Source organism: Phalacrocorax carbo, chromosome 23, assembly GCF_963921805.1.
Source record: "Phalacrocorax carbo chromosome 23, bPhaCar2.1, whole genome shotgun sequence".
Classification (NCBI taxonomy): Eukaryota; Metazoa; Chordata; class Aves; order Suliformes; family Phalacrocoracidae; genus Phalacrocorax; species Phalacrocorax carbo.
This window is the reverse complement of record NC_087535.1, coordinates 558,450-667,081: the sequence shown is the minus strand read 5'-3', so window position 1 is coordinate 667,081 and position 108,632 is coordinate 558,450. Positions and strand designations below refer to the sequence as shown.

The 108,632-nt window shown below is 58.5% G+C and overlaps 4 protein-coding genes and 2 long non-coding RNA genes across 10 annotated transcripts; 4 read left to right on the top strand and 2 right to left on the bottom strand.

Moving 5' to 3' along the window:
- The first annotated feature begins 1,655 nt into the window (after positions 1 to 1,655).
- Positions 1,656 to 17,756, top strand: PTPN7 (protein tyrosine phosphatase non-receptor type 7). Of its 4 annotated transcripts, none has more exons than XM_064472029.1 (10): positions 1,656 to 2,296; positions 8,870 to 9,095; positions 9,547 to 9,730; positions 10,183 to 10,267; positions 10,956 to 11,032; positions 13,794 to 13,931; positions 14,814 to 14,924; positions 15,544 to 15,701; positions 16,562 to 16,675; positions 17,209 to 17,756. In XM_064472029.1, the coding sequence occupies exons 2-10, from the start codon at positions 8,965 to 8,967 to the stop codon at positions 17,300 to 17,302; spliced, it is 1,092 nt and encodes a 363-aa protein (XP_064328099.1). In that variant the 5' UTR covers positions 1,656 to 2,296; positions 8,870 to 8,964; the 3' UTR covers positions 17,303 to 17,756. The 4 variants fall into 4 exon arrangements, with proteins under 4 accessions (XP_064328099.1, XP_064328098.1, XP_064328100.1 ...); XM_064472028.1 differs by having other exon boundaries at positions 1,656 to 2,331; XM_064472030.1 differs by lacking the exon at positions 1,656 to 2,296 and adding an exon at positions 2,342 to 2,441.
- Positions 17,757 to 23,926: 6,170 nt separating this feature from the next.
- On the top strand, positions 23,927 to 44,814 carry ARL8A (ADP ribosylation factor like GTPase 8A). The gene is made up of 7 exons (XM_064471813.1): positions 23,927 to 24,193; positions 37,613 to 37,693; positions 38,497 to 38,570; positions 40,466 to 40,559; positions 41,679 to 41,746; positions 42,774 to 42,844; positions 42,981 to 44,814. The coding sequence occupies exons 1-7, from the start codon at positions 24,071 to 24,073 to the stop codon at positions 43,028 to 43,030; spliced, it is 561 nt and encodes a 186-aa protein (XP_064327883.1). The 5' UTR covers positions 23,927 to 24,070; the 3' UTR covers positions 43,031 to 44,814.
- Positions 24,829 to 28,444, top strand: LOC135316862 (uncharacterized). Its single transcript, XR_010376079.1, has 2 exons — positions 24,829 to 26,528; positions 27,189 to 28,444. It is a non-coding gene; the product is annotated as an uncharacterized LOC135316862 (long non-coding RNA).
- Positions 44,815 to 45,439: 625 nt separating the features above from the next.
- GPR37L1 (G protein-coupled receptor 37 like 1) lies at positions 45,440 to 52,597 on the bottom strand. Its single transcript, XM_009505185.2, has 2 exons — positions 51,753 to 52,597; positions 45,440 to 47,923 (listed from the first exon to the last, which is right to left on the bottom strand). Exons 1-2 carry the CDS (start codon positions 52,443 to 52,445, stop codon positions 47,111 to 47,113), a joined length of 1,506 nt encoding a protein of 501 aa, XP_009503480.2. The 5' UTR covers positions 52,446 to 52,597; the 3' UTR covers positions 45,440 to 47,110.
- A 14,229-nt stretch (positions 52,598 to 66,826) lies between these two features.
- Positions 66,827 to 72,338, top strand: LOC135316863 (uncharacterized). The gene is made up of 3 exons (XR_010376080.1): positions 66,827 to 67,245; positions 67,323 to 67,397; positions 72,010 to 72,338. It is a non-coding gene; the product is annotated as an uncharacterized LOC135316863 (long non-coding RNA).
- A 26,873-nt stretch (positions 72,339 to 99,211) lies between these two features.
- Positions 99,212 to 104,506, bottom strand: ELF3 (E74 like ETS transcription factor 3). 2 transcript variants are annotated; one of them, XM_064471815.1, is made up of 9 exons: positions 104,256 to 104,506; positions 103,278 to 103,477; positions 102,380 to 102,601; positions 102,045 to 102,131; positions 101,835 to 101,954; positions 101,557 to 101,646; positions 100,818 to 100,934; positions 100,434 to 100,629; positions 99,212 to 100,290 (listed from the first exon to the last, which is right to left on the bottom strand). In XM_064471815.1, exons 2-9 carry the CDS (start codon positions 103,438 to 103,440, stop codon positions 100,170 to 100,172), a joined length of 1,116 nt encoding a protein of 371 aa, XP_064327885.1. In that variant the 5' UTR covers positions 103,441 to 103,477; positions 104,256 to 104,506; the 3' UTR covers positions 99,212 to 100,169. The 2 variants fall into 2 exon arrangements, with proteins under 2 accessions (XP_064327885.1, XP_064327884.1); XM_064471814.1 differs by having other exon boundaries at positions 103,278 to 103,446.
- Positions 104,507 to 108,632: the final 4,126 nt, after the last annotated feature.

Here is a 108,632-nt window from a genome sequence, read left to right as displayed (position 1 = left end):
TTTTAGCGAGGTTAAGAAACTTAGCCCCTGTGGAATGACAAACTCGGCATCCGTTTGACTCGCTGCACCTATTTCTTGCACCGGGCATTGGCTGAGAGTAAGCTATTTTTAACCACCACTGGTTTAGTATCTTCTTTCTAGCTGTTATCATGGGCTAGAAAAGGCTCTGTGCACTCTTCATGAAAAACTCACTGCCGATCCCAGACCAGATAAACCTGCAGAAAGCCAGCACCGCTTCCCCCGGGCCCAGCGGTGTGTGGGTGCGGGCTCTCTCGCAGCAAAAATGGAAGTGACTACTTTCTAACCGCTTCCTTTCTTTCTGGGTCTCTCTCTCCCTCCTGCTCCTCCTGACAAGTTCATTTCCTGTTATTGATAACGGCCCCTGCACCCGGTGAGAGGTCACCACGCTCGGTGCCCCCACAAGAAAACAGCCCGGGGGCTGGAGGCAGCAGGGCTGTGAGAAGCAAACCCAGCTGAGCGTTGCTGGGGCGGGCAGCCAGCCTCAGCCCATGCCGCTGGGTGCTGAGGTCCCTGCTGCTACCCAGAGCAGCGAGCCAAGCACCCAGGATATGAACTACACAATGGGTCTTCAGGATTTTCAGGCCTTTTTGTGCCTTTTTCATAGGGAGCTGCTTTGTCCTGTGTGCTCTGGGGATGGAGAGTAGTTTCTTTTTCCTGGGAGCCTTCTTCCTGCCCACACACATCACAGCGCTTTGCAAACAGGTGCTGTGGTCTAGAGCCTCCTGAGAAGACACGAGTGTCTCTTGGTCTGGGGCAAGCCACTGCTGCCAGCCCGCCAAGCCTCCCATGCCAGGAAAACAGCTAGTTCCCCAGGGGAAAATGAGGCATGCAGAGGTTTCCAGGCGGCCTTTCCAGAAGCACAGCGCTCTCAGAGGCAGCCAGGGAAGCGCAGGACAAGCCCAAGCGACACAAGGATGAGCAAGATGCTGCCACCAGTGCTGGCGTTGTGTCCCCTCGCAGTGTGTCCTGGGTGACCAAGTAGCCCCATGGCTCTTGCCGTGCCTCTGTGGCTTCTCCTCTGCCATTTGTTGGATAGAGGGTCAGTCTCAGCACCTTGGAGATCTGGTCCCCCATGCTGGCTTAGATCCCCTCTACCCTCACCGCTCGACTTAGGAGCAATCCTCCATGCAAGAAGCTAAAATGAATGGGGAGAACTTGTTCCCACATGGGGAGAGGAGTAAACCATGTTGATATAAAGCACCTTCACGCTAGGAGAACCCCTTTCCCGGGGGGCTGTTCCTGTGCTCATGCACCCCTCTTCAGCCCACAGCGGCACCAACCCTCCATCATTGCTAGCCCCACACAGATGGGGCTGGCGGTTCTTCTGCTTTCCTCTGCCTTCCTGTTTGCAAAGTTGGAGGAAAGCTCAGGCTGTTTGCAGGAGATGTGGGAGAATATCTAATTCCAGAAACCAAAAGTGGTTGTGCTCAGCAGTTATTCAGAGAAGGAAAAAAAAAAAAAAAAGAAAAACAACCGCAACAGTTAAGCAAGAAATTCAGGTGATAAGCCATCCTTTTGGTTCTCCTTGAGGAGAAGGGCAGGAGCGCAGGGGCTGGCAAGATCAGCAGCGGATGCCTTGAAAAAATAAAACAGCAACTGCTTAATTGCTTCCAGCCAGAGCCGGGCAGCGGCAGGAGCAAACTCTGTGCAGACTGTCACCGGCAACGGGGGAGGAAGGTCACACGTCCGCTCCCTCAGGCTCTCCCTCCTCAGGAGCAGCTCCGTCCCAGCAGGATGCCCGAGGGTCTGGGCTCATGTGCAGCGCTGCTCTGCAGGCTCCGTGCTCCCCGCAGCGCCACCAACACGGGCTGTGCGTGGCAAACCGTTTGCACGCCGTGGCACAGAGTGCCGGGCTGTCCTTGGGAATGCGCTCACGCGGAGGAAGCCGGAGTAGCGAGATGTTGCTCTCCAGGAAAAGCAATCTGCAGAGGTGCTTCGCTCAGCTCCCGGTCCCGGCTGTCCCAGGGCCAGCAGGCGCGTGACACGGAGCCCCCCAATGCCGTGCCGTAACTGGGCTGTTCGCACCCCCTGTGGCCGGCTCTGCGGGATGCTCGGGCTAATTGCATAGTCCTTCTCATGCCGGCCGGGAGCTGCTGATCGGCTGGTTTTAACAGAGTCTGCTGAATCCCAAGGCAGCTGCTTCACCTTCAGGCCGATGAGCGATGTTTAGGCAGCAAAGGAGATGGGCTAATTTCCAAAACCCTGCAGGACGTCCTGAGCTCCCAGTCGTGCCAGCAGGAGCAAGACCAGCTCTGTCTGAGCGTTGGACCCAAAGGTGACGCAGGCCCAGCGGGAGAAGGCCATGGTGCGGTAGGCAATGCCGGGGGACGGAGACCGCGAGGCACCATATGTGTTTTGGGTGCTAGTTCGGTGCCCGCCTGGCTCAGGTGACTCTGGGGCTACACTGCTGTTTGGAGAGGGTGAGGAGAGGTGCTGGGGTGTGTGGGTCAGGGCAGGGCAGCTGGTAGAGCAGGCTGGTACTCGGCAGGCTGGAGGGCAGAAATGGGGGTAAGGACTGGCTGGGCTCTGGTGGGGAGAACAACTCCCAGTCTGAAGCTGGGACCTGCTCTTTGCACAAAGGGAACTGACTATGAGGATATGGCCAGAAGATGCTGGGGGTGCCAGATGAGCCCACGGAAGTGGAGATGTAAAATGCAAGTGTACAGCCTGCAAGGACCAGTCAGAGATAAATCCAGATCTCCCCCCGCAAAGCACCAGCTCTGTAGGGTCCCCACGTCCTGCTGGTCTTGCTGAAAATAAAACCACAGCCATACAACTCCTTTAAGACCCCTAAGACTCTGCCACAAACCTCTCCAGTCCCTATATCCTAACTCATGACTAATGCACAGGTGTCCACAGAAGGGACACAGGGGATCCCATGCCTGGCACACCTCCAGACACCTCCTGTTGGGCCAGGGTGGATGGCTGATGGCAGCTGGGACCCTCCCCTCTGTATCTGCCCCTCCATCACCAGTCCTCTGCTGTCTCCGCACCACTCTACACATCGTCATCACCTCCCAAAATACAAATGCTACACTCGTCCTCCTCACCATCTTGGGCACTGGGGATGCTGCGAGGGTGGGACACCTCTGGGGACAGGGCAAGGCTGGCACTTCTGCAGCAAGGCAGGGGAGGGATCTGGCAGCAGGGAGGCTCTTCCACCTGCAGCAGCCCTGCTCTCTCAGTAGGAGTGCAAGGGTGAAGGCCACCCTTGAGGGATCCAGGCACTGACACCCTGCTGCCACCAAGGTCAGAGCAGAGAGGAGTGCTGGGGGTAAGGGAGGTTCCCGTTCTGGGCCCTGCCCCACCAGGGGAGGGAGGGAAGGTGGCGAGGAGCACAGCTGTGGTCCTATGGGACCCACCCCAGAGCCATTTTCTTCAGTGTTGCTTCCCCCCGTCCCCTTCTGGGCTTTGTCCTCTGGGGACTGCCTGGTTCCTCTTTGCCTGCAGCAGCTTGCAATGAAGGCGGCTGCCCTGGAGTCCTGGTCCTGCCCTGACAGCAAACCACCCCTGGGTGGGGGGCTGCCCCCAGCCTGGACACCCTATTCCCTCGAAGCCAGGCCCTACCGCAGGTCTTCCACGGCCCCAGCAGCCCCTTCTTGTAGGACCCGGTGGTGGCCCTGTGCTCTGACCCCGGGCCAGCTGATGCATGCGGTGCAGAGCTGGTGGTGCAACAGGGGACGAGCACGGCTGAACAGCAGCGCAGGGCCCCTTGCCTTGCACTGCCAGCCAGAGCAGCTTCTGGCTTTTTGCTCACTGTTGTGCCCCCCTGCAGACCCAGCCTGTGTCCCTCAGGAGGAGCCGGGTGGCAGCATCGTCTTCCAAGCTGGGGCACAGAGGTGGCCAGAAGCAGTGTGCCCCAAAGCGTGTGCTTGTGTGTGTGCACCTCCGGGACTTCACTGCTCTGCGGAGGACAGCGAGGTACTTGCACGCCCTTCGCCTGCGTGGTGGACACCGGTGTGTTCACTCTGCAGGTGTGGGAGTGCATCCCGCCCGTGCGCTCCTGCGGGCGAGCAGGCGGAGGAGCACAGGCCGTTCCCAGGCAAGCAGCAGCTGCGTGGGTGGGTGCAACAAGGTGTGGGGTGAAAGGCTGCTGCAGGAGTGGTGCCAAGAACTGAAAAGTGCCCTGGGATGAGTGACGTGTTCCTGCTCTGTCTGCTCCTGGCCTCCCTCACATCCAGTCTGTCTCCGCCAGCTTGTGCCTCATTTTCCACCAGCACCTTGTCTTTCGTGCTATGGGTCTCCACTGGGCTGTGGCATCCCATGCTCTGCTTCCCTAAATGCACCTCCGTTGTCATGTCTCAGCCTGCCGGTGCTTCAGCAGAGGGGAGGAACAGGAGCCCTGCTGGCCAGGTGGAGTACGCTGAGGCCCATTCATGCACCGTCAGATGCATGTAGGGGTCAGGAGGTCTCAGCTGTGCAGATTTTTCTGCCCCTGGGAGCCTGGGCCATAGCACATCCCTGCAGCACATCTCTGCTTCCCTCCTGCATTCCCTCCATCCTGATGGGTCCCCATGGCCGGGACAGCCCCTTCAGTCTCCATCAGTGCCTTCTGGGTAAGGAAAAGGCAAAGGGGTCAGGTGTTGTTCCCAAGGGCTCTGCCCTGGGTGTCCTTGGTCCCATCCAGCACAGGTACACGCGTGGCTGAGCCAAGCCAGTGGCATGGGGAGGTCCATGAGTGGCAGAGGGAAAGTGTTGCAGGGTTTTCTGGGGTACTTCCCTGAGCATGAGTACCTCGATCTTGTGTTGCTTCAGAGGCAGAGGATACAGTCTCTCAGTATTTGTTTCCTCCTTTTAACCCTTTGCATGGTCTCTGAGGCACAGGAGGGACCCAGGTCCCAGGGCAACCAAACAAGGTCTTATAGCAAAGCATCTGTGTCCTTCGCTGCAGCTTTCAGGAGGGTTTCATGACCAAAGCAGAACCAGGCAGGAGGAGGAAGGGTCTTACTGCTGAGGGGATCCCAAATCCTTTGAAATGGCCATCAAATCTCTTAAATCACACTGGGCCATGGATCACTAAAATTGACAGCACTCAGGGAGCTCCTGGCCTCCATAAATTGTTTTTCCACACCACTTCTGTGGCTTGACCTTGTTTCTTGGATAAAGCCATGTTTTGGTGAAAGTTTCCCATTCCCTTTGGGGAAAAAGGGCCAAATTCCAACTCCCAAAGGCTGGTGCTGCCCTCTGGTCTCTTGCTTGCTGTGCTCCGTGCAGAGGGGCAGAACATGCCTGTGGTGGCTCCTGGGCACAGGGAAGGCCTCTGGACAGCCCAGTTCTGGGGATTGGAGCCCCGTTTCTCTGCACCTTTGGGTGCTGCTAGGTTCTGTGGGTGTTCCCTGGGCCCTACAAGGTCTGCAGGGGTCCAGCCGTCTCTGTCCTCCCCATCGCAGGTGCCTGGCAGTCGGGCAGGTTGGGGGTGAGCGTGGGCACGCGGGTGTCACCGACACATGCCCAATGACTCGCGTGTGCTGGCAGCTCTGTGGTATCTGCCACGGTGACATGCGGAGCTGGTCCCTTGCTTGTCCCGGTACCAGAGGAACAAGGTGGCGAGGAGGCAGCAGGCCTGTGCAAGGCTGGGCCGGCAAAAGGCAGGAAGGGTGGCCCCAGGGCTTTTCATCTTGGCTGCACCCTCAGGGACCCCTTGAGCTCGAAGCTACCTAGACAGCAGGGGTGTCCGCTACACTAAGAGGGCAGATACAGCCCCAGCCTCAGCATTACTGAGGAAGAAATCTTCTGCAGCGTCTGACAGACGGATACTTCAGAGAAGAACCCTCTTTGTTTACTCTGGTCCCTACTGAGGGCAAGTTTGTGTGGCCATCTTGTTAAGTACTGCACTGCTGGTCGTCTGAGGAAGACTTCTCTGTCAGAAGACGGAGGGTGGGAGGGAAGGGCAGTGCTGGGCCTGTTTGTCTGTGGTGGGGCTGTCCCCAGGCCCCTACAGCCAAGTTCTTTCATCCCACATTGAACAGGGAGCAATTCCTTAGGCCATCCTCAGGCCTGACACAGAGTCCAGGCCAGTTCTGCAGAGTCTGCTGGCACCCTGGGATCTGCTCATAAGACACAGATGTTGGTGGCCCTTGTCTCCAGGATAAGGTTGCTCTGCTGCTGGCCAAGCCCAGAGCTTGGACCCTCTGATCTCCCACCTCTTAGGTAAAAGGTAGCACTGACAGGTTCTCCCATGGCCCACCAGTGAAGATGTTTTCAGGATGAAATTGTGGCACCCCCTTGCACACATGTTCCTGCAAAGACCCAGGCATGCACAGACACACACGTCTCCAGCAGTGCCAGCACCGCACATCCCAGGGACGGCTGGGTCACTGCCATGGCCTGGGCTGGAGGCGGCACTGGGGCAGGGGGCTCCGCAGGGCAGCAAGGAGGAGCCAGTGGAGTGGCCAGGGTGGGGGGAAGGCACTTGGGATGCGGGGTCTGTGGTGGCTGGTGGGGACACAGCGGGAGCCGCTGCAGCGCAGCGGGGTGGGGGCAGAAGAGGAAGGAAGCGTGCAGTGTCTCTGCGCAGGGCCTGGGCAATAACAAACAGGAAGAGCAGCAGGGCTGCGGCAGCGGGCATCAGCGGGAAGGATGTGCAGTGCCCCAAGGGCAGACCTGTCCTACCTGAGCCAGACCCTCCGGGGACCCTCCTCCCCAAATACGCTGCGTTCCCTGCCCTGCTGGGGAGGGGGAGCCCATGTGTCTTCCCCCGAGTTGCCCACAGATGGTCCCGGGTGTAGTGGGGTGGCGGGTGGCACTCACAGAGAGGTGGGTTAGGGGGACGGTGGGGTGGCACGAGGACCACACTGCGCACAGCTGGGCATGAAGGGTGGGAGGTGTCGAGCCCTGGCTTGCCAAGGAGCAGGATGATGAACGGCTGGTGCCCAGGCAAGGGGATACAGCCAGGGCGGCAGGGACGAGAGGGCTCATCCCAGCTCCCTGTGGGGCAGGTGGGGGCTGCTGTCCCCAGAGCAGCACCACTGCACCATGTGAAACATCCCACCTCGGCTCTTCTGCCAGCCGGTCCCACAGCCGGGTCTCTCCCGTCCCTCCATGACCGATGGGCTGGCACCAGCACCGGCCACGGCCGGTTGCAGAGGGCACCGAGCACACCCCACCGGCCCTGCTGGAGGTGCCCACAGAGGCACCCCAGGATTTTGGGGGAGGCAGGGCTGCGCCCACTGGCGCAGGACAGGGGTTTGCTGGCAGGGAGTGGGGCTGGGGCTGCAGGCGGCCCAGCAGAGCCGAGCTGTGGCGATGTGGCCGGTATGTGTGTGGGCGGCAGGCAGGGTGGGGGAGAAGGAGGGAGAGGAAGCGGCAGAGGCAGCAGCTCCTTTGATAAGCAGCTTCCTGAACACTTTCAAACCGTGGTGTTAGACCGACACGCGCAGCGCCTGCGGGCCTGTGCCGGGACCGACGGAGCCCATGCCGCGGGCAGCAGGTAGGCAGCCCCCCAGCCCGCTGTGCCGCCCAACGGAGAGGGGACCCCCATCAGGCAGTGCTGGGCCCTGGCGCCCATGGGCAGTGGGCATGTGCTCACTGTGGGCAGCCCCGGGCAGGGATGAGATGCTGGGCAGGGATGAGATGCTGGGCAGGGTGATGGGGACACTCTCCCTGCAGGTGCCGGCAGCTGGGGCTCTTCGCAGGGTCCTCCTGCCTGCCAGGGGCTTGGATGGGGCATCTCCCAGGTGTTTCCCAGCTGGTGTGTGAGGGATGGCTTCTGGGGTTGGAGCCTGCTGCTGTCTCTGGCCAGGATCTCCTCTGGTGCTGTGGCTCCTGTGGACCAGCCATTCCTGCCCTGCCTGGCGGGGGACAGGACCGCAGGCCACCCTGTGTGAGGCATGGGGATGGTGCATGTGGCAGTGATGGCATTGCCACCCCCAGAAATGCTGCCAGCCGCGTTCCCAAAGAGCATGGCCACAGCATGGACCCAGTTCTCTGCAGGACCTCCCTGAGCTGATCCCACTCTTGGGTTCCCACTCCCTGGGATCCCACACTTTGCCCACTGAGAGCTTCAACTCTGCAGCATCCCATGTCCCTTTGGGCCCATCTCCTCCTCATGAAAGGACCTGGAGACACAAAGAAGCCTCATGATCCCAGGGCGCTGCCTGCACCAGGAGGAGCTCTGCCCAGAGGTGAACCAGCATCACCCGCATCTCCTGTCCCTGCCAGGGGCTGCCCTGAGACTGGCGGCAGTGAAGCCCTGGCACCCTCCTCCAGCTGGGCTACCCCATCGCCTCTTGCTCAACCACCCAGATAAAGCAGTTTCCTCTTGATGGTTACTGAGACCTGTGGGATGGAGGAGGCTGCCCCAGGGTCTCCCTTGCCAGAGCTGCGAGGCTGTCGAGGGTGCCTGGACCTGTATCTCCCAACAGCAGGAGCTGGCCAGGCTCTGTGTGGTGCTTGCACACCGTCTCACCTGCCGAATGCTGCTGTGCTCGTGTGGGTCCCAGCTCGCCCTCCTCCCCATCGTGTTCCCAGGCCGAAGCAGGCATGCCGGCAAAGGGCTGGAAACACGGCACCGTGTGCTTCCCATGGAGGTGGAGAGCATCTTGGGCTCCCACAGAACTACACCATGCTCCGCCAACACAGGACATGGGTGTCCTCTGCCCGGTGCAAGCAGATGGCTGTCAGTGCCGTGCCCAGGGTCACCAGTAGGTGCCTGTGGGGGCTGCAGGGCATCCTGGAGGGTGACCATGCTGGGAGCTCTTGTTGTGTCACCCTCCTGGATGCAGGGGTTAGGGGCCCTGGTGCAAGGGCAGCTGAGGACCCAAAACCTGTCCCTTGCTTAGGGACAATCTGTCAGGGGGGGGTCCACCCAGCCTCATGGTATCTCTCAGATCTGCCTTTTCTTTTCCAGCTACTTCTCCAATGGCTCCTTGATTCCCAGGGAGTTGCAGGGCCCCTGTGCCCACTCCCTGTGCTTCAGGACGAGGGCTTTGTGGCTGCCGCAGCATGGTACAAGCCTGCTTGGTGTGCTCCAGAGTTCATAACGGCAGCCTGACAGCCCGGGCAGCCATGGCAGACACGGACAAGACAGACAAGCCCAGTCCCTCTGCCAAGAAGCACGTGCGCCTTCAGGAGAGGTGAGTGTGGCTGGATGGTGCCCGCAGCCTGAAGCCTCTGCTGCCCCTCTCAGCCCAGGCAGCAGGTAGCCACCGCACTGCTCATCCCCAGGGCTTGGGCTCCCCCGAGCCTCCTTCCCCCAGGCCAGCCCTGACACCCACTGCGGCCGACCTGTGCAGATGCCAGGTCTGACCGTGGAGGCAGCCCTGACCGCCCCTGCCCAGCCTGGGCCAAACCTAGAGACTGTGCTTTGAGGGCTTTCCAGCAAAAGCTGAAATGACCAGCTGGCTTCTTGTTCCTCAACTCACCCCATCTTCTGAGGTCTCTACCTGGCCCCTTTCTTCACCCTCTGTTATTCTCTGCCTGAATTTTCTTAGGTGTGGGGTGGTTTTAAGTGGTGATATGGTGGTGTGGGCTGCCCTCCTGTCCTGGGGTAGCAGAGGGTCAGCCAGGGACCCCTTTGCCTCACAGGAGGGGATCCAACGTGTCACTGATGCTGGACATGAGCTCACTGGGGAACGTGGAGCCCATCCAGCCCATCTGCACGCCACGGGACATCACACTGAAGTTCCTGAGGACATCCAGCCATGTGCTGAAGAAAGAGGAGCTCCAGCAACATGCCCAGAGCCTGGCACAGCTCCAGGAGGAGTTTTCGGTACGACGTTCCCCTCTGCTCTCCCTCCTCACGCGAGTACGGCAGGGGCAGGTGGGGAGGACTGGCAGGGGTGGGCATCTCAGAGGTAGGCTCTGAGCCCAGCTGTGCCCCACAGCACCGGCGGCAGGGAAGGCAATGTGGGCAAACAGGGGTGAGGGGTGCCCTGAGTGTCCCCTGGCTGCCAGCTCCCTGGTGCACGCAAGTCCCCCCTGGGTCCCTGGAAAGCCTGCCCTGCCCTCTCATGCCAAGCTTTTCTCCCAGGGTGGCACCTCTGGAAGGTGTCCCACCACATCTGGACTAAGGACAGGGCTCATGCCAGGAGCTGACACCTCTCGTGATGCTGCTCGGTCCCTCTGTCAGCCTCTCATTGCCTGGGGGGCAGCTCTGCCATGACAAGGGGACACAAGCAGCAGCAATGGGCTTTTCCTCATAGCTGTTCTCTCCTTCTGCAGAAAATCCCACCCAACTTCGTCAGTCCAGAGGAGCTGGAGATCCCTGGACGTGCCTCCAAGGACAGATACAAAACCATCCTCCCCAGTACGTGCCACTGCACCCCTTTGCCTCACGTTTGCCAGGTGCCATGTGCAGAGAGGGGGTGTGCGTGCATGTGCATGGGTGTTTGTGCAAGGGCTTTTGTGCATGGGAGAGGGGTGACTCGGAGCAGCCCTGGCACCGGGGTGGGGCACTCCTGTGCGCCTTTGGTGCTCCTGCTGTGCTTGTTCCTGCTCCCCATGTTGCAGGAGCTGGGTGCTCTGTTGCAGGGGGTGTACACTGTGTTACGGGGTGGTATGTGGGGAGCTACTCCTTGGGGTGTATTCCCAGGGTGTGCAGTGCATGACAGCCCCGCCTGGGTTGCTCCCTGCCACAGTGAGGGCCTTACATGTCCCAAGGGCTGGGGGTATAAAGGCTGAAACCATTATAGGAGGACCCATTTGGGCTCTAGTCAGGCACAGTGTGAGGGCCCTGGAGGGTTATTGCCTGGCAGGTGGGTTACCCCCCATGCTCACTGCAGTACAGGCAGGTTTGGGCACAGCTGGCTGTACCCTGCCATGGTAGTGAGGGTGAAGCGAGGCAAGAAGGGGCCCAAGGAAGGGTGCAGAGAGCTCCAAGCATGGCATGGAGCTGGGAGGACTCTGTCTCCAGCCTCTGGAGCTGAGGCAGGGAGGATGGGTAGGGTCAGGCACTGAAAGACTGACCCTGGGGTAAAGCCTGCCATCTCTTTCAGATCCTGAGAGCCGGGTCTGTCTCAGGAGGGCAGGGAACCAGGAGGAAGACAGCTACATAAATGCCAACTACATCACGGTGAGTGTCCTGCCTGGAGGGGGAGCGGGTGGTCTTCCAGGTCCTGCAGCCCACAGCTCACAGGGCTTCGGGCTGCAAACTCCTCGGTGCTGCAGGTGCCATGCTGGGACCCACACGCTGGGGCACTGACTGTCACCCACTGTCCTGTGGCTGCCCTGGGTAGCAGTCTGAACTTGCCACCCCTTTCTGAACTGGAGAGATGTGGCTCCATCCGCGTAGGGCAGATACACTGTCCCTTTTGGTGGGAAAGCCTCACAAGGTGGCTGCTCTCGGCTCCTGCTGCTTGGGTGGGTCGAGCACCTGTATGGGCCCCCTTGCAGTGGCTTCTCCATTTCTTCCTCATGTGCTAGTCCTTTGCCTGGAGAGGCCACAGGAGGCAAGCTGGGTCAACAGCGCACCGCAGCCAGTTCAGCGCTTACACAGCCAGGAATTTCCTCTCTGCTCAGGGCGGTTGTTGCAGTTTCCCAAGAAGAAAGCTAATGAAGGGGAGAGAATGGCTTATCTTTGTCCCCCGGTGGGGTCCCTTTCCAGAGACTGAGAAATCCCTGGACCCAAGGGTGTTACTTCAGGCAGCTTGATCTATGATAATCCTGTGCAAATGACCCCTTCCCGGCTGCAGTCTCACTCGTTGTGCTGAACATCATGTCACCCTAAACCGGGCTCTTGTGTCAGCCAGGCACCGGCTTTGCCTGGTTGGTAGGCTTTTTTCTGAAGCAGTTCATCTCTTTTCAGCATCCTTCCCCTTGGGACAGGCCAGCACTGGGAAGCAGAGGTGGGTCCACAGCCACTTCGGGTGCGTGGCAGCGAGGAGAGCGTGGAAATGTGGGACTTAGAAAAGTAGCCCACAAAAGTGCCCTCTGGCATGATGGACAGACCCCTGGAAGGTGGTCTGACAGTGCAGGTTGGAGCTGGAGGGCATTTAGTAGCATTTCTTTTCTGATGGTGCCCATGGGTGTGATCCAACGAGGCAGGAGCGGTGTGAGCTGCCAGCATCCTGCCGTGAGGGCTGGAGTCCGAGCTGGACACAGGAGCACATGCCTAAAACCTGGGAGGCTTGCTGGTCCAAATGCCATCTTTACCATGGGCAGCAGAAGACTGTTTTTAGAATAGCCTTCCTGAAACAGCCTGGCAGCAGGCAGCTTCGCATCGGGTGACGCCATCACCCTGTCCACTTGCATCAGGGTGTTCATGAGCACGTGGCATCCCCTCCGTCTCACACAAGTGTTAACAAAAATGCACAGACACTGCTCATCCCTATCTCACACACGTGCACATACATGTGCACACAGCTGAGCACACGTGTGCCCACGCACCCGTGTGGTATTTTCTGACCCCTTCCTTCCACTTACCTCTCCAAGGGTGTCACGGTGCAGGAATTTGTAGGCACATCAGCAAATTAGCGACCCAGCCTGCTTCTGGCATGCTTGGGAGGCACAGTGAGTCTGGGAGACCTCTGCAGGTATTTGATCACATCATCCTCCACCTGGGATTGAATGTTTTTCCTGCTGACTGTATCCCATGAAATGTCTTTGAGCATGAGGGGCAGGTGGGGGGAAATTCCCAGCGTTGATGCCTCCAGGTCTTACTGCAAGACTCCCTCTGAATGGAAAATTGTGTTTCCTAGGAAGAAGAAATAATCTTGAGGCATGAGAAAAGGGCTATACAAAATGTTCCTGGAAATGTTCCTGCCCCTTGGCTGGGCCAGTGCAACTTCTTGTGGGACCAGGCAGTTAACGGGATTGCTGGGAAGACCTGGATGAAATCACAGGGGTCTAGGTGCATTTTAAACTGAGATCTTTCTTGACAAAGCCATAAAGCTCTGCCTAGAGTGCTGTGTACACAGTTTTCCAAAAGCTGTGAGTGCTGTGGGTGCCTCCCCCAGCATCCCAAGGGCACCCTCAGTCAGGTCCCTGACTCCTTGCTGAATTGCCAAATTGCATCTCCAGCTGGGAGCTGGAGTAACACGTTACTCACCCCGTTGCTCTCCCCCCACCTCTGCCTGCGCCTGCCCTCCAGCTCCTGCCTGCTGCTGCTGCTGCACACCCTCCCCTCTGCTGGGCCAGCAGCACTGCCCAAGAGGCCATGGTGTGCAGCAGGAGCTGAGCAGGACTCAGAGCGCCTCCAAGCTTTAATATTTCTTTGGCAATTTTATACTGGGGAAGGAAGTGACCACGGAGGCAGAGGATGCTTGGAGCTGTGAAACAGAGCCTGGGGCAGAGGCAGGGCCGGTGTCTGTGCAGACAACCCCTCCAGGTGTCCCCAGACCCAGCCTTCCCGCTGCTGGGCACTGCCACATCCCCTCCTGAGCCTGGTGGGGAGGCAGCACTGGTGGGACCCAGCTGGGACTATGCCAGATCCCAGCCAGAGTGGAGCCTGATGACTTCTGCTTGCCCTGGGGGAAATGCCTCTGGTGAGAAGCGCCCTCCCTGCATTAGCTCTGCCTTGCCAAGGTGTCCATCACACCAGCTATCATCACACCAATAACCTGGGGATGCTTGCAAGGAGCTTGGGTGCACATGGCTTGCTGCATGGCCTTGCTCCTGGACTGTGGGACTGGGAGGATGGAGAGGATGTCTGGTAGGTCCTGATCAGGTCTATAAAAGCACGTCAAGGACAGGCTTAGTAGGAAATAGCCCATGTGGCTCAGCTTCTCATGTGTAGAGGAAGAAAAGCACCATGAGAGCTGGAGTGGCCTGGACACAGGCTCCCCCTGCACATCAGGGTCCCCTCCAGCGTCACTGATGGACCATGTGCTCGGCAGGGCTATGCGGGGCAGCCCCGGGAGTACATTGCCACCCAGGGACCCATGCTGAACACTGTGACCGACTTCTGGGAGATGGTGTGGCAGGAGGAGGTGCCCCTCATCATCATGATAACCAAGCTCCAGGAGCGCAAAGAGGTACTGTTGTCCCTGCCCAGGCCCAGGCCCAGCACCCCAGCCAGGAGCAAAGGAGTCGGGTGGGGTGGGGTAATAACAAGAGTAAAGGGTTATGTGAGACCAAATGTGGGGTCTGAGCCCCCGCTTGCTTTCTCTGCTTCACTCTCAGAGGGTACCCCTGATCGATCACACATGGAGGAGGAGAGCCCCAGGGGTGGAGCCTTGGCCCCATCCAGCAAAGCCTCTCCTCCTCACGTGGCCTCTTGTGTTCTGGGCATGCTTTGCCAGCTGAATAATAGGATAAAGAGATTAGGGCAGCCCCCGGGAGAGGGAGCAGAGGCAGCAGTCAGCAGTGTCCCTCCAGCCCCAAGCAGCTCTCCTCCTAGTCTGGGAGCTCTCAGCCGGTAGATCCAGGCTGGGACGGGGGCTGGCAGCACCGACCCCTGTGTGGTGGCCGCCCTGTGCCTCGGCTGGGATCCCTGACTCCCCGTCCAAGCAGCGCCTGCCTGGGGGAACTCACCTTCACTTCCCTGGCCGTGTCCTTCCTCCCTTCTCTCCCTGGTTGGCACAGCATCCCTGTGCCCTCCACTGGGCAGGCTGGGTCCTCCTGGGTCTGGCAGGGCATGGACTGGCCCAGGCACGGCTCCCATAGCACTGGAGAGAGCAGCCTCGGGGTCTGAAAGCCATATGGCAGGGCACGGGAAAAGGTGCAGGGGGAGCAGATGTGGGGAGAAGGATCTGGCCCTTCCTTAACTTCCCTTCTGTGTCACTCCACATCCACCTTGCCCACTCCCCCACACCTCTCTAAGTGATGGCCCTTCCCAAGAGCACTAAGCAAAGCATAACTCAAACATCCAGCAGGAGCATCTCTCCTGCCACATGAACCCTGCCTTTTTCTTTCAGAAATGTGTCCACTACTGGCCGGAGAAGGAGGGCACCTACGGCCCCTTCACCATCCGCGTGCAGGGCGTGAGCGAGTGCATCGAGTACGTGGTCCGGGATCTCTCCATACAGGTGGGTTAAAGCTCCATCCTGGGGTCAGAGGGAGAGCCCAGCAGGGTCTGGCAGTGCCTCTGCCATGCCCAGGCTCTCTAGCAGGGTAGCAGCACTGTGTGACAGGAGAGCAGAGGGTTCAGGGCTCGGAGAGCAGGATCTTATGAGCCCCCTGCCAGAGGATGGGTCTGCAGAGCTCTGCCTGCCCGAGGAGGCTGAGAGGGAGTAGGACCCAGCCCTGGAGGGGAGAGGAGAGAAGGTCAGCTGGGGAGAGCTTCTCTATTAGCCCTTTGCTGTTTGCACTGTGCCATTGGGCTCTGCCCTAAGGTCTCTCTGTAGTCATCCTGGGCTGACAGCAGCCAAAAGGATCTTGCTGGCTTTGTCTGGACTGCGGGGACCGTACTGGGACACCCTGCATCTGTTCCCATCTCCTGGGATGGGGCACTCCCCAGTGTCCCTGGCCCAGGGGTCTCTCCTGGGTGTCTGGCAGAGGTTCAAAGAGGGATTTGGGAGGAGAACAGATGAGATGGGCACAGGCTGCCCAGCCTTTGCTTGAGCTGGACTTCATGGCTTCATTTGGCCCAGCCCAGTGAGTCCATCCTCCTGTGTCCTGATTTCTCTTTCTTCCATTCTGGAAAAGCTTGAAGGTGAATGCCGCCAGGTCAAACACATCCTCTTCCCTTCCTGGCCGGATCAACAGACACCCGAGTCAGCCAAGCCCCTGCTGCACTTGGTGTCCAAGGTAGAGGAGAGTCTCCAGGCTCCAGCCAGCCCCGGGCCCATCGTTGTGCACTGCAGGTAAGAGCTTTCCCCTCACCCGCGCCCCTGCGTGTCCTTCACCTTGGGGTCAGCGTGCAAATGCTGGAGAGGAAAAATCCCACATGAGCTGCTCCCGCTGTGGTGCAGAAATCCCAGGGCATGACATCCCCATAACAGTTGTTCAACCAGCAACTCCTGTCCTGGCGTCAGGGTGGTGGCATCAGGACGGTGCGTACTGCCCTGTAAAGAAATCTGATTTGCACCTGTGTCTGCGGACAGTGAGGTGGGAGCAGGAGAGCTCTGCAGGGTCAGGACCCAGCCACCAGCCCCACGGCAGATCCACAGCTCAGGCCCCTGTTTCCCCTGCCACTGGGCATGGCCTGCAGCTCAGCTGTGAAGCTGTTTTTCAGGGCAGCCCTCCTGGAGGAGGTGGCCTCTGTTAATTTTCTCTCACTGCTAAGTGAATTTGGGGGCGGTGGAGCAGAGCGCCTGGTTGTCCGTATGCAACACGCGCGGGATGTGATGCTGCAGGCTGGCCTGCCCACGGGCAAACAGCTCTGTGGGAGGGATAGAGCACAGCTGGGCGGGGAGGCGAGGGGCTGCAGAGACCGCTGCACTGCGCAGGGATGGCGGGCACCGACCAGTTTTGAGCTTCCAGAGCGGCCTCAGCTGGGCCGTGCAACATGGCAGGACCCTCTTGCCATGGCAGAGTGATGCCAGCCCGTGTCCCTTGGTGTCTGGCTAAGAAAGTTGGTCTGGCAGCTTGGACCAGGGCCCCAGAACCTCTCTAGGAAGAAATCATGGCCGCAAACCAATCCAGGAGTATGTCCAGCTCGGACAGACCAAGGTCCAGGCAGTGGATGTTGCTGGTGCTCAGCACAGCTCTGTCTGTCCCGCAGCGCAGGCATCGGCCGGACGGGCTGCTTTATCGCTACCAGGATCGGATGCCAGCAGCTGAAGGACAAGGGGGAGGTGGATATCCTGGGAATCGTGTGCCGGCTCCGCATAGACAGGTGGGTGCTCAGAGCAGGCTGCTCCGCGGAGGGTCCTGCTGGGTGGCAAGCCTGGGAGGAGGGATGCAGGAGGGGGATGCGGGGACGGGAATCATGAGGGGGCATGGGGACAGTTTTTGATGGAACCCAGAAGGGGTGCTAAAAGATGCAGATGTGGCAACAGCAAATGATTGCCCAGTGCTAGGGCAGTTTTGCTGTCAGGGCTGTTATAGCTCTGAGGACCTGAGGACGTGAGGGAGAGGAGAGCAGCTCTGGACCGGGGAGCAGTCTGTCGCTTCCAGCTCAGCCTCTAAATTCAGAAACCCTTGATTTCACCACTTTTCAGGGAGGAGTACTGCTAAAAGTTAGAGCCAAATCAGTTGCTAGTCCACATTTCGCAGAGCCTGGCAATGGTCTTTGGGCAGCTGTGACACCTGATTCAGATGTAGCTGGGTGTGGGGTGATGGAGGAATATTTGTGCCCTGGGAGCAGGGAGCCGGGGACGGGGCTGTGGGCTTCGGCGAGGTGTCACAGGACCTGCCTTTCCCTTGCAGAGGTGGGATGATCCAGACAAGTGAGCAGTACCAGTTCCTCCACCACACACTAGCTCTCTACGCTTCCCAGCTGCCGGAGGTGGGAGGCCACTAGCACAGGGCTCCCACCGGGCTGCTGGCTCCCCACTCTGACCTTTCCTGCACCAGCCTTGGGGACACCTCCAGCAAAACCCCGTACTGCTGCTGCCAGGCCACAGAGCAGCAGCATGAGCATCCCTCAGGACGAACACCTCTGAGCAAACCCATGGGGATTGTGGCCTCGTGACCTTGGGGACCAGCAAGATTTGGCGGGTTCACGTGAGGGATTCGGCAGGTGCTCGAGGTGGCTGTTGCTGCTGGCTCGAGGCAGATTTCATCCCTGGAAAGAAGCTTTGGCTTTTGAAACATGCAACGTTTTATCCTCAACCAGAAGAACGAGCTGTGGAGAGGAATTGAAGCTGGGTGAGAGCCGGGAGCACAGTTTGCCTTTTAGCTGCACAGAAATGTTTAACCCATTAGATGCAGAGCTGGCACAGTTACCCTGCAAATAAACAGAGCCTCTGTCCTGACTGTGCATCGTCTGTGGGCAGAGGCTGCGCTGCGCGCAGGGCTGTGCTTGCTCTGAACACGCGCCGTGGGGCGCTTCTTGCTAAAGATGCATGTTGATGATTTGGTGCGAAAGCTGCACAGCTGGTTGCCTTCGGTACGTGATTTGCTTTCCTCTCCACCTTTGGCCAACACCTTCTCAACAGCCTTAAATAGGGGAGATTCCTTAGCGTTTTGCAAGCAACGTGTTACCAACTGACTTTTGTTACACGAGGGTGGGGGTTTTGCATTCTTGTTTTTCTGCTGAAATCGAAACAAAATAATATTTAGGCCTTTTTCACTGATAAATTCAGGAGAAAAGAAGAAGGAGAAACATTTTGGCACAAAGCACGGAGATGGAAATATTCTGTAAAATATTTCAAAGCTATTCAAAACCGGCCTTCAGCTGATGGGTGTTGTACACCCTGTTGGGCCACGAGGACTGAGGAGGAGCTGAGGGCTGCCTAGCCTGCACCTGCCTGTGCCCACAAGCCCTGATGTGGCCCAGTCGGTGGGTGAGATCCAGGGAGAAAAGGGTCAATCCTCTTGCTGAGAGAGCCTGACCTTGCTTCAGCTCCTGGAGCATCCCCAGATCAGTGCTGTGTGTGTGGACCCCCCTCCAGTGCTCTGAGGGTCCCCAAACTGCAGTCAAGAGGCTCCCCATTCAGGCCCATCATTCAGGCTCTGTGGCTTTCTCTGGAGGAGAAATGATTGATTGAAAAAAGAGACGTTTCATCCTTAATTCTGCAGTTCTCCTGTCTTGTCCGAGGTCCATCAGTGCAGGAGGGGGGTTCCTCAGGCCTCTGTTCCCCCTGCCAGTATCCCATCCCCTCTGCTCCTCTCCTTGCCCCTCTCCATTTACTCTCTATAAAAGCAGTAAGTGAACAAGTGAATCAGCCTTGTCCAAGGATGAGCCAAAGTCAGTGTCTGCTCCCTAATCTTGCCTGGCATAAGTAGCAGATCTGGTGGCAGACCAGGCATGTCCCACTGTGCAAAATTACCCAATATTACAGAAATTATCTTGTATTGCTGAGCCATGGTAGTCCTTATTAGTCATTCTCGTGTGTTTGCAGACTCTCTGGATAGAGTACGTGCACGTGCCAGGGCACTTGCTATAGCACAGTAAAGCGTTGTTGAAGCATTTGCTCACTTCAAGGAGCAAATCTTTTGGGGGAAACATCTCAGAAAGTGGATGGAAGAGTGACAGACATTGAGAGACCCTCTGCTAGCACAGTCCCCTCCCATGGCACCAGGAACAAACCCACTTCCCAGCCCCGCAGCAGGAAAGAATCCAGATTCGTCATAACTGTCCTTCCACCTCCAGCGTCTGGATCGCTCTGGCAGAGGAACCTGCCTGCACTGGCCGCCAGGTTAACCCCTCCTCGTGGCACTGAGCCTGCCCAGCCGGGCACTGCTGGGATCACCTTGGCCTCTGCGAGGTTCCTGCCTGGTGTCTGGGCTCTTGGAGAGACCGCAGAGCCTCCACAAGCCCCCTGAAGGTGGGCACGGCTCAGGGCTTTGCCTTCTCAGTTAATGCTATGTCACGCTGTAGCCTTCGATGGTGCCTCTGAAGCCACCAATGGAAATTTTGAGCTTGTCTAAGGCAGGCTTTATTCAGCTGGCCCACAGCATCCTTCCTTCTTTGGGTTGACAAATGGTCCAACGTGGTCACATTCGACGTGACTGTGGTTCAGCGGTGCTCCTGAGTCTTTTCCCCCTACATTGCCACCAGGCAGGGGACCTCGAGGAGCCTGCAAACTGCACCAAGGCACGGTGTTTCCCCACACTCCCTGGACAGGGGGGCGTGCACCACTTTTATCACGCTTTCTGTTTATTATCAAGAGGAGAGTTGTTAGGGCAGGCTTGCAGTGAGAGCTGCATTGAGGGTCTCCCAAGGCACACAGGGGCAGCTCTGGGGTCAGCAGCCAGGCAGAGGGTGTTGTCACCCCCTCTCACACTCCCCATTGGGTGCTGGGAGTTTTGCCAGTTCAGTTGTCTGATGCAGATTGTGATCAGTTAAGCAGTTTTCCTGTCTCTCAATCTCAATTTCTACCAGCTCTATCTGGTAGACACTTATCAGGCCATTACCACTGCGCTATCTGAGTATCTCTCCATCCTCCCTGTATTTATTTCCCAAGTGGTCCTTGGGGCTATGCTGGGCTATTGCCTGTGCTATTGCAAAACACCATCCCGGGGCTCACCCGATGTCAGGGTTGAAGTAGGGTGTTTGATCCTTATACCTATGTCCTAGAAACTGCTTCACCCTTTCTATAAAGACCATGGGGTGCCCAGCCGGCAAAGGAAAGGAATCACTCCAAAATCTCACATCCTCCCACGCCCCAGGCTGAGATCAAGTCCCTGAGCTTGGCCAGGGGTTTCAGCAGGGCCAAGATTGTTCCGGTTCCTCATTCCCTTCCCTCAAACCCCAGCATGGCCCCAGCTGCCTTTTTCCTTCTCACGGCATTTCTGTGCTTCGCTGGGAGGTGCAGCCCAGATGACCGGGCCGGGAGCTGGTGCTGGGGTCCCCGGGCTGCAGACTCCTGCAAACCATGTGCCCAGCAGGCCAGGTCCTGCCCAGGGTTCAGGAAATACCCTTTCTCCGTGTGACTGTAATTGTGGCCTGGGGTTTCTCAGGCTGATAATCCATTTCCTACACCTGCGACAACTCACCAGGCTGGAGGTTGCCTAGGATGGGAGAAAAAAAACGTGGTGACCATGTGGTACACGTCACCACAGTGGCACACAGAGGCATTGCTGGTGGCAAGGAGACCCGAGGTGCTCCAAATTCACCGCAGCTGAGGGAGGGTGCTAGGGCATTACATGGCGTCCCTGTAGAACACAGCACACCACTGGGGTAGGACGTGCCAAGATCCAGCATTTTGGGTATTAAGAAACAGGTCTCCCCTCAGGCGAGCAATGTAACCACAGGCGAGTCCCCAACAGCATTGTCATGGACCCCAACTAATCGATGACCAAGGCATCACCCAGAAAAGAGAAATTGCACAGCATTCTTTGGCATTTCAAGAGCAGCGCTGGGGTCCTAGGAGCTCTCAGAGGCCTTGTGAGAGCACCGGCAGCAGGTGGGACCCCAAAGTGGTTAAACCGTGGGATGGTGGAACATGGAAAACAAGCCACCCGTTACCCCACATTAACTCAGAGCACAGCCCTGACAGTTCAGTCCCTTTACGGAACTTGGTTGAGCAACCACAACAAAACCCGCTGGGAATTTCAAATATGCTCCTGTCTGGAGAGGTCCTGGATCGGTGCTGGCTCTTGCGCAAGACACTCCGCATGGTCCCACGCTCCTGGCACGGAGACCACCGGGTGACACGGCGGGGGACAGCGCTGCAGAGGTGCAGCCAAGGGGACCAGGTCTGGCTTCTGCATCCCTGCACGTGCCGCCACAGCTCCTCTGCAGGGGGCAGAGCTCGCCACCCCCTGGTCCAAACCAGCTGGAAACAGCCAGATGTGTCCCAACCTGCCAGGGCTGGCGTGAGACCCTTCCCTTCCTGGGGATAAGGGAAATGGGGATGGGCAGAGGGGGGCCAGTACATGAAAAGGGTCTCTTTTTGCTCATTTGCTCATGTCTCTCCCAGCATAGGGATGGACTCACCAAGCTCATATCTCTGCTCTGAGGGGTGTGTTTTATTTGAGCAGCGGGTGGACAGAGTTCCTCTGGGAGGTGCAGTAACACCCATGCTATCAGGAGGCAATCTCTGCTAACAACTCGAGTGCCACAGGCGTTTTGGCTGGGAAGGCCCAGACTGGTGTAGGGACATTCCCTGGGCTGCAATGTGTTAAAAAAATATAAATCTTCAGGCAGAAATTACACACAAGAATGGGGGGACGATGAATTTTTCACTGGTTTGAGGAGCTGCAACGGAGTAATTAGAGAAAGCAGCGATATTCCTGCTTCCTTAGGCCTCCCTGTGAGAGCACAGGGATCTTTAGCAGGCTGCAGCATCTCTGAAAACAAAATGGTTTCTGTCTCCGAAAACAAAGGCAGCTTCCCAGTGACTTACAGCACATGATGGAAACTCTTTCCCACCATTGTCATGGGCTCCGAGATACCCACTGTGAGGCAGATCCAACCACAGATCAGTTTCTCTATTTTCTGTGCATACACGCTTGTCTCAGGCAGCCCCAGTGGTGAATTCAGCATCCTCGTCTCTCGTGGGAGCGTGAGCAGCCTCCGTTCCACGTGGGCTTTCCCCAGCAACTGCTGGAATACAGGTCCTGCCTCTTCACCCTGGTGTAAGGGAACGGCAAATGCGCCTGTGTGTCAGCGCTCACTTTAAGACTGGCTCAAATCCAGCCTAGATGTAACCGAGCAACTGCCCCGAGCGCTCAGCATCTACGCGGAAGGGCAAAGCAGAGCGGAAGAACAGCCAGCACAAGTACCTATAGTGCAGGAGCAGCTTAGCATCCCCTTGCAACCCAGCAGAACTTAGCTGGGTGAAAATGAGGGGGGTTTGAGGCTGCAGGGCCCAACCTGATCTCTAAAGGCTGGCGTCACAGCAGGTTGTATAAACGTCTTATAGAAACATCCCTTGAGAAAGTCATGCCTTTGGACTGTGTGTCATTCTGCATGTAGAAAATTGCTCATCAGCTCTTGTGACATCGCTCTGGGCTCCTGGCTCTGCAGAGGCCTTGTCTTGGGAAATCAATACTGGGTCAAAATATGAGAGCACCTGCATCCTGTTGCCTGGGGAAGCTGAGGCCCAGGGGCAAAGTGCGAGGTCTAAACCTAGGCTCCAAATCCACAAAACTAGTGACTGTCCCATGACCAAAAAGAAAACAGCATGAGAAAGAAAAGGGCGTGGGCTGCAGTGGGGCTGGAGGGCAGGGGAGCAGCCCCACAGGCTGGCCCACCCCTGCTGTGGGTGCCCAGGGGCCCTGTGGGACCCTCAGGAGCATGGGGGAGCTGGGGTCCAGGGGAGGAGACATGCAAGGGTGCAGGATTGGAGGTCTGCCCAGCTGGCATGGTTGGAGGGGGCAGGTGCTGGCTGCTGCAAAGGTTCTGTCCCAGGGTGCAGGGTACGTGCCAGCCAGGGCAGGCTGCCAGCCACGTGCTGGCGGTGCAGGCTGCCAGGTGTGGGGTCACTGGGTGCAAAAGGGCACAGCGGGTGATGGGGGTGTGGGGGTGCTGGGTGCAGAAGTTGCAGGACTCATGAAAGTGCAAGTGCTGCCAGGTGCAGGGCTGGTGCAGGGTGCAGAGGTGCTGGGGCCACAGGGGTGCAGGCTGCAGGGGTACTGGGGTGCAGGGTGTGCCAGGGACGCAGGGGGTGTTGGGGGTGCTGGCTGGGGCGGTTGCAGGGCACAAGGGTGCAGAGGTGCATGGTGCAGGGGCTAGGGTGCAGTGGTGCTGGGGTTGCAAAAGTCCTGGGGTACTGAGGGTGCAGGGGTGTGGGGGATGATCAGTGCAAGAGTCCTGGAGGTGCAGGGGTCCTGGGGATGCAGGGGCGCTGGGTGCAGGGTGTATAGGGGTGCTGGGTGTCAGCATGCAGGGTTGGGGGTGCAGGGGTGCTGGGTGCACAGCGTGCATGTACGCCAGGAGTACGGGGGTGCTGGGTGTGCAGAATGTGTGGGGGTACTGGGGGTGCAGGGTGCTGGGGTTCGGAAGTGCTGGGCGCTGGGGGTGCGGGGTGCAGGGTGTCCGGGGTGCCGGGTGTGGGGGTGCAGGGTATGGGGGTGCGGGGTGTGGAGGGGTGCAGGGTGTGGAGGGGTGCAGGGTGTCAGGCCGGGCCTGGCACTGGCCGGTCCTCCCATCCGGCAGGGGGCGGCAGTGGTGGCGGGCGGCGCGCGGGCCCCACCCGGCGCGCGCAGGGCGCGGGGCGGCGCGCGGCGGTGCTGCAGGAGGGTGCGCGGCGCGCGGACAATACCGGGGCGGCGGCGGCGGCTCGGCCCTGCCTCGATCGGCTCCGCCCGGACGCGCTCGGCCCGGCTCGGCCGCGATCGGCTCGGCTCGGCTCGGCCCCGCCCCGGCTGGCCCCGCTCGGCCCGGCCCGGCCCGGCTCGGCCGCGATCGGCTCGGCTCGGCTCGGCTCGGCCCCGCCCGGCCCGGCTCGGCCCCGCTAGGCTCGGCCCGGCTCGGCTCGGCCCCGCCCCGGCTGGCCCCGCTCGGCCCGGCCCGGCCCGGCTCGGCCCCGCTAGGCTCGGCCGCGATCGGCTCGGCTCGGCTCGGCCGCGATCGGCTCGGCTCGGCTCGGCCCCGCCCCGGCTGGCCCCGCTCGGCCCGGCCCGGCCCGGCTCGGCCCCGCTAGGCTCGGCTCGGCTCGGCTCGGCCCGGCCCGGCACCATGCTGGCCCTCTTCAACAAGCTGCTGGACTGGTTCCGGGCGCTGTTCTGGAAGGAGGAGATGGAGCTGACCCTGGTGGGGCTGCAGTACTCGGGCAAGACCACCTTCGTCAACGTGATCGCGGTGAGTGCCGCTCCCCCCGCCCCCCGCAGCGCCCCCGCACGTCCCGAGCGCGGCCCCGGGGCCCGGCGGTGCCGCTGCGAGGGGCTCGCCTGGGCGCTCACCCCCTTTGGCCTTGCACCCCACGTTGCGCCCGTATTGCACCCCACCTCGCTGCTCCCAAGTCATGCTCCCCCCTATTGCACTCATCTCGCGTCCCCCCTCGTTGCACCCCAGTCTTGCACACACGCGGTTGCTCCCCAGAATTGCTCCGCCCTATGGGCACCCCAGCCCGGAAATGCATTTGGGGAGTGGGGATGCGGGGTGCAGGCTGAGGGGTGCGGGGTGCAGGCCCAGCAGCCCCGGGAGGCCCCGGGCAAACCCCGGCGTTCGCTCGCCGCATGCCCGGTGCGGAGCGCGGCGGCCGGGGGCCGCAGCCGGAGCAGGCCCGGGGCAGGGTCCCGGCACCCGCCTGCCCCGCGCGGCTGCGGCTCCGCCGCCCGGGAGCTGCCGGTTTCGGGGCACGGGCCGGTCCCCCTGGGCGGCTGCCGCTGCCAGGGCTGCGGGGCCCTGGGCGCCAGGGGAAGCTCCTGCCCTCGACCCTTTGCGGCAGGCGCTTTGTCATGGCCGGGCCCCGCCGCCGCTGAGCCACCGCAGGGCTCGCGGGGTTTTTGCTCGGTGGCCGGCGTGGGAGGTGATTTGCCTTGTGACCCTCTGTCCGCGCCTCGGGCGGCACCCACCGACAGCGGCGCTCCGGGGGTGCTGCTGCAGCGACACAAGCTTTGCACCCAAACGGGGTAGCGACACCCGCCCTGGGGACCCTTCAACCCCGGCCTCTTGCCGGCTGCACTGCCTCGTCCCTGGGGTCCCTGGGTCCGGCGGCGGAGCAGGAGCAGGGGGTGCTCTGGACCCCGAAGCCCAGGGTGTGGTTTCCATGGGTGTGCTCGTTGGAATCTCCCCTCTTCCTTTTTGGGTTATTCTCATCCTTTCCAGATGTGATGCTGCAAGGCAGGAGCCGCTGCCGGGCCGATCCCGAAGGGGCAGGGGCTGTCACTCCCAGGGGTTTCATGGAGGGAGGCGGATGCGGATTGTCTGGCTGTCCCAGTTCCCCCATGGCCCCCCTCGTCTGTGCACGCTGCTTCGCGCGGTGCCTTGGCTCCGAAGCAAAGCAAGTTATTTCTGCTCGCTCAGGGCGCTGGAAGCTGCTGGGCTGTCAAAGGTGATCTTGCAGCTAATTTGGAGGCTTCGTTGCGCTGTAGCTGTGCTCCCTGGCAGGGTTTCCCTCAGTGCCGGGCACTGCACGGACGAAAACGTCCTTCCTGAAGTGCTGTGGGACAGTGGGAGGACACCCTAAAATGCTTTTCAACCCAGAGACAACAGAGCTCCTGCTCTCGAGCTGTGTTGCTGGCAGTCACCGCTCGGTGCTCAGGTCTCCTGCTGGTTCTCCCCGCAGACCCACGCCCACCTTGGGGGACAGGGACCTTTGTGGCTCTGGGACAGTGACCATGAGCACCAGTCCTTTTTGGGGTGACTTCGTCTCCGCTGTTTGTGTGCTTAATGGTCCTTTTTTGCAGTCCCATGTCGGGGGGACGTGGCGGTGCCACACCTGGGCTAGTCCTGCTCTGGACCCGCCATGTGTTGCTAGCATGCTAATAACGACACAGGCTGCGTTAGAAATGGAAAAGTAATTTGGTACCTTTTTCAATAGTGGGATAAGCTTTGAAGGGTGATGGGTATCCCAAACCTGCTGGGCTGTTTTGCCAGCGTGGAGCTGGATATCGCTGGGGATGTCCTCATCCTCTTGCAACGGCTCTTGTGCCACCCCTTTCCCCATGTGCCGCCTCCTTTCCCATCGGGTCTGCAGCAGGCGGGGCTCAGCATGGGCTTTGGTGGGGTTCCTGCTTCTGCAAGTAAACATTTCGTACCTTGCCATTTTGCTGTGTGCAAGACCCCTCCTGCAAGACCCGTGCACCGAGACTTTTCCCACCTAGCCCGTATTGCTGGCGACACCCCAGAATTACAGCAGCTCTCGAAGGAAGCTCTGTGTGCGTGGGCTGAAGCTGGCTTCGTGGTCTGCTGGTGCGTCGGGAGGTGGCACCTCTGTGGTGGGGGCACCTTGCGGAGCGGTCGTGCTCAGGGTGCTGAGCAAGGAGTCTCTGCTGCAGTTTTGCCTCTGCCTGTGAAGTTACTTGGAAAGTTCAGATTTTGTGGCAGACTCGCACCAAAAAGAGGCACTGACCTTCAAGAAACATCCTGTAAGGACGGGCTTGTCGGGGACAGCTGAGTAACAACAGGGCACACAGAAAATCCCGACTCAACAGGAACTGCATGAGAAGTGTTTGAGCTGTCTGGGTTTAAGGTGACGTAATGAAAGTGCTAGAAGGGGAAATAGCTGTGATTTGGGCTGTGGGGAAGGGAAAAACCTGAACTAAAAAGTCTTGGACATCAGCGTTGTTGGGGAGATCTCCCAAGAAACCTCTGCGGGCGCAGGTGATGCTCCCCTGGCCCGTGGAGCGATACAGGCGCTGGGGCTGGAGCTGCTCCGGGGGCCTTTGTGCCATCCTTGTCTTCCAGGATTTTTAGCTGCACCTGGCTGGAAAATGGAATCCAGTTGCCTGGAGGATTGGGTGATTTCCTACAGCAGCCCAGAGCTGTGGCTGTGCCAGGCGAAGGCTTTGCTGAGGGCAGCCACGATGCAAGGGATGATGCCTTCTGGGTGACCTGGCCGGGGGTTTTATTCTTCAGGGCTTATTTTTTGTCTCCCTGGCTGTCGGGAGCTGAAGTCCTGCATGCAAGGAGGGGCAAAAGACTGTAGAACACATCTGAGCTTGGGTTTAACCTGAAGCCGGTGGGCTTTTAGCTGTCTTTTCCCCAGTCTGGGGATGATGAGGGTGAAACTTGGGGGAATTGGGAGCGCCTCAACGGGTGCTGGGGCTCAAAACCCATCAGTGCAAACACGTTTAGAAAAAGGTGTTTTGCTGCTTTTGACTCAACATCACACATCTTCCACCTGCGCTAGAGAGCCTTCCAAGGGAGCGGAGCCGCAGAGACTGAGTGCTGGGTGTCAAAGCTGCGTGGTGGGGGTGCCTTGGGCAGCATCCCGCGCTTGAACCCCGCTCAGAAAGTGATTCCAAGCAATCCTGCAAGAGGAAACCACGTCAGCCTGGTACGTGGCATCAGGTAGGATGATGGATGCGGTGGCAGCTGGCCAGCTCTCCGACAGCGCTGCTGGTTGGGGTGCATCCTGACAGCGGCTCAAGGGCCGCAGAGCTCAGCGCTGGCTCCCACCCGTCCCGGGGAGTCACCGTCCCCCTCCGCTGGCCAGCTGGCCCGTCCCTGCAGGGTGCGCTGGGGTGCCTGAACCTGGGAGGGGAGTCGGCATCTTCAGGTCCTGCAAGGTCCCCAAGGGTTGGTGGGGAGGTAGAGATGAGATGCTGGTGATGATGATGAGAGGGAAGCAAGGAGACCTTGTTCCAGTGCATTTTCGCCGGCCTGCCTGGCACCCACCTCTCCCAGTAGCTCTGGACATGCCCCTTGTGTGGGGTCTGGCAGGGCCACGACGGGGTGGGAGGAGGATGTGGGTCCTTGCTCTGGGTGGTCATTCTGCCTCCAGATGCAGAGTCTGGGCCCTCGATGGCTGCTTCTGTTGCACCTGAGCTTCATAACACAAAAGGCAGTAGGTTTTTTGCAGGGGTTTCTCCATGTTTTTGGAAGAGGAGAAGGAGCTGGCTGGGCCCAGCACAGCCTTGCCTTGCTGCTGCAAGCTCTCATAGAATCATAGGATGTCCTGAGCTGGAAGAGACCCACAAGGACCGTCAAGTCCAGCTCCCGTCCCTGCACAGGACAAGCCCAAATTCGCACCGTGTCTCTGAGGGTGTTGTCCAAGTGCTTCTTGAACATTGCCAGGCCTCCCTGGGGAGCCTGTTCCAGGGCTCCACCACCCTCTGGGGGAAGAACCTTTTCCTAATACCCAGCCTAACCCTCCCCTGGCACATCTCCCTGCCATTCCCTCGGGTCCTCTGTCATCATGAGCCAAGAAAAAATGGACAGTGAGTTTTTGCCAGGATCATACAATGGTTTGGGTTGGAAGGGACCTTTAGAGGCCATCTAGTCCACCCCCCCTGTAGTGAGCAGGGACATCTTCAACTAGCTCAGGTTGCTCAGAGCCCCGTCCAGCCTGGCCTTGAGTGTTTCTAGAGAATCTACCACCTCTCTGGGCAACCTGTTCCAGTGTTTCACCATCCTCATAGTAAAAAATTTCTTCCTTATGTCTAATCTGAATCTACCCTCTTGTAGTTTAAAACCATCACCCCTTGTCCTGTTGCTGCAGGTCCTACTAAAAAGTCTGTCCCCATCTTTCTTCTAAGCTCCTTTTAAGTATTGAAAGGCTGCAATAAGGTCTCCCCACAGCCTTCTCATCCCCAGCCTGCACAACCCCAGCTCTCCCAGCCCGGCCTCGCAGCAGAGGGGCTCCAGCCCCCGGAGCATTTCTGTGCCCCCTCTGGCCCCGCTCCAGCAGCCCCGTGTCTGTCCCGCGCTGAGGAGCCCCGAGCTGGAGGCGGCGCTGCGGGGGGGTCTCACAGAGCGGGGCAGGGGGGCAGGACCCCCTCCCTCGCCCTGCTGCCCGCGCTGCCGGGGATGCAGCCCCGGGCACGGCCGGCTTCTGGGCTGCAAGAGCACATTGTTGGCGCCTGTCCAGCTTTTCACCCAGCAGCACCCCCAAGTCCTTCTCCTTAGGGCTGCTCCCCACCCCTCCATCCCCCAGCCTGGGCTGGTAGCGGAGGTTGCCCCGACCCAGGTGCAGGAGCTTACGCTTGGACTTGTTGAACCTCTCGAGGCTCCCACAGACCCCACTTCTTCAGCTTGTCCAGGTCCCTCTGGATGACAGCCCATCCCTCAGGTGTGCCAGCAGCACCACTCAGCTTGGTGTCATCTGCGAACTTGCTGAGGTTGCACTTGATCCTGCTGTCTGTGTCACTGATGAAGGTATTGAACTGTACTGGTCCCAGTACAGGCACTGGTCCCAATACAGACAAATGATGCCTGAGTGTGAGTCGCATTGTCCAGAGTAGAAATGTAAGCAGGTCCGCAGGGCTTGACCAGGGTCACCCAGGCGGGCAGTGGCACCATCTCCTTCCTGCTTGGCAAGAAACCCCAAACAAGCCCATCTGCTTGCCCTGAAGAGCAGTGTGTTGCAGAGCCGTGAGCTGGCCACCGCGGGTGCTCCAGGGTCCAGCCCGTGCCTGGATGTACACACCAGGGTGAATGCACCCAGCCCGGCGTCCTTGGCACCAGCCCCTGGCTTGCTGCGGTGCCGTTCAACCCATAGATGCCCTGTGCAGCCCATGGCGGTAAAGCTGCTTGGCTGCTCCAGGCCATGTCCCTGTGTACTGGGGGCAGCGGGGTCTTGCCTGCACTCTGGGCTTCGCCAGAAGAGCCGTGGATGTGTTGCTGCCCAGCTCAGGACAAGGGTTTGCAGGACCAGCTGTGCACTGTGAGGGGCTCTGGGGATGCTGGGAGAGGGACCGAGCCTGGTGGGACACTTTTGTGCCATGCTCAGGCTGCCTTAAACCTTCCCCACCCCCCCCACCATCATGGCACGTCTCTGAGCCATTGCTGCCCCAGCTCGGGGGCATGGTGGAGAACCCAAAGTATAGGAGGGGAGAAGCACCTTGGCATTGCATGAGGCTTCTGGAATGTTTATGGGAACAAACATGGGGAATAAGGGAATAAACAGTGTCTGTGGTGTGTCAGCAGGTTGCTGGTCAGTACATTGGCCTGGCTCAACCGCCCTGGGCTCAGCCAGCGCAGTCTGTCCAGCCTTACCAAACCGCATCTCTAACTATTCCCCGGGGTAAGGGCCCCCATCTCCTGTGTGCTCGCGTGTGTTTGGGGGTCTGAGCACCTGCAGCTGGTCCCTGAACCTGAGAACGCTGAGGAGAGCGACTGACCCATCCCACGGCTGATGGGTGCCGGCATCACGCTGCACCCGAACGGTGGCGTTTGGGACTGCTGCGCCCTGGCCAGGCTTTCCTGGGCACGGGTGTGTGCAGGTGCCGGGGTAGAGCCGGCTGTGGAAGTGTCTGCCTGGCCATGCGTGGGTGCTGTCTGCTGGGTGAGAGCACTGGCACATCCTGAAAAACCCAAGCATAGCCCTTGAATCCGCCCTCAGCATAACCTGAGGTCCGGACGTAGCAAAGACCTGCTAATTAAGGAGTGTTGTAATTTATTTTTTTTTTAATTAGAGAGTGCAAAGTTAAAAGGCAGCCCAGAAGAATGTAAACGTCAGTAAGATTGTGAAATTGAAGGGTAGCATGAGCCTCGAGCAGCCTGGGTTGGAGATCTCTGGTCTTTCAAAGCAGGGCAGCCTTGGAGATTGATCCAGCTTTGAAGAACCAAGGACTACCAGGCTGTGGCGAGCTCAGCGAGGGCTTTATTTTTCTGCTTGGTCCTTACAGCAACTGCTGGACCAGTGCCCCTCACCTGAAAGGTCCCGTATGGCATACCACCGCTTCGTTAACCCTTCAGCAATCAGCCTTCACCCCTGCGGTGAAGCCAGGTGCTGCTTGAGAAGGTGTGGTGGGACTCCATGTCCTCGTGCGCTTTGCAGGGGTCTGAGGGAGGAGCCGGTGCCCAAGGGCATGTTGGGAATGGGCAGAGTCAGGCACGTACGAGCTCAAAACTTGGCGTCTGTGCCTGGTGGATCGGTGGTGGGTACTCACTGCCTTAAAGGGATGAACAACACGCGCATCGGAGGCCGATGGCTCTGCAACCTTGGAGCCATGGACGGATGGCCAAGGAGCAACTTCCTGTTTTTTCTGGGCCGGTAGCAAGAGTCTACCAGCTACAGCCTCGTGAGAGGCGTGTCCTTGTCCCCAGCCTTCTCCTCTGTTTGCACAGCCTGCACCCACTGCTTGCTTCTCCATTTTTCTTGTTCTGTTTTTTTTTTTTCTTTTTTTTCCAATGGAAAAGCAAATGCAGTCCTCATTGCCTCTAAAAGTAGAGGACGTATCAGCGTTGGTGTAGCTCTGGGCTACCTTACGCCTGCTTTTTAATTACTGCCTTTTTGCTGATTTTCTCTCCTAGTTAACTCCTCTTCTCAGGAGCAGCAGCTTCAGCAGGTGGAAGAGTTGGTTTCTATGGTCACTGCTTAAATATTTACTTTGCTCTCATCTTTACAGCCTTGGAGAAAGTAAGGATTTCACTTGAATTCAGTTTCACTGGTGGCCACCAGCCCTGCCCACCATGGCTGTGGCGTTCCCCAGCCATAACACACACACACGCAGAGGCCCCACGGCTGCTCTGGCAGTTGTCCCGGACCTCCTGGTCCCTCCAGCAGTCACCTTCTCCCACGGTCTCCCTTCTGGGCGTGTCCACCCTCTGGCTCCATGGCCGCTCCACCTGCTCCGCGGTGGCTGCGCCAGGGACGAGCAGCCGCTGACCCCTGGTTCAGGGACCAGCTGCAGGTGCTCAGACCCCCAAACACACGCGAGCACACAGGAGATGGGGGCCCTTACCCCGGGGAATAGTTAGAGATGCGGTTTGGTAAGGCCGGACAGACTGCGCTGGCTGAGCACGAGGCATGGCCAGACCAACCTGCTCACCAGCAACCTGTTGACCCTTTTTATCCCCTGTCCCTCTGTTTTCCCAGGTTTGTTCCCAGAGACGTCCCAGAAGTCTTGTGCAATGCAGGGTGCTTCTCCCCTGCCATACTTGGGGTTCCCCACTTGCCGTTGTGCCCGTGGGTAGAGGAACCGGCTCTGGCCGTCCTGCTGTGGGAGTAGCTGGACTGGGAGTTTTGGGGGTTCATCCACCTGTTCTTGCCTCTTTGTGCTCTTTGTGTGTGTGCAGATGAGCTTTTTTATCACAGAACTTAATAATTACCTCTGCCAGGCTCATCTAGGAGATTCCCTGCAGCTTCCCCTTGATTAAACCCAGCTCAGGAAGGAGGGCACAAGGATTTGTCTTCATGAGGTGCCACCTGCGTCCTGGCCAGGCTGCGGGCCTGCAGCACAGCTACCGCAGTGCTGTACCCTCTGGAGCGCAAGCGTCCTGCAAAGTGGAAGCTCCCCCAGCCCCGCTGCTGGCTGCCGCTGCCTCGGCTGGGGCGTCGCGGCTGGTTTGGGATGCTGTGCTTGGGGGAGGGAGGGATGGGAAGGGAGAGCGCCCAGCTGAGAGCAGGGCAATGGGCAGAGGTCTCCGAGAAGCCAGAGCAGTGATTGAAGTGGGGACAACCTGAGCACTGTAGTTCAGTAGAAGACCAAGGGAGACCGAGCAACCTCAGGAACAAGAGTTGGGCCAAGCTGCTCCAGCGCTGAGTTTGTATGAGCTGGATTGGACTGTGGGGGTGGGGGCAGATGGATGCTGGCAGGGATGGAGCAGGGGGACGGAGGCATTATGGGTGGGGATGCATTAAACACCACGTCTTCAAGGCTCCATTGCTGGGGCCATGCACTGGGCTGGGTGGGCAGAACCAGGGGTGCTGGTACCATGTAGCCAGCTCGGGTGGGTCCATCATGTTTGGAGACGTGCACTGGACAGCAGAAAGGCTGCTTCCGTTTCCTTCAGGAGGGCGATGCTCAGGGCAGAGCTGCTAAGCTGTGACCTTTGCCTTGTCCCAAAGGATCTGGAGTCCTCCGAAGGTGTTGCCTGCTGCCCCTGTGTTGCGGGGTTGGCTTGGGATGTGCAGTGCAGGGTGGCTCTGCCTTGGTCCTGTCCCACATCATTCCCCAAGCTCGCAGGAGGGGACCTTCTCTGTGCCTTGCTTGTGTCTGGAGGCTTTTGCTTTTCTCCAGGGTTTCTATAACAGACCCTGTGCTGCCATTAAGGAGTGCTGATGCTGGTGGGGTCTGTGCACATCCAGTACCCCAATGCTTGGGCCAGCAGCAGTCACTTTAGAGCCACCAGCGCTTTGTGTGGCCACCACCTCTTTCCTCCACCCAGATGCTGCCTCATTACAGACTCATCCTGAACCAGAGCAACCGCTAATAGATTTGTGGGCAGTTGCGGGGTCCGTCTGAAGGGAGTGTGGGAGCAAACATTGCTGCAACTCTTCTATAGAAAAGCCTTCTCCACCTCGGAGTCGAGAGCTGCGTTGCGCGTCCCTGGGGAGCTGCTGGGAGCATCTCATGTGTATGTGCATCCCTCTCTGCCTCTGACGGGGTGTTGGGTCAGCGCAGCCTCAGCGCCACCATCCAGGGTGTTTCGGGCTGTGGTGCAGTGCTGAAGAAGCAAAAGCAACCCAAGGATCTTTCATCTGAGAAACCTCATTTTTCTGAAAGAAACTGTGCTTCAGGGATACCATGCTCTAAGAAAAAAAAAAAAGAGCCATTAGCTGCATTGCAGGGAGTGGGATGAATCTGTCCTGGAGAGCATTGCCTTGCCTGGCTCCCGGGGGCTTACTGGCATTTACTGGCAGTGTTGGTCACACCGGCATCACTTGGGCTCCTGGGTCACCTGGAGTATGGCCTGGCCATGTGTCTATCTGCCAATAGATCATGTATGCTAATTGCAGGTGGTGGTTTTGAGACCTTCTGCTTTGGGATGGAGGGGGACGGGGGTGCCCATCCCTCTCCCACAGTACCATGTTTGTCCACCTTGGGCGAGTACCTTCAATGTGATCCCGCTGCACGGAGGTTTTGAAACCAAAACATGCTGAGGATTTGGGATTGTCTCACTCTTGGACCCGTGTGGCTCTCCCTCCTTGCTGCCAGCCCTGGGGTAGCTCCACCCCACCTGGCTTCGGGTGGCAGTCCCCCTTCCCAGGTCTCTGGGTTCCCTGGGAGGGCTGTGCTGCACCTGGGGACAGCCCTGTCCCCCCCAGTGCGTTCTGCAGGGGGACACGTGGCTCCATGATGTAGGTGCCCTGCAATGCTTAGAGCCCCAAGGAGCTGTAAGACAAAGGGAAACATTGTAAAGGCTTGGCTTCAGTTTGGCTTTTTCCCGTCCGAATGGGATGCTTGGAGTCGAGTGTCCGTCTGTGGGGCTGTCATGGCTCGGCTTGGTGGTGCAAGTTGTGCTGGGAGGCCGGAGCAAGCCGGTGCAGCGGGGCTGCTCTGTTTTGAAGAAGAGCTGGAAGAGCAGCTGCTTTGCAAGCGAAGCTCCCGGCTGCCAGGCGCTTCTGCCCTGCGCTGTGCACAGAGCTGGTCAGGGAGCTTGCGGGTGAGAAGTTAAACCCCCCGCCTTTCTCTCCGGGTTGGAGCTTGGACGGGGTTCGTCAGGGACCCGGCGCTGTGCCACGCAGCGGGGGATGCCTGCAGGAGCGTGAGGCTGCGTGGTTTGGGGTGGTCCAGGCATTGGGAGTCATCCAGCCAAGGGCACTTCGGGCATCTGCCTCTGCCCCATGGAGGACCATGTTCTGGTGGAGACAGGATTTTAGATGACCAGGGGCTGGGCTTTTGATGCTGCCACCTCCAGTCCCCAAGGAATGGCTTGTTTGTGAGCACCTGGGGATACGGGGCTGTAAAACAGCCAGCAGCGATTTATCGAGAGGAGGTTGCATCAAAGTGGTGCCACCCTGTGCTAGGACAGGGTGACAGCCGCCTGGCTACGGCGCGGAGCAGGGCCTGGCCACCTCGGCTTGGCACCCTGCTCGCCAGGGCGGGGGCTGAGGTTGCTTCTTCATGTATGCCAGCAAGCTGAGGCCCCAGGTGCTGGCCGAGCGGGGGACGATGGCTGAAGTGACAGGCGACATGGTGTACACGTGCATGTGGCAGAGGATGGGGCTCAGAGTGAGCTGGGGGCACTGCTCGCCCCCACAAAAGCTGGATCCTGGCTGCCTCTCCCAGTAACCCAACTGGAAAGTGGTGGGGCTGGGCAGAAAGGTAATTTGTCTTCCAGCCAGGGCACCGAGACAGGGTGATTTGGCCAGGGTGCTGAGGGGACCCTGGCGAAACCACTGATGAACTGATGCCTGCAAAGACCTGATCCCGTTGTAGCCACAAAATGCATCTTTCCTGCAAGGCTTTTTGCGCCTCCTGGAAGAGTCCCATTCCCAAGCGACTGGTGCAGCTGGGCGCAGTCTCTGGGGTCAGCACGGATGCTGTGTCCATTGCGTAACCAAAATCTGGAGGAAAGATGGGTCCAGCAAAGCTTTTGCGTGCCTACAGCTGGGCTGGTCTCCGCTCTCGCCAGTAGTGGAGCTGCCGATGGCTGGACCCTGCAGGTAGTTGAAGATGTGCTGGAGGTGTCAGCATCCAAGAAAGTTGGAGAGGGAAGAGGGGACATCATGTTTCTACTGATTAAAGTTGCTTTCAGAAAGCAGCTGTTGCAGAAGGAGAACGTTGCAGCACACTGAAGATGCCGCCGTGGGTGCCAGGACAGCAGGGACCACGTGCAAACGATCCTGGACCACAACATCTCATGTTCCCAGGCTGGCCTTTTCTGGACAGCCTGAGTGGTTTTGTGTTGCCCCCTTGGCCATGGGCCTGGAGGCAGGTGCCACGGTGGGGGAAGGATTTGGGGCAGGAGCAAGGCCGTGCTCTGCTCACGGAGACGGGCTCACTCCCATCTCTCGCGGGGGAGAGCAGAGGTGACTCCTGGCTCCTGCAGCCCATCCCTTCCTGGAACAAGAGCTACCATCACACATGAACCATGTCTCAGGTGGCTTTCACACAGCCAGAAGTTCCCGCGATGTGGTCTGGGATCCCAATGGAGCTGCTTCTGAGAGCTTTCAGCGATTGCTCTCCACGCCTTCCAGTCATGATAATGCTTTAAAACCTGGTCCATAAAGCCAAAGTGTGTGTTGAACCTCAGTCCACAGGAGACACCCGCCATATCAGCCAGTGGTAGAGGGATTCCTGCCTGATTCCCCTCCTCTCCCCCGCCAGTCCCCAGCATGGTTCCTGGGTGCCCCGTGGCTCAGAGCCCCCCTGGCTGTTGGGCTTTGCTGATGAATGCAAACGGGAAATGAAAAAGGGAAGCAGCGCGTATTGCAGAACCGTTGGAAGAGGTCAGGAAAACCCTGGGGACTCGCTGATGTGGTGGCTCTGGGGGAGTGGTTGGCTCGGCCAGGCACAAAATTCTGCTTATCAGAAAAGGGTATAAATTGCCTTCCGTTTTTGAGATTTGTGTTAACTGAAAGAAAACCCAGAAAAGTCCTGCAGAAACTGAGAATTTAAGCCAATTAAGAGCTGCTGGGATGAGCTTGGCCACGGCTGGTGGTTCCTGCAGGTTTCTGGCACTGATGGCCAAAAGCCCCAGCACTGAGGTATCCTGGTTATCAAAGCCCCTTCCCTGTTGGCTTCCCCAGCATCCCAGTGCAGGGCCTTCCACAAGGATACATTTAGAAAGCGAAGAAGATAAACCTGTTTTGAGTGCCAGTGAGGCTGCGGGCCAGGCGGGAGGCTGCAAGAGGCAGAGGGTGAATGGCTGTGGCAGCTCCTGCCCCTGCCCCGGGGGTGCTGCTGGGGCTGCCCGGAGCATCCCTCTGTGCTGCTCAGCACAGGACCATCTTGCGGTGTTGGGATTTGAGCAGCAAACGGGTAGATGGGATGGGTTTTAACAGACCAGTGCCGTTCTGTCCCTCCAGTGCAGAGCCAGGCACGTGGGCTGGCGAGGCGGCATCTCCCCACAGCAGCAGAGGGACTGTTCCTGCTCACCGCTCTGACAAGACAAAGCTAGTTTCGCTGTGGCACTGGGATGCTGCAAATCTGTGGCCATTTCATGCTTCTCCTGCCTGACACGGCTCGGAGCTGTGCTGCTGGGGGACACGCGATGGCAGCTCCTGGGGAGGGACCCTTTGCATCCCCCACGTCATCCAGCACAAGCACCCGGCTCTCATGTACGGGCGGGGTGCAGAGGCTTGAGGACCCGTGCAGGCAGGCGGCAGACCTGCAGGAAAGCAAAAGTCAGTCTGGTTTGGGCTGGGCCATAAACGATCGGAAGCAGGAAACGTGCCAGAGCCCCCAGGACTCTTGGCCGAACAGGAGCCGATGCAGGAGGTGGCTCTCCTGGGTCAGAAGCCCGGCCACCAGCCTGCACTCAGGGTTTTTGCAGGGCTGCCAGCGGGTTTTGCGGGAGAGGTTTGGGCCCGGCACGGCTGACCTGAGGTCACTGCAGTGGGCACAGACCTCTGCCTCCTCCTGCGGAGGGCTTGGGAATCCCACCTGGAAAGGGCTGGCTGGGGCGAGCCTCCGCCACCCCACTGAGACGGCAGCGTGCCTGGGGGCAGCAGCTCGCTGCAGGGCTGGGGGCTTCCCCAGGACACCCAGGGTGCCCTGCGCCCCGTGCAGCCGCAGCGTTTCCCTTCTGCAGGCATTTTATCTCTTTGGCTCTAATTTTTCTCCTGGTGTGGACCAGGAGGAGGGTGGTGCTGTACCCGCCACGGGGCTGGCAGAGTGTTTGGGGTTATTTCCAGGCAGGCTTTCGGCCTCGCTGCGCGGCTCGGGGCAGGCTGGTGGGGTTTCCGTGCCTCCTGACGCTGTTTCACCTTGTTCCTTGCAGTCAGGACAGTTCAACGAAGACATGATCCCGACGGTGGGCTTTAACATGAGGAAGATCACCAAGGGGAATGTTACTATAAAGGTAAGGTGCAAATGTAATGGCCGGTGTGGGCTCTTGGGATGAAAGGTGGGGTGAAGGGAGGCTGGTGGAGCTTCTGCTGGAGGTTGAAAGATGCCGGCAGCCCCAGCTGTGGTTGGGAAGATCTGCCCTGTTAGGTTTCTGCAGGTACCCACCAGAGGAGATGGTGGAGATGTAGGAGATCCAGATCTCTGCAGTAAGAGCCAGCCCAGGCTGCAAAGCTGGAGGTTTTCTTATACCTCTGGCTTGCTGGCAGGAACTCGTGGATGTGGTCACCTTGCTGGGCGTGGGAGCATGGGGAAAAACAAGTCTTGGCTTGTAATTGTGGTCTCTGCCTCAAGAGGAAAGGGAGAGGAGGTTTCTACCCCTTCTGGATCTTCCAAGGGGCCTGGATTGGAAAATGACAGTGGGATGGGCTTGAAAAGCTCATTGGGGATCCCTGCCTGCTGCAGAAATGTTTCTGAGAGCGTGCTGAGTGTTTTGAAATGGTAAATGCATCAGTGAAAGGCCAGGAGGGGTGGTGGGCATGGGGAGGAGCCCCCTGGTTTGGGCCAGGGGGTCCATCCATGCCAGCAGGGGCACATCAAAGGAGGTGTTCAACACCCTCCAGCTGCCCTTCCTGAGATGTCTCCTCTCTTTGTCAAGTCGGAAGCCTCCTCGTTGGGTTTGAGGCAAAGAGGAGGGGCTGGGGCGGGTTTGGTTCATGCCGGGTGCTCTGGTGGGGTGGCTCTGTGGGGAAGGGCGGTGGGCAGGACGGTGGGTCGTGGGCAGGACGGTGGGGTAACGCCGCCTTCTCCCTGTCACAGCTCTGGGACATCGGTGGCCAGCCGCGGTTCCGCAGCATGTGGGAGCGGTACTGCCGTGGAGTGAGTGCCATCGTGTGAGTACCCCTGGGAGCTGAGAGCCCCGTCACCCACGCGCCGATGCTGGGCCCCGCCAGCGGGTGGGGGCGCGGTCCCGTCCCCTCACCCAAGGGTGCTGGGCAGGGCTGAGCCGCGGGACCTGCAGTGCCTTTGCTGCTGGAGCCAGACACCTGTGCTGGGAGTTGGGGTGCTTCCCCCTGGGACTGGTGCCTCATGGGCTTTGAGCACAGGGCAGCCGGGTCCCCCAGCCGGGGCAGACCCTTCCCATCCCACATCGCTCTGCCCAGCTCTGTTCCTCGGCTCTTGCTCCTCCTGGCTCCCGTGCTTCCCCTGCGCTGCCTGTTCGTCGCAGGGGCTGAGCAAAGGCCATCGGTGTGGCTCAGGCCTTTGCAAAAGGCTGGTTTTAAGGGTGGGCGCCAGCAGCATGTTTTCAGGTTGTGGTGTTTATGTGCTGCTGGATGAATCTTGTGCCGAGAGGAGTCTCCCTGCAACATCCACTGCTGACTGTCAGCAAGTCTCTGAGTGTCCCTGCATGTCCCCTGCTTGCAAACGTTGCAGTAAGCGCAGTCCCAAGGCTGGCAGGATGCTCGTGGGAAGCAGGCTGCCTGCTCTTAAGGACAAGAATTTACCCTAGAAGACCACATCAGTGTTGCTTAAACCCAATTAGAAAAGCACATTTATGTGATCTTCCCCAACTGACAGTGCCCTGGCATTTTGGAGGGCTCGGTTTCTTTACTGCCCTTCCCAACTGCAGGTCTGGCAGGTGAGGAGGAGCGAGGGACTGCTTGTCCTGCGTGTTGGGACAGTAGTGTCTGGTCCTGCCCTTGTTGATTTTCACCATACTGGGACATGTCCTTGACACTTTTTATTACAGTGAACTTCACTGGGAATGACAAAATCCCTTTTTTTTCCATTCCTTTGACTGTCTCCTTCCATAATTTCATTATTTTTCCAAAGTGGCACATCTGGTTGAGAGGAAATGAAAGGACCTGTGGCCATCCAGGTCATGCTTCAGTCTGCCTTCCTCGCCTCAAGCTGTGCCATGTCCCTTTTCTCTTGCCTCAGCCCTCCCACCCTCTCCAGCATGCCGAGAGCTCGTGGCAGTGCCTGGGTGGTGTTTTTCCCTCTTGGTACAGCCATACACATTTTTCTGTGTTCAGCCCTTCAGTAAGTAAAGGCTCTTTTCCTATTTTTAATAAACGGCACAAGGCCTGCGGAAGCTTGATGGTGTTTCTCACTTCTTCTCTCCCAGCTTCTTGATCTTTAAATTAAAGGCTGCTTTGATCAGTTCCTCCCCTCAGTTTTGGCTTCACTTAAGTCCTTTGCAGGATGGGGGTCTGCCCATAAGAGCCAAATCCTTCCCTAAATCTCCCCATCAGAGCAAGCATTGCTGACTGCTGGCTTCACGTGCCCTTTGCTCTGTGCCCCATGCCCAAGACTGCTCCTGTAGAGAAGATGAGCAGGTCCTTCCCCCTGCCAGGATCTCAAGTTGACATCTTCTCCTCTTCATCATCAGTGTCTTCCCCACTTGTCCTCTATTCTGGGTGTCTCCAGAAGGAGCTGCCACATGCAGACAAGCTTCACTTGGGCGCCTGGGGACAACGTGTGTTTTGCAGCTCTTCTGCCCGGGCAGTGCCTGCTGTCAGTGGGGTGGGCCACTGCGGGTGCAGGGACGGGGAGGTCCCCCGCTCCCCTGGGACACACGAGAGGCTCTCAGCCCCACAGCCTTTTGTGCAAGAGGGGTCCTGGGGGAAGGAGCCTGTTATCCATCACCTCCATGCACTGGCCCGAGAGCCGGTGGGGGCGATGTGGCTTCCATGCAAGCAAGGTTGGGTGGTGGCACAAACCTCAGCACAGCAGCAGGGCGCGGGGACCTCAGTGCCTACGCTCAGGGACATCTCTCCTCTTGCAGGTACATGGTGGATGCCGCTGACCAGGAGAAGATAGAGGCCTCCAAGAATGAACTGCACAACTTGCTCGACAAGCCACAGCTCCAGGGCATCCCGGTGAGCTGTTACCTGGACAAGGTCCCCCAGCCGCTCGTGGCCCCCAGGCCAGCGGCTGCCACGGTTTGCAGCGAGGGGCTTGTACCTCGCAGAGCAGATTCGGGGGGCAGATCCCCTTCCTCAGGGGGGTCCCCTTCCCTGCTGCACTCCTGCAGGAGCTGGGGAAGTGATGCCTTCTAGCCCAGGGCCGGGCCAACCAGAAGGGAAGGGAGCTTTAGAAGAGACCAAAAAGACCCCTCAATATGTGAGGTCTGTCCTCTCACATGATGCTTGCGGGAGGTGGGCTGTGGCAGCGGCGCTGGGCGTGCCAGGGTGGGACCTGGGATGCTCCAGAGCATCCAAAACTGGCATCCTTTGAAAGGAGATAATAGAGGATCTTGCTCAGATCCCAAACGTTCACTGGCAATTAAATTAAGCTCCCGACATAACGTGCTGCATTTGCAGCCCTTCTGAGTGCTATTTTTTGACAAGTCTCCAAATTTAAACTGGGGGGTGCTGCGTTACTGGGCTGCTGCTGCAGAGGCCCCAGATCACCCCAGGAAGGCGGCTGCAGCCTCGGTGCTGTCCTTGTCAGACGACAGTCGCATGACGCGCTCCGGAGGGATGAACGAGTCCTGCCGGGTGATTATTTTCTTTGCATAATCTGAGGATGTTATTGTGGATGTGAAAAGCCTTGAAGTAAGGAGAGATCAGTTTATGGTGCAAACAGCCGTTGCTTTTCTGGGCTGGCTGCCTGCGGAGGGCAGGTTCTGCACGCATCCGTGTCTCACTCCTTCCTGATAACGTTAGGTTTAGCCGTTTCACCTGATTTTTTTGCTCAGTGACAGCAAGAGGCTCCTGGGAGAATGTTCTAGATGGCATGAGAGGTGCTGGTGCCCTGCAGGGAGGATGTGCTGTGGGGCCAGCTTCTCACTAGGACTAGAGAGTACTCAGGAGATACTGTGTAAAGCCTAATTAAGGCTGTTAATTGAAGTGCTCTGCCTTCTCATCGCCCACTGAGGGGGTTTTCTTTGTCCGGGCACACCCTGGTGAAGTGGACAGGGCCGTCTTGCATCTCAAGCAGGTTCCTGCTTGGTCTGGTGGCCAGGAGCTTCAGGTGTCCCCTCTCCCCTCCTGCAGGTCCTAGTCCTGGGGAACAAGCGAGACCTGCCCGGTGCCTTGGATGAGAAGGAGCTCATTGAGAAGATGTAAGTGTGCCGGTGGCCCGGGCGGCTGCGGTAGGGCTGGGACAGTGTGACCGCCCGTTCCTGCTGTGCCCTCTCTGGCACCGTCACCCCGCTGTGCTCTGCCAGGGCTCCTTCCCCAGCTGGGGTGGCATCGTGGTGCCTGGGGTGGGCTGGCAGAGACCGGTGGCTGGGGACGTCCCGAGGCAGCGGCCGGCAGAGGTGATGTTTCTGCGCTTCTGGGGATGGAGAGGAGCTGGGAGCCGCAGCCACCAGTGCCAGGGCTGGGTCCTGTGTGCCACACGGTGGCGTTGGGGCCCGGCACGGCCCAGCACTCAGCGGTGGAGCGGGGCTCCTGCGTGGGTGCTGCTCCCGTCACCCCCTCACAGCTCTGCCCCGCTGCCTGGTGCGGGAGCTGCGCCCTGGCAGTGGGCAGCCCTCAGTGCTCGCAGGTCGGATCCTGCTCCAGCGTGTTACACCATCCATATACTTCTCCCTTATTTCACCACCCTTTGCCATGCTGGTGGGCAGCCTCCTGTCAGCTGACGCTGCCTGCTGCCCACCTCCCCGCCCCACTGCAGCTGGGGGACTGGGACGCTGCGCTGGCTCGCAGCATCTCTGCTCCCTCCAAGCTACCCTCGGAGATCTCCCCTGTCCCACAGCACCCACAGAGCTCCTGTGCTGCCAGACCCGTGCTGCTCCCAAACCCTCCCTGCCCTGGCTCGCTGCAGGGCCGTGCAGCCAAGGTTTAGGGAAGGAAGCTGTGTGATTTGGTGGCCAGGCTCTCCTTGAGGTCAGGTGCCTCCTGCCCCGTCACGTAGCCCCTGCAGACCGCACCTGGCCATCGGTCATGGGCACAGTGCGCCAGTGTCCTCGCCCAACCTGCGTGCAGGTCCCCGAGAACCTGGGGAGGTGTCGCCCCTGCAAAGCGTCCCCTCTCTTGGAGCTGGGGTCCGAAGGGACCCTTCAAAAGGCTGCCCAGAGGCGTCTCCCGTTGCTGCTGATGCGCAGCCCCGGGTGTCTGCAGCCAGAGCTCGCTCCTCTCCCGCAGGAATCTCTCCGCCATCCAGGACCGAGAGATTTGTTGCTACTCCATCTCCTGCAAAGAAAAGGACAACATCGGTGAGTACCGGCAGCTCCAGCGTGGGCCCCCGGGTGCCGGGGGAGGGGTACAGCCCGTGCCCGCAGGAGCAGCATGCACCGGCTCTTTCCCCGAGTACAGGAGGGAGGGGCTCTAAGTGTCCCCTTGCCTTCACAGACATCACCCTACAGTGGCTTATCCAGCACTCGAAGTCTAGGAGAAGCTGAGATCCCACGGACCATGGCTCGGATCGGGAAGATGCCATTGTACAAGCCCGCGCCCCTTCTCTCTCCTGCTCTGTCCCTCCAGCTCTCTCTCTAGATGGGTATTTTTAGGGGACCCCAGACTCCACTCGCGTTGAGGTGGAGCCCTTGTTTTTATTGTAAAGAAAATGTCCGACTGCCCTCCTCCCCTCTCTGTCTCTTCCTCCCGTTTTGGCACTGTTCTGTTGTTGTCTGTGTATACAGTATATATATATGTATATATATTTTAATTTTTTAATTTAAGCGATAGCGCTGTTATTAAACTGGGCCCTGTGAGTAGTAGGAAGGCTGTGGGCTCCCTGAGGCCGGCCGAGGGTCAGCACTGGGAGGAAGATGAGGGTGGTGGCAGAAGGCCATCCTTGGGGATGGGGCTGTGCCAGGCCTCTGGCAGGTCCCCTGGGGCTCCCCCATCCCCTCTCTGGGTGTCCTGCCTGTACCCCTGGGCAGGGAGCATGCTGGGGGGTCAGGAGCATGCCTGCCTTGCCCCTCCCTGGGCTTTGTCCCCATGGGTAGGGTGTGGGGGGGAGGCGATGCCACTGCCCCCCCCAGGCTCCTTGCCCCTTCCAGGGGGACAGAGGTCACCCACAACTCACTGCAGTCAGCCTCCCCCCCCATCGCCTCCAGCTGCTGTGCCACTGCCCCACTCCCTCCTTGCTGCCCTGGGCTGCTCATGCCCCTGCCCCATGTCCCCCCTGCCCCTGCACCTGGGCCCGATCCTGCCCCACTGCCCAGCCCTGCTTCTCCACTGTGCTGGGCAGCGAGCGGAGGGGCTGGTGCCAGCGTAGGAGGGGCCCAGCAATGCCAGCAGCCCCCGTGGGGAGTGGGGGGCTGGCTCCTGCCCCCCACCGCCCCAGCTGCCTCCAGAGGTGGCTGGGCCCCACGTAGCCTCTCAGGGTGGCCGCGCTGGTTCCCCACGTGCCAAAAGGCATCACCTGTGCCTGGCCAGGGGCTGCTGGCTCTGCTCCAGCCGAGGACATCCATGTAGGGACGCCAAGGAGGGGTGGGACACATGGAGACACCTTTCCCCAGGGGCATGGGGCCGGGAGAGCCCCTGTGCACCCGCACATTGCCTGCCAGAGCCAGGGGGTGCTCCGGGACGTGCCCCGCTCCCCAGCTCTGCCGCCCTGGCTCGGGGGGGACATGGGGGCAGGGGGGGCCTGGGGGGGAGCACAGATGGGTCATTGTCTGCAGGTGGGAGAGGGTGAGATGAAATTTGGGGAGGGGGCCAGGAAGGCTTTGCCCATCTGTGCTGTGTGATGAGTTGCTGGGTCTCTGCAGGTGCAGCCTGGGGGCCTGGTCAGGATGTTTGGGGCCATTTTAGGGGGGACTTAGCTGGGCTGGGAGGGATGCGCTGGCATCGGGAGGGTGGGTGCATAGTGGGATCAGGTCAGTGCACAGCGGGGAGGCAGCTGCCGGTCCCCAGCTCAGGGCTGGGGAAGAGGGTGGCAGTGGCCCAGGGGCAGGGGGCTGCAGGGCCCCTCTCGCTGCCCCTTCCCCTGCTCGGCTCCAGGGCAGTGAGGCCAGAGGTTTCTCTTCTGTTCTCGTTTTTGCAGAATTGCACAAAGAGAGGTTTCCTTTGTCTTATTTTTTTCTTAATTTAATGAATTGTAAAGTGTTGTCACCCCCCACCCCCTCTTTTTTTTTTTTAAGAGATATTTTGACTCAGATTTGACCTCTGTTGGGAAATGATTCTTGTAACTGTACAATTTTTTTGCCTCCTAATAATAATAAATTAACAATTTTGCGTTGGGGGGTGTGGTTGCAGTCACGTGGCTTCCTCGCCGTCGCTGCCACCCATCCCTCCTCGGTGCTGTGCCCACACTTTGGAGCATAGGGTGGGGGTCCCTGTCCCCCAGACAGCACCGGACACCCGCGTGGTCATGCTCACCCAAGAGGTGCTGGAGCCAACTCTGATGGCTCCAGATTCCTCCTTTTCTTGGCCTGGGTGTGAAAAGGAGCTTGGAGTCCTCCGGCAGTGGCCATCGCTGCTGCCGGACCTTCCTCTGCCCCCACGCCGTGGCCCCGGACTGCCGCGGGACCCTGCTTCGCTGCTGGGTTTGGCAGCGTTGTTGCAGGGCTCCTGCCCCCTCTCCCTGCCCCCTTGCTGCACCAGCCCCTTCGTGGGGCCTGTGGTCATGGCTGGTGGGGCACCCTGCCCCGTGTCCTCCGGGGGCTGCCCCCCTGCACTGACTCCCCAGGGCCGAGCTTTGTGCCGTGTGGCAGCCTGCCTTGGTACCTGGGCACGGGTACTGGGACCAGGGCTGGGGTTCAGCCCAGCTCATGGGGTGCTCTGCCTGCTGTGGAGCCACGTGCTGCCTGCAGCCCATGATGATGGTGCTGCCTGCGCCCTCCCTGCCCCCCGCCCGGCTCTCCTCCTCCCCACGCATCCAGCCCCACGGGGCTGCAGCAACAAGCCTGGCTTTGTTCACCCTTGGCCCGGGCTCAGGACGGAGCGGCACGGACCAAGCACGAGTGCTGCTCCTGCTCCCTTCCTCCCACCGCCACTGAACCCCACAGGGACCCCACTTGCCCACGGGGATGCGAGGTGGGTCAGGGCACAGCGGGGAGCCTGGGATCTGCTCCCCCCGCTTCCATCCCCACATCTGGATGAGACCCCTTCTCTGGCTGCTCCGAAATGCTGGGGCCCAGTGCTGGTCGGGGGGAGGAAAGGAAAAACCCACTTTTGTGCTGTTGGAAGAAAACTGGGGCTTTTGTTTCCTGGAAACAGGGCTGTGAAAGCAAAGCCCAGTGGGTGTCGATGCTGCACAAAGCCCACAGTGAGCCCCTTGCATTCACCCAGCCATAGCAACGGTCTCCCTCGCCCTGGCATTTTGCAGGCTGGGGCAGGCGCCAGCAGCAGGACAAGGGGCTTTAAGAGCTCCAGCAGACAAGGCTGGTGTGGCCAGCCTGTCCTCAGCTAGATCCCACTGCCCGGGCTGCTCCCCAAAGCCCCGCCAGGTGCAGGAGCTTTGGGCAGGGGATGGATGTGGGGCTTGGAAACCCTGATGCCCTCAAACCACCATTCTGGGACAGTTTTGTTCCTGCACTGGGCAGGTAGTTGAAGGCCAGGAGCCCTGCACAGGGCTGTTAGGATGAGGTGTGCTCAGCCCCTTGGATCCCCAAAGGATGCTGGGGGTGGTGGTCCTGCATGGCCCCTACCCCGGCACTGCAGAGCAGCACCTTGGTCCCGCACAGTGCAGGTGAGGAATTGGCTGCCTTGCAGGCCACAGAGCACCTCAGCCCAGTACTGGGCTATCTGGGCTTTACTGGAACCAGTTTGAGGCCTACAAACCACCCCAAGCCCGGTGCTTTGGAGGGGACCTTCCCAGGGGCTGGCCTGGCACCAGCTTGCTCAGCATCACCCCCAAGGGAGGGGAGCCTTTCCCCATTGCCTTTAGGTGCTGCCTGACCTGGCACAGTTGCTTTCCTGCCCTCATGCCCTCCCCCAGCTACCCATGAGACCCCAGAGACCCCAGGTTTTAGGGAAGAGCCATCCAAGACCCAAGTGCTGGCTCCCCGGGGCTCTGCTCAGTGATGCTGGATGGCTGCAAGCGCAACGTGCTCTAAGTTACTGGTTTATTGAGCTCTTACAGGGCACTGCTTGGATCCAACAGGATAGAGTCGCTGGGACCTTCTCCTACTGTGGAGGGGGCTGGCAGGAGGGAATGGGACAGGACAGGGGCAGTTTGTGTTTGCTACGTCCTCGGCAAGCCACCACGGAAACCCTCCATAGTTTCAGATGGGACCTTTCTGGCACAACTCCATCTCCAGAGCAGCAACCCCTCTGAGCCTGGCCAGGCAGCCGGGACGGGAGGGTGCTGATGTCCTGCTGGCCTTTGGGCAGAGGCAAGAAGGCTGCCAATGTAGCCACAGGGACTGGGCTTTCAAGACCCACTTGCCTGACGTGGGGTTTGAAGCCCATATTGCAACCCCCTGAGCTGTCTCTTCTGCTTGCTCCACGTCCAGACATGAGCACTAGTGGCAAAACAATGTTTGGTCTTGGGAGGAGGTGGTGGATCGATCTCTACAGCTCCCCGGTGGCATTTAGCAAGGCGTGCCAAGGGCCAGGAGGGGTGGAGGGGACTCCCGGGGCTTGTCAAAGAAGATGGAGGAGGACATCTCCGTTTTGAGCTTGCTGTCAGCACTGCCCTCGCTGGAGGCAGTGTCGGGGCTGCAGCCCTCACAGCAGCAGCAGCAGCAGTCCATGAAGGCCTGGCCCAGGGGTCTGCAGAGGCACAGGAGCAGGACAGGTGTCACCGAGCACTTGAAGAACAGGAAGAACTGGTTGATGAGGTTGAGCAGGTCCAAGGTCTGCTTGGACATGTCGGGGGACATGTAGGCCACCACGATGTTGCAGACATTCTCAGGTGTGGTGCAGAGCCCGTAGATGATGGTCAGCCCGATGATGGTGCAGTTCAAGTGACTCTCGCACTGGCTGTGCTTGGTACCTCGGCACTCGGTCTTCTTCTCGGTACCGCTGATCCTCCGGGTCACCAGCTGGCAGCTCACGGTGAAGAGGATGGGCAAGCAGAAGTAGCAACCGAAGTACCACCACATCCGAGCATTTTGGTAGGTGAGCACCAGCGAGTAGACGGACTCAGGCAGGTTGGACGAGGGCTTCATGGTGCAATACTCCGTCACCACACCAGACACGGGTGATGTGTCCTGTGCCAGCTGCCAGAGCAGGATCTCCGGCACTGACAGCATCATGGAGCCCACCCAGATGACGGCCAGCTTGGCGATGATGGACTGGCACTGCTCGATGGGCCGGGCGCTGGCCTGGGGGCTGGTGGCTGCGTGGAACCTGTCGATGCCCAGAGCACAGAGGCTGAAGGTGGTGACTCCCAGCGACGACACCTGGCGAGAGGGGAGGCAGAACAAGGGGGCCTTGCTGCAGGGACATCAAAGGGGTCTTTACCAGGCTAGTGGAAAACCCCTGGTTAACCAAGATTGCAGCCCAAGGCCCTTCCTCCAAGGTTTTAGAGAGGTCACAGCCTGTGGCTGCATCCCAGGGTTGGAGACACTTTTCTGTGATTCCTGAAAGGGCAGGGGATGAAAACGTCCCTTGACCGGTTTGTCCCTGCCCAGCTCCCTTTTCTGCAGAAGGCAGAGGCTTTGCTGGATGTCTGTCTGTCCAGCCAGGATGGGAATAGGATTGTCCCTCAGGCTCTTCCTCTACTTTGGCTTGATCTTGGAGAGGAAAAATGGGGACCATCACACCCATGAGCACTCTCCCAGGATCCACAAGGCCCCCCCAGCTGCCCCAGGCTGGCTGTCCCTGCCCTGCTCTGCAGAGCTGCTGCTTGCTTCCCGGGCAGGCCAAAAGAGTTGAAGGCGTCATTGTCACAAATCAGCCTGGGGCAATTTCCGCTGCATTGAGAATGGCAGAAAAACACCCCATTTGCCAAAGGGAAGGGGCCAAAAGAAGGCAGAGGAATCACAGTGCTCTGGGAGCGCTGGCAAGGCACGGAGGGTCACAATCAGCATTCTCAGTCCCAGCCCCAGAGCTGCAGCTTCGCTCAGAGCCAAATTCTGCAGCCCTCGGCCAGGAAAATGGCAGAGTCACGTGCTGGTGCTCCCCAGAGCTGTGGCCATTCCTTGCCTCACGAAGCCATCAAACATGCCGCTGTACTGAAGGACCTTCCCAGCACCCAAGGATCCTCCCAGGGGTCTGCATGGTGCCTGGGCAGCACCCATAAACAGGTCTGGCACTGCCTCCCTCCCGTCCAAGCCTTTCCCAGTGGTCCTGGGTTGGCCCCTTCAGTGTTGCAGAGCACAGGAGCTCAAGACCAGCACTGATGCCAAGCACCCAGCATCACCACTCAGTTATGCACAGGAGCAGCCCCGTAGACACAGCCTCAGGGCACTAGCCCAGCATCACCATCCTGCACCCAGCACCACTGCCCAGCAAGGCTGCTCGCTCTCCTCCCCTACACCCTCACACAGGCTCTTCTGTCTCTCCGGCTCCCCTTGGTGCTGGTGTGTAATTCAGATGTGGCAGTGCATCCTTCCCCAGTGTCCTGGCAGGGATGCAGCTGGTACCAGTGCCCACCCCAGGCACAGCCCTGCACACTGCCTGTCACCAGGAGCCCATGTAACCAGCTCTGCTCCAAAAACCTGGCTTCAAGCCCCCTGCCTGAGCATTTGAGTAGCCACAAGGTGGAGGACAGAAGATTTGCTCCTTACAGAGTTCACCCAGCAGCCTGAAATGCTTGCACAGTCCATACAGAAAGGCTGGACATGAACTGCTGGGCTGCAGCCTGATTCCCCTCTCATGGCTGACTCTGCTGGGGAGTTAGCTCTGGCCTGGCCATGCCCTCCCACCCAGGCTGAAGTGTCCCTGGTGCTGGGTCCCAGGTGATCAGAGGAGCCCTGAAGCCCCTTTCTGCCCTTGCTCTGGGGCCCAGAGGCAGGAGGGCAGGGCAGGACTGGCAGCTGGGGTGGCAGAGCAGGAATAGCCTCCTGGGGGGACAGCACCAGGGCCAAGCCTCCCCAGGGCCGGGCCACGACCACCCTTCAGCAGCCCCAACATCCCGTCATCCGTCCTGCTTCCTCTGGGCACCGAGCTGTCCCGGCGGTACCCCGGTGCTGCTGGATCACTGCACCTGGAGGTGCCACCCCCAGGGATCCCTCGCAGGGACATGGCCAGGGAGCCCACGGGCAGCAAAGAGACGGGGCATGGCAGACCCTCCTCAGGAAGGCATCTGGACTGGGGCCATCACCCTTTCCTTCCTGTCCTCAGCCGGGTGCTGAGCCTGCCTGGGCAATCGTGGGTCCACATGCCTGCCCCTCTCCTAGTCCTTCTGCCTGGCTGCGACCTCAGGGGCCTGGGGTGCAGGATAGGGATGGGGCAAACAGTTCATTTAGTAGGAGGCTGGGGTGGGATACTTCCAGAAATGAGCAGCTCCTGCTTGCTGAGCAGGGGAGACCGTTGGAAAGGTGGGGCTGCCCATCTCTAGCAACCACCATTTCATTGTGCTGGGCGCAGGTTTAGCCCAGGTTTAGGGCTGTGCCTGGCAGGATACCAACGGTGCAGGTCCACCACCCCAGGCCTGCACCCAAAGGACCCAGTGGCATTGCTGGGGTCCGCAGCTGGGGGTGTGCACAGCCAAGCCATCCATGAACGTCCAGGGACCCCCGTGCCTCTGCAGACCCTGTGCAAAATCACTGACACCCGGAGCTGACTGGCAATGCTGGCGGGGGACGGAGCAGCAGGACAGGGTGGGACTACTGGTGGCAGTGGTGGCAGCGGTGGCAGCAGGGGCTGTGCCAGCCCATGCAGGCCCCCCACCCCAAGCCTGTGCTGGAGTCGCCCCAACCTGCAGCTGCTGTTGGGTGAAGCAGGAGAGGATAATCCAGCTGTCCAGGGAGCTGGGTGCAGCCAGGTCCTGCACCCGAGCACCCTCTGGGTCCCAGCAGAATCTGGACCAGGGAGGGGGTTGTTGGGGAGGGGACTGTGATGGGACACGTCAATATCTTGGGACCATTTCTTTGCCTGTAATGACTGAGGCCCCTACAGCCACGAGCTTTACCCGTCTGAATGCCAAGGCCTGCTCTCTGTCTCCTCCAGCCATTATTTCTCTGAGCAGGCTTGAGTCCCGGTGATGGGCACAGACAGGTCTGGCAATGACAGACGGCCAGGTCCCAAGTCAGCATGATAGCCCCGGGAGGGGCAGGGCTGGCCTGGGCATGGGTGCTGAGGGGTGTCAGTGGTCCCACACAACCTGATCAGGTTTGGGGAGAGCGACGGCAGCAGCCCTGGACCCTCTGCATGGGGCTGGTTTTTGTATGTTGTGTCAGGGGCGCGCAGTGGGATGGGCAGGGTTTGAACCCCGTCTGGCCTGACCAAGCCTGAGAGGGTCTTTAGGGACCTGACACTGTCTTTCTGCCTTCCAACCTTGAATTTGCACCCTTCTTTGATAAAGTGAGCTTTGGAGCCCCAGAGAACACGCACAGGCAGGCTGGGTCTGTCTGTCATACGTGGGCAGAGGGGAGCAGCCTGAAGCCAGCTGTCCCTGCGGGATGGGAGATGCCCCACAGCATGTGTTTGTTTTCAATGCAAGAGCAGGACCATGCAAAACCATGCCATCTGGCTTGTTTTTGCTCATTCTGCCTTCCCCTGTCACCGCAGTCCCTGTAGCCTTCTCAGTGGGTCCCCAGCTCACCCTGAATGTGGCCAGCCCCTCACGCTTGAGGCTGGAGGACAAGCAAAGTTCTCAGGTTCCCAAATGTAATCCCTGGGCTCTCCCACCCCAGTGCTGCTCAGTGCTTCCCCACCTGCAGCCCCCTACCCTGGGGCCAGCCTCAGCAGCCCACCATGGCCAGTGCTGGGCTGGCTAAGCCCACAGGCTGGGGCGTGTCAGGCTGGGACAGGGACAGACAGACAGACAGCAGGACCCCGCAGACAGAAGTCCCCATACTGCCTGGACAAAGGAGGGTTTCACAGGCTTTTCCCAGCCCTGGCAGCATTGTTGCTGGCTGCAGAGCCTGAGGAATGGCCCAGGGCAGAGGCAAAGGGAAGGTCAATATTGGGACTGTCTCTCGGCTCCTTGCTGCGCCCCACGATGGGGCTCTCTGGGGCACACAACCCTTCACCAGGCCATGGGCAGCATGGAATGTCCCCAAAGCAAGGGAGCAGGGAGGAGATGAGTCCTTGAGCCCTCCAGGCCCCTGTGAAACCCCTTACCTCCATGAAGGGCACGATGCGGCAGGACACATCCCCCAGCAGCCTCTTCTTGGTGATCTCATTGAAGATGACTACAGGCAGGCAGAAGAAGAGGATGAGGAAGTCCCAGAAAGCCAGGCTGGCCAGGATGGAGTTCCAGGCACTCTTCATGTAGTAGTTGTGCCACACAATGCACATCACAGAGAGGTTTCCGATGATGCCCACTGCGAAGACGATGAGCGAAAGGAACATCACGGCATAGGCGCTATAGGAGTTCTCCGTCACTGGGTACAAGGGGTTCTGGATTTGCAACCGTTTGTCGGATACGGTGGTGAGGTTGGCTCGAGGCTCTGCCCCCTCCCCATCCGTGGGGACCCCTTGTTGCTGCTCAGATGGGTCTGTGCTGGATGGCAGCAGGGCCTTGGTTGGGTGCAAGTTGGCAGAGTTGAGGGGCCGCGGAAACTCCACACGCACCCCTGGCACGTACTGCTGCACCGACTTGGAGTCATCCTCTGTCCCCCGGCGCAGCCTCTCCTTCATCACCTGGACCTCTGGACTGTCCCGGGAAATAGTCAGCAGAGTCCTACCTCCATCTGCACCCTGGGCATGGTGGGCGCTGCCTTCCCCAGGCTGCCCAGCCCTGCCTTGCATCGCCGCAGCTCCCGGCACCAGCAGCATCAGCAGCAGGAGGACAAGCAATGGTGGCAAAGGCATGGTCCCCTCTGCACCCTCCAGAGAAAGCGTGTGGTGGAAGACAAAGCAGCCCCGAGCCCAGGGACCCCGGGGCTGCAGGCAGCGAGGGAGCAATCCAGAGGAGCAGCCGGTCCGTCCGGCTCCGGCCGCTGCTCTGGGCTCTCCGGAGAGCTCTGGGCACAATAAAAGCAGCGCTGGGGAGCGGCAGAGCCAGGCCCTCTGCTGGTCACCCCCCCACTGCCGGGGAGGCTGCCAAGCTCTGCAGAGATGTGCCAGTGCCCAGGCCAGGCTGCTCAGCATCCCCCCGACAACCCCCAAAGCCCCCCCCAGCATCCCGCCTGACATCCCCACAACATCCCCCAGTGTCCCCCCCCAGAACAAGCCAGATGAAGGACACCCACAGCTTGGCACTGGGGATGGGCTGCTGAGCTCAGCTCTTCCTGCTCAAGATCCCCCCCCGAGCAGGCAGCCCTAAGGAGGCCCCAGGCCCAGCACCGGGCACCGAGCGTCCCATCCCCTGCCACACTCAGCCTGGACTCAGGATAACCTCAAACAGCCCGACCGCCTCCCCGGGGCTGGAGGGCAAGTGGAAGGACTGGCTGGCCCCAGGCAAAGCTCCTCACCACATCAGGATGTCAGATCTGCTGGTCCAGTTGTCCCAAGGTTTGTTGTTGCTTTTCCTACTGAATTCCCCCCCGGGACAGGGCTTTGAACAGAACTGAGGTCCCTGATCCCCTGTACCTAAGGCTTCTCCCCATACCATCACCTCTTCTCTGTCCAGTCTCCTGTTCCCCTACCTGTTATTCCAACCTGCGCTGTTACCTCTTCCCCATGGCTGTGGGACTGGAGGGCGCGCGGTCCCCTCTGGGGACACGCCCCATGGCACGTAGGCAGCCCATGGGCATGCATACCAGGCTTGATGCCACGGGGCTACCCTAGACCTGGGGGGCTCAAAGAGTCTGCCCCTCTCCTGCACGGGGCAGGGCCGAGGCACCTCGCCCCGTTGTGACCAGCAAACACCAGCTTCCCCCTAGCTGGGACCCCACCGCCGCCTCCGTCTGGCACTGTGCCCGCTCTTCCCTGAGCCAGAAGGGCCTCTGGGCTGATATCCCGGAGCACCGAGGGGGACATGGGCCTCTTGCTGCATCACTGGGAGCTGGGAAAGCCAATGCCACTGGAGCCAGAGCAGGGAAACTGAGTCCCAGAGTTCAGAGGCTGCCCCTTCCAGGTAAACATGTGACCACAGCTAGCAGGACATTTGCTGACATGGGTTTCAGCTGCGAGATGCTCCTGCTCCACTCAAAATCACATTGTACTCAGCTGGCCTTTGGTGCTCAGCCACCACAGCTGGGCTGGCAGAGACTGCTGTTGTCCCACACCCCTCCAGGGTGAAGCAAGAGGAGTCTCTGCCCCAGATCATTTGGCTCTCCCAAGTGCAAGCCACTGGAGCCATTCCTCCATTGCACGAGGCAGTGCTGACCAGCAAAGGCCACACAAATCGGAGGCACACCAGCAACCCGGTGCTTCTGCTTGAAATCCCAGAGCCTTGCCCAGGGCCCTGCAGGCAAAAGCCGGCAGCTGTGCCTGGCTGCTCTCCTTTCTCACATTACTTCTCCCACAGCCAGGTGCTGCTCGTTGACTCTCAATAATGCTGCGATTTTTGAGCATCATTTGGATATTTCCAAATAGGCCGTCTCGGCACCAAGCCTGGTGATAGTCAAGAAGCACTTGGACAACGCCCTCAGAGGCACAGTGTGAATTTGGGGTTGTCCTGTGCAAGGTCAGGAGTTGGACTCAGCGATCCTTGTGGGTCCCTTCCAGGTCAGGGCATTCTGTTCTGTGATTCTGTGAAAGGGGAAGGAGGATTTCAGCTCTTGCTGGGTTCTACAGGAGCAGACAGTGGCGATGCCTGAGGTCTTGCCTGGGGGCAGAGGGACAGGCGCCTTGAGGTGATTGCTGGCCCGATGCTAGTGGATCCTACCACTGCAAAGGAAGACTGCCTCAGCCTGAGCTCGGTGACAGCGTGAGGATCACACAGGACTGCTGTGGGCTGCCAATTGCTTCGGGTGCTCTGGCTCCAAGAACATAAGGGAATATGTGAACAGGGGACCCACCCCAGGGTTCGTGACTGCTCCGGCCTTGGCCCACCATCCCATACCTAAAATGAGCCAAGTGTTCTCCTTAGTGGAGAAGAAACCCCAGAACGAGCTGAACTATGCCCATTTTGCATGGGGGCACAGTGCTGTGCTCAGACGTGCGGATGCCAGCAGAGCATGGGCAACCTGGCCAGCCAAGCACTGTCAGCATTTTAATTAAGCCTGGTTAACTGAAAGACAGATAACACGAACTTGCGCCCCAGTGAACCCCCAGTGCCAGTCCCAGCTCCCTCTGCAAAGGCCACGTGGGACATTTGGTGGCATCAGTCCCCACCGGAGGCTCAGGGACCGATGCCATTGCACTTCGGCGAGGCTCAGAGGAAAACCGCGCTGCCTGGTGATGGAGCTGAGCAAGGGGCAAGCGGAGGCAAGGCAGGGCTTGGGGCAGGAGCGCAGGGAGGGAGGATGCAGTCTCTCCTCAGTGCCCCCATCAGCTCGGAGGAGGGAGCTCTCAGCACGCTCCTCACCTGCCGGGAGGGACACAGCCCCCGGCAGGGTGCTGGCAGCCGGCACCCTCCCGGCCCGCACAAGGCAGCCAGGTGTTTTCCTGTGAAAAGAGGGAGCTATTTTTAGTTTCATTTTATGGCCGTTGCACAATGGATGGGTGTGTCATGGAGCTGCCTGGAGACACCAGCAGAGTTCACTGGGGCAAGGTGACACTTTGGTGGCATGGGAATGACCTCGGGCAGGCTCTCTCACCCAGGGAACTGCTGCCCAAGCAGCCTCTCCGAGATGCTGCTCTTCCTTCCCTCTCTCCATCCAGGAGCTCCCAGGCAGCGTGGGTCCCTGGCTGTCCCCAGACTGGGGGCCAGAAAACAGCCCCAGAGACTATTTGGGAACCGCACATTCATCTTCTCCAGCCCAGATTCACAGACGGGTCGAGACTGTTTCTCGGGAGATGAGTGTGTCTGGGTTTTGCAGACGTCTCCTTGGAGGTACTTTATCAGAGTCAAAGCTTTCCACTGTCACCCAGGAGAGGTTTCTTCCAAAGTCCCCTCTTCCAGATATTTCATTCAACTCCCCAAGTTTTGGACAAGTCTGCATAAGAATCACACCTCACCTAAGACCTGCATCTCCCCACCCTGGGGAAGAGTGCCCCTCCCCCAGGGACAGCCCCCTCAGTAACAAGTTCAAAATCATCTGATAGAAAAGGGCCAAAAGCCAGAAGCATTTCTGAGCCTGCATTGCACCACACCAAATGCCTTCCCCATTTTGGGGCTTTTTTAAGCCTTTGGAGCAAGACAGCTTTGTTGCAGCCAAGAGCAGTTATGAAGCCACCCAGCAACTGCTTCACCTCCTACTACCATGTCCATGTACCCACCCCAGCTCTCTGGATGCTGGGGATGGTTCAGGGGGCACATGGAGGGACGTGTCTGATTCCATTGCTGGATTGTCTCTCCCTGGCTGGAGGGGATAGCGGCGGTACCAGCACCAGCTGATGCGTGAGTGGGCAGCGCCTGTGCCAGCTGGGACCCCCCATGTCAGTCGATGAGTCTCTCTGACTGCCTTCTTGCCTCTGCAGGAAACCCAGTGTCCTGCTCATGCTCCAGCATCACCCCCATGAAGCAGCCCAGCGGGGTGAGCTGTGACCAGACCCGTGTCAAATATGACACCGTTCCCCAGCCTTGTGATTGCTGGGGAGAAGGAGAATTGCCCCATGCAATTTATTCTGATCCACGCACAGGGGCATGGCTGAGAGGGAGGAAGCTTGAAAGTCTGGGCAGCAATAAGATAGCATAGTGCCATGTGCTGAGATGGACAGTTGGGTGGGTGGTCATCTGAGGGGACACGGGACACTCGGTGTGGGATGAGGGGCATTTTTGCTAGGAGATGACAGCATGGTGATGCTGAGCTGAGTTTACAGGCAGGGTGGGAGGGACAAGCTGCCCTGACAGCCCCAGCACCTTGGCCCTGAGGCCAAGGTCCATGACCTCCAGCAACTCCACTCCTCTCCACATGGCCCCGCTCCTGCTGCTCTGCACCTCCAGCTCGGCAGGTCTGTGCACTGCTCTGCTGAGCTGTTGTGTTACAGAGCATCCTCACCGTCATCCTCACCAAGGGTGCTTGGAGATGCCAAACCATCCCCCTCAGCCCCTGCTCTTGGCAGAAGCACGTCCCTCATCAGACTCCAACAGTGAGTTTAGACCCAGCATAGCTCAGCTCTTCCAGAGCCCTGGAAGTGGGCAAGAGCCCCCTGTGACTACAAACAGCCTGAAGTGACCAAAAAGCCAGCATGCTCAGACTCGATTTTACTCCTGATTTTTCTCCATTGACGAAAACTCTCTTTTTCTTAAATCAATATAAATGCCACAAACCCCCTGAGGCTTCAGCCTGCCTTCTGGCGAGCTTTGATGAGCTCCTCAGGGCTACCTCAAGCCACCTCTGATGGCACACAGCAGAAGTGGATCTGCCCTGGCTGCCTTGCAGATATGGCAGGGAGAGCTGCCCCTCACCCTGTGGCACCTCGTATGTCCGTGTTGCTAGAGGGGCTTGGGGCTGACAACGCCCAGACACCCCATGAGAGAAGGAAAATGGCTCCTTCTTGTTTCCACCAAACAGTCGAGGCTGCCCGGGAGCAAAGCAGTAACAGGGCTGGTACACGCCTGTTTGCCCTGTGCTGTTCAAGCGATCTGCGTGGTGCCTTCGAAAGGTGGGAGAGGGCAGGGAGGGGACGTGGTAAACACGGACTGCTGGTGCAGGCAAAGCCGGTGCTCAGGCAGCGCCTGCTCTGAAGGCAGGGCTGCTGGAGGCGGACACGGGCAAGGGGCTCCCCACCACGGCTCTGACCCCTTGTCCTGAATGGAGGTGCTCCTGTGTGATTTTTATGCCCTGGGACAGGATGAGGAAACTCCCCAGTGACTGTTTCTTCCCCCGTCCTGTCCGGTGGCGGAGATCAGCCCAGCACCTGTGCCCAGCCCAGCTCCTGTGTCTCAGAATTAACTCCTGGGGTGCTGCCTCACTCAGTGCTTTTTGATGCTGCAAGCTGCTGTCTCCTGCAGGGATGGTATGCAACAGTTCAGCCCAGAAGTCGGGGGTTGTTGGGGTGAAGCAGCCTGCGATGTTTGAGCAGCTGTTCCCAGCACACCATGGTGCCAGCCAGCTGTACACAGGAGCCATGAAAGGCTTTGGAGCCTGCGGCTCCCCCTCCCCTGCTCCCACTCCTCCTCCCAGTGAAAAGCCTCTCCCATCCAACCATGGCCACGCTGCGCAGAGCTCGATGCAGCTGGCACTGCTGGAGCAAACCCACAGCCCATGGCCTTCCCGGCCTCCTGTGGGACTCTGGCTCCGTTCCCCACGGGCAGCTTTCCCAGTAGTCACTAGCTTAAAGCACGACGTGAACACTCAACCCCATTTTGCAGCGGGGAAACCAAAATGACGGTGGGATTTTCCTTGAGCCACAGCAGGAAGCGAGTTCCCAGGGCTTCCTCACAGGGGCCGCCGCGGGGACGTCTGGGGTCTCCGTGGGTCAGCACTGCAGTGCCGGACACAGCCGTGTCTGCCGGGGAAAGCGTTATCAGCTCATGTGAGCATGGGCTGCATTTCTGTTTGCAATGGGGCGGTCACGTTGTGCTCGGGGGAGGAACTGAGAACCCAAGGCAAGTTCAGCTTAGGGCAAAGCAGTGTTTTCCCATGGAATAAAATGAGTGATGGTCTGGAAGCAGTGAGAGACCATTTGGAGAGGCCCCGAGCTCAGTCCCTTTGTCGGAGCCCACTTGGTGATTCACCCCCAAGTTCCCCATAAGCGCACAAGAACTCACAAATGCAAAAATGCGACTCAGAGCAAAAACACTCCTAAGTTTAATGTAGAAAATAAACCGTCTTCAAATCAGCTGCCTTGTTTTTTGGAGCTGAGGTATTTGGTTTGTCCATTCACCTCAGTTCAGTCCCTCTGGATGAATTGAGCCCCTCAATTCTGCCCCTCCAGTAACGACTCCCCTGTTTTTCCCTGCTTTGAGGTGAACCTCACGCTCCCTCTCTGCTGTGCCCCCCTGCTCTGGCTGTCACACACTGCGGCTGGGGGCTTCAGAGCTGTGCAGAGCTTGTATTTGGGGTGACAGTTGCATGGGGACTATTGCAGCATCCCCTCTAAGTCCTGGGGGACATCAGCAGGAGCACTGATGAAAACCACCATGCTGCAGGGTTACATGCTTCTCACCCCCCGTTTCCTAGTATAATTTTCAGGGTGCTTCACGTCCCTGATGGTTCTCAGTGAACCTCAACTCCTCGGGTGGCTGTGCAGATTAAAACCCAGCTGGGTGTAGAGCACAGCTGGGGCTCCATATGAGCAGGATAACAGTTTGGGGGAGCTTTGAGGACAGAGAGCCTGTGCTGGGTGACTTGGGTCGGAGCTGCCATCCCTACTTGTGTCGGCAGAGGGAGAGGCAGATTGGGTGACCTGCGACTGCAACCCACCTGCCTGCCAAAACATGAGTGCTGGGGAAACACCGGTGGAAAATAACCTGCCTGCAGAAGGACAGATGCCTAGCAGTCCTGAGTGAGGCACAGCGCTGGCCTCCGGCCATGCTCCGCCTCAACCATTCAAGGTCTTGGAGCAAAAGTCAGGGTGATTTGCGCTTCCCGGGAATATTGTGGTTTGTCTCTCCTTGGAGAGCAGCGAGGAGGAGCTGGCACAGGCGGTCTGTGCTCGGGTGCACTCTTCAGGATGATAGGCGCCCCTGGGCAGGGGCAATGGACCCTCTGAGGGCTGCTGGGCTTCAAGGCTGGCAGCAGGGTGGTCCAGCATCACAACCCTGCAGGAGGGGGGTCTGTGCCCAGCACTGGGCACAGATGGGCTGGGAGTTTTGTGAGAGGCTGTGGTGCACCCAGGGGGACCTCACACACAGGCAGCCCTGCCCACAGGGGCTGCCTCCTCTAGACAGCCTGGCAGGGCTGTGAACTCCTGCGGGGGGGATGGCCACAGGTTCGCACACTGCAGGGGTGCCGTTCAGAGACCCCCCCGCCCCACCCCACACCCAGACTTGATCTGAGTGGCCTTTCCTGGTCCCTGCCCCAGCTTGCCTTCCAACGCGGCAGCTTGCCCTCACCGCCCTGACCAGGTGCTGCCCTTTCTGCATCCGCAGGCAGCACCTGCCACGGCAGCCGGGGCCTGATGCTGTGAGGTGCTGAGCACCCCCAGAGCTGTCCATCCGTGTGACATCTGCCATCAGACACCTCAGAGCCTCTGTCACCACTCGCCCCTTCCTGCGGGACGCGGTGTCAGCGACTGGGGCTGTGGGTAGGCAGCAGCGACCGCCTGGGCACCGACCCCACCGATGCCCGGGGATGGCTCAGGACTGGGGGGCCCTGCCCTCCCTGGGGACGTGCTGGGGGGGCTGGCAGGGGTGGTTTGCCTGCTTGTGGTGCACCGAGCCAGCAATGCATGTGTGCTGGGTGCAGAGCCCAGACCCCTCGTCTCTGCCTCCCCAGCTGCCCCACAGCTGTGCTGCTGTCCCCCCCCACAGAGGGACTGGTCCCCAGCCGGCCAGTGGGGAGAAGGGCACTGCTGTCACATTTGGCAGCTGCCGTGGGTGCCCCACCCTGGGTGGGGACGAAGGTCACTGCACAGAAAGTTCGGCTGCTTGTGGATGGAAAAAAATGGGGAAATTCCCCGCTCTGTGCACATGCAAATGAGGGCTGAGGACCCTGTGCCCAAGCCCCCTGCAACTGCCCTCCCTTCTCCAAACCCCAGCAGGGCTGGGGGCTCTCTGCGCTGCCCCCACCTAGGCCACCATCACAGCAGACTGGTCGTGGGGCGTGGCTGTGTCCCCACAGCCTGTCCATACATCTGGGTGGGCTATGCCCATGCCCTGCCAGACGGACCCCCCCCCTCCTGACAGACCCACCGTCTGGAGCCAAAGGAGCCTTTGCTGGAGCCACATATGGCCAGGGCCACACCAAGACCCCAAGGACCAGGGGTGCCTCATGGCTGGTCTCAACTCTCGTTGCCGTGGCCAAGGAAGTTGAGGAGAACATTGTGCCCAGGGTCGCGGGAGGTAGGAACTCATTGGCAGAGGCAGGCGTCTGTCTGTGCCCTGCCGTGCGGGGTTGGCGCTGGTGCCCACTGCAGAGTGCTGGGCACTGCGGTGCTGGGATTGTGTTGATGTTGTGTGGCCAGGCCTGGCCTGATGACGGGGCGGGCAGGACCCCTCTGGAGATCCCAGAGATGCACACAGACAGTACCACACACTCTGAAGGTTTCTACAGACCAGGCTCAGGAGAGGGCAGAGCACAGGAAGGGAATGTCCTAAGCCTTTGCCATACAAGTTCTGTTTTCCAGGGCTGTGGTACTGCCTGGGATGCTTGGAGGATGATGGATGACACAGGGAGGGAAAAGCCTCCCTACCAAGCCTGTTATCCCTGCAGCTTCGGATGCCCATGTTACAGCCACGCTGGGTGTGACGGGCTCCAGCGATGTCATAGCTGCTCTACCCCAACACCTGCAGCATCAGCAAGGCCATCCACGAGCACAGAGGTGCAAGTAGGATTCCTGGGGCTGCTGGCACCGTCCATCCGAGGCTCCAAGCCCTGCTGCCTGTAGGTCAGAGGTGTCAGCCACAGCTGTGGCAGCTGGCCAGCAAGAGGGAGAGGTTGTCCTTTCCCCAGTGATGGAGAAAACCCCAGGCTCCCTGTGCAGTTTTCCCCGCTCTCCTTGTGACTCAGTCCCATGCGGTGAGTTGCTCAGCACTGAGATGCTGACCCACACGGCCGCCAGCCAGCAGCCCACAAAAGGCTGGAGCTTCTCAATGCTGCAGTAAGGCAGGAGCCAGCATCTTGCAAGCTGTTCTCCCTTGGATTCAGGTCAGTAGCTCCAGCTCCACACTGAAGCCAGTGGCCCTGAGTCACCAGGTGACACAGTCGTATCTTGCTGGTATCTCCCAGGTGTGGCAGCTCGACAAGCGATGTGAGGCCAGCTGGCTCACGAGCGCTGAGGAGGTGGTGATGCAGCAGTAATTGCAGCCTGGTGCCATTGGCACTCATGACTGTAGGTGGGGGATATCTTTTTGCTACTCACAGCTTTGGGCAACTGCTGATGAGCTGGTAAGGCACCGCTTAGCTGGCAGATCATAGAATCAGGTTGGAAAAGACCTTTCAGATCACTGAGTCCAACCAAAAAGTCCTTCAGTTAAATCCCCTGAAAGCCAGTGTGTTCAGTGTTTTTATCCCTTCACCTACCAGCTGCTTCCTGGGGAATTTTGGCACAAGTCTGCCAGGATTTGGGCTGCTGTCTCCTGGGAGAAGCTATTGAACTATTGGGGGGGTATGGGGCTTGTGCCTGAGGCAGACTGCTCGCCCCTCTGTCCCTCTCCCTGACAGCGTGGTCATGGGCACAGCCTGCTGCCTGCCATGTCCTGGTCTTCATGCTGGGAGCTTCCCTGCCTGCTCCACCGAGGCAGATGCACCACCTGGGAACAGAGCCAGGCCTGACCCTACATCCTTGTGAGCAGCGCGGAGCTGGGCTCCTCAAGGCCACAGCTCCAGGCCATGGGATCCTGGAGCCCCCAGACTGGGCGTACACCAAATGTAGCAGTGGCATGCTGCAAGCACATCGGGACAAGGGGGAGAGAATCCCTGGGACGTGCTTTGACTTCTCCTGTCTGCTGGGGAGCACTTACAGAGCGGGTGGTTCCCGCTAGGCGCTGTACAGGCAGAGAGGGCAAGTTCAGGCTGAAGGGCAGTATGCCGCAGGCATGTCTCCCGTGGGGATCCCGGTCACTGGTGCTGGGCAGCTTTAGGCCCATTGGCCCAAAAGTAGAGGTGCTGTTTCTTTTCGCTAAAACACCTGACATCTCCATCTCCAAACTGCAGAGCAGTTACACATCATGGTCCACAGGAGGAGGATGTTGGTGTTTTGTGTCACCAGCTACCTGGCTGCAATTACCCCAGCAAGGAGAGGTGAAAGGCTGAACTACATGATGAAAAGCAGAGGTCCAGGACTGGCCACAATCTCAGCGCGCTCCTGAGGACTCTTCGCACTTTGGGCAGATGTCCCCTTGGCCCTACATGGGTGTCTTAATTCTGTAGTCCTAATCACGACCTTGCAGACGAGCACAGCGGGGCAGGACAAGGTCCTACCTGGCCTGGCAGGTCTCTCCCTCCTTGCTGGAACACTCGGAAAATAAAACATTTTCTCTGATCTCATTGTATGGGAGCAATCCTGGGGCTGCCAGCAGACAGCAAAAGCAGAGGAAGAGAGAGAGAGATGCAAAAGGTGATACCCCATAAACATCATATGTGGCAAAGCACCAGAGGATTTCCAGCACCTCAGGACCTGACATCACTTTATCTGCAGGGTCCTGAGTGAGACCCTAAAGAAGGGAGAGGGAAGCGGAGACGGTGGGTCACAGCCAGGGTGTACCTGCCCTGCGTTCTTGGGCTCCTGCAAGCTCATGGCTGTGGGCATAGAAAACCCATGAAATGTGGGAATATCTAGGGCCATCTCCCTGCTCCCAGCACTCGCTGCAGGCTGGCAGATAAGCTGCTGCAGGCAGGTATTTGAGCTAGTGCCGTGCCAGGCACCGGGGCTGGTGGAGGGCAGGCTGCCAGGAGGGTGGTAACGCTGCCAGGCGGTGCAAGGACACTCCTGCCAGCTGAGAGTGGCATCAACTGGTGAGACACCTGTGCGAAAAGCTGCATGTGAGGATGTCCTTTCCCTTTACATGGGGCATACGGGGCTCTGCCTTCACTGGGACGGGGCAGCAGCAGATTGCACCAAGTGTGCTGGATTTAGAAACAAGGTATTACGGAAAGCAGCTGGAAGGTTTTAATAGGGTATTTTCCAAAAGAAGTAAGGAGGGATATTGTTCAAAGTACATTTTAATGTAGAATTGCACTGAAAAAGGTCTTAAAATCCCACCTGGTCAAACCAGCTCCTATCTTCTCCAACTGAAACTACCAAACCTCACTTGAAGTTTTTTTTGCCAATTTGCTGGGCACCCAACGAACCCCTGGACTAAATCTAGCCCTCTTAGATGTGCCACTTTTTGTGCAGACCGGCCTTCTTTAGCCTTGCAGAAACGCAAATGCTCCTTTATCAAATAGCAAGACTACTCAGATGGGTTTCAGTGGATCCCAGGTTGAACACAGGGCTGCTGAGCACAAAGCAAGGACCTTGGCAGGAGCATAGTGTAGGCTGTAACCAAAATGGTAAAACTGGCTGAAGCATGGATGAAAACACCCCAATGTGAAAGAATCTGAAAAAAAACACCCGGGATTATGTGAATGGCCTGTATCAATAACCAGTGGCACATTGACAAACACTGAGAAATGCCATGTTCACACTGAGCCCAGGAGGCCTGTGCTCTTGTAACAGGAGGATGATATCAGCAGATACCCTGTGTCTTCCTCCTATCCCAACACTTCAACAGACAGCAGCCAAAGAAGACACCCAAAATGAGGACAGACAGACAAAAAGCAGCAGGTCTGCCTGAGTCTCATGGAGGGTAAAGTGAGCAAGGTTTGGAGGTGAAACATCCTGCCATAATAACTGTTGATGCCTGTCCAAAACCTGCCCCAAAACTAGTTTGTCACTGCTGCTCGACAGGATCCCAGGCAGAGAGGACTTGACTTGGCACCCCCATCCTCTGTGTCTCAGCCTGAAGACTTGGCCATACCCCTTGTGCAAACATATCAGGGTGGCGGCGGCTGTGAGGGTGAGAAAGACCTGCAAGAAGTGTGAGAGACTGAGACAGTTTTGTTTAAAATAGAAATCCCCTGTCACCAAGGTCTGGCACTGAGTTTTGTTACATGCTTGGAAGTAAGTCGTTGCTTCTCCTGAGTTTCTGCTCCAGTTTCCACCAGCCCGGTTTGGTCAGTGCTGTGGCCCTGGTTGGGAGGCCAGTAGTTCATTGGAGATAATTCCTGCTTCGAGGCAGTGTTTCAGTCCCAAATGGTTCCTGGCAGCTGGGGACAGATCTGCTATTTCCAGTCTCCAACATGGATTTCAGTCTATGATGCCTTTCTCTGCGCATCTCATCTCCTCTGCCACCAGCAGAGACGCCTTTGATCCCTAACCTGAACTTACCTCTCGGCATCTCTTTTTGTCAAAATGGATCTCTATTTCCTGAAATGACTTTTCTCTTTTCCCTATCAATATTTTCTCACTTTTCTTCCTGTCCTTTATTTGAGGATGCTGAAGTCTTCTGACCTCAACCTGGAGTATGGATGGGTGGACCCTTCTACACCCACTGGTCTTTTCCCACTCCATGACTGAAAAGTGACAGGGAGCATTAACTGCTGGGTGCCAGCCACCCGGTGTTTCTGCGGTTTCCTTGGAGCCTGCTCTGGAGGGATGCTGAGCCTTGGACACCTAGATGGGATCATGCTGCAGGGGTACGGGGCCTCAACAGCCATGTGCCCAGCCAGCCCCAGGTCAGCACAGCGGCACAACACCCAGAGGGTCAGTGCAGCAGCAGCCTGGTGGCAGATAAACCCTGGGGGAGCTGTGAGTGGGAAGAGCAGTGCCCAGGCACGGAGGGGGAACCTTCTCCTCCCAGAGGAGCAATAAGCCCTGTACGATGCATCTGCTGTCACTGCAAGCCTGAGCCCACTCTTCTCCCTCCCACTTTCCCCAAACCCAAACCCCTTTCTGACCTTGGGTGGCAGAGTCCTGCCAGCCTGCTGTGCCAGGAGGAGGAGCTGAGGCCTCCCCGACTGCTGGGCAGGCATAGGTGGTATCGCAAACCCCTGAGTCAGCTTGCAGGAATGCAGTGGGTATGGGGCGGGAGGGGAAGGACATCCCTGAGCTTGTGGGTGATCTCTTCCCCCTGCAGGGTGTCATGGCCACAAGCCCTCACGCCCACACCTGCACCTTGCTTTGGACACACACACCACCTCTGCTAGAGTGGTACACATTGTGCAACCCCTTTCCTACCACCCACAGCTCCCTGCACTGGGGATGACAGCAGGGATATTCTCCTGGGTGAGGCTGCCCAGCCACAGATGCGCTGGGTTTCAGCAGAGTTGGGGTGTTCGGCAGCACGGATCCTCTCTCAAGCATTATCTTCTTGCAGTATTGGATACAGAATAAGGAGAGCACTCCTGGGCTCTAGGATGCAGAATTAATACTGCCTGCCAGGGAGGAACCACGGCAGCGGTGGCTGTGCTGCCCTCAGGAGACCCCCTCTCCACGGACCGCCATGTGTCTGGGCAGGTTTGGGCACTGCACAGCACCAGCCATTGCTTTCTGTGGCATAATTTCCAGCTGGCAGCCACTGTGGTGGCTCTTTGCAACTCTCCAGGACTTCATAAGGGCGCTGCCTTTGTGGGATCCAACCTTACCCTCCAAGAGCGTGCTCCCTAGCAGCTGCTGGAAGCAGCATCGTCAGCCTGGACAGCACATCTTCACCTCCTCAGCCCCCAAGCAAGCGTGCTGGGCAAACGCCTCTCAGTTCCAGGAATACACCCAGCCAGTCACCAGCCGGTCTTGCAGAGAATGGATACGCAGAGGTTCCACTGGCATCTCAGCCCCCCACAACCTGGGTGTGCACCAGCCCTAGGAAAGCCCTCCGAGGCCATGCTGGCAGGGTGCGGACTGGGGACCATGCTTCCACTTCAGCAGTACCTGGCCCCAGGGCCAGGCACACCGTATGGTGTTCATGTAATTAGATTCCTTGGGGAAGGGGATTTTTATTTTAAACCAGATTGACTCAGTCTCTCACATTGCCGCTTTTCCAATTTCACTCATCCCCACACTCACCCACACAGGGCTCTGACCAGGTTACCGTTGTGCGGCACCGAGGATGAGGGGTGCTAGCAGATGGGTCTTCACTGTATCTCATGGATTCCTCTTAATTGGCTACAGCAAACTGGTGAGAACGGGTCTTCAGTACTGTTTAGGAATCAACCATTTTCACAGCAGCATCTTTAGCCTCTGATCCTTGCTTATGTCACCCTCAGGCAGGATTGTTGCCCTTTGTCTGGGCTTCCTTGTTGTGGGTGTCTTTACAGGTGCCATCATGGTGTTGGGGAGGAGGAAGATGTAAGGGATGTGCTTGCATCTTGTTGCCATCCTCCTGCTATCAAAGCACAAGTCTGGTGGTGAGTCATCTGCACCCAGGCCTTATCGAAGTGCAGCCATTTGGGCTGATGCAAACGCAGATTCCTCAGCATCTGCCTGATGTTGATTGTGCCCCTGGTTATCAGTGCAGGCCATTCTCATAATTTCCTCTTTAGGGTGGTCTTCTGGTGCTTTCACACCCAGCCATTCCCACCCACACTTTCTCCATCCCAGTCTTAGTATATCTGTTACATGGCTCCACAAGCAGGACAACAAACCTAGTCCAAAATTTTATTCTGATGACCATAACAATGTCTTGGACAGGAAAACCTGCAGCATAAAACCTGCAGCAATAGTGCAAAATAGTGCAAAAAGAAGGACACTATTAAAATGAAGAAACTAAGAAAATGAGGAAATTGAGAAACTAAAAGTAACAACCAAAAGAGTAAAATGTTGGAAACTATGTAAATACGATGCTGGAGGCACCGACTAAATGTACAGTGGCTGTCCAAAGAGATTCAAGCAGTATTATAGCAAATTCTTTTAAAAAGCAAGTATGGGAGCCTGTTGGAAGTAAAGTGATATCTTTGAATAAGCTATAGCCGTGTCCAAACAAGGCAAACAGCAAAGAGTGTAAACCTGGGCAAGTGAAATGTAAAACCACAGTAAGGTGAGCCAAATTCTTTTTTGAGGAACAACTTTCTAAAGGCATAACAACTAACTTTCAAACTTTTTTTTTTTTTAAAGTACACAGAAGATGGTTGCCTGCCAAAGAGGCTGGAGTCAACAAACGATGGAGTACAACAGGAGCACTCACGGAAGGTAAGCTGTAAAGAGAAGTGAGATGAATCTGTCAATTGTTGTTCCCTGCAGAAGCACCCGGGGGCTTCCCAGGCTGGACTCTTTCTTCACAGTGAAGAAGTTAGATGAGATCCCTCAAATGGGGATGCCAGTAGAAGAAAATTTCAGAACACAATTGTTTATATGAATGGAGAGAAAAAAATGCCAGGACCTTCACCTGGAGAAATGTCTTCACACAGAGCTTGGGGAACTCAGTGGTGGTGCTGCTGACTAGCGGGGGATCCACGGCATGTGGTTTAGCAGTGTGTTATGGGGAAGAGTCAGATTCTGGCAATGAAATGATCTCTAAAGCTTGAGGTCACCAGCTGAGTCTCACGGGGATCCCTTCTGGAGCCGGTGCATTAAAAGCTACAGAAAGACCTTATGGTGACAAATGATTGCCAGTTAAGTCAGTACATGTCTGATAATGCCAAAGACAGACAGAGCTTCTCAGAAAACCCCCTGTGTGGTTATGATGGAGCAGGAAAGGACCTTTCTGTTTCATGTGCTATGCTAATTGACCCAGCGCCACAAAGGGAACTTCAACAGCAAGGAGGGAAGGAACACAAGTGATGTCTCATGCCCATTTCCCCTGGCTTTGCCCAGTGACCCTGGCTACCCATGTGCTTTACGACCTGCTCCATGCTCTGCTGCACAGATGGAGCCTCTCCCTTCCACTATTCTCCTAAGGAATCAGAGATATTGTTTAAAACTCTCAGGATTGCAGCCAGGGATAATTTTCCACCCATACAGCTTTGTTTTCTCAGGCTCTGGGGCTTGCTGAGATCACAGAAAGCAGAAAAGGAAAGACAGAGACTGATATTTAAAACCTGGCCTGAGCCCTCGACAGCCATTTCCAGCAGATGGTGACCCTCAGGAGGGAAGCAGGGGCATCCTCAGCATCCTAAAGGTGTGACACCACCTCCCGCATTGGGGGTACGCATGCCCGGGCTTGTCTCCGACAGAGCGTGCACCCATGGGGCGAGCCGAGGGAAGGCTCTGCCCTCTCCCCAGGAGCTGGCCCCACAGGAGACCCGCAGCCCCGTGGGCAGCCTGCCCTGTGCACCAGCAGCCAGGCACAGGGGACTGGGGCAGCGGGCAGGGGCTGGTGCCGTGCAAGGAGTAGGGACCAGAGCCGTCCAGCCGCCCACGGCCTGGGCGTGCTGTGAGCTGGGGCACAGCCACCACTCCCGGCGGTGCCCCAGGCTGCGGTGCAGCAGCCGGCCAGAAACCAGTCGTGGAAACCAATGAGCCCCCAGGATGGAGCCAAGCAGCCAATCAGAGCCAAGCTTTCACTGATAGTCCCCCCAGGAGAGGCCCAAATGGCCAATCAGACTCTGCCTCTCACTGCTGCACCTGTGGGGGCAGCCGCTGTGTTCTGATTCGCCCTGGGAGACACCTTGTTCTGCCCTGGAGCCAATCAGAAGTGACTGTTAATAAGGGGTTACTCGGGGAGCAGAACCCCCTGTCGCTGGGAAAAATGGCATCAGAATAGCTGAAACTGAACTGTTCGGCCCGTGACGTACCTGGAGGGTGTCTGGACACCTGCCCAGGCAGCCAAGGCGGCCACCAGCCCCCGGGCTTGTGCCAGCACTGGGGTGGCCAGCAGGGGCCGGGCAGGGATGGGGCCCCTGTGCTCGGCCCTGGGGAGGCCCCACCTCGAATGCTGGGCTCAGGTTTGGGCCCCTCGGGACAAGCAGGGCCTGGAGGGGCTGGAGCGTGTCCAGAGAAGGGCAGCGGGGCTGGGGCAGGGTCTGGAGCACAAGTGTGCTGGGGGGCGGCTGAGGGGGCTGGGGGGGTTTAGCCTGGAGAAGAGGGGGCTGAGGGGAGCCCTTCTCGCTCTCTGCAGCTGCCTGAGAGGGGCTGGACTGAGGGGGGGGCTGGTCTCTGCTCCCAAGTCACCAGGGACAGGATGAGAGGGAACGGCCTCAAGCTGCGTCAGGGGAGGGTTAGGTTGGATATTGGGAAAATGTCTTTAGTGCAAGAGGGGTCAGGCCCTGGCACAGGCTGCCCAGAGGTGGTGGACTCATTATCCCTGGGGTTGTTCAAAAAACGTGTAGACGTGACACTTCAGGGCATGGTTTAGGAGGCCTGGGGGTGTTGGGTTGGGGGTTGGACTTGATGATCCTAGAGATCTTTTCCAACCTTAATAATTCTATGATTCTATGATTCTCCTCCCCCAGCCGAACATGGGCCTCATGGGGCTCTGGGGCTCTGGACATGGGGAGGTATGGGGATGCCTCCCCACGGGTGTCCCCCTCCAGAAAGCCATAAGGTTCCCAAAGTGGAGATCAAGGAAGACACCTCTGGAGGTCACCTAGTCCAACACGCCTGGTCAGGGCAGGGTCAGCTAGAGGAGGTTGCCCAGGACCATGCCCAGATGATGCCTCCACAACCTCTCTGGTAACCCCTTCCAAGGTTTCCTCTGTGTGTGGGCATGGAGGGCTTTGCGTCACACAGTGCACCAGCTGCCTCAGAGCAGGTGAGTCTCCAGGGATGGGTGGTGGTCCCCTGTGCCACCCCCATGCTGAGTTGCCTTATGTAGGAATGAGATGATGCTGCATGTGCTGTCTTCTCCCAGAAGTCATGGGCTGTTGGGATGTCCCAGAGAGATCTCCATGCAGGAACACCCCTACGCTGTGGGTGCTCCGTCACCCACCATCGGAGCTTGCAGAGATGTGGGATGAGGCAGAGGCTTTCCCAGGCTGGGGTGAGACCGTAGGTGAAGAGCACTCATCTGCAGCAAAGAGCTGGTGGTGGTGCAGGCTTGGCACCAGCCCTCCTGGCACTGAGAGAGGGCTGAGGGAGGGCAGGTCCCTGTCCTGCTCCCCAGCTGTGAAACTACAGGAATTTCTCCTGGCTCTGTTTTTTGCAGAGCATAACAGGAGAACATGCAAAGGGGGCCGGTACAGAGAGGAGGAAAGGTGTTCTAGTGGTGGCAGGGCTCCACAGCTGAGGGACCCTGCTCTTTGCAACTTCTGCTTCGTACCTCATCGGTCCTTTCAAATGTTTTTTGTGGCCAACGTACCGTGCTGTCCCGTGTCAGGGAACTGATGTATCACCAGGGTCTGGACTGGAGATTGTTCCTGGTTGCCATAGAAACTGGTTTGTGTTTTTTTTTTTGGTGCCCGCTCTTATCCCTCGCTGTTATGGATACCATAATCGAAATAAAACTTTATTTCACTCCCTAAAGCTTGCTGGAGGGACAGGTGTATGCCAGGGGTTGCCATCTGCCAGAGACCACCAAGGTGGGTGGGTGGGTTCATGCCACATACTCACAGCGTGATGAGAAGTGGTTGGGGAAGAGCAGATACCAAATGAGAGGCATCGCTAAATGAGGACTGCAAGAAGAAGAGGCTCAGGTCTGTGCATCAGATGCTCCAGCCCCAGCATGCCCTGCCACAGCCGGCTGCTACTCAGCACCGGGAGCATGGAGGATGGTCCCCTATAAGAAAGGAGCCCACCCCATCCCATATCCTGCTGCCATATGCCCGCTGTCGCACAACCCAGTGCCACCGCACGGCAGGGCAGTGTCAGCTCAGGGGCATGTGGCTGTCGATAGTCACCTTGTCACCCATCCCTGCCTGTTATCGAGGGGAGAGGCTGCAGACAGGGAGAGTCACATGAGTGAGAAAACAGGAGCAGCAAAAGACCTGCCAGCTTCATTACTGATTTACAGACATGGGTGGCTCCTGGATGTGCCATGTGGTGGCTCCGCCACCTCCCCAGACACCCTCTGACCCGAGGGATGGGGCAACAGTTTTATATCTTGCAGGGGTCAGAAACCTGCCAGGTTCTGCTGCAGTGGTGGGGCTGCAAGTCAGCCTGAGCTGGGGGAGAGCTGCTGAAGGCTGGCCCTGGGAGGGGAGGAGGTGTTGGGCTGGGCTGGATGTGCATTTGGGGACCCCTCCCTGAGAAGCAGCAGATGTAAAAGCCACCGTGCACACGCCCTGCGGGCAGATATTCCTGGCATGGGGTGGATGAAGACATTTCTCTTTCATGTGTGGGCCCTGCCCTCTCTGATGTTCCTGCTCTGGAGCTGGGGCAGCGGAGCAGCTGGGGTGAACCCTTGGGCACTGGTGGGGAGGGATGAGTGCCTGGCAGGAGCGAGGGTGGCTGAGCCCTCCCTAGGCAGCCGGAGCTGGTATCAAGAGCAATGCCCAGCCATGGCACTGCACAGCCACGTCTTGCCAGCCATCCCCACAGCCCTGCGATGCCAGAGGAGCCAAGACTCCAGCAGCAGCGAGCATTACCCAGCTGCCCACCTTGCCCTGCCACTGCTGCTGCCAGGCTGGGGACACCAGTTTCTGCCTGCTGCCTGTAATGCAAGCTCCTGCCAACCTGAACCTAGTTCAGTAACCAAGCAATAAATATCCCAGGGACAATGCAATGACACAGGTCCCTTCCCAGCCCTTGGCACTGGGAGCTGACAAGAATCATGTGATGGAAACCAGCCAGCGAAGAGGCTGGCGGGAGACGGGCCCACACGTGGTTTTCTCTGGGGGCTGAGCCTTGCCCAGAGCCCAACTGGGTTAAGTGGGAACTGCATTTTGAGGTTAACTGCCGAAAACTGTTCATCTGTTCATTTGCACAGCATGACAAAGAGTCCCAGCTGGCCAGGCGTGAGCAGCGTTCAGCAGATGATGGAATCACTCTGCGGTGCCCCGTATCCAGTGTGGAAGGGATCAACATGGACCTGTTGAAGGCACGTGAGATTTCCACTGATGTCTCCAGGGCTTCTTTTCTGGGGGTCCCATGTGCAACACGCTCCTGCCCACTGTACAGCAGGCATTCCCGCAGCAAGTTGCAGGAGCACGGGTGACCCTTGCTGTTAGGTGTTCATCCCCAGCTGTGCTGCAGCAGCAAAGCCGAGGTCACCTACAGAAGAAAGCAGGGAGATGGGCCACCACCTGACACCCTCCACTCCAGCTCATTGCAGAATGAAATGTTGGTGTTTCTGCTTCTGACCAGCATTTCCCATCTCAAACTCCACAAGAAGTTAAAATGAAAAAAAAACCATCATTTGGATTTGTTGCCTTTGGCGTTCATCTGGGGAAATTTTTCAAGACAGAACATTTTGCTCTAAAACCATCCATAAAAAGGGACTTGCCCCTCACTCTCTGTGTCCCGCCCATTTGGGACACGTAACCTGGTAGCTGGCAGAAGGTGGCCGGGTGACTGGGACAGCAGTTAGCAAACAGCGTAAGGAAAGCAGGGGAAATTCTATCTCTCTCCTTGGGATGGCATCATGTGGATGTGCCTCCTGATGTGCCACCACGTCCCTGTGGGTTGGTGGTGTGGGCTGGGTCTGTGTTTCGGTGTACCTGGCAGTTTTTGGCTGCCCTGGGAGCACGCTTCCGACCTCAGCACACTGCCTCACTTTCCCCTTGGGCAGGGGCAGAGCACCAGCAGCAGTGCTGAAGCACGCTGGAGGCTTCTCGCGCGGCTCCCCGCCATGAGCCAGCGAGGCTGGGGTGGGGACGCAGTCCCTCCTCTGCCTGGCTGAGCCTGGTGAGCAGGTTCGGTGCTGAGGAGGTTGGGCTGCACCAGCTGCCTAGTAAACACATTGCGAAAGGCTGGGTTTGGCAGAGCCTGAGCCTCACCCCCACCACATCGGAGCTGAGTCATCCCATGCTCCAGGCTGCTCCTTTCACCGTCCCCGCTCAGCCAGCCTGCCCTTTCTGCTGCATGGCAGCACCAGTGCAGCTCCCCTCCTCCTGTGGCCAATGCAGCCCTGTGCAGGGTCCCGGCTCCTCCACAGCAATACCTGAAGATGGGAGTGAGTCATAACCTCTACCCTGCCTCCATTTCCCCATCCGTGGTAGAAGGTCTCCTGGGTAGGAGGCAGCTGACTCAGTTTACCAGCAGCCTGCAAGAGGACAGACACGTCAGGCACATCCTCTGCAGGGCCAAGCACATCACGCACTACACTCGTGTCGGGAGGGCAGCTTCTCAGAGGGGGCTTGGAGCTGGGGACGGTTTCTCCACCCTGTGAAGGAATACACTCCTCCCAGGTACCCCCAGGATGTGCAGCCGGGGCCAGCCAAAGATGCTGGGGGATTGAAATGCCTCTTACCAAAGCACGGCATAAATGCAGCTTGCAAAGCAAGGCAGAGAGAAAAAAAAAATGCAAGCTTTCTGCCTGGAGAGTTTAGCTCTGCCTCTCTGGGCCAGCAGGCACCATCTCCCTGGCAGCAGTGCTCAGCTGGCCCCCCCCCTCCTTCATCACTGGGGGCCGGGCCAGGACTGGTGCTGGGAGACCCCCAATGCAGCCTCTATGCCTTTCATTACCTCTGAGAAAAGCCAGCTGTGCCAAGGTCATGCGAGGAAGGACTTTAGCTCCTCTCCACTTGCTCTGAAGCAACACGGTTTCCTGGCATGGAACAAGCCACTAAGGCAGCGTGCCAGGATGGTGCTGCCACCCGTCTGGTGCAGCGTGACACCAGCACCCGTGGCACAGGGCACCGGGCTGGCTGCAAGCTCTTGGGGAGGTCCCCAAAGCTGTCCCAGCCCGGCTGCTCCAAGACGCCAGCTGTGGCTCTGCTGCCCAGCACCCCTGGGCAGGAGGAGAGGCAGGGGCTGCTCAGGGTGCAGACTGGCACCCCTGGGCTGGTGGCTGCAGAGCCGGTGCCAGGGCTCAGCCCTGCCTGTTGCGCAACTCCTGGGCCAGCAGCCCCAGGCTCAGCGGGGTACAGGCTGTCAGCGCTGGGTTTATGGGGGAAGGCATGAGCAGTCTTCAAAGGCAGCAGCGGGGCTCAGCTCTTGGCTCGCCCCATCACCTGGTGGGGCCCAGGGAGGCTCATGCCGTGTTAGGGGAGCAGGGCTGGCGACAGCCACCGGCTCGCTCCCGTGTACCCAGAGCTGGTCCAGGCACAGCCCATGAGCTTGGAGAGGTGGAGGGGATGGGCAGGCTCTGCTCCTGGGGCTTCTGGGTGGTTCTGTCTTAGGCAGGTAAACCCCATAGCTGTGTCCTCCTCAGCTTTACTGGTCTGCTTGCCACATGGATCTCCCCATCCCTTGTCTAGCACACTGCAGGCTAGCTGTGCTGTGCAGCCATGCTCTGCACATGCTGGTGTTTATCACCCTGGGCACTTCCATCCACCGCTTTTCCCAGTGTGGGGCTGCCCTGTGGCTGTGAGCGGCCTTGCTGAGCATGAGTCATGCTGCCTGGGGCTGAACAAGGTGCCCTCCAGCTTGGGAACCTGTCCCAGACCGGGTGCTCGGTGCTGGAAGATGCCCTGGAGCAGGCTTCCTTCATCAGCCGCAAGATCTAAATCTGGTCTCAACATCCAGTTGGGGTTTCCTTAAACTCCTCTCACTCAGGAGCTGGCAACACTGGAACAGCAATAACATCTGGGGAAGATGGAAACACAGCAAAGCTGCCAGGCCCAGCTCTGCTACAGGTGCTCTGAGCTCCCTGCCTGCCTCTCCCTGCTCTTCTCTGTGCCATGCCCCCAGGACTCAGCACCAGACAGGTAGCAGAGCTCTGTCACTCAGAGCTGCATCCCCAGCTCAAGCCAACTCAGCCTGCCCTCAGGGACCAGCATCAGCCCTGTCACCTGGGCACTTAGCATTAGTCACCTGCAAAATAACCACCAGCCGGCGGGTGCCAGTGGTAGAGAGCTGTGCTCAGATGGACCAGCCACCAACCAGCAGAGCCTCTTGGGCAGGACCCACAACAAGGAGATCCTGGACTAGCAGTCCCTCAAGTTTCCTGGGATCCATCTGTCCAGGAAACAGCCAAAAATCTCCTGGTGCCCCTGGACAGCTTAGACTCCATCCCACACTTCTGCCTAGCAAAGGCCTGGAGTACAGTGTGCACTAGGTGCTGCCTGTACCTACAGCTCACCCTTCTTAGTGTCCTCCAGAGACACCTGCATGATCTCATGTCATGCTTCAAGGTTGTCCTGTCCTTTTTCTTCTTAGGATCACTTACTGGGCCTTCAAAATAGTACTGCTCATGCTGTGAGCGCAACCCCCAGCATCCCTAACAGCCACGCCTGTCCTGGTACTGCTGCTCAGGCTGTCTCTGTGCTCTTCCATGCCTCATCTGCTTCTAATATATTGCTCAAGCCTTGGGACCGTGGAGGCACAAGCTCCCCTGGTCTCAGGCACCAAAAAACCCTACTCATGGTTTTGCCCCATTCTGTAGACCTCCTGCTCCACCATGGGCTGTGCAGGTCTGTGGGGAGTGGGAGCTGGAGCAGTGGGAGCTGGGCAGCCCACCTGGCTGAGGTGTTCAACCACCCACAGGCCCCTGGGAAGTTTGGCCTTTGGATAGAGGGTTCTTAGGAGCTCGGACCTGGATGGCATGAATCCCTGGTCACAGTCAGGATAGGTAGGCTGGCTCAGGGGAGAGGTCCCAGGCCATCTGCTATATGCAGGTCTCAGACCCAGCAGCATGGGCTGCCAGAAGCCAGACAGGCAGCAGATTGAAGGGGGAAGCAGGAGGAGCTCTTAGGGTGGGTTAAGCAAGACCTGGCAGAGAAGCAAGTGAGGAGATCTTGTGAAGTCCTTGCAATGAGAACCTATGGAGGAAAAGTAGGACTTGCAGCTCCTGGGCAGGCATAAGCTAATCCCCTTCTCTATGTATCCATCCCTGCAGAGAGCACACAGAGCCAGGAGAACATGCAAACACCGGCAAGCAACTTGGGGACCCAGCTGGATGCAGACTCCCACCCATTAAGGGTGGCACATGCCAAAATACACACACGTGTGCCAAAATGGACACACAGCACCTGCAGTGCCAGACATGCATGGATAGATTCATGTCTTCTCTGACCCAGTCTCATCTGGATCTCAGCCTCCAGCAGAAAAGATACCCTCCTTCTCCAGGGATGTTTCATGTGAAGTGTGGGCTGGGTGTCTATACTGAACCAGAAGAGCAACGACCCAGTGCAGACTGCCACATGTGGCTCGGGTTGATTTGTCCCCAGGCTCCCTTCCTAACACCCCTGATGCACCAGGTTTGGGTGCAGGACATCTGGCAGGTCACCATGGCCCACCACGGAGTGGGGGGTGCTGGCTGGGAGCAGCCATGGGGAGCCACTGCATATCTGGCCAGGCTGCAGCTGTGAGTTGAAGATGCTGCAGGGACCATGGTGGACCTTTTAGCATCCTGGAGATATGCAGAGATCCAGTCTGATCCACATCAGCACTGCTTAGGGGAGGCAAAGAGCTGCTGAGAAGCCCCCGACCTGCAGTGGGCTCTCTATACATTGTGACCTCTGTTTCACTGGGGCAGCTGGGAGCACCCTTGGCCCCTTGGAGGGGAGTGCAATCAAAGCGTAAGACAGGCTGTAGCAGCATATGGGTGGCAGGGTTTAAACAGGGCAAGTTACCCTCCAGCTTGCTTATGGAGTAAAGCAGCTCTCGGGCAGCAAGGACACAGGCAGAGGCAGCCAAGCACGAGTTTTTGTACCACAGAGGCTCTTGGTTCCTTGCCCAGGTGAGTGCCAGAGATGCCTACGCAGTGCTGGATCCTCGGCTTGCTGGGACTGGGTCAGGAGGCCAGTGGCATCTGTGGGAGGTCAGTGCCTGGGCAGGCGTTGCTGTCTGGAGAGTAGGAAAGGGTTAGCGTTCCTGGTGATGCCTGCATCCAGGTATGCAAGGTATGTGCGGGCACAAGCACACCACGCTTGGCAGGGGAGAGACACTCCTGGGCTCTGGCTGGGTTGCCTGGAGATAGCTCTGCTGGAGCGTGTTGGGGAAAGGGAGAAGGGGATTGTGTGCTGACGACAACAGCTTTGTGGGGCCAGGACGAGAGGTTGGCCACTGGCCTTAGCTCGTGCTCTGCCCTCTGGGGAATTTACCTGGCAAACGAGCAGGCGTCCCTGCTCCACCGCCCCTGCACAGCCAGGATTTGCTTTGCAAAACCAGAAGGTGACGTTCAGCAAAAGGAGAGGGCAACAAAAGAACCCAGAAACCACATACAAGGACATTTCTGGCTCTGTTCATGTTGTCCATTAATTGATCAGCCCGTCAGTCACCATGGCCATGGTCTCCAGAGCAGCTGCTGCTGTAGGATCTGCTCTCCGGCTTTGGGATGCCCCGTCGCAGGGGTGTGCCAAGCCTCCACGGGTACAGGAGAGAGGTGGGATGGTTTATGGCAGTGTGACAGCTGCTGCTGGAACAGGGAAGATAGTGGCTAACACTACCAGCTTCCCTGGGCAAGCATCACGCAAGCACAATGCAAAGGGGTTAGACTGAACCGAGACATGTCCCTGGTGCGTGTCCCCAGAGCACTTGTGGGGACACCCCGTTCGCCAGGGACCAGACTTTGGAGCTCTTCTAGTCAAAATCTTGCCTTGTACCCCAGGAAAAACTGACTGTCACAACCAAGGGAACTTGCAGGACCGGTCCCATGCCTGCTACTGGAGAACAATGTGTTGTTTTGACAAATGCAAATGCAAACCACAGCCTTCAGCAGCCCCATGCCAAGCTGGGACCCATAGAAGGGTGGAGGTACAGACCCCCAGGGTAAGCAAGGGAGCTGGGCAGGCTGTGGCTGGGAGAGGAAGAGGAGGTGAAGGTGCCCCTGCCACTTCCTAGACTGGGGAAGGCTGCGGAACTGGAAAAGGCACAAATGCAGATCATGTAAACCATGAAGATGCTCTTTTTTTCAGATGCTGTTTTTCCAGTTCAGACAAAGTCCCAAAGGGGGGCAACAGTCAACAGGGTGTTGAGGGGCTTCTTCTCCCCAAGTCGTCTGTTCTTGGGCTTGTCCCCAGGTGACCAGCTCCCAGGCTCTGTAGCAGGGCTGTCCAACCAGCAAAGTCCATATAACCCTGAGAAATACAGGCTTAGGGCTTTCTCCTGATGCCTGGGCACCAGCAGAGAGCAGGGGGCTGGCCATGCAGTCTGGAGCAGTGGGGAGCCCCAGAACAGTGCCTGGGGAGCTGCTGTTTCAGAGGCAATGCCAGCAGCGTGCAGCAGAGGTGCCTACCCTGCAGTGCCCTGGCCTGGGGACCTGCTCTGGTGTGCCCTGCTCCCTAGAGTGAGGTGTTGGGTGCGATGCACTGGGAGGAACAGAAACCCCACCATGTGCAGAAACCCCGTGAGCAGAAACCCACCTTGTGCCTGCTTCACCCACCCCAGAAACTGGATTTTGGGTTAGCCCCTGGGGCTGGAGATGTGCAGGAGTTGCTCCCTGGAGAGCAGGAAGGTTTTGTGGTACATCTTAGGGACAAAAGGCTCTCTCCCAGGACTATGCACTGGGGGAACTTGACTTCCCAGCATGAAAAGCCTCCCATTTCCCATGGAGAATGAGGACGCTGAGCTGGGTGGGCTGCTTCTGCTGCTGTCCCTCACTGCGTCATCCACCTGGAGAAGGAACCGACCCTGACGAAGGCATGTGTGGCAGCGCATCCTCCCCACGCGCAGGTCCTCTCGGCACAGGGAGGGTCCAGTGCGCAGGGCAGCATAAAGAGCTCATTGTTCCCAGATGGAAATGATCATCCCGGTGACCTGGAAACACAGAGCAGCTCTGTCAGCAAAACTATAAGGTTTCAAAGGCTGAGATCAAAGGGCCCCCCGGGGTAGGACTCTGCCAGGCCTTCAGAGACACCTGTAATAAAAGGCACCTCCTTCTAATTATTCTTATTTTGCCTGCAACAACCACCAGGGCTGTGGGGCTCGGTGTTGGGTCGGGGAGCAGCGGCAGGGACTGCATCCCTGCTGTGACAGGCATGGACAAAGGGCTGTTGTGTGGCAAAGAGTGGGCGTGGGGAGATTTGGCAGGGCAGCATTTGCCCCACTCTGCCTCCCGTGAGCCCCAGCTGTGCCCCTCACCCTCTCCCGCCCCCGACTATCCCCGGGCACCCCCCACTGCTCCCAGCACATTGCCAGGTGAAGTCCCCTCTGCCAGGACTGTGCTCTGGGGGTGCACAGCTGAGCAGGGTGAAGGCAGCCAGAGCCACGCTGGACCAGTGGCCAGTGGGGACCTGCCCTCTCCCAGCACGGCCTGGTAGCCCCAGCACCATGTACTGGGAATCTGCTCCGCTCCATCTGCAGGGCCCTGAAATCTCTCCTGGCAGCAGCTCCCTGGACTGCTTTCCCCAGCCTCTTATCTCCTGGACTTCAGACCCCACCATCATTATCTGCAGACACACCTTGTGCATGCAGCTATCAGCCCGTGAACACTGTATTTCTCTGCTTTAAACTGGCAGATGTGGCCCTCGAAATGCCAGTGCTCTTATGCAGCCAGGCCATGCTCTCCAGGGCTACATCCCTCTGGATGAGCGCAGCTCCTGGCATGGCAAGGATGCTGAGTCCCCTTGGCTGGTCCCTGCGGGGTAGATCAGGGAGGGGTGAGAACCTATTTCGGGCTCCTTTTCAAGAGGTCTAAATGGCTTCCAAAGTGCAAGACCAGGGACCCACTGCCTGCGGGCCCAGCAGAGAGCCAAGCCTGCCGGGGCACACGGGTGATAAGCAGGGTGTGTTCTCAGCAGGTCGGGCTCAGCAGGTGTTAGGAGGAAAACTAGGACTGTCTCTGACCTGGGATGTCGTATGAGAAATTAGCACAGCTCCGCAGCAAATTATTGTGCTAATTATGGGAGGAGGTCATTTATGTTGGCTCAGAGGCTCCTACGTCCAAGGGTCAGCCAGGTCCTGGCCTGGCACGGGATCAGCTCTGACCAAGGGCTGCAGGCTCCCAAGGAGCTGGGTGTGCACAGTCCCAGCATGGCCCTTTTTGGGTCAAATGGGCACCCTGTCCCCCTCAGGCTCTGCTGCCTTGGGAAGGCAGCCCTGCCAGACAGGGTCCAAGGCAGCTCACCCATGAGGGTGAGCCAATGTAAGTCAATCTCTGATGGGGACATGAGACCCCACCACTGCCACCCCTGGTTTGAACCCAGCTCATCCTTCCCCAAGCAGCACTGGGAAGACGCTTTAACCTTTCCTTTCCCTTCCCTCCCCTCTATCGGGGCAGCCAAAGGGAGCTGAGAGTGGAGGGGGCCAGGGGTGCATCACTCCAGCCCCTCTGGCTGCAGATATGATGCCTGGGGCTCAGAGAGAATGGCAGGGGCTGCATGTGGGGTGCAGGGACACTGCCGGTTGGCCACAGGGTCGCTCCCCCACAGTGGGACCAACCGGTCCGCGTTCTGCTCCTCAGGACAGTGCACAAACGTGGCAAATTTAGCGTAATGGCATCAACCATCCTCCCGGTGTGGACTGTCCCTCTGTCCTCAGGAGCCACCAATCTCTCTGTCCCTGGGAGCTTGGTCTGCCTGGCTCACATGGCACAGTTTTAAATCTGCGCTCTGTGAACACAGCTTGGGGCCAAGCGGGGGGAGCACTGCCGGGGCTGCAGCAGCCGGAGCCCCTCGGCTGAATTCTCCCATGCCATGGGTCATGCAGCTCTCTTGGGACAAGGGACGCTTACGCAGTGGTTCCTTTTTGCTGTGCTCTGAGCTGTCTCAGGGAAGAGGTATGGGGCTGCTGGGGTCGTCGGCTCTGGCTATACCCTGGGAACTCTGCGAATGCCACTCACCATGGCAGGAGGCTGTGGGGCCATGCCAGCCTCTGTTTGCCCTCATTTCTGCTCCTTCCGTCACAGCCGTGTTTGCCTTCTCAGGGCACCCAGCACTGAGCAAACAGTGCTTAGGGAGAGACAAGCAGCTGGCAGGGAGGGCCAGCGCTGGCCGTGTCCCCTCTGCTGCCTCCCTGTGCTCCCCCCGTTGCAGGCTTTGCAATAAAAATGCGGATCCAGTTTGAGATGGGAGGCTGCAGGGTGGGGAGACCTGGTGAGCTAGAGCAAGAAGGGTGGTTGCAGAGTATGGGTGAACAGACCTGCCTTACCCTGTGCATACGGTCACCCCATATGATGGTTGTAGTGATGACACCAGAATTTCTACATGGGAAAGGCAACTTGCCATGACAAGGTGGGTGCTGGGTAGGGGGCTGCACTCTGTGTCGGTAGCAGTCTAGACATGAGTCCTGAACTTGTACCATCCCTCCTTTATGCCATGGCAGGGCTATGAACTCTGCTTTTTGCTGTTAGGGTTTGTTATCACCTGTTTGGTGGCTGCAGGCTCACGGCTAGCTAGGGCTAATAGCCATGGACAGCTCACAAGCACCCAGGATCCAACCCCACGTCCCTGGCACTGCCAGCTCAGCCAGCGACAGACTCATCAGGCTTCTCCCAGTCAATTCCCAACTGGGAAACTGTGCTGATCAAACAGCTGGGCTGGTTTGAATGATTTCTCCAAGTCCAGAAGGATAACATTAAGACACCTACAGACCAAAGACTGGTGTTGACAGAGCAAAACCACTCCAGTGTCAATCTGGGGTCAATTCAAGGCAGTAAAGTTATACTGGTTGGTGCTAGTGTCTTTTCTCATCAGAAATGGGATGGCTGATGTGCTCACTTGTGAACAGGTTTAAGCCAAACTGGAAGAAAGCCAGTGCTATATCAGCAAAAGAACAAACAGCCCAGATTTGTGCTTGGAGGATGTCCCATGGGGTTACGTGGGCTCACCAGCTCCACACAGGAGGGGTCTCAATCAATATATAGTTTGTTAAAAGCACTGTCTGGGGTGTCCCGTGTAGTCATTGTCCTCCTGTGGCCATTTCCAGGCCAGCCAAGTCCAGCACTGTGTGTGTGGACAAGGCTGGAGGTGGTCCAGGATGGCTTGGGCCAGCCCATCACCAGCATGAGCTGCGCTCAGAGAAGCAGCTGCAGTAGATTGGGGTGTTCCTACAGCCCTCCCCTGCTTTGCTGGACCTGGTCCTAAAGCACTGCTGGTGATCAGCTTCTCCTGGTGATTAGCTTAAATCTCACCTGCACCCACTGAACCTGTCCCAGCCTTGCTAGACACAAGAGCTGTGATGGTGTGCTGTTGGGAGGCCACCAGCCAAGCTGCAGCAGGACTGATGGGCACAGCCACACGCACTCATACCATCACGTCCTACTGCTCATCAGCTGTGCCTTAAATCTTTCCACAGGACGCCAAGCAGCTGAGGAGTCGTAATGTCCCCAGAAGCACATATTCCTCTCTGAAGGTCAGCAGCAGCAAAGAATGAGCACACGCTGTCGAAACACCTCGGGATTCCTGTGGTGCTGGAGAGGCAGTGCTGGTTCTCCGGTCCTGACTCGAAGATTCCGCACTTTCTGGATGGAGTCACAGCTGCAGCCGTGGTCAGCACGGAGCCGTCTGGATGCTACTCTGCCAGGAACACCCACAAGGGTCTGATGATGTTCCTTGGTGAAGGAGAGGCAGGACTGCTATCCCAACCCCACTGCTGGGGAAGAAGGTGCTCAGGTGGACCAGGCATGGGGTGGCCAAGGCAGGAGTCAGGGTGTCACCGTGGTTAGTGGGGTGACACTCACTGAAGGAGGATAAACACGAACATGTCAGCACCCTCATAGCCCCAGGTTACACGTAGGGATGCAGTTCCCTCGAGCAAACCTACCAGCTCTCCACCTGGCCGGTACCTCAAAACACACAGACACTCCTGTCTGCAGCCAGGCTTCACAGGTGAGCAAGCTGTACCTTGGGTGGGGACTGGGTTTGGCCAGCGAAGCTCATGCCATGAAACGCTCTGCTGCTGCCAGGCTGGTGGGAGTCAAGTCTCATGGCCAAGGCCTGTAGTTTGGGCCTAAGGTACACATAAAGCAGGACAGCCCAAAGCTGACCAAGACCCTTCCTCTTCCTAACTGTGGCTCCACTTATTTTGGCTCTTGTCCTCCTTCCCTGCCCACTGCCCCAGTCCCAGGAGCAGAGGGCTGCTGAGAGACATGGCATCGGGTGTCGCGCGGACCGTTTTGCTGCAGCCCAGCGGTGTCTTTGTCACGGCTGTAAACCAGAGGCAGGGAGGAGCTGCCTGCTGTGGGCACAGCGTCCCGTGGGCTGGCCCAGATGTGGGATGAACTCGTGTCAGGGCCGGGGCAGATCCAGACAAGCCCTGAAGGGCTGGATGTGGTGTCTGCATCGGGTCCTGGCCACGCGACAGCTGCATGGACCCTGGGCTCGGGGCCTTTTCTATCCTTCGCTTCTCCTTGCTGCCGCCTCACCCTTTCCGAACAGCCTGCAGGGGGCCTGGGGTGGGCCACCAGCTCTGGGCTGGTGACTGGGTGACACCTGTGTGCTCTGAGCCCTTCCCACCTTCCAGGGCCCCGAGCACAGCGTGGGGTGCCGGGCTTTGGCCGTGGCAGGGGCCAGGGGCGCAGGCACAGGGGCGGGACGGCTGTCCGCAGGGCCCCGAGGTGCACGTTTTCCTCTCAAACAAGCTGTTAGCATTCACCTCCATAAATAAATAAGTACCAGGAGCCTGGCACTCGCCTGCTCCCAGCCAGTACAAAGAGGCCAGTGTTTGCAGCCAGGCTCCTCCTCTGGCGCTGTCAGGGCTTGCTCATCCCCGGGCCCGCCGGGATTTTGCAAAGTCAGGACATGGGTTGTTCTCCAGGGCACGAGATCCGCTAGGGAGAGCGTGCGGGGCTGGCCAGGGGCAGAGCCTTTGGCACGCCCGGGTGCCGAGGTGGAGCAGGTCCTGAGGACGGGAGCGAGGGAGGAGGTGGGGAATTTCCACGGCCTGGCGGCCAGCAGCTGGGCCGAGCCCGCTCCTCGGGAAGCCCAATGACACGGAGAGACGCAGTGGTCAACCCAAGGTCGGGCTATGAGTCAGCGGTGTGGGTAGCAAGGTGCAGGGCTGGGGACAAGCCTACAAACTCCATGGCACCTGTAGCACATCAGACAAAGCTTGCAAGGCTGCAGGGGTCCTGCCTAGGGGTGCCATGTAAACTACCCTGTTCCCAAGAAGACAGGAGTGAAGTTCAGAGGGTCCTGCAGCCCTTCGCCTCCCTGCAAGCCCATCCTTCCTCTGGGGAATGGGGGCAAAGTGCCGCCTTCAGCTGGGGTGGATACCTCATCCAGTCCTGTGTTCAAAGGAGTAAGCAGCTCTGCCACGCTTGCTAAGCCCTGGATCTGCTGTCAGGGGGATGCACAGGCTCTGTGCCACAGCCAGGCCAAGGGCAGAAGGCAGAGGAGCACAGTGTGAGAGCAGGACCACAGGGCTCCCAGCTGTGGGGAAAGGAGGGCTTTCAAAATGGGGTTTTGTTTGGGGTCTCTGCTGTGACACCCAGTGGTTTTTTTTTATATCTGTGAGCAAAGGATTTGAAGGCAAATTACTTTCAGGAACAGCACATATCTGTAAAGGAACAGAGCTCCCCAGAGCCTGCATCCCCGGCCCCACAGCTGTGCTGCTGGCAGGGGGCTGCCCCTGCTCCGCAGGGTCCGTCCCTGTGGCAGACCTGAGCTGCAGCCACTTCTGCACCCAAAATGCCCTCCGCAGCCAAGAGACCTCCCAGAGCTGCCGGAGGAGTGGGGTCGTGGTGGGACTGACACATCCCCGCAGGGTGAGAGGCGGGGCCATGCCTGGCCTCCTGCATTCGTCCCTTCTGTCCTGGGGAGCCACCTGCTCTGGCTGACGAGGTGGCTTGGTGTCTCCTTGTGCTGTGCCCTGATGCTGCAAGACAGCTGGATGGGAAGGCAGAATAGCAGAGCGCGGTCCCCAGACCTTGCGGCCACGAGCTGCAGCAACGGTAGCTGTGCTCCTAAAGCCAGGGCAGGCAGGGACACCTTAGCCAGGACATGCAGCCTCTGGCTTTTGTTGCTGCACCAAGGAACAAGCTGGGGACTGTTATGGCTAAGCTGAGCTAAAAGCCTGGCTGCCCTCAGCAGCCCTGGGAGACCCAGCAGGACTGCAAGGTCTCCAGCTGCTCTGGAGATCTGGGTGGGTGCCGGGAACCTCCTGGCTTCCCACACCTCTGCCGGGAGTCCAGCCAGAAGGCAATGAACCCCAGGTCCACGTGCCCATTGCTGGGGGACGTGAGCAGGAATGCAGTCCCAGCTGTTACAAACCTGCCAGGCATTTGGCTGGGCAGAATCCTCAGCCCCAAAACATTTCAGTTTCACATGAGCTGGTGGTGTGGTTTATTTATCCCAGGGCAAAGAGTTTTGCTCCCACTCTCCCCCCATGCCCCCGTGCCACTCTGCTCTCCCGGGGTGACCTGGACGAGGGAGGTGTGGTGCAGCCAGGGTTTTGGCAGAACCCACATCTGCCCTTTATGTAGTTCATGACCCCATGTCTGTTTGCAAAATGAATGTCTGGGCGGTGCCGCACCCCTGGCTGACATGACGTCCTCGCTCAACTCCATGCTCGGGGGCCCTGCCCACACGTACACGTGCATGCACACACACACACACACACACACAAACCTCCCACAACACAAACAGTGCTTGGATTACACCGGCCGTGGATCAGCGGTGGTGGCATGAGGCTGCAGGTCAGGCAGGGAGGGACCCAGGGGCCTGCTCTGGTGCTGGCTCCATAGGATATCATGCAGCTTAGCTGTGCCTGGCTGTGCCCGGCTGTGCCCCTGGGAGGACGTCAGTCTTGCGGCTCTCCCAAACCATCTCTCTTTCACACCAGTCACACCAGTTGCTGGGCTGGTGCCCTGCAAGCTCCCTCTTTGGGGTCACCTCTCCCCAGGCCATCCCCCTGCCCCCAGCCAGGGCAGGGCCCCCAGGCTCTGCTCTCCCCCCCATCCCCAGATCTCGGGGTCTGGGTACAGCCCTGTCTGATGGACACACACAGGCTCGTGGGAGCAGGAGACAGCTCTTTTGGCTACGGACAAAGGTTGCACAAGGAGAAGTGAATGTACAGCCGTGTATGTGGCCATATTTCAGCTGGAAAAGAGAAAATTTCCAACCATCATCAGGGCAGGAAGGGGCTGCAATCATTTCTCAGGCAAGCAGCTGGAGCAAGGATCAGACACGATGTGAAGGCAATGCTTGACCTGTCCACAAGAAGGGGAACCTGTGGGGTCCCTCAGCCCCTGTGGTCAGAGGTCCCTGCTGGCCTCCTGCCCTGAGCTGGGGATGGAGTCGTCCCAGTCCCAGACCAGTCCCTCGCTGGCGTCTGGCTGTGGGCTGGTGGCAGGGCTGGCTCTGCAGCCACAGGGCAGGCCTGGGGCAGCGTGGGGCTGGTAGACCCCAGGAGCATCCTCAGCTCTCAGTGTTTCCCTGCTTCCTGGCCCCTCCTCTGTGTTTCTGGAGCAGGGAGGGATATGGATGGGGGGGCATTGTGGTACCTGGGGTGTTCCTTCCCTCTCTTTCCCTTAGGTTTTATTTCCAGAGAAGAGCCTTGGGCTTGCTGAAACCTGCAGACATGTGCTTTGAGCTACCCTCCCTAGGGCCAGATCCCACCACCCATGCTGGTTAGCAACCTGGGGGGAGGTTCACTGCGTTATGGTATCCTAAAAGCAAAAAGAGGAGGAGAACCAGACAGTCCCAGGGCCTGGCACAGGTATGTGTGCACACAGGCACACAGAAAAGATGGGTGCAAGGATGAGGAGCATGTGTGTGCAGGGCTGGGGTGTGCACGAGAGGAGCGAGGGGTCTGTGTGGGCGAGGGGGGTGTTTGGTGCAGGGGAAGAGGGCGCAGCACCGCTGACTTCCCAATGGCACGTGGGGTGGGCACGAGGTCTACAGGGGCTGTGGCCATGGCACATCCCAGCGGGAAAAGTAGCTGTTGGAGAGGAAGAGGAGGAACAGGTTCCCATGATGCATCACCAGGTCTCCAAGGTGCCTGGGGGTCCAATGCCTTGGGATGGCAGACCAGAAGGGCCTGCAGGGCTGTGGCCCCACCAAAAGGAGTTTGCCCAGTCTGGTGATCAGGTGGCAAAGGAGAACCTGGGGAGGGCAGGAGGGGGCTCCTGGGGCTGTGGAAAATGTTCTGATCCATCTGGGAACATTTAACCCACAGGTTCCCAGGCTAGGAAGATGACAGTGAGGGACACACTGACTGCCAAGGAAGGAGGTCCTGTCCTAAGCAGCGGAGGGATGCTTTCATGCTGCAAAGCCCATCACAGAGGCTTTCAGTTGATCCCATCCAGGTCAGGTCTCCTCATATGACCCAAATGTGATGTCCTGACCCCAACCCACCTTTTCTAGCCTTGATGACAGTTATGCCCTGCAGACTGTTCAGCCTCTCTGCCGCACCTTGTAGGCAGGGGCAAAGTCTACCACTCCCCCCGTCTGTACCCTGTGGCTATGCTGCAGTGCCTGGCACTGGGCTCCTGAGCCCCCCCTCCCCGGAGCTCCCATGGGAAGAGGAGGAGGCTGCACCCTGCCTGACTGCCCTGCTCGCACACTCCCAGACACCCCCAGCTCTCATGTTCACCTGTGCTTGCCCTGGGCCCCGCAGACCTTGAATAACCTGTTCCCACTCCTCTTGCCTCATGACAAAGCACCTGGCATGCAGTGACGAGGGTAACCACAGCAAAATGAGCTCATTGCCACCCCAGGGACAGTGTGGGACAGTCAGGGGGTCATGGGAGCTGCAGCCAAGGGCCCCTTCCCCATCCAGCTTTCTCTGTGGCACACCCCGTGTTAGGTGCCTGTTTCCTCAGGGTAAGTGGGATTTGTTCTCACTGTTTGGGTACAGGGGAGCATCAAGCTAGGGACTGTTGTAGGCTCTCCATCTAGATTCCCAAAGTGCTGTTGTAGATCCAGGGTGATCCCCACCACCCTCCACACCAGCAGTTTAGCCTGAGTGTCTGCATGGTACAGAGTCACTTCTTGCTATGCTGCACCCTTGGCCTTCCTCACCTCCCAGCTGCAGTCATTTGCTTTGAACCCTGGCCAGCACATCTGCCTCATGGTAGACCTGATTGCTTCTTTCATCTAAGTGAGCTCCATCATCCTACCCCTGCTTTCTGGGGCCCATGTGTCCTGCTCACTCCACAGCCCCAGGGATGCTTGGTGGCCTTTGACTGGGCAAACTGAGAGAAATACCAGTCCGTTGGTCTGGTGTGTGAATGACCCACTGTGGTTGGCTTGGCAGGGCAGAGGGGAGCCCACCTACCTCTCCATCTGGGCATGGCACTCTCACCCCAGCCCGTGGGGCACCCAGGGAGCTGGAACAGCTTCGGCAGCACCCCACGGGGAGGGGACATGCAGTGTTGGTGTGTCAGGTAGGGGCCCCATAAGATCTTTGTGTTGCATCTCACAGGCAGGAGCAACAAAAGGACACAGGACCCTCCTTCTGCCTGGAGGAGAGAGGCACAGCCCACACTTTTGCTTTGTTTGCAAGGGGGTCGAGATACCTGCACCCAGTCTGGGGGACCTTGAGCTGTTTGTCTTGTTTGCAAGTGGCTGGGCAAGATGCTGAGGCTCATCACCTGGGGCTAGAGTGACCTGGCTGGATCCTGAAGGCTGTTTGTGACCCGCAGTTGGCTGCTGAGCTGCTGGGGGTCTCTGACTCCAGGCAAGTCAATCCCTGCAGCTCTGAGCTCAGGTCACCAATAGGTCCTTGGTGACTGAAACTAGGAAAATAAAGAGTGTGTGATCACACAGCCCTTGACACTGACCAGCCATGCCCTGAGCAGGCCCTCACGGGCCCTGCTGGGGACACGCTGCGTGGATGGCTACCAGAGCAGGCAAGGTGCTGGCCAGCACTTCCCTGGGTATGGGCCTGGCATTGCCACCTCTTGCCAAAATACCAGAGTGGGTGAGAGTCCACCCATGGTCTGCTTGCACCTCCACCAGGCAGGGCTGGGGGTCGGGTCCTGCTGCCCCTAAACAGGGAGCACTCACCCTGTATCCTCAGGTGCCCTTCCCTGTTGCTTCCAGCTGGCCCAGGGCTGGAGCAGGGCATGGCATGCCTGTGTGATTCCTTGTCCCCATCAGCACCCCAACAGGGATTTCTGCCGATCACAGGCTGGGGTTGGGTGGCTGGCCACAGCAGGGCCGGGGGCCAGAGGACACATGTACCTCTGTGTGTGCAGCACACTGTGCGAGTCTGCGTGAAACTGAGTGTGTCTGTAACTGTCACACTGTGCACGTATCTGTTGTAAATCTGTGTTTGTGACTGTTCACCAGTGTAACACACTCCGCGTGCATCTGTAGCTGTGTCCATTGATGCGTCTGCGGTCACATGTGTGCAACTGAGTCTGCTGGTGGGTAACATGCCACAGCGCAGGAGATCCCCACCCAGCCCTGTGTAGCACCCCGATTTCCCTCTGCCAGGGGCAGGGCTGTGCTGTCCCTGCAGGGTGACACTGCTGCTGGGGTCACTGCTCCTCCTGCCCGCTGCAGCGGGGCGATCTCTGGCAGGGCCTGGGCAGGTTGGGGCAGGTGTGCAGGCAGCCAGTGCCAGCAGCTGCCCCCACCCTTGCTCTACCTGTCAGACAGGTGGGGCTGGACGCCTGCCACCTCCTGCCACCGTCACTTCTGGGAAGGGAGGATGCAGGAGGGATGGGTCTCAGCACAAAGGCTGGGGACCTGCCCAGAGCTAGAGCGACACTTGGGACCTGCTCCCAGTCCCATGGCTGGAGCAGCGTCTCCTGCGCTTCAGTCCCACCAGCCTGTTGGAGTGAGGAAGCTAAGGGGCTTCCCCTCCATGTTCTGAGGAAGTCAGTGCCCATCTGCCCCTACGGGTCCTACCCAGACCATCCTGGCCTCTGGCAAAGGCTGACCTGGGGCCAGACACTTTCTGTCCATCCTGGTAGACTTGCTGCCTGCTCTGACCCTGGCTCCTGATGAGGCCAGCACCCCAGAAAGGCACCAGACGAGACAGGTCTTGCTGCGCTCAGCTTGGTACACTAGGAATTCACAGGGGAGAAAACTGGGACACCCAGCAGCTCTGGCATCTCCTCACCTGGAAGCCTGTGCAGATCACCTGATGGGCACTAGCCATGCTGTGGCTGCTGTATCGGGTGCTGCTCATTCACCAGAAAGTGCTTGGTGCCACTAATGCAGAGGCTGTTTGTCGTGCAGGTGCAGAGATTGTCCTGGTGGGGTACGGCACCGGGGCATGCAGATCTCATTGAGGCAGTGCAGCTGGTAAACATGCTTTATGGTATCATCCCATCCCGCAGGATCTGGCCCCAAGTCCCCCTTCAAGCTCAGCAGCACCTCCCTATGGCTCAGGCACTGGGTTTCTTACCAGTTCAGACTGCTGGCCCCCTCAATCATGTCCTAAGTAGTGGCAGTGGTGGAGGTGGCTCCCACAAAGCATGGTCTGAAACTCAGCTCATTTTAGAAAGGCCTGGAGCAATGAGATCCTCTTGTACGACCCACCCTTCACCTGAAAGCAGGCTCAGGCCTGGACTTGCTCGCCTGCAGTTCTGGAGGCAAAAACTAGAGGAGCGCCAGCTCTCTGGAGAGCCAAAATATCCCACAGGAGCTGCGACCACGTTACTCCATGGTGGCAGTCCCTCGGCCGGCTGGATGCACCCCAGCTGAGAGTGGTGTCTGTGGCCACCAAAGCTTGCCAGCAGCTGGAAGTCACCTTGCCCTGGGATGTGTTGTGCCAGCAAAGGCTCTGCCACCCCAGGGGTCAGTTACCCTGAATGAAGAAAGCCTGGTCAAGGGGATTTGCTCCCCAGCCAGGTCTATGTGAAGGGACATCCTCAAAGGCACTGTGTTGGCACAACCAGGACTAGATCTTCAGTTCATCTCAGCCAAGATCTTCATCTTCCTGGCTTACCCCATCCTTTGGAAATGGAGGGAGCTCTGTCACCTCCACCCCAAGCAGACCTTTGCCCTGGGGCTCTGGTGGAGAGCTCAGCTGACGCAAGAGCGTGTCTCGTGCTCAGTGGGTGTGCCCGCAGTTCAGCGGGCACCACCATCCCTGCCTCTGCGGTACAGGCACACCGGGCAGCTGGAAACTTCTGTTGTTCCTGGCCAATGACAGGATACATCACTTGGGCTGGCAGGGTCACCCTGCCTGGTGGCACAGCTATGCTCTCTGGTGCTGTACTTTTCTAGGAGCTTTGGAAGCGGTTGAGCTGGATGATGTCCCCGGTGGCCCAGCCGTCAACTTTAGGGGCCAGCAGGCAGGCAAATCCAGCAAACACCATACCATATCATATGGTACAGCAGGCTGGACATTCCATTACACATCTTCCATGTCTGCTCACCAAACCCTTGAGCCCTGCCAGAAACAGACACAGGAGGGGTGTGATGCTCCCATCCATTGCCGTGGCAGTCCTGACCTCCCTGGCCCACCGCAGAGTGACGTGCTGACCATGTGATGGTTTCCATGCCCCCCCCACCCAGGTGGTCTTGTATCTTTGCTGGCCATTGCCAGCCCTCATGCTATACCTGGTGCTGGAGGCCAGGAACCCCCAGAGCTCTTCTTAGAGCACCCAGAGAGAGATTGCACTCTCCATCCAGGCCTGATGGACAGAGTAAAATGCTCAGCAAAAGTTCCCCTGTGCGTCTGGCTACTCTAGGCTCCCAAGAACATGGCATTGCTTCTTGTCTTCCAGCTCCCACCACTGCCTTGCATCTTCTCTCAAGCATTTTGGTCACCAGTGCTCCTCATCTTCCTTCCCTCTCCACCGCCTCATTCCCCTCTTCCTTCCTCTCCGACTGCATGTGTTCCTGTGCTTTGTCATGGCGTGCTGGGGTGCTTCAGCAGGGGAAGGCAGGAAGCTGGGACAGCCTTGTTCATACACCTCCCTGCTGCAGCAAGGCAGGTCAGGCCAGGAAGAGTGTCCTGGCCACACCGGCTTTCAAAACTGTGGCTTTCAAAGAGCAGCTCAATGACCAGCCTTGCTGAACTGGGGACAGAATGTGCCTGAAATGGTTTGGTTGGCTCAAACACCTTAATTTACCACATGGAATCTCAGCTGAAAACTTAAGGGTGAGCACGCGGCCACAGTCGGGTGGGAAGGTGAGTAATGAATGGAGGAGATCAGGGCTACTGGAGACCCCACTGTGAAATTAATCTGTACAGGCTTTTTGGTTGACAGCCGCCTGAGCATGAGCCAGCAGGTGCTCAGGCGGCCAAGAAGGCCAATGGCATCCAGGCTTGTATCAGGAATAGTGTGGCCAGCAGGAGCCGGGCAGGGATGGTGCCCCTGTACTCGGCACCGGTAAGGCTGCACCTCAAGTACTGTGTTAATTTTTGGGCCCCTCACTACAAGAAGGGCATCGAGGTGCTGGAGTGTGTCCAAAGAAGGGCAACGAAGTTGGTGAAGGGTGTAGAGGACAAGTCTTATAAGCAGCGGCTGAGAGAGCTGGGGTCGTTTAGTCTGGAGAGGAGGAGGCTGAGGGCAGACCTTATCGCTCTCTACAACTACCTGACAGGAGGGTGTAGCGAGGAGGGGGTTGGACTCTTCTCCCCAGTAACAAGTGACAGGACGAGAGGAAATGGCCTCAAGCTGCACCAGGGGAAGTTTAGGTTGCATATTAGGAAAAACTTCTTCACTGAAAGAGTTGTCAGGCACTGGAACAGGCTGCCCAGGGAGGTGGTTGAGTCTCCATCCCTGGAGGTATTTAAAAGAAGGGGAGACGTGGTGCTTGAGGATATGGTTTAGTGGTGGACTTGGCAGTGATGGGTTAGCAGTTGGACTCCATGATCTTAAGGGTCTTTTCCAACCTTAACGATTCTATGATTCTAAGCTGGAGGAAAGAAAATACCAGCCGGGACCTGCAGCCCATGAGTTAACACAGCTCTGGCCCCCACATCCCACAGCTGCAGTGTCTGCAACTGTCCCCATCCCCATAAGCTCTCATCACCAAGCCTGGAGGAAGCCTTTCCAGGACACAGGGCTTTCAGGACCACACATGCTGATGGTTTGACAGGGGTTTCTGGGTTTGTTTCTGCATAGTCTGCTCAGCAGGAAGTGGGGAGAGGAGCTAGAGGTGTGTGATCACCCGTGAGAAGGTAGGGGCTCTCAGGAGGTGTTGGTCCATTGAAGTGAAGTGTATGCGTGGTGGGAGTTGGGCTGCAGCAACCCTGGGCAGTCTCTTCAGCATCTGCCAACCTGCCACTGATGCTGCGAGCTTGGTTGGGACCTTCAGTTCATGCTCTCTCATTCCTGGACTTTCCAGCTTGCAGCCTCTGCCCAGTGACTCCATTTGCAAACTGGTACAGTGCCAGGCTCCGTGTCATGTTTGGTGGATAACAAAGGGTAGAGTTGGCCAGGAAACAAGAATGCAATGAACTTTTCTTTTTGTTTCACAATGAAACAGGACTGGGATTTCTGGGGGCAGTGGTGAAGGGAGGGGAAGAGAGGAAGCTGGGAGACATCCACCCAAGAAGACCCACCAGTGTGACCCTTTTCAAGGGCTGAACACCTATCCTGGCCTGGGCAGTTTGGGATCTGACATTTTCTGCAGGAGAGGAAGCATCTGCACAGGGAACACAAGCTGGGGAGGATGCAGAGATGCAGCTTTGTCAGACCTGGGCGGGAATAAAGCTTTGGGCTGGGAGCAGGTCCCCAAGTCTGTTTCTGCAGAGCAGGGACCAGCTGATGTGGGCAGAAGGAGCCACACATGTGCCAAGCCGCATGCAGAGCTCTGGTCCTAGGGAAGCAGCAAGCACAGCACAGGACAGATGGGGCTGGTGTGATCCCTCCCCATGGGTGACAGATCAGCTTCTGTTTGCTCCCAGGCTGTGGGGAAAACGCCTGGTGCTGAATTGCCATGGGGGCAACCAAGAGCCAACTGTTTGGGGAGGCTGAACCCTTCAGCCCCATCCTGTCTGTGCTGGCATGCCAGGAAGGCAAGCAGAGGACCTCCTAATACAGATCCCCTAGGAGCTCTGGCTGGAGGCAAGGGTAGGATGCAGAAGCTTGAATGCAGTGCTGACTACAGGGGAAGGGAAAGATGGCCACAGGCAGGCAGAGGCATGTGGTTGTGCCCCAGGGTGGTACCCGATGCCCTGGGGGTGCTTCCTGGAGTGCCCAGCCCGCTGGCCGCCTGCTGCCTCTGGTTCCAGGCAGCCACCGCAGTGGCTTCCCTGTTCCTACAGTGGGAACAGCCGCTCTCTTGTTTAACAACCAAACAGCCCAGGATTTTAACAGATGAGTTACTGTCAGCAGGTTGCTCTCCTGGACAAGCCAGACACCCCCGGGGCAGCTACTGCTGGAAGCAATTGTCAAAGAAACTGCTGGGCTGCGAGGCAGGGGGGAGCATTGTCTGGGAGCCCAGGTAACTGCTTTTACCCTGGGGAAGAGGGACGCAGCCCTGGGGGGCCTGCCCAGACCCAGGCATGCCAGCCCAGCCCTGAAACTGGGCTGGGACTGAGCCTGCTCTGGCAAGCACCCTGCTGCAAACCCCCAGCAGCGCTATCCTTCCCAGCTCCTATGTGAGACATATCCCCATGGCAATAACTCTGCCTTCCACATCACGCCTGAGCAACAACCCTCCCCTCATATATTTCAGCTTCCAGAAGCACAGGTATATAACACCCCCATCCCTTACAGCATGTCCCCCAGCAACATTCACCTTCCTGCCCTCAGCACAGCCCCAAAAGCTCCATCCCCCAGACCTCTCCTAGGACTGCAACCTGCAGCTGTGCAACCTGCCCCACGCTCTTCACTGCCCCCGTGCAGCGTGGAGATCTCCTCCCATGCAGCACCCTTGGTCCCCGAGCCGTCCCTAGTTCCCAGTTCAGCAGGTGTCTGTCCCCAGAGCACAGTCCCTCCTGCCACTGTGGCTCTCCTGCTCTGCCATCCTTGTGCACTAACCTCAGCTGCTCCCGGCTCAGCTCCCGGTGTGCGGATGGGGTGCCCCATCAGGAGGGTGCTTCTCCAGGCATAGTCATGCCAGCTGATTGTTCATCTGGCCCACTGCTGGAAAAGCACCCAAAACAGTTGGGCTGCCCAAATTGCCTGATATTTTTGCTCTCTAACAATTTCCATGTCAGAGTCTGGGTACTCTGAAGTCTGGTTCTGTCCATGCCAAATCCTGCACATCTCCAGGCACAGCCAGTCCTGAAACCTGGGAGATATTAGCCTGGGTGGCATAAAGCAAGCCCAGGGCTCATCAGGGACTCCAAGGGCAGTGCCAGGTGAAATTCAGCAGGGAGAGGGTTTCTTGCCATGGCTGCAGAAGTCCAGCTGCAATAAATGTCTCCCACAGGCTTCCAAGGCTTTTTTCCCCCTCGACATTTTTAGGAGGACCAGACCCAACAATTTACGCTCCTTTCTTTCTTTCTGCAAGCTTGATCCCAGAGTCTGATTCCCACCTGGACCAGGTACCCCATGGAGAAACACACTGAAAAAGTGCCCCACCAGAGAAATGTTTTCCCTGAAGATAGAAGACATTGAATATTTTGAACCAACCTTCCTTTTGGTGCCCTGGCCCCAGACCTGGGCTCTCTCCTCCTGCCTTCTCTGGAGTTGGGGCCAGTCTCCACCCTTGTGCTACTGGGAGCTCCCTTGCACATGGCAATGGGACTGCAAGGGGACCCCACACCCCCTGTCACTCCCAGGATGGTGTCCAGTCCTGCTCTGTGATCATGCTGGGCCAGAGGCAGAAGGGTAAGAAAGGGTGAAAGCCAGTAGGGACTGCAGGGAACTTGAAGAAAAGGCAGTGGGAGCAGGAGGGAGAGTGTCCCAGAGACATGGTCTCTGCAGGCTGCCCCCAACCCCACCACATTCCCATCTACCCTCGTCTGCTGCAAGGATGGCCAAAGTCTGGCTCAGCTGGAAAATCAGGTCATGCCATTGTGCTCAGGGGCAGATCATGGTATGACATGTGGGATATTGGACACCTCCTTGCTGGCCCAGCCGAAACCTCTCCCCTCACCCCATTCATCTGCTCCCATTTGCCGCATTGCATCCACAGCAGCCTGCTTTGTGTCCACGGGTCCCAGGCAAGTGCCGGAGAAGGGAAACTGCCTGCCTCTTCCCTAACTGGGCCCAGGGATCAGTAATGGCCCCTGTGGCCCTTTGGGGTGTCTTGGGGGAGAGAAAACCCACTTTAATGCTCAAACTTGAAAGATGACCAAGATATTTCCATGGCAAGTGTGTGCCAGAAACATGTTCAACCTGGGACCATCTAGTGAGAAAAGTCTCCCAGCAGACTCCAGTGTAAAAGTGTGAGGGGACATTGTTTTGGAGGAAAATCTTCTTTTTCCCCATTTTCTGCCATGGTTTGCCACAGCCGTAAGATCAAGGCACCTCCAAGGAGATTAAAAAAACCCAAATAAATAATCTTTTTTGGGCCAGTGTTCTGGGAGGCTCTGCTGGGTTGGTTCATTATGGGCTCAGAGGTACTGTAGGGATTCCCGGAGTGCGTGTTGGTGTGTGCGTGTGTGCATGCCTGGCCTTGCTTGTCCTCCTCCAGCCCTCCCTGGCTTTTTGCCCCACAGACCCATGCAGCCTTCTTGGGAGGCTGCTGGATCTGGTCACCCAGCCTGTGCCCACAAGCCCCTGCCTCTTTCCCCTCCTCTGGCACAGGGTGCCCATACAGCTGAGGGGTCTACAGACCCGCCGCCTCTGCCCCAAGTCTCCTGGCTGGCGTGCCCCCCACTTGGCAATGGTAGTGGGGTGGCGGTGGCAGGTGGTGGGGACACCGGGGGCACGGGAGGTGAGGCAGACAGGTTCCCTGCTGCTGCTGAAGCTAGTTAAACATTGTCCCAGGCCAGTTAGGTAACACAAACCGCAGCGGGAAAGAAATGAAACTGCTTGAGCAAACAAGGTGCGCTTGGCAGGGCAACAGGCTGCGTGACAAAGTGCTCCCCTCTCCCTGCCAACCTGCCAGGGTTATCTATTGATGGAGAATAAACACCTCACCCACAACCCCAAACTCGGAGGGACAGCAGCCAGGAGCACTGACGGCTCCTGAGAGACCTGGCCTGGGGCTGGGCTTGCCCTGCTTGCTCTGTCCCCTCCCTGGACACACTGATTGCCACCAAGCACCATCCTGGCCCTCTCCCACACACGCCGTGTGTGAGCAGCCAGAGCATCTCAGCGTTGTCCCTCCTGCCACCCTGTCCAGCCTGCTCCTTGTGGCAGCTCCAGGAGGTCAGGGATGGGCCTGGAGCACCCTCCGCTTGCTGGAGTCAGCAGACGCCAGCTAGGAAAACCTGTTCCCTGGGGAAGATTACGCAAGGAACGTGACAGAGGTCTGGCTGCAGCCCATGGACTGGCTCCTGATTCACACCCAGGGACTGGGACCTCTTGCACCACAGGGCAACCCTGATGGCCTCATCTCAGCGTGTGGATCTGGGAGCAGTACAACTTCAGCCCAGCACACTAGAAGGCAAGGGATGGACATCTTCCATATGATTTTGCCATCCCTGGGATTTTGCATGACTGCAGACTCCCTCTTATGTCTTGCTGAATTGCAAGGGTTGGCACTGGCATGGCATGGCCACAGGAGACCAAATATCCCCCCTGGACCAGCAAGGCAACTCCTCGCGTAAAGAGCAGTTGAACCCACCCAAAGGAGGTTGAATCTGGTGCATGGGCACCTCCTGCCCCTGCCAAAGCAGGTGGGTCGTGCCCTTGATGCCACTGCAGCATCTCCAGGAGGGTCCTTCAGCTGCCACTGAGCCCACAGCCTGGGGCTGCCAGAAGAGAAGTAGGGCACCAAGGGCCATGGCCACTGAGCATTTGGAAGTGAAATGGGAGAGCTGCAGCATCTGTGGTTCCCCCAGCCCCTGGACCCATTGTTATCCACACCCTGATGAAGCAGGGGCCTGGGCTTCCCCAGTCAGCACAGTGGCTCGGCACTGGGGGTGCTTTCAGCCACCAGCCTCACCCTCAAGCTGAGGCCAGGCAGACTGGGAGCAGCCCCAGCTGCTGCAGCCAGGACAGCCCAGGGGAGACAGCACAGATGGTCCGTGTGAGACCTTGCTTTGAAGGACTTATTTCTCTCTCTTTTGCATCAGGTCACACTCTTGCGAGTGTGGGATGGGTGATTTTTAACTGTACCATGTCTCTGGCAGTAATGAAGGGCAGTCAGGGAACAATGGCTGGGTCCTCCTGCCAAAAAGGCATCTCAGGCTTTGCAAGGCAGCCTTACTGCCTAGAAGCATCCAAAAAACTCCCCTCACCCCCACGCTGGTGGGCTGGCTCCGCTACTTAATTACTCCAGGCATTAGCTGGAACCATTCAGAAGGATGTGGCACTGCTTTTTCCTGGGCATCTCAGACGTAGTCAAGCTCCAAGCTTAGAGGAGGGACCCCAGGACCTTCCACCCTGAGGGCAAACAGGAATTGAGCAGTGCTATCCCCTGCATGCTCACATTCAGCAGGGTCCTGTACACCAGCAAGAGGTGAGGGCGGCAACAAGACCCTCTGGTACCCAGCAGTATTCAGAAAGACTCGTCATGAAATGCAGGCAATGCAACCAACCCGGAGCAATGCATGGACCACTGTTTGCCAGGCTCGTGGTAGAAACATACCTAAAGCCTGCTTGGCCTTCAGTCCCATGAATTCCTTCTTGCTGCCACACAGGCATATCCTGTGGATCCGAGAGATCCCCCCAGCAGCCCTGGGGTCCCCTCCCTTCCTCCTCGTGGCTGGGCTAGCTGGGGAGGGCTGGTGTTACCACTGAGCAAGAAGGGGCAGTGTTTGGGCTGTCCACACTGCCAGGCCTTAGCAGTCTCCCCTCCTGCAGATGTTGTCCAGAGGCATCCAGGTCCTAGGAGAGGCTCCTAAATAGCCGGACTGGAAGATGAGCAAGCCTTAACCAGTGCCTGTGCTTCTTGATGTCCCTTCACGTCTCAGAAGAGCCCTGGCCAGAGAGGGGCTGGAGGTCCTCCCACAGCCCATGACACCCAGCCAGGTTGGGAATCTTAACGTGGAGGGAGCTGAGAGAGATCCCCCACACCAGACTACCACTCCCACCGTCCATGGGACAAGCAACCCACCTCACCCCTAGGAAGACCCTGTGCCAGGATGACCAGGCAAGTCCAAGCCACAGCAGGCGGGAGGGGTGGTGGCAGACAGGGTTGATGCAATGGGACATCCCAGGTGACAAGAGTCTGGTCCCCACCACGTCTTTAAGAAAAACAAACAAAACGACAGGGAGGTACAAAAAACCCAACCAAACAATTTATTCCTCTTATGTTCCCATTTGAAAGGGAGGAAACCACATGCACCTGCTGGCGCCTGGCTGGGCTGGATTCCCCTCCTGTGGCTGACACAGAGCCAGTCTGTGCCCCCGTGACATCGCTTCAGTCCAGCTGAGCATCACCTCCTGCCACAAGACACACGTGTGCCGTACAATGCACACTCTCACACAGGAACATCTTACTCATGAAAAAATATATCTGTACATTAATTCTGTGCTTTGTTTTTTGGTCTTACATAAATTAGAAATTACTTTTGGGGAAAAGACCTGTCTCTAGATACAGGCAGCCAGGCTGGAAATGCAGAGTGGCCGTGCTGTCCCAAGTCCTCTCACCCTGAGGGCTCTCCAGGGCCAGGTGAAGCTCCACAGAGTTCCCATCTTCTCTCAGCAGGTACCACAACAAGAAGCTGCCTCACAGCGGGGCCACATCCATCCCACGCGGAGCAAACAGGATGGTGGGCACCTTCAGCACAGCGCGAGCAGCAGAGAGGGAGGACCCCATAGCTGGGACAAAGTCTGTCCGATCACAGGTGAGACAGCGGTGCTGCCCCTCTGCTCGGGCAGGAGGTGGGTGACCGTGGGAGACCTGCTGGGCTCTCGCTGCAGTGCCAGCTGCCACTCAAATTTCTGTTCCCCTTTGCATTTGTCCAGGCTTTGAAACAGCCAAAGTCACTGCAACTCCAGTCGGAGGTACAAGTCCAGCAAGGGAAATAACGGTTTACAATAACCTACTGGAGCCAAAATATTAGCTTTAAACACCTCAGTGCCGGCAGTCACCGGCACGCACGAGCGTGCCCATGCAAGGGTCGGAGTTTCATACGCTGCAGAGGGCAGCAGCTTCCAGATACAGCTGCAGGCAAAGTTTCCTGCCAAGGAGCCCAGCTTGGGGCTGGCCCCAAAGGGCTTGTCAGACCCCGGCTCATCCAGGACCCCTACAGCTCCTTGTTCCTCTGGAGCACTTCTTCCTCCTTCCAGCCGCTGGAGTTCTTCCCAAACTTGTACACCAGCCGTCGCCCATCCACTCTCTCCAGGATCTCTCGTTTGTAGTAGTATCTGGAGGAGACAGAGGTGGAATCAGGTCTCTGGATGCAGCCCCATGTGCTGGGGAGCTGCTGTGGGGGATCAAGGCTGAGCCCTGGTGGGTCTGACCCAGCCACGTGGGGCAGGTTTTCCCGGGGACAGGGGAGGGCACTCACCTCATGGCTCTGCTCAGCTTCTCGTAGGTCATGCTGCTGTTTTTCTTCTTCTGGCCCCAGAGCTGAGCCACTGCTTCTGAGCGCAGGAACTTGAAAACACCCTCCCTCCGGTCCTCCCACTTCATCAGCCCCTCGTTCAGCTCGGGGTGGATCAGGATGTCCCGGATGAACTCCCACAGGTGGGTACCTCTTGGGGCTGGAAGAGGAGAACAAGCTGTAGAGGAGGGAAGATCCTGCAGGTCTCTGCACTTTGGATGTCCCTAAACCTCCCTGCCAAGGGGCATTACCCAGCAAGACATCACCCTTCCTCCCATCTCCCCACCCCTGCCATGAACACAAGCTGGGGGAGGCAGTCCAGTCTCCCAGGCTAGAGGGTCCACATACAGTGCTTGCTCTTCCGGCTCTCCAGGCAGTCTCTGTTCTCTTTGCTGAGTTTTCGGGGCCGTCCCCGTTTCCGCTTGCCGTGTTTGTTGTCCCCTTTCTTGCTCCCTGCAAAGCCATCTGTGCGCACAGACAAGGGGACATATTACGTGGTGCAGAGCCTGCTGGGTTGCAGCTCCCCCCTCCCTGGGCACAGAGATGTCCTCCTCAGGAGCAGAAGCACAGGGGAGAGCTGGCTGGGGGTCAGGGGAGAGATCAGGGGCTGCACCCTCTTTTCAGGCCCAGGTACCAAGGAACCATCCCCCTAAGAGCAAGATCTCCCCCTTCCCTGCAGCCTTGTCCCACTCTCATCCCACCATGCTTAGGGCAGCATGCTGTTCATTCCCCAAACCTTGCTGCTTCCTTGCATCCCTGGTAATCCCAGTATCATCTCCAGTGGGGACCAATACTGAACACAGCTTTCAGTGCGCGGGATCTCTGGTTGCAGCCTTCACCCAGCTGCCACCACCTCACACCAAGCTCATGGCTGCCCTGCCTAGCCCAGCTCTGCCCCGGAGCCTGCACATCACCGCGCTCAGTGGAGAGAAACAGACCCAGGGTGCACAGAAAACCAGTCCCCTCCCTCCTTCCCAGTGTGAGGATGGATGTTCAGGTGTTGTCCCTAAACCACTGCCACTGGATGTGCTCTGCTGGAAGTGCCCAGGAGCCAGCCCTCCTCTCCCAGCAGGAAGAAACAACTCACCATCAGGGAAGAGCTTTGCTTCCACAGGGTCGAGGTCAAGGTCACTTCCACCGGAGTCCTGGGAGTTTGGGCTGTGGGACATCACAGGCCCTGAGAGGCAAAGAGACAGGGCTTAGACTGCCAGCTGCTGGCATCTGGAGATGCTTTCCCCTGGCTTCCCACCCTCCCCAGGCAGCCTGATGCAAGGCCCAAACCCACCCTTGGTGGTGGGGCAGTTCCCCACTGATCTCCCAGATCAGTGCAAGCGAAGGGAGCTTTTCACTGGGCAAAACACTGACCTGAGATATCGGAGCTGCCTGGGGACATGGCAGCAGGCAAGCAGGTGAAGTCTGTGGATAGGAAAGGGTTTGTGGGCTTCATGTCCTCCAGGGAGTCCTTGGCACAGGGATTTCCCAGCTCTGGAAGGGGCAAAGAGAAGAAGGGGTTAGCCCTGCCTGCATCAGCATGTGGTCCCTGGGAAAAAGGCTTGGCCGGGGCCCCTCTCTTACCCAGGTGGCTGGAGTCCAGCAAGGTCCCTTGGGAAGTTGCATCCTCTTTTTCCAGCAAGTCAATGATCCAGTTCAGCTCATCGGAGGCTGCAGTGGGGGGGGGATTGGGATTAGCAATGCCTATCTGGTATGGAGGGGAATGGAGCATACTGGGAGCTGAGCCCAGCCCTGCCTGGCCTCTGGTCTATACCCCCATGGCCCCCTGCACAGCCTCCCCAGTGCAACCTTTCCCAGGCAGCCCTCTGCAGTGCCCGGGAAGCAGGAGGTCCTGGGCTGGTGGGGCTCATGCTTAGAGCTGCCAGGGCTGGAGACAAAGGGGACATTAGGACACTCACTGATCTCGTGCAGGCGGTCATAGAGCTCGTCCCCCAGGGGCCCAAAGATGAGGCGCATCTGGTCCCTGGTGCAGTGGCAGAGCGCATGCCCATCCATGTTGCAGCAGGAGAAGTCGATGGAGCTGGCGTCATACTTGTTCTTCTCCACATGGTAGCTGATCCACTCCAGCACCTGAACCTTGGTCCAGAAGTACGGGAGCTCACTGAACCACTCCGGCTTGTCTGCAAGGGATGGAGGGCAGGGCTCAGGGGCAGGGTGGCTGTGCCAGCACCGTGTGCCACACGCGGGCTGTGGCTGCAGTTGGGCACCAGATCCAGTCCTGTGACGGTCACGCGGGGCTCAGCGGGCCCTGCGCTCAGAGCGCTGAGGGACTAACAGGCGCTTAGCGCCTGCTCCCGGCTCGCCTTGCTCTGCCCTGCTCCTGTCCTGGGAGACAGCGATGACCTGAAGCTCTCTGCACCATTGGTTTCGGTGCCATTTGTCCCATCTGTGCTGGAAGCCTCACCGCTCTGCTGGTGTGTTCCCTGTGCCTCCCCCCAGGGCTGTCCCAGGACAGACCCACAGGTGGAGTGAGACCCCCGTCACCAGGAGTGTACTTCTAAACTGCTCAACTGGCAGCCTGTCCCCTGGGATGTGCTGGGGGAGGACGGCAATGATTCCCTCATCCCCTGTACGCCTCTGATGTGCTCCAAGCAGCCACACCTTGTGCTGCCCAGCATCTCCTACAGCACCCTTTTAGCCAACACACGCCTGGGGAAACTGAGGCATGGTGGAAGCTGTTGACCTGCCTCAGTGGTTCAGGAACCTTGCAATGCTCTTCCAAGGCAGCTGCATTGCCTCGCTGCTGCCTTGTGTGCTGGATTCCCTGTGCAGCCACCACTGCTCCCCCAGTCCTACCTGTGCTCTGTGCCGGGGGCTGGCTGCTGGGGAGGCTCAGCCCCAGGGTGCTGTCGTCCCCAAGGTGTCCCAGTATGTCTAAGGTTGGCTGCACCTCGTCCGGCTGGTACATGGCGCTGATGTAGTTAGAAAAGATGTTGCTGATCTCACAAGATCCCGCCATCAAGCTCTGTGCCAAGAGACGACAGTGAGCCCCGGCCCTGTGGAGGCAGGGGGACCTGAGCCCACAGCACCCGCAGCAACCCTGGGACTGGGCTGGGTGAGGCCAGGCTCTCCCTCCCTCCACCCACTGTCACGTCTCAGGTCATTTCTGCAGAAATACCCACCCAGCACCCGCCGGCCAGGGCCGAGGCCTGACTCACCACCGCCCCGGGGGCCGGGAGCGAGGGAGGCTGAGCTGGAGCAAACCAGGGACACAGCGTCACCGAGCCTGTGGAGAAGCCTGGTCCCCAGCAGCCCAGCCTCACCGGCAGCCAGCGCAAAGGGACAGCAAGCAGGTGGCTCGCAGAGAAGGGTGTTGCACAGCCCCTCTGTGGGGGTGGGCATTGCAGGGCACTGGGCTGCCGAGCGCTCCCCCCACCCCACAGCGCAGCAGTGCTTGGGCTGGCACAGCCTGTTGCCCCACCACCACTCCAGGGACTCTGGTGCTGGCAGCTCCGGTCCTCTCAACCAGTCGCAAGAAGCACATCCCAGTCACTCTGCAGCCAGGAGGGGACCAAGCCCCTGCCCAACCCTTGTGGAAGAGCCAAATCTTGCTGTTTGCTTGGCAAAAGCCTGGGGGCCAGAGGGGGGGGGTCCCTCCAGACCGCTGTCTCGCTGTCCCCCTGAAAGGGCTGGCAGCTCAGTGGGAGACAGGCATGCAGCAAGAAAAGACCAAGTGTATCCCCTGGCAAGAGCGAAGATGCACAGGGAGGGGAGGAAAGTGGCTGTCCCAGGCTGGGGGGCATCAACAGGCCCCAGACGAAAAAGCTTTGGTACCTTCTGCGATGGCAATCCCGGGAGCGGCAGCTAATCCAGAGAGCAGCGAGGGGAGACGGAGCGTGCCCTGCCTGGCCGCTAGCCACTGCTCATGGGCCCGGAGAGGCTGGTGCCGATGGGCAAGCCCTGCCCGCGTCTCCTCTTTTATAGCTTGGGCAGCGTAACGCGATCTGGCAGCCCGAGGGGAATTCCAGCCCGAAACGTTCATGCTCCCAGATCCAGGTGATTTGCATAATATGAACCACCGGGTCCCAGCCCAGCGCTGCCTTGCCGGGAAATGTGGGTTGGCCAGTTTAATCATTGTCAGAGCCCTTGCCCTGCCGGTGCCCAGAGTTTCACCCACACCAGGTTCGTGGGGTGTTTTCTTCGCTGCCGTTTGCCAGGCTTGTGTTTGTTTGCTCGCCGCAGCAGGTTCACTCACCTCCCACTGCCAAGCAAACACACCCAGCAGGGCTGGAGCAGGCCCCAGGGGCTGCACATCCCTCCCCTGGGGCTCTGCCCGTGGCAAAGGGTCCAGGAACGCTGCCCTGCACGCCCACCCGTGCGGGTGGCATCCCCCTGCCTGGGAGGGCAGCCCAGCCCTCACAGAGAGCGGGTGCTTGCGTGGGTGCCTTGGCTGTGTTTGGAGCTCAGGCTCGGTCGCTCCCTCGTCTGGCACGGGCTCAGCTTCTCCCAAAGGGAGAGAAAGGAGCCAGTGACCACGCCAGAGAGGTGCTGGGAGCAGGACTCAGGTGGGGATTGGTGGTCTCTGTGGGGACGGAGCAGAGAGCCGACTGCTGCTCTCGCTGGTAAGATGGGTCAATTTTTGCCCGGGGGGAGGCCTGGGACAGGCTGCAGGGCTGTGACAGCCCATTCCCTGCCATTTCAAAAGCACCTGGCACAGAGGTGCACGTACCCTCACCAGGGACACATGCCAAGGGGCAAGGCAGGGTTGTAGATGCATTTCAGGAATTACCTTCTGGTGGCAGTAGCCCCTCTGGCTCTTGGGCAGGGGTACTTGGGACCCTTTCTGGATATGGTCATACTGGTTTTAGCCTGTGTTGGCAGAGGAGCCCCACAGTGGCCAGTCCGAGCCAAAAACTTGACACGCATTTGCCTGGTGCTGGTACTTTGCCAAGCCAGGTGCAAATCCAGGGTCCTGCGTGAGCAGGGCAGACCCTGGCATCACACAGCTACCTCTAGGTCCTTGTCACTTCAAACCGGTGCCTCGCAGCGAGCTATCGTGTGTGACAAAGTGGTGACAGACTGTCACAAACATGGATGCTCTGCCTCGGCCCGTGGGCCAGCAAGGTCAGGGTGGCTGTGTGCCCCAACCCCCTTGCCGCATCACCCTGGCCTGCCGTGCCGTGCTGTGGCCCCGGGGCAGGCAGGGCCAGCGTGCCAGCCAGGAGGCACCGGGTCATGCTAGCTGATCACCTGCTCCAGCTTCATTCCTCCACAGCACAGTCACGAGTGCTGAGTATTGCCAGGCCCTTTTTTTCCTGCGCACAGCATCTCCATGCCCGGCAGCAGCCCCTGCCATTGCTGCCACCAGGCAAGCCAAGCCCACTGGGGAAACCACCAGTGCTGGGCAGACACAGAGCCTTAAGCCTGCGTTCAGCTGGGAGCTGAGCCCAGGGCTCCGCTGTGCCCGGGGACTTGGCCACCCGACTAGGCTTCCAGTGCCTATGGATAGAAACCTGCCCCTGGGGAAGCTTTTTTCCACCCACTGCTGAAATGCAGGTGTCTCTGGAGCAGAGTGGGACATGACAGCTCTGTGCCTTGCCCTGGGCCACAGGCCAGGGGAGGATGGGGAGGGCATGTAGCATTTAGGAGCCCTGTGCAGCTTGCCCACAGCTCTCCCCTGCGCGAGGGGGTCTGCTCAGATGCCTGATGGGGCTGTCTGGCATAGACCACATTGAGCATCCCCTTTCCCAGATGTCCCTTCCCCGAAGACCCACAGCAGTCCCTGGGGAAGTGCCACGATCAGTCCATGCACCCAGGCTATGTCATTGCTGGAGAGGTGCCCTCAGTGGGTGACAGCCCCCAGCCCCTTACGCATGCCTGACATGCTGGGAGCCCTCTGGGTCCCCCTGGGGCCCAGCCTGCCCCTTTCCTTCCCTTTGTGTCAGCCAGGAGGCCAGTGGACCTGAGCACTCGTCCCCAGCACCCTGCAGGCACCCTCTGGCTTTACTGCCCTAGAGAAACGGCCTTCCTGCCCATCTGGCCAACTGATGTGCCACAACCCAGGTCTTAAAATGGGCCATGAGGAGAAGATCATAGTGGGGACCACTCCCTGGAGATGCTGAGACACTGTGCCAGGAGCACGGGTGAGCATAAGCCTCTTCTGGGGTGTTCTCATGCCCTCTCCAGAGCCACAGGGCAGCAACAAGATGCTGGATGGCACCCATGGGACCCTCCACTGCCAAGGAGCAGCTGCAGCACTGATGGACTCAGGGCAAATCCTCCCTGAGACTGGGGATGGGTGGCAGAGGGCTGCCACAATCTCATAGCCAGAGCTGGTGGCTCCCAGGGATGTGTCCCTGCTGTCCCCCCTTGCTATTGGTCCAAACTCCCAAAGTACCTTCAGGCATGTGGGGAGCATGGCACAGGGTGCTGCCAGCCCAGCCTTGGCATCTTGCTGCAGCGAGAAAGAGGTATTCGTGAGTTGGTGACACAAGGACCAGCAAGAAAAGGTGTCTGTGGTGCAGTGAGTGGCTCAGACACCAACTGGGAGGGGGATGCTATTGAAGCCTCCTGCCCTGCTAGGAGTAATTTGGCCCATGATACCCCCAAAGTGGTTGCCCCATGGATCCTGTTTGCCCTGGCAGCACTGTGCTGTGGCTGTGGGTACGGAGGCTCACTCCCAGGCTGAGCATGACACACGCTGAGGGTGATGGAGGACATGGTGCTGGGGACTGATATGGCTCTGGGCACCACCAGCCCACCGAGATACCGTTAGGGCTGGACTGGCACCACTCTCAGGATGAGCGCTGCAAGGTGTGTTTCGAGCACAGGGCTGGGGGGGCCCCCAGCTCTCACCCTGTGGTCGCAGCAGGGTGTGGGGTACCCCACGTGGGATCATGCCAGGAGGAACCACGTCCGGGGTGGGCAGTGTGGGCACAGCCCATGGCTGGCGGCTCCCCACTCAGCTGCTCCGTCCGACCAGTTTAACCAGTGCTGGCTGGCTGGGAAAGAGAAAGTGGAGGTTGCTGGGGCTGAGGCCCTGCCCTGTGGAGTTGGGGTACAGCTCACCGCCCCCCTCCCCACCCCACAGTGGCTGGGGCTGGGGCAGGTTGGCTGCCCAATGTCTTGGGGGGGCAGAGGCTGGCGCCAGCATCGGTCACCTCTGGGCGCTCAGGGGGCACCACAGGCTAGCACTGCGGTCACCCCCCCCGCGCCCCCACCCTCCCCCATCCCCCAGCATCCCCACCTGGGCAGGGCGGGGGGCCCTGCTGCCCCCAGCGCCAGCAGCTCCGCCGGGCGCGGCCGTGCGGCAGCCGGGGCTGCCACCTGCCGGCTGTCCCCAAGGCCACCGCTGCCGCGGCCGCGGGTGGGCGGGCGCCCGCTCTCCCCCGGGACCCGCCCCAGGACAGCCGGCTGCCCCGGGGGGTGCGGGGAGCGGCGTGTGGGCAGCCGCGGCGGGCGGGAGGCACCCAAGCCCCGTGGCACCTTTGCAGAGTCCCAGGGCCCTGCCGGCTCGGGGACCCCTCAGCAGGGCGATGCCGGGGTGACCCTGCTGGCGACCAACAGCGTTGGGGATGCTCCGGCTTCCGCGGGGGTGGCGGCCGCGCTGGCTTGGCGCCCTGGTTTTGGCTGGGAGAGAGTTAATTTTCTTCATAGCGGCTGTTCAGGGGCTGTGTTTTGGATTTGTGGGAAGAACAGTGCTGATAATGTGGAGACGTTTCAGCTGTTGCCAAGGAGCGCTTACGCTAGTCGAGGTCTTTTCCAGCCTCTCATGCTCTGCTGGGTGCACAAGGAGCCGGGAGGGGAGGGGGCTCAGCCCGGACAGGTGATCCTAACAGGCCAGAGGGATGTTCCGTGCCATGTGATGTCACGCCCAGTATATTAACTGGGGGAGTTGGCCAGGGGAAGCAGCGACCGCGGCTCAGGGACCCGCGGCGTCAGTGGGCGATGAGCGTTTGCATCACTTGGTTGTTTTTTTCCTCTGGGTTTTGCCTCTCTCCCTCATAGTTTTCCTTTTCATTATAGTAGTATTATCATTTATTATTATTATAATTATTATCTCTATTACTATTTTATTTTAATTATTAAACTGTTCTTATCTCAACCCATGAATCCTCTTTTACTCTTCCAATTCTCTCCCCCATCCCATAGGGGTGGGGCAGTGAGCCAGCAGCTGTGTGGGGCTTAGTTGCTGACTGGGGCTAAACTACA

Excerpts from the sequence above, each read along its gene's own strand:
- ELF3 (XM_064471815.1), bottom strand. The coding sequence starts at position 103,440 with ATGGCGGGATCTTGTGAGATCAGCAACATCTTTTCTAACTACATCAGC. Across the intron at positions 102,132-102,379 it reads TGACCGCCTGCACGAGATCA|CCTCCGATGAGCTGAACTGG; the intron begins GTGAGTGTCCTA and ends CCCCCACTGCAG. Across the intron at positions 100,630-100,817 it reads GAGCCGGAAGAGCAAGCACT|CCCCAAGAGGTACCCACCTG; the intron begins GTATGTGGACCC and ends CTCCTCTTCCAG.
- GPR37L1 (XM_009505185.2), bottom strand. The coding sequence starts at position 52,445 with ATGCCTTTGCCACCATTGCTTGTCCTCCTGCTGCTGATGCTGCTGGTG. Across the intron at positions 47,924-51,752 it reads GCATCGTGCCCTTCATGGAG|GTGTCGTCGCTGGGAGTCAC; the intron begins GTAAGGGGTTTC and ends CCCTCTCGCCAG.
- ARL8A (XM_064471813.1), top strand. The coding sequence starts at position 24,071 with ATGCTGGCCCTCTTCAACAAGCTGCTGGACTGGTTCCGGGCGCTGTTC. Across the intron at positions 24,194-37,612 it reads CCTTCGTCAACGTGATCGCG|TCAGGACAGTTCAACGAAGA; the intron begins GTGAGTGCCGCT and ends TGTTCCTTGCAG. Across the intron at positions 41,747-42,773 it reads AAGGAGCTCATTGAGAAGAT|GAATCTCTCCGCCATCCAGG; the intron begins GTAAGTGTGCCG and ends CCTCTCCCGCAG.
- PTPN7 (XM_064472029.1), top strand. The coding sequence starts at position 8,965 with ATGGTACAAGCCTGCTTGGTGTGCTCCAGAGTTCATAACGGCAGCCTG. Across the intron at positions 9,731-10,182 it reads AGCTCCAGGAGGAGTTTTCG|AAAATCCCACCCAACTTCGT; the intron begins GTACGACGTTCC and ends CTCCTTCTGCAG. Across the intron at positions 11,033-13,793 it reads TAAATGCCAACTACATCACG|GGCTATGCGGGGCAGCCCCG; the intron begins GTGAGTGTCCTG and ends TGTGCTCGGCAG.